We start from the raw sequence: 104,358 nt of genomic DNA, 5'->3' as shown, positions 1-104,358 counted from the left end.
GCAAATGAGTTGCAAGACCAGATCGAGCAGTTAGACGAAATGGATGAATTTGGAGACGAGTTAGAAGAACTAACAATCACAACCAAGGCAAGGATTATGTCCTTATGTAATGCCTTCAGTACAGCTGAGGACTCCCGCCCAGCTACTGCAATTTCTGCAGCCCCAACTCGAGCTAGACTTCCCAGTTTAGCATTACCAAATTCAGTGGAAATTATTCGGAGTTCAAAAATTTTATAAGTCTTTTCGAGACCTTGGTACACAAAGATGTGAACATTCCTGTTATTAAGAAATTTAATCATTTAATTTCTTGCCTCTCTGGTGAAGCCTTAGGAACTATCAAGGCATTCCAAGTCACCGAGAGTAATTACGACAAAGCTATCGCTAGTCTAAAAAGAGTCTATGATAACGAATGTCTCATCTTTGCGAACCAAATATGCCAATTGTTTAGCCTTCCGAAAATTTCCCAGCCGTCTGCGACGTCGTTGAGGGGTCTAATCGACACTGTGTCATCGATTTATGGATCATTATTATCCATAGGAGATGACACTAAAATTGCAAACTCTATGATTATATATTTAGTTTTGAGTAGAGTAGATCCAGTGACCAGGCAAAAATGGGAAGAGTCACTGGATTATGCGGAATTGCCGCTGTGGTCCCATTTCGAAAAGGTATTAAATCGTAGGTACCAGCATCTACCCGCTGAAGAGACTGGCAAAACAAAACGCTGGGTTTAGCAAGCAACTTAATAGATGTGGAATGTCTTTTGTCCGAGTTCTTTCCTAGGGAGGATCGACAGTACTCAGTGCTTGATGCAGTGGGTGATTGGAGAGAGTGCTGATGGAACGACTGCAGGAGTGTGTGGGGAGCCAGATGTCTGATAGGCAGTTTGGCTTCCGTGAAGGGGGGTGTGCGGAGGACGCTTGGAGGAGCGTTAAGGACTCGGTGAGATCCAGCAACTCCAAGTACGTCCTCGGTGTGTTTGTGGATTTTAAGGGGGCTTTTGATTACCTAAGTTGGGCTAGTGTGATTCAGAGGCTGAACGAGTGTGGGTGCCGGGACGTAGCTCTTTGGAAGAGCTATTTCTCGGGACGAAATGCATGTGTGGTGGGAGTGAATGAGGTTGTTTGGAAGGATGTGGCTCGTGGTTGCCCACAGGGTTCCATCTGTGGTCCATTTATATGGAACCTCATGATGGATCCCCTGCTGTGGCAGTTCGAGCATGTATGGCAGTGTTGTGCGTATGCGGACGACTTGCTCATCTTGGTTGAGGGCCAGTAGTGTTCTAGGATTGAGGCAAGCGCTTCAGAGTGCTTGCGCATTGTTGGCCAGTGGGGCGACAGTGTGGGTGTCAGGGTGGCAATGGATAAGACCGTGACAATGCTGCTGAAAGGCAGCTTGTCCAGGCCTCCTGTTGTCAGGCTCGACGGCTCCAGCATAAGGTATGCGAAACAGGTGAAGTACCTGGGCGTGACCGTTGGAGAACGGTTATGCTTTGCACCACACCTTGCCAATCTGAAGGACCGATTGGTCAGTACGATTGGACGATTGCGCCGAGTTTTGAGAAGTGAATGGGGCCTTAGTAGAAAAGCTGTTCGCACCATATATGCTGGTCTTTTTGTTGCTTTCGTAACAAGCGGATCACCTGCGTTGTACGATGCAGTCTTGGATGTTAGGGGCAGAATGAGAATTCATAATATGCAGAGGATGATTTTGTTGGGGTGTATGCCTGTGTGTCGCACTGTCTCTACGGAGGCACTGCAAGTGTTGTTTGGAGCAGTTTCCCTTGATTTGGAGATACGGCGTAGAGCCGTAAGCTACAAGCTCAAGAAGGGGCTGCCATTGCTGCAGAATGAATGGCTGTATCGTGAAATATCTGGGGGGAACGTGGAGAGATTAGGGCCAAGTGAATGGAAGTTTATGTAGTATGAATGTGTCCTGACGGACTGGCAAGACCGATGGGATGATAGTAAGAATGGGCGGGCTACTTAAGAGTTTATTCCAGATGTCTCGTTTGTTGTCGATCGACCGGACTTTGGTTTTAACCTTAGTGCCGGATTCCTGTTGTCTGGCCATGGGTCGCTGAATGCAATCTTGCATAGGCGGCACCTGTCAGACAGTCCGGAATGCCAGTGTGGCTCTCGGCAGGAGACCTGGAAACATTTTCTCTGTGAGTGTCCGTTGTATGATGATCTTCGAGATCTGGGCGGGTTGGGTGTGGTTCAGGCCGGGTGGGACTTTGACGTTAGTCAAGTGCTCTCCACGAGCGATAGAATCAATAGGTTGAATGTGTTTGCGAGAGCCGTATTCAGTCGTCGACGAATGCGTTGATTTTTAGATGCCGAGATGTGTTAGGGGTGAATGGTGCGTGAATCAGGATCGAGTGAATAGGTGTGTGAAAAGTTCACCGGGTTTTCGCCCGCCGCCGGGGTGACCAGTCCCCTTTATGGTAGCCGAACTGGGAGTGCTTCTTTTAGTTGCACGAACCTTCTTTTAGGGGTTGTTGGGAACATAGCTAGCCGTCTTCGAGCGGTCTGGTCACTGACCAGCAGCGATTGCCGCGGTTTGCGGAAGAGGAAGGAATAGTCCTCGCGTCCGAACAGTGAGAAAGTCATGTCCATGAACATGGTGGATAAAACTGTACCATCTTATGACTTGGCTTCGGCCACCTCATAATCTATTCCCAGCAGCTATGCACTATCCAGGGCCACCGACCCGTGACTGTTCTGGAGTCAAAATCGGTAGTGTCCTTGTTGGCACGGCGCCTGACCGGAGGCTGTGATAATTTCTGGTACCACGGGAGTCAGAGCCCACGGAATTTGTTCCGTCCTGGCTATGTTTGAGGCCCCTTAGGGAGCTACGTGGTGGTTGTGGTTTATCACCCAAATGCGGGTAGAGCCCTTAGGCTCGACGTGGAGTTGCGTTATATAACCGGGTGCCGTGGTCCCATAGATCGGAAAAGGTTTTAGATAGGCCTTCATCCTTAACCGAGGATTAAGTCATGACCGAACAGATTGACTTACATCCGGTATCCGGCGGAACATGGTTCCAAAGGGGCGCTGATTAATGCATAGTTTCATATCCCACGCCCAAAGGGGCCGTGAGATTAAGCCAACATGGCAGGTGTACACGTTAAACATACCAGACTTTCATGCCACCAGGTGTTTAGCAAGTTGCGCCGTTACTTGCTTGGGGCATCTCGAGCGGCTTAGGATCGCTTTGTCATCACCAAAAGTGGATGTGGTGAGTTGCATGCTCGTTGGGATGTCCGCAGTGTAGATAAGGTAGAGTGTTGGTCCTAACACGCTGCCTTGAGGAACTCCGGCACTGATGATGTAATCATCGGACATGGCAGAATTACATCTTACTGAGAATTTCCTGTTGTAAAGGTATGACTTCAGAAGTTTATGAGCGTTGGTTGGGAGCATTTCTGTTATTTTGTGCATTAAACCTTGTAGCAATACTCTGTCGAAAGCTTGTGATACGTCCAGAAATATCGCAGTGCAGTACTCCCTTTGTTCGAATGCATTTCTGATTTCTAAAGTTATGCGGTTGACTTGCTCGATGGTTCCATATTTTTCTTGAAAACCGAATTGGTGAGTCGGGATTTTGTTGTGTGTTCTGAGATGTGGGGTAATATGTGCCAAGAGGCATTTTTCGAAGAGTTTTGATAGACATGTTAGTAAATTAATTGGTTTATATGATGAAGCAAAGGTGCGGTCTTTGCCAGGTTTTGGTATCATTATGATGATCGACTTTTTCCATATCTCTGGGAAGTGTCCATGTCTCGTTATTGCATTGAAGAGTTGGCAAAAAGCTTGAACTGCGCAGAGAGGAAGTTCGATAATCATTTTTGGTGATATTAAGTCGCATCCTGGGGATTTTTTTGGGTTAAGTTGTTCATTTATGATTTTGAGTAACTCGAGTGGTCTAAATACAATTGGATCATACGTAGATGTGTCGATATTTGATGTTGCTGGCAGTGAGATCCCATATGATGCTGTGTTGGGCTGAAATACATTTTGAAGATGTTCTGCAAATCTCTCGGCTCTTTCTCCGTCGCTGCGCGCCCAGTTGCCTGTGGATGTCCTAATTGGTATTGCAGGTTCTATTGGTGCGCTGAGTGACGAGTGTGCTCTCCAAAGTGCGAACCTTGAGCTCGTTGGGGATAACTGCTCTATGAAATATTTTTGGGACCTTTCTTCTTCTTGACGGAGTGCAGCTGTGAGTCTTCGTGTAGCATCTTTTAACCTTTGTTTTGCAGATGGTGATCTGTTGGATTGCCAGTCTCGCCGCGAGCGTCGCTTTGCTTGAACAAGCTGTTCTATTTCATTGTACGAGGTTTTTTGCGTTTGTGGGGTTGACATGCGAGCTGCTGCGACCAAGATTCAAGGGCGTTTGTGGATAAGTTGATATAAGCTTCGTCATTCAAACGGGGATTCAACTCGATGTGCGAACTTACATATTTGTACTTGAGCCAGTTGGTTTTATTCGTTGTTAGTCTGAATGGTTTATTTACCGCAACTGGATGTAGATCAAGTCTGGATGTATCAAGTCTGGCAATTTTCTGGGATCTGTTGGTCAATATGTAGGTGTCCCAGGTGACACACAGTCTAGCTTGTTGCTTGATTTTATTATTGCGTTGTACAACTGCTTCCCTTTAGAGTCACCAGTCGAGATCCCCAGTGCGTATGCTTGGCATTAAAGTCTCCTGCTGCTATAAATTGTTCGCTCAGAGAGTTGAAGTAGTCCATGAATTGGGATTCGGATATTGTAAACCGAGGAGGACAGTATACGGCGGCAAGCTTTAGGGAGCGGTGGTCCATCTGTACCTCTACAGATGTAGCTTGCATGTAGTTAGTGGCGAAACTATTGCGGAAGCAGTGCTTAATGCGTTTTCTAATCAGAATCCCAGTGCCTCAGTGTGCTTTCCCGTCTGGGTGATTCGTGTTGTAGAAGAAGTAGTCTCGAATTTGGAAATTGTTTTTATTTGTAAGATGAGTTTCTGCGAGTAACATTACATCGATATGGTTGTTATTAAGGAATTGAGCTAGCTCAAGTTTGCGCTGTGAGACGCCGTTGGCGTTCCACAGTGATATACGAAGTGGAGCCATTGGTTACTTTGTCTGGTTTTGAGCAACAAGCAGCTTAATCAAAACATTCTGGTTTCGCACAAGATCTTGTATAGTTGTTTGCATGAATGACATGAAATCCATCATACTTTGTTGAAGATTACATATCATTGCTTCGAATTTGTTCGTAGACTCCTGGTAGTTCTCCTGGTTGGTGAGGGGAAACTGATGATCGTGGCTTGGTGGGGGCGGTGCTTTTCAGGTCCATTTTTAGAGCAGCTGTAAAGCTTTTGGGTTTGTCGGTGAACTTATTATAAGCTGAAGGTTTTACGACTGTAGGGGGGAAGACATCACGCGTAGATTTCATAGGTGTAATGTGTGAGCGAGCAGTGGTCACTCTTTGGTGTGTACGACTTTTCAGTTCCTTGAAGACTGGACAGCCCCTGTAGTTAGCCGTATGGTTGCCTCCACAGTTTCCACACTTTTTGCTGCTGGGATCCTCTTTATTTTTTGGTCATTTGTGGGAGTCATGAAGTTCTCCACAAACAATGCATACTGGACGGAGCGTGCAGTAAGACCTTGTGTGGCCGTATTCCTGACAATTATTACATTAGTTGTTGTAGAAGTAGCCGTTGCAGTTGCTAGTGACATCACTGTACTGGTGACCGTGGCTAAGCAGGTTGGCATGAGGGAGGGGTATGAGGTTTTGTGCAACAAGAGCGCTGGAGAGCAAGAGCGCGCCCTGCCTAGCGATGTTGGATTAAGTTCATTACTCGGGCTTGGAGTTATTGATCGCGGTTGGGTAGTTTTTGTTGGGTTAGCGGTCGCGTTGTCTTGAGTTGACACGATTGAGTGGTATGCGTTGTTTCGTTGCAGAGAGAGCCGACGGTCGTCTTGCTGAAGTTGGAGCACCGTATGAGTGTCGAATTCACTCACAGCTTAATGTTTTGGATTTTCTTCTTGTTTATTTACACAAAATATACGAAGTTCATCGCACTAAGCGTCTTTTCGCCCACTGTGTGTTGTTATTTATAGCTTGTACTGCTTTTATTTAAATTACTTGTTGACGATAAAAAGATAGGAAAAAAAAGAAAAATAAACACATCTGCACTCGCCGACGATCCGATTCTTTCTCCAGAAGAAAAATCAAACTATATTCAAGAAAACATCAGCCAAAAACAATATATTCTTACCTGAGATATTATCAAAAGATGAAATCTAGCGGTGGAGGAGTTGCACAATTATCATCACTAGCCCTTAACTAGCCATCACTAGCACTTAACCACTGGAATCACACTCCCCACTTAGATCCCAAAACCAGACTCTGCACACTGAAATCAAATCACACCTAGTACTTAGATCTTAAACCAAAAAAAAAAGACGATATTTATAGTTTTAAGTGAGTTTTTGTACCAACCTCAAAGTGGAATCATTCACCAATTTAAATTAAGCGGTTCAACGCGTGATGCTGCGGAGCGACCGAAAGATACCGCGAGAGAGCGAGGCAACGATATCGCATGACGGCAGATGCAGGTGGCCGATCGAATGCACGAGAGCAGGCGATGCGAATAGAGACATAAAGATAAAATAAAAGATAAACAAAATCAATAAATTTTTGCCGGCCAAACTTTCCAGCTGCTACTTGACCCGACAGTAATTATGAAAGATTCCGTCCAGGTAAGGGGAAAAATGAAAGTTACCAGCGATAAATAAAAACAAGAAAGGAAAGCTAACTTCGGGCAGAGCCGAAGTTGATATACCCTTGCAGTTGAGTCACAAATTACGAAATTTGGCAGATCGTATAAGTTTGCCCAAATTAAAATCCATAGAAAGTTCCATCCTTCTAACTTGAAAAACAACGAAGTTGTGGCATTTTCGATCAATCAGTTCTATGGCAGCTATACGATATAGTCGACCGATCCCAGCCGTTCCGACTTATGTACTGCCTGCAATAGAAAGAAGAAATATATCTACTTTATAGGGTCAGAGATGTCTCCTTCACTACTTTGCACACTTTTGACCAAAATTATAATACCCTATGCAAGGGTATAAAAAGATCGGCAGATCGGATTAATTTACCCAAAATGGAATCCATAGTAGAGCTGGAAAAACATCGATGTTGGCCACAATCGATGTTGTCGATGTTTTGGAATGAAAACATCGATTATAATCGATTATCGAAAAAAACGAATATTTTTTGTCGTTTAAATTTAACTTATTTAATTGAGATTGGCACCGTTTGTTCGACTGTCGTCGCATGCAGACGTGTTTTTTTTATTGTGCTCCGGGAAAAAATATTCAATAAAATCATAATAGTGCAGTGACTGGTCTAAGAAATCTACATTAACGCGAAAAGACGCTTTTTGCGATGAAATCGCTAATGTTTATATTGATTAATTAATTAACTAATTAATATAAAACACAACTCTTAAAACTCAAACTAAATCAACCTCGACTGCAATGAGCTTAAACGACGTTCGCACACAACGTCAACGTGAGCAAGACGAGAGACGGCTCTCAGTACAAAGAAACAATGCGTACTTCTCTTTTAAAGCAACCGAAAACCATGCAAGCTCTGATCAAGCGCGGTCAATTACCCCCAACTTGACCGAATTCTTAAACGTAGAGAGCGAGAGAGCGCGTTCCTGCTCCCCCTCGATACCATCGATGTCTCTGCAGAAAAGGGTGCAGTAACTAGCACCTCAATTTCTTTGACAACGTCAACAGTAGCAACAACAACAAACGCAACTGTATCGACAGCGCGTTTAACGACGTCATCAGCTAGCAGCGCAAATAGTAATACGTCCGCGTTGCCCGAAAACCAAAACAAAAACAATGACTATATTAAGCCGGCTGTGCAGTCTGGCATGGATCGCTACATCCAAATCAAAAGGAAGCTGAGCCCCCTGAATTCCAAACGCAAAATAACCCGTGGCAATGCTAGCCTAGCAGCAAAAGAAACGCCCACTAACTCAAACCGATTTAAAATCTTGGCAGACGCCGATGAGGTTGAGGCGGTCGAATCCACTGAAGTTGAGAAAAGGAAGCCAAAACCTCCGCCTATCTATATACGCGAAAAAAGTTCCAATGTTCTTGTCAACAAAAATATTGAGCTTATTGGTAAGGAAAACTTCCACATAATACCCCTTTTAAAGGGCAACAGTCAAGAAACAAAAGTTCAAATGAAGTCTGAAGATAACTACAGAGTATTATCAAAATATCTTACCGAGAATAAAAAGAACTTTTACACGTATCAGCTAAAAAGCAGCAAGGGCCTGCAAGTCGTACTTAAGGGCATAGAGCCCGAAGTAACGCCAGCAGAGATAAAAAAGGCGCTACAGGAGAAGGGTTTTAGCGCCAAGACAGTCTTTAATATCCTTAACAGGGATAGAAAGCCGCAGCCACTCTTTAAGGTTGAGCTCGAACCAGAAACCAAGCTCCTGAAGAAATACGAAGTGCACACAATATACAATCTTGAGGATTACAGTTGAGGAACCGCACAAACGCAATGGCCAGGTACAATGTGCGAACTGCCAGGAATATGGCCATACAAGGTCATACTGTAAACTACGCCCGGTGTGTGTAGTTTGAGGAGAGCTTCATGACTCCGCACACTGCCCAGCGAGCAAAGATGACAGCAACTCGAAAAAGTGCGGCAACTGCGGTGGCAATCACACTGCTTATTATAGAGGATGCCCAGTCTATAAGGAGCTGAAAAGTCGTATCCACCAGAAAGGAATAGCTGCCCGCACTCAAAATGGACAGTTCACGGCGTCCAGATCAAACCCTGAAGTCTTCTTCTCGACTGCAGCCAGATCCTCACTAGGACCCATTAACTCTGACAAAAATGTGACATACGCAAGCGCCTTAAAATCAGGACCGGCGACACCTGCCTCAAGAAGCTCATTTCTGCAATCAGCATACCAAGAACCGAATACGGCTCAGCAACATCAACCAACAGAGCAGCCAAAAAGCAACTTTGAAGCTATGATAAGCAGCCTACAACAAAGCCTGACGGAATTTATGTCGTTTATGCGCACAACTATGCAAGATTTAATGCGAAACCAAAATCTATTGATTCAAATGCTGGTTTCACAACAATCCAAATAATGGCTCTCCTACGGATCTACGTGGAACGCTAACGGCGTTTCGCAACATAAACTTGAGTTAGCTCAATTCCTACTCGACAATCATATCGATGTAATGCTGCTTTCGGAAACACACCTTACAAACAAATACAATTTTCAACTACGAGGATATTCATTCTACGGAACAAATCATCCAGATGGTAAAGCACATGGTGGGACTGGAATTCTAATCAGAAGCCGCATAAAGCACCATTATCAAAACAAATTTGCTAAAAACTACCTACAGGCCACATCTATAAATATACAACTAAATACTGGCAACCAACTTACACTAGCCGCCGTATACTGCCCCCCTCGCTTCAATATAGCTGAAGATGAGTTTATGCAGTTTTTCAACACACTTGGAGACCACTTCATAGCAGCAGGAGACTACAATGCCAAGCACACACACTGGGGATCCCGAATCGTGACTCCAAAAGGGCAGCACCATAATGCAATTATCAAAGCCAAGAACAAGCTCGACTATGTTTCTTCTGGCACACCAACATACTGGCCGGCAGACCCAAGGAAACTACCAGATTTAATAGACTTTGCGATTACCAAAAACATCCCTAAAAATCTGATAACCGCCAATTGCCTATCGGATCTTTCATCTGATCACTCGCCTGTCCTGTTTAATCTACTGCGAAATCCAGGAACATTGGAACAACCATCAAAATTGACCTCACAGAAAACCAATGGATTCCATAGAAAGTACCCGTATCCCATAATTCTAGCTTCAACAAGAAAGGAAAGCTAGCTTCGGGCGGAGCCGAAGTTTATATACCCTTGCAGTTGAGACGCAGTGGTGGCGCCACGCATCTTATATTATTCGATATATATTATTTCGATATTAGCCCACCTAATCAATATATTAAAATTAAAGTTTATATAGCATAGCTTTGTTGTTTTTATACCCTTGCAGAGGGTATTATAATTTTGGTCAAAAGTGTGCAACGCAGTGAACGAGACATCTCCGACCCTATAAAGTATATATATTCTTGATCAGGATCACCTCCTGAGTCGATATGAGTCTGTCCGTCTGTCTGTTTCTACGCAAACTAGTCTTTCAGTTTTAAAGCTATCGAGTTGAAACTTTGCACACACCCTTCTTTCCTTTGCAGACAGTACAAGTCGGAACGGCCGGGATCGGTCGACTATATCATATAGCTGCCATATAACTGATTGATCGGAAATGTCATAACTTCGTTGTTTTTCAAGTTAGAAGGATGGGACTCAATGCATTCTAATTTGGGCAAACTTATACGATCTGCCTAATTTCGTAAGGATCGGCCGTCTATATCCTATAGCTGCCATATAACTGATTGATCGGAAATGCCATAACATGGTTGTTTTTCAAGTTAGAAGGATGGGAGTTTCCATGGGTTCCTCTTTGGGCAAAATAGAACCCATAGAACCCATTGGGCAAAATTCGATATGCAAAATTCCATAAGGATCGGCCGACTATATGCGATCCGCTATATATCTAATAATATAAGATGTGTGGCGCCACCTAGCGGATTGCGACTCAACTGCATGAGTATATCAACTTGGGCTCCGCCCGAAGTTAGCTTTCCTTTCTTGTTTTAGAATTGTTTCCTTTTATATTATAATCGCACGCAAAGGCTTTAGCAAGAAAGTCACATTAGTCAACGGTTTCTACCGAGGGCCAACACGTGAGTCTTCTTGCGTGTCGTAACTGTGTTCGGCGCTGAAGAGCAAAGCGTATGTGGATCAAGAAAAATTTTTGTGAGATAAATAGATAATTTTCATAGTTGTTTATATTAATAAATCTATTTGATACATTTATTTTTGTTGAGATCATTCTACATAAACGTAAACAAAAACGTGAAAATCGTGTCATTTCCCCAAAACAAAATTATTTGCGCAAGGCAAAAACACTAGTACGCTTTGAATTACGCGAAATAAACTCATTTACGAGTTTTTCCAGATCGAACTCGTCGGTCATATTTGAATAAATATGTAGAAGAGCGACGTTGTTCAGCCGATTTTGACGATATACGGTATTCAATTATTTCGAGTGGGTCTAACTACCCACTCAACCCACTAATCCTGCCGGGCCTGGTTCTGGACTTTGGTTCAGAGGAGCTTAAAGGTTATGGAGCAGGTAAAATTATGTGTGGAGGAAAAAACATGTTGGAAATTGTCGGCTGGGTAATTAAAGAAAATATTTTTTTTTTATTACACTCATTGTATTGGCCTAATTTGCACAAGATTAAGAAGACTAAGACTGTTGCTTCTCTTGGGGCTCATTCCAAAGCTCAAGACCATTGACATGCGTTTCAAAGAAGACGCAATCTATCCCATCCTTAGGTTAGGCTGCACTGACCCGCACTGTTCGCATATTTTAATACCTCCGGTCCTGCTCCTCAAAAATATGGGTGGATTGGCTGGCCGACCAGAAGATGACCACATAAAAAATAAAACAAAATGGGTTTAGCGTCACGCATTTCATTCATTCATGGTCATACTCTCTTTATACCCTTGCAGAGGGTATTATAATTTTTTTTTTTACTTTAAATAACATTGATACTGGAAAAATATTTTCTCCCTTCACAAAAAAGCACTCGTTGCCCTATATTTGACGCTGCTACTGATATTTCTACTGATGTTAACTTTAAATTTCACGAGATTAGGTCCCGATTTTAAATTGGCTAAGACTCGAGTGTAACGTCGGCGATAGGTCGACCGGGTTGGAAGCCCGGGGTGGTGCGGTGTTTCAGCCTTTTTGGCAGCCCGATCGCGTAATAGGACCCTATTCAGCGTTTCGTGGAGGGTCTGATCGATCTGGTAACGCGCTCAAAGCTAAGGTTAGGAAACCGCGTGGGAGCGGCGTTCTTTTAGAATTTAACCACGAAACAAGCAAGTTCGTGCAAGCAAGGAGAAGCATCCGGAAATTTTCGGTCAACTGTAGCGTAGTTTTACCCGCTGAGGACCCATCGTGCTGGTGCAGGACCAGCAGGCATACAGAAAGAGGGCCACAAGCGGCAATTTGGCGGTGTACGTACTGCTCAGTCAAGGCAGGGCGCGATCGTAGAAGCTAGGTGAGTTTTAAGGCTAGGTCATGGTTGTGCGAGCCTGACGTAGGTGTTTTCGTTTAGCTAGGTCAGGGGTACCAGCGTGTGAGCTAGACCCCTAGTGGCAGCGAGGCGTAGTGCGAGCAACGCTTGACTAGAAGAAGAAGAGAAGAGCGGGTCACAGTTGCGGCGCGAATCTCTCAGTCAGGCCGCCCACGAGGCGGGGCTTAGGGGAGTCATCAAAACCAAGTAGGAGCTGGAAATACAGTGAGACTCGACCCGAGTTGAAGCGGTCGGAGCGTTCGCGACGCTTTAAGGGGCGCTCCGCCGGAGATTCGGATAGGGTTCGGCCCTAACCTCACAGGAGTCGCCGTGGAGTAGGAGCCATTCTGGAGCAGTGAAGAAGGCCGGAGTGCTGGCGGCGCTTTAAGCAGCACCCCGTCGACCACAGGAGCCGCCGTGCAGTAGGCGTCATCCTGGAGTAGCGAAGCCAAGGACGGAGTGCTGGCGGCGCTTTCAAGGAGCACGCCGTCGAACGGAGGAGTCGCCGCGGAATAGGCGAATACCTATAGGAGCAGTAGCGGGAGCGGAGCGCTGGCTGCGCGTTAAAGGAGCGTTCCGTTATTCGGAGGAGCAGGCGTGGACTAGCCTTCAGCCATAGGATAGGAAGCAGGGACAGGGCGCTTGCGGCGCTTTCAAGAGGCGCTCTGTGGGTCGAGGGAGTGGAGAGACTCGTCCGGCTGATGGCCTAACGGCGTCGAGAGCGGAGGAGAGGAAATAGTGTCCAGAGATTTCAAGCTAAAGCACCGCTGCTGGCTGAGTGTTTTGTGTTGGCATTTTTTTTAACGGGATAGGCGAGAGTCCTCCCGACATGTATATTTTCTTTTCCAGCCTCGAGTAGTGGAAGCGCTTCAACGACTCGTCGCGGATGTACTAAGTGAGTAATCCGAAATCTATGCCAAGCCAGCTAAAGTGATGCGGAATTCTCCGATCAGTACTTTTCCACGTGTTCCGATCTCCGGCCCAAGAGGCTTTACCAGGTAGACAGTCGACCACCCCGTGGCATTGAACAGAGATAAGAAAGGAGTGAAAACCGAACATGGCCCACATCCGTACGCGGACTTTGTAGTGGAGCTCCCTTAGCAATTGAAATCTTATGTCATGAATTTGAGCGCGCGTCCACGAATTCTACCAAATTGAATACCCTTATAAATTTGTAAATCTTTAGCGATAAGATATTGTTAAGCGTAGCAAGAAGGAATAATATTGAAGTATTAGGATAATTAGGAAGCTAGGATAAGGATGTTATTTAGACGTTTAAGGACTTTCTTTAAGGAATAAATATGAAGTTTATAATGGAGTAAGAAAACATATTTCGCCTCGTTTGAGTCGCCACCGCCCTGCCGCCAACCTACGCCATGTACCTTCTTAGGGATCTCCGAAGGATCCTAATATGCTCTGTTCTGAGGAGCTCAGGTTTGACCCACGCTGTTCGTGAGGTCACGCACGCATCATTATCGATTTAATTTATGATTCCCGAGGCAGCATCGAGGGGAGAGAAGGGGGTGTTTTAGAACCCTCCCACTAGCCGGCGAGATCTGGCCGGACACCGCGTGCAACCCCTTCCTCTCGTCCGATATATTCAGCGATGCCACCTCATTGTTCGTTACACGAGTGACATTTACGACTAAGTACAAGGTAAAGATACCGAAACGTACGCATCACAGCTTTTAATTACAGCTAAAAAAAAATGTTTAGAAATATTTAGAATCTTCCCTGATCAAAAATCTATTTAGGGTAGCCTAAATAGAGCAATTAACCATCAAAATTGTTCACACGCTCGCCACCGCATATTTACTACTTTTACTATTTTTTAGGGTAGGTCATTATACTTAAAATGCATGACAAATATATTAACAACCTGAAATGGCATAAAGTATATTTTTCTAAAAAATATATGTTAATTAATTATAATATAATTTTTTTTTTTTTTTATATAAAGAAATTTTGATTGTTTTAGAGGGAACCTATTAAATTTAACTAATTTAATAATATTTAACATTTACTTATAACACATTTCGAAATATTTTAATCTAAAGTTTCAAATGTGCGAAGTTTTAGTTTTTAGCATTTCAGCGGCACGATTTGTTTTAAATAATTTTTTTAGAGAGTTAAATTGCATTGATATTCACTAATTGTAATATCGGCTTATAACCAAAGATTAACACTTTTACTGTGAATTTCTTATCAGATTATCAGTTTATTTCATTGTCGCGTGCGACATTGAAAAAGAACATTTGTTATCAGAGCGTAGAGGAAATTTGTCGAATGAGCGTCAACACTTGGGCCCAAACAGAAAATTGGACATTTAAGTATTAAAACAAATTTAGTGAAATATAAAATATAAAACTAGTGAAATATAAGTAGTGCATTCGGTTATAAACGTTTTTTAATTAGTCGCGTGCGACATGTTAATAAATTTTTTTTTTTATTTTTTATTTGCTAAGGAAATAATAATAAAGTCAACTGCAAGCGGTGGAGAGAAAATTTAAAAAATAATGACACCCAATAAAAAAAAATTATATTAATTTATTACAGATAATTATACTATTTTCCTCTTTGTTTGTTCAGTTTGAAAACTACATTTATTTTTTTTTGTTCTAAATTAATTCTTAATAAACTTAGAATCTCAAAATTCAAGTTTTATTATTTTAAAAGTACAAAAACAACTTTAAAAATATGCGAGAAGAAACTGTCGCGTGCGACAGTGAATAAAATTGAATTAAAAAAAACTACCAAATAATTTTAAGTGAAACAAAAAGAATTACTAAGATCAAATAATAAATAACGTTTTGAAATTGATTGCAGACAAATTTTCCACTAGGTTTCGTTAGATTTTTGAAAAAGTAACTTCTGTCTGTGTCGCGTGCGACAGCCCTAGTTTGCCCTATTTGCACCAAATATACAACTTATCAAGACCTATTAGATTCACTTTTTTAAAAATAAAAAACAGTCTTGGCACATTGTTTTTTTTGAGTTGGAATGCGTACGAATGTCGCGTTCGACATTAGAGAATTACCCATATGTACGCCAAAAATCTTTAAATCTAACATTTGTAAAAACCTAAATAATAGAACATTATGCTAACCAATACCTAAGTATGGAACTAGCTATTTTGAATCTAGGATGAAGTAATCTAGCAAAAATAACCATTTATAATAAAGAGCTGTAAATAACGAATTTAAGTCTATGGAAAAATCGTTAAAATTGTGTCTGATATTAAAGAAAAATTGAGCACATAAAAGACAATAAAAACTATTTACAATTATGAATGAATTTGTAATTTTTTTCTTAATCCTAGTGCTTATGGCTAAATGTTATTATTAGAGGTAATAGGGCTCCACATATCATAATTAAAAGTTCGCTATACTTTAATGATTGCACACTATGAGTTCCATTTACGTCAATTGTGGCTACATCGCGAGATTCTTCAAGTAAACGGTAATCATGCTTTCCAGTGTGTTTGATTCCGCCTTGAGTAAGCTCCGGCAGCACATGCACAGTAGCGACATACAAAAACGTTCCAGCGGAAAACAACATAGCTATTCCTGTAGCGTTGACAGAATTTAGAGTTTCTTTCTGTTCCTGGCCTATTCCAAAAAAGGTCAAAAGCGTCAATAGAGGTGCCGATAACGAAAATAATGCCAGGTGACGTCTTATTTTTTGACGGTCCACTTTCTCATGCAATAAAAAGGTCACTAAGCCAAAGGCTGCTGGTGCCTTATGCAGCATTATGGCTAAAAAAACAATTAGTTCAACGTCTTGATGACTCGTTGTGGCTGCGGCACCCAAAGCAATTCCATCCGCTACACAAAAATTATAAAATTGTATCACCAACGTGCATCATAATTGATGTAAATTTAACATATGTATAACATATACTCATACAAACGTGAGTAATTGTACCTGCAGCATGCACTACCAATCCAAGAGTCAAAGTAGCAGAATTTTTGCTGTCGTTTCCGATATTGCTTCTCCGCTGTGACACGTCTACCATCATCATGAAAACAAAACCGAGTACAAGAGATAGGCCAATGGTCTGTGTGTGCTCAGTCTCATGTATTACCGGTAGCGTTCGCCCACTGCCCTCATACAACGACCTTATTCCTTCCGGAATAATGACAGCTAAAGCAGTACCAACCAACAATCCAGCACCAAGAACCGTGACATATTTTAACTTTTCCTAGAAAAAAAATGTTGGTAAAACTCACATGGCAACCATTTTTAATTAAAAACCGACCCTTTTTGTTGTTGTTATGTGTACAAACCTCGCTTAATTTCATCAACATGGGTATGCTCCCTGCAATATAAGACCCCACGAGCATAACACATACTAACAATGTTAGAATTAATGTCTCCTCAGCCATCTTCCTATTTAAATTTAGTAGGAAAAATGGTTTTCATTTTTTTGCCACATCTCTTAAAAATTAGAGATGAGAAAAAATCATATGATAAAATTCTCCCTCGTCGATTAATACCATACAATACAACATCAAAATACAAGAATTACACGAGTATATTATTCTTGTATACATATATGTATAAATAATTGCAATTATAATTAGCATATAAAATTTTACTATTTTATTATACCACACACACATAAAGAATTATTATTAAATTTAGAAAGAAAAAAAAATTTTGTATTGGAAAATAATAAAAATTTGGAACACAAAAATCGATTCCAAACTCAATCAGGTACATTATATAAGATCGATTCAACTAAATTATTTCAGTTAGGAAACGTTATTATTGCATTGCTGTTTTGTCTCTCTAATAAAAAGCCAAAAAATTATATATCCAAAAAAGTAAATTTTCTATGAGCGTTCATTCTAAAGCGTTAAACAATTTAAAAGTATTAATGGGAACAAATCGAAACGTTAATAAATGCAGAATCAATGGGTAAAAAATAACTCAATATTCCATCCCGTTACAAAGTTCTAGCGGTAAGAAGAGATACATTTAAGCAGCCGGGAAGATTTAAAAAAGAATTGACCCATTGCCTTGATACTTTTAGTACAGATTTAAAATATGATTGGAACTAAGAAAAAAATAAAAATTTAACATTGTGATTTTTTATAAAATAAAAAATTGTTCACATCTCTTACGCCATAGTCCAAAGATATTAATTAAAGATCTCTCCTATTTTTCGATTTTCAATTACACAGTTTGGCTATTAATTTTACTTGCTTAATTTAATTTAAATAATTTTGATTTGCAATTCTGATGAAGCGACTTGAAGAGGTGGTGTTGACGCGAATGCACTTTATTGGCGATTGAAATGATATCATAGCCAAAATTTGTTAAAATCAATTTATAGAAATTAATTCTTATAACTATAAAAAATTTTAACTTTAGTCATTTTTTCTATTACCAAAATATAATGTATATAAAATAGTATATAAATGTAATGTATGTATGTAAAGTATTTGGCCGTGAAACCATTGTAACCTGTCAAGGCATGGAAAAAAATAGTCTTTTAGTTCGAGAAAGTTTTTGTCTGTAGACATTTTGTATGCTTATTTTTTCCTAATAATTGAAAAAAAAGTGTAAAAGTCGAGTTGACGAGTTCGATGAGCTCAAAATCATCGATTTAACTAAATTAGTGAGAAATCCTCCAGCGATTTGGGATTTTTGGGGCAGAAGACATTTTGATGCCAATTTCATAAATCAATAATAAAGCAGGATATTAAAAAAACATTTGTATGTCCTATTTCTTTACTCAAAAATATTCACGAACAGACACCTGTGATATCTGATAATGTATATGACCCTAGTATGTTAACTTGAAAAAATTGCTCTCACTATTTTGCTCGTCAAACATGTTTTTCGATCTAAGTGCAAGGTTTTAAAAATATTAAATTACGTATTACATTTTTTTTATTATTTTTTTTTTAATTTGATGCCAAACTGTTTCACTGGCTAATTTTAATCTATAACACCAATATCAACCAAATCGAATATAGTTTTTTTGGAAAACTTATCCGATGAGCCGAATTTCATAGGGATCGGCCGACAATATCCTAAAGCTGTCATATATCTGAACAATCGGAAATAACACGACCTTGCTTTTTTTTAAGACGCTTGGGGCTGTTTCAAACATTTTTACTAGAAAATTTATTTTATAGTGACATTTTCGTAAAGATCAGCCAACTCTATACGTTCCAATATACATATATGTAATAATATAAGCTGCTATTAATTGCTATTGAGGCTGCTATTAATACCACATTAACAGAAAAAAGTGTTTATAGATTAGGTTAGCTGCAGAAGAGGACAGGCTCAAAAATGTAACAAATTATTCCGTTTGTAAATTGATAATAGATAGACCATGGTATTATGAAAATATAGTAGTCTGGTTACTCTAAAAAAGTAAATGTATGTTTTATCATTTATAAATTATTTGGATTTCTGTATACAGAAGTATGAATTTAAATTGTTGCGTCGAATTATAAGCAATACATTATTATTCGATCGAAAAATCCGACACAATTTATCTAAATTTCGAATACTTGTTAGTTAAATCCGTATATAATATGTGTATGAGTGCTTTTAGTGTATACACAAAAAAAATAAAAAACTTGCCTGACCTGAAATAATTTTAATGTATCAGCTATGTTCCGGAAATCACATATCTGTTCAATATAGCTTTGAATAAAAAATTAAAAATAACAATGGCACAGAGTCCAGTTCAAGCTCATCCAAACACTGATGCTTCCTCAAGTAGTGCAACTGCCCTTGGGATGGCCATAGGAAAAGTAATTGGAGGGTCCAACTCTCCAAAACATGTTAAGAACGAACCATTTTCCACAATGTCGCCGGGTACGTGAATTTAATGTGCATAAATAATTGTTTCTTTTGTATGTATATATTTTTTATTATTTATAGACCAATCTAAAAATTCTGAAGAAATTTCGGAGAAACCCGGAACAAGTAACGAAAAGAGTTTAGTTCTCCCAACTGCTGGAAAAGGCGTTACCGTAGGAACTAATTGTACAGATGGGCAATCATCAAAAGCGACATGTGTTGTAGGTGCCACCGGTTCACCTATTCTAAGGCAAAACTCTTCAAGCAGCATAAATTCCTGCCTTGGAACGTCTCCAAACACCAGCGAACAATCTAATAGTAGTAATTTATCTGCTTCTTCTGCATTAAATCCAAATGTGGACAGTGACGTTGTTCAAAAAGAGGATCCAGCTAAAAACAAAAATATTGGAAATGAAGAAAATATGGGTAAAGTCAAACTGTAGAATTGGATTTTTTTTGTGTTTAACGGATTTTAACCCTGTAGAAAAAACTTCCTGTAAGGCTAAAAGCTTAGGTTCTGGAATTGGATCGGCATCTGGATTGGCAGTAACTGGCGCTTTAAAGGAAGAACCAGCTGATATTCTTAATAGTTTGGTGAATATAAAAAAAGAAGAAAGAGAAAATCTGTCGCCAAGTATATCACCTGTTGGGTTTGGTTCTATTGGCATGGACAATTCAAACATCTCTGGTACGGCATCAATCTTGTTTAATAGAATTAGATGAGGAATTTTGAGAAATAACCACAAATGGGCTAATTGTTTTTAATTACCATAAAAGATTTTCCCTTTACATGCTGCAACTTTTTAAAATTTCAAAAAGTTATTTCTGAAATTCCAAATGACATATTTCTGTTACAAACTTTAATTGATAACACATGCCAACAGCAGAAAATTTCCACGCCTAATTTCACCTGCTCCATAACCTTTATGCTCCCCTGCGCCAAAGCCTAGAACAAACATAGGTTCCATCACCCACAGTTTTCGCGGTACACCTAAGAGAAAAAATTGATAAAATTAATTGAATTATGTAGGCAGTGTAATTGCGTTGACCTTCATTGTTTTAAGTATATATAAATTTTGAAATATATGTATGTATACCAACTAAAGTAAAAAAAAAAAGCATCTAGCAGTTACCATATCTTTGGAATACTCACCCGATTTCTTCATCTACATACAATCTTCGATTTTCAACATTTATTTTTGTGCTTCAATGATTTTTCCCCAAGACATTTCCCCGTTAAAGATTTTGTTTCTTCATTGAAATCAGTAGACCATATCATGTTTTAAAATTGAATTCAAGAGAAAACTCGAAATAATTTTATTGAATTTATTATAGTTAGTTAAAAAATATTTTCTTGAGTTTTTAATCTCATATTTTCAAAAAGTCATGGCTAGAAAAATCTGTAAAGCTTTACTGAACGTGTAAGAGCTTTAAAAATAGAAACAGTTCTAGATACACATTCACAATTTTTTTTTTTTTTGTATTTAATACCCCCTTTTTTCCCCTCATTTAAATTCTATTCCAATCTCTCACTATTCTTACCTATCATAAAATGTTTTTTACTTTAATTCAAATAAATAATAAGCTTTCCTAAAACCATTTTGAATTAGATAGATAGATAAAAACTCACTTTTACGCCCTCCACAATACGGTCCAACCGAAAACATATGTTATGTTAATTCATATTAAAATTGGCAAATTTTTATAGTTTATAACATGAAAGGAAAGCTATTTTCGGGCGGAGCTGAAGTTTATATACCCTTGCAGTTAGGTAGTAGCTTATATTATTATATATATCGAATCGTACATAGTTAGCCGAATCGTACATTTCACCATCGAATCAATTTTCTAATAAAAATGTTGGAAACAGCCCCAAGCATCTTTAAAAATAGCAAGGTTGTGCTATTTCCGATCGTTCAGCTATATAACATCTATAGGATATAGTCAGAGAATCCCTCTGAAATCTGTACCAAGTCCCATCTTTTTAGTTTAAAAAACACCAGTTATGCCAATACTGATCGTTCTATGAAAGCTATAGGCTGTAGTCGGCCGATCCTTATGAAATTTCATACATAACATATGTGGAAATTCCCAACCTTCTTAACCCAACATAAAAAAACCAAACTTATGGCATTTCCGATCGTTCAGTTCTATAAAAGATATAGGAAATAGTCGTCCGAACCCGGCCGTTCCTACTTATATACTACAAAAAAAGGATGTGGGCCAAGTTTTAACTCGATAGCTTTAAAACTGAAAGACTAGTTCGCGTAGAAACAGACAGGAGGACATGCTTATACCGACTCAGGAGATGATCCTGATCTTGAATATATGTTCTTTATAGGGTCGGAAACTTTGCACTTAGGGTTACACACTTTTGACCATCATTATAATAACCTTTGCAGGGGTAAAAAAAATTCATCTTGGAATATTTTTGGAATACTCATTCAAACTTTATACAGGGTCCGGCACTCGAAGTGTAACCAATTAAAAAGGCCATAAATTCAGTTTGGAAAATTAGTTTTACTCAATTCAAAGTAAAAAATGTGTAAAAATAATACACAATTCAGAAACAATTCACTTTTGCGCGATATGACCACCTTTTGCCTTGACTATGGCCTTGAGACGGTCCAAAAACGAATCGCAAGCTGCGCGAATGTGACTTGCAGGTATTTTGGGCCACTCGCGAACAACAGCTTTTTTCAGCGCATCGAGACTAGTGTATATTTTAGTTCGGACCTTGCTCTCCAAAATGGCCCAAAGAGAATAATCCATGGGATTCGCGTCTGGTGAATTCGAGAGCCATTGTGTGGACGTTATGAAGTTCGGAACGTTGTTTTTCAGCCATTCTTGGTTCACTCGAGCTTTATGAGACGGTGCCGAGTCCTGTTGAAACGTCCATGGTCTGCCACCAAAATGTCTATCTGCCCACGGCTTCAAAGCAACCTCCAGAATACTTTCCCGATAATATTGCGCATTTACCTTGACGCTAGGCTCGATGAAAACGATTGGAGAGCGCCCATCTGCGGTTACAGCGGCCCAAACCATTATCTGTGGCGGGTGCTGCCTCCTAGTGGCCAATCGATGACTCAAATTCTCGTATGAACGGTCGGTCAAGTAAACCCTATCGTTTTGGGAGTTTACGAATTGCTCAATTGTAAAAATTTTCTCGTCAGAAAACACAATGTTTGGAAATTGACCACTTTCGGCCAAGCGAAGCAACTCCTTCGCTCGTGTGAAGCGAAGCAACTTTTTTCTCGAGTGATCTCGGCAAAATGCTTACATGCGCTTGTAAACAATACTCTAAACTGTCATTTAACTAACTCACCGACAGCCGACGCCCGCGCGTCAGCTGCGGGAGCGGTCTGAAGTTGGTTACACTTCGAGTGCCGGACCCTGTACATTTATTTTTGCCGTTTTTTAAATTTTGTGTATATGAATTTCATTACGCGGCCTACAATTTCTTCCCTTAAATGTGCTGCGGATTTTGGGTGATGGTTGTGGAATTTGGTTTAGGTCAGCCTAATGGTTAATGAGCAAGTAAAATTATGCTTAGAGATTTTTGCTGTCGATCTGTTTATTTTTTTTGTCAAACAACTTTTTTTTGTATTAGTGTCTTAGACTGTTAAATTTTCGGTAATAAACCATTGAAGTTTGATGTTATCTTAAGGGGGGGTTAGGGTTTAAAAAAATTTTTTTTTCGATTTTTTTTTTTTGATTTTCTCATTAAAGAACCTTTCAAGAATACTGTGTCCATTTTAGATGGATAGGTGCATTATTAACAAAGATACAGCGATTTTAGCAACCCCACCTCCGAGCCAGGCCAACGGTCAGAAAAACTTCAAAGCGTTTTTCCCAAAACTCACTTTTTCAAAGTCGGTGCCCATCATAACTTCAAAACTACTGAATCGATTGTTTTGAAATTTTTACCACTTCTTGCCAATATAATTGACGAGGTAACGCTGGAGAGTTTTTTCTAAATTTGTTTAAATTTGTATTTTTTAAATAACAAATTAGCCGATTTTTTTTCCTCAAAAATCACGTTTTTCACTTCAATCACGTTTTTCACGTTTTCCAAAAATTTAAAAATCGCAACTTCTATAAACGCTCCCAGCGTTACCTGGGAAAAATGTCTATCTAACAAAAGAACTTTGATTTTTTGATTTCAATAATCTACAACCGATATATGAGGGGCACCGCAATGCAACTTTTTTTCGAGGAGCCTGCTAATAATGGTCGCCATTGCCGTAGTTCTTATTATTTTTTTCTGAAAATTTTACAAAACATTCTTCAAATTTTGTACTTCAATCTAAAAATTGTTTAAATAAATAGATGTTTACCAGATCCTCAAAAAAAACATGAAAATGTGTCTTTTTTTGCTCGCTCAGACCCTAACCCTAACCGCCCCGTTACTGACGTCATTAGATCCTTATATTAGAGAATTTAATAACAATTATCTTTGGTCAGGTTTTAAAAAATTTCCCAAATAAAGATGTTTTTCAAATTTTTCTCCGAAAAAAAAGTCCCGTCTGCGTTTGCCTTTTGGTTAAACCCTTGCAGAGGGTATTATAATTTGGGTCAAAAGTGTGCAACGCAATGAAGGAGACATAAACGACCCTTAAAAGTATATGACGAAGATCTATTATCAGTGTCCTCAACTGGACTTTCGGCGAAACGTTTCGTGGCGGGTGGCTGATCCCAAATTTCTTTACCAGTCTGCCTCCCAAATTCATGTCAGTTCCTTTTCATTTAATTTGCACCTCTAAATACACACGCACAATGTAGTGAGTTGTGACGAACACCATCTGTCTCACTCACGCCCACGCCAAGACTACGTTGGCGGAATTTCGCCTCGCACAAGGAAACGGAGACACAATAAGAAATAAAACAAGCGTGTACCAAAAAATAACCGTTTTAATTTAAATATTCAAAATAATCTGCGACACGACCGTCCTGAATGAATTATACTCCAATCGAAAAGTATTGTTTTATTTGGAAAATTTTTGTCCTAAAGTTTTCCAACAGTCGTTTGGTTAGGGAGAAATTACGGTGAAAGTAAAGAAATTTTGAATCGCTAAATTAGGGCTGGTGGACTTATTTTTTTCCCCAGATAGAATTTCCCTAGATAAATAGGTACCTCAACCGACCCGATCCGACATTTCTTTCAGAAGTTCTTTAAGAAAAAAAATTTGAGATGTTTGTTACTATCATATGAGCAACTATTTTAAAAAATTTAAAAAAATTTGTTAATTAAAAAATTCATAACTTTATAATCAAAGAAGATATTAAAATGTAACGTTTACACCGTTGGAAAGGGTTTTTCAATATCTAATAGTCTAAAACGTCTTAATAGTACACAAAATAAATACGCCAAAAATACTTTTTTTTAAGAAAAAAAATATTTTTTAAAATTGGCTCATTTGATCTTGTTTATATTGCACGTGGAGATAGCCCTTGATATGACGCAACTTTTGATACATCGCTTATATCTGGCAAAATTACTCAAGATATATTCCTATAAGTGCAGCTACCAATTTTGTGCAGCCACCTGTGAGCTTGCTGTTACGTACATCTATGTACATATTTTTTTGAGCTTGTGCATGTATGTGTGCAATAAACTTGAAAATGTGGAGTAAATTCTTTCAACTTTTACTTTATTTGTCTATCAGACGACTATATCCTATAGCTGCCATATAACTGATTGATCGGAAATGCCATAACTTTGGGGTTTTTAAAGTAAGAGGGTTGGGACTTTCCACATATGTTATATTTGACCAAAATATCTTATGTACAAAATTTCATAAGGATCGGCCGACTATATCCTATAGCTGTCATAGAACGATCGGAATTTGCATAACTTCGGTGTTTTTTAAGTTAGTAAAATTATGCTTAGAGATTTTTGCTGTCGATCTGTTTATTTTTTTTGTCAAACAACTTTTTTTTGTATTAGTGTCTTAGACTGTTAAATTTTCGGTAATAAACCATTGAAGTTTGATGTTATCTTAAGGGGGGGTTAGGGTTTAAAAAAATTTTTTTTTCGATTTTTTTTTTTTGATTTTCTCATTAAAGAACCTTTCAAGAATACTGTGTCCATCGATTGTTTTGAAATTTTTACCACTTCTTGCCAATATAATTGACGAGGTAACGCTGGAGAGTTTTTTCTAAATTTGTTTAAATTTGTATTTTTTAAATAACAAATTAGCCGATTTTTTTTCCTCAAAAATCACGTTTTTCACTTCAATCACGTTTTTCACGTTTTCCAAAAATTTAAAAATCGCAACTTCTATAAACGCTCCCAGCGTTACCTGGGAAAAATGTCTATCTAACAAAAGAACTTTGATTTTTTGATTTCAATAATCTACAACCGATATATGAGGGGCACCGCAATGCAACTTTTTTTCGAGGAGCCTGCTAATAATGGTCGCCATTGCCGTAGTTCTTATTATTTTTTTCTGAAAATTTTACAAAACATTCTTCAAATTTTGTACTTCAATCTAAAAATTGTTTAAATAAATAGATGTTTACCAGATCCTCAAAAAAAACATGAAAATGTGTCTTTTTTTGCTCGCTCAGACCCTAACCCTAACCGCCCCGTTACTGACGTCATTAGATCCTTATATTAGAGAATTTAATAACAATTATCTTTGGTCAGGTTTTAAAAAATTTCCAAAATAAAGATGTTTTTCAAATTTTTCTCCGAAAAAAAAGTCCCGTCTGCGTTTGCCTTTTGGTTAAACCCTTGCAGAGGGTATTATAATTTGGGTCAAAAGTGTGCAACGCAATGAAGGAGACATAAACGACCCTTAAAAGTATATGACGAAGATCTATTATCAGTGTCCTCAACTGGACTTTCGGCGAAACGTTTCGTGGCGGGTGGCTGATCCCAAATTTCTTTACCAGTCTGCCTCCCAAATTCATGTCAGTTCCTTTTCATTTAATTTGCACCTCTAAATACACACGCACAATGTAGTGAGTTGTGACGAACACCATCTGTCTCACTCACGCCCACGCCAAGACTACGTTGGCGGAATTTCGCCTCGCACAAGGAAACGGAGACACAATAAGAAATAAAACAAGCGTGTACCAAAAAATAACCGTTTTAATTTAAATATTCAAAATAATCTGCGACACGACCGTCCTGAATGAATTATACTCCAATCGAAAAGTATTGTTTTATTTGGAAAATTTTTGTCCTAAAGTTTTCCAACAGTCGTTTGGTTAGGGAGAAATTACGGTGAAAGTAAAGAAATTTTGAATCGCTAAATTAGGGCTGGTGGACTTATTTTTTTCCCCAGATAGAATTTCCCTAGATAAATAGGTACCTCAACCGACCCGATCCGACATTTCTTTCAGAAGTTCTTTAAGAAAAAAAATTTGAGATGTTTGTTACTATCATATGAGCAACTATTTTAAAAAATTTAAAAAAATTTGTTAATTAAAAAATTCATAACTTTATAATCAAAGAAGATATTAAAATGTAACGTTTACACCGTTGGAAAGGGTTTTTCAATATCTAATAGTCTAAAACGTCTTAATAGTACACAAAATAAATACGCCAAAAATACTTTTTTTTAAGAAAAAAAATATTTTTTAAAATTGGCTCATTTGATCTTGTTTATATTGCACGTGGAGATAGCCCTTGATATGACGCAACTTTTGATACATCGCTTATATCTGGCAAAATTACTCAAGATATATTCCTATAAGTGCAGCTACCAATTTTGTGCAGCCACCTGTGAGCTTGCTGTTACGTACATCTATGTACATATTTTTTTGAGCTTGTGCATGTATGTGTGCAATAAACTTGAAAATGTGGAGTAAATTCTTTCAACTTTTACTTTATTTGTCTATCAGACGACTATATCCTATAGCTGCCATATAACTGATTGATCGGAAATGCCATAACTTTGGGGTTTTTAAAGTAAGAGGGTTGGGACTTTCCACATATGTTATATTTGACCAAAATATCTTATGTACAAAATTTCATAAGGATCGGCCGACTATATCCTATAGCTGTCATAGAACGATCGGAATTTGCATAACTTCGGTGTTTTTTAAGTTAGAAAGATGGGATTTGGTACAGGTTCTATTTTGGAGAAAACAATCTGATCTGCCAATTTTCATAAGGATCGGCCGACTATAAACGATCCGCTATATATCTAATAAAATAAGATGGGTGGCGCCACCCAGCGGACTGCGACTGAACTGCAAGGGTATATCAACTTCGGCTCCGCCCGAAGTTAGCTTTCCTTTCTTGTTTTATATGATTTTTTTATTAAATCAGAATCGAACAAAACTTTCTCTTATTCTTTTTATGTCTTTTCTTTAGGGGTTAGGTGGCATTGCGCGGCAAAAAAATTTACTATTTTCAAAAAATTTGTTTTATATAAAGAATGAAAAATTTTAATGCAACTTTTAAGTTTCTTAAATATACATACATATTTAAAGAAGAATTTGGGAAATTTTGACCCCTTGGAAAAAAGGTGCTTTTGCGTTGACAGCACAATACCTGACAGAATCATCCGAAATGCAAAAACTAAATATTTTCCTTTAGTACAGACCTAAAACTAGAAACTAAACGAAGAAAAAAAAAACAAGTGAAAATTGGATTTTTGGGACACCTTTTTTGGAAAAAAATTAAAAATTTTTGAAAATTTTTTTTTTTTAATAGTTGTTATCATCTCCGAAACTTTTCAAGAATCGGATGGAAATTTGCCAAGATAAAGCCATCGCTGGGGGGCATATTGTCTCACCTTGTACCACCGTATTTCAGAATTATTTCCGGGTTAAAAGAAATTATATTATAAGTTAATAAAAATCCAAAAAAAAAATCGTTTAAATGTCTCCGAAACTTTTATTCGAATCTGTAGATTCTGTAGAATTTTATAAAAAAAAAATCAATTTTTTTGAAGCCGCCAAACCTACCTAACCCCTTAATACAACTTTTGCCATGAGATCCGGATTACCACCAACTTAAATTCAAACAATTTCAATTATGCAGCTTTTTTTTCATATGGCGGTCATATCCTTCATTAGTTTACAAAAACCATACCAACAACTAGCACGGTCATCATAAATAGCTCGCAGTTTGGTTCATAAGCCTGCCAAATACCAATTCACCGATAATTTTAAAAATGTCATTATATTTTAAAATCACAGCCCTCGCCGGCTTGATCTGTGGCATCTCCATCACTACCTTCATCATTCAGCTCTGCGGCTTCTTCATCATCACACTCATCACCCAACTCTGTGGTAACTCCCATCTCAGCATACGTCTCAAAAATTCTTGAGAATACTTATATGTCCCATTATTATTTAACGCCTTAAATCTATACCGATCTCCTTCTAATATTTCGGTCACAAAGAACGGTCCTCTAATCTTAGGGTCTAGTTTTGTCTGATTATGTCTGATACGTAGTCACCGACCATGTGTCTTACAATAGTAGCCTTAGCTTTATCAAATCTAGCCTTATCAAAATGGGCATTCTTTTCCATGTTTTGCTTCGCCATTTCTCTAACTTGGTCAATATCAAGGTACGACACCAAATGGCCTTGCTTCTTTGCCAATAAGCATTTCTAAAGGGCTAACCTTAGTCATTCTATTGGGCGTACAATTAAGAGCCAGTTGAATTTCACAAAGAGCATCCTGTCATGACCCGTTGCCTGTCTCAATCGTCGTTTGCATAGATTATGAAGGGCACATGACTCGCTCTACTTGGCCATTGGCCCGACTAGCGCCCATGGCGATCAAATGTAAATCTATGGTATTGGTATGGTATCTAAATGTATGGGACAAAGAAACAAACTTCGCGAACGCGTCTATTGACATGATTTTATATTCCTTCTGATAATTTTTACCACTAAGCTTTCCTGTGATGTCCATATGGACTGTATGCCACGGGATGTCAATCTTCGGTATAGATTGCGATTCAGCTTGTACCTTGCCAGATGGGGACTTTGACAGTGTGCATGTAATTCAGTTGTCGACAAAGTTGCGGACTTAGTTGGACGTCTTGTCGAACCAATAATACTGGTGCATTTTCTCAAGGATTTTCTCCCAACCAAGGTGCATATTAGACTAGTGCACATTGTTTATGGCCGACCACCTTAACGGCTTTGGGATTATAGGGAGGCAAAGAGTTTTCCCATTTCTTAGAATTTTCCTATACAGTGTTTCTACCCCTAATTCATACGTTTTGGCCAAATCCTCAGAAAGATCATCGTTACGCAATTTAGAAACAATAGACGACGTTAACAGACAATTGTCAGTGATCTCTGTCAAATTTAGATATGGGATTTCGGGACAGAAAATCTACGTGAGCCTTTCGTTCACCTGGCCTATACTGAATATCAAACTCAAAAGATTGCATGTACGACCACCACTTATGGACTCTCCGAGATGGTTATGCTTTTGTGCGAGGCTTTAAGCGAATAACAATCAGTAAACACGACGAAATGTCGACCATATAGATAATGGCGAAAATGCTTAATAGAATTGTAAACTGCAAGAGTTTCCAGTTCGTACGAATGTTAGCGCGAATCCGCTGGCGAGGTTCGTTTACTAAAGTATGCGATAACTCGTGGCTTCTGTTCGATTTTATGCAATGAAATTGCGCCATAGCACTCGCATCTGTATCGAGCTCTATAGGGAATTGTGGTTCGAAGATAGTCAAAACTACTAGGTTCACTAGTCAGGATAGAAATAACTTTCTGTCGTATTTACACGTGCTCTAATTTCCATAAAAATTACTTACTTTTTGAAGTTACTCACAACTGAGAACTTGGGTACAAACTGACGAAAATACGATACCAGTCCAATAAATTGTCTCAGTTGAGTCACGGATTGTGGGAGCGGTAAGCCTACTAGAGCTTGTTGATAGAAGTTTATCTTTATCTGGTCCATGCAAATCGGTATAAACTTCAGCCAGGTCACCGAATACATTCGGAGTCTACGACTGGTAATATAGACTTTTTATTAAGGGGGCAGGATGGTTTCAGAGGCTGAAAAAAAAACAGATTTTTGCGATTTTTTATTTCATTTCTGAGTGAATATAATTATTCAATTTTTTTACACGATACATGGCTATATTTGGAGAGTATCTAGGAATTTTTTTGTTAAGAAATAATTGTTATTTATCCCGTGACGGGCAGTCGGCCGGAGTCGCTTAAAAAAATTATTATCTTGCGGTGCGTAAAGTCTGGCCTTACAGTGTTATCGGAAATAAAAGAATTGAATTGATTTACTTAAAATATTAGTTTCTTGTGCGGATGAACGAAGCGATCTTGAAAAATATGCGATTTTGTATTTTTGGCGCGGTTGTAAAGTCGGAAATACCATGTTTACATAAAAATCAGCTCATTATTGTCCGTAAAAATGGTAAAATCTTTTTTTAAATAAATGCGTTCGTTCATCCGCAAGTATTTATTGTATTAAAGATGTGTGAAAAATTTTATTAAGATCCGAGCATTACTTTTTGAGTTGCGTTACGCACCGACTTGAAAAAGTTGTTTTGAGAAAAACGCGTCTAAAGTTTCAAAAGCAATTGAAAGTATATGGATAGAAATCAACTAGAAAATCGGTATCTCAGCAAGTTTTAGTCCGATCGACATGAAACGTTCACAGGATATTCCTGAGATAATGTTCTATTATATAAAAAATTTGTGAAAAAATTTTTTTTTTGAAGTCTCAAACTATCCTGCCCCCTTAAACAAAGTAAATGCGCTTGATGTAATTGTCACGCCGATGCCCTGGCTAAAAATTTCGCGACCAATCAAAACGGCAAATACGTCATTACCTGTAAAGTGCTACAAACAGAGTTACCATTTAATGTCACCACGTTGTTTATTCTAGTTCCTGATAATCTCAGCAATACAGTCTCTTTGATGAGTGAGAATTGGGCTACGGAGTTGAAGTAAAATTGGAACGACTCACCAAACTGCAGCAACGTTCCTAATCTTCTTTGATGGTGTTCCTTTTGATTGTCGGACCTTCTGACGATCCGGGCAGAGCTTTCATTCTGACGAATGATCGATCTCTTCCTCCAGTATATCCAGATTTATTACGGGGCTGCTGACGCTAAGTTGTTTCTTTGTTTAAGTGACATTCAGCCTTCTTGTGGCCGGGTTTGACAAAGTTGTGACACGTGATGTGAGGCTTATCCCTAAATCTTTGTGGTGCTGGTACATTTTCACCGAATTCTGTCTCTGTTTGGTGTCAAACGAAAAGGCTTTGAAAGTCTCCGTTCCAGAAAAATGTTGCAAAAATAATTCTCGGAACTGCGTCCATGTAATGCCAGGAAAACATGTCTGCGAGAGCCAGTGAGATGCGGTGCCTTCCAGTGATTTGCTGAGGGCCATTACAAGAGCGCTGCCCTCGAGGTTTTCCGACAAAATGTAGTTGACCGTTGAACACCAGGACAGCGCGTCTGATCCTTCACGATCAGGGTTGAACTTTGGCAGTAAAATGGTTTTGACATCTTTTGGTCCGTTTTGAGAGCACTGCACTTGTTTTATTAGTTCAGCGAAAATACGATTTTGCAACTACAAGATTGCTAGAAGATTTGCATCATTGGCTGGAGGCGGATGACGAAGATCCATTACACTAGTTTACACCAAAAATGAACCTCCATAAAAAAGTGTTTTTTATAGTAATTTGGGGTCGGAGAACACGAAAATGACATCCGTTTATTTTTCTTAAGAACCGTTTTTGAGATATTTTTGAAAATCGTGTTTTTGAGGTCCTTTTTCAGTTTTTTGGTAATATCTCATGAAAAAAACTGTTTACAAACAAAAAAAGGATATTGATTGACAGGTATTGAAGTAACGTTTACGTGGATATATAATATGTGCAGATTGAATCAAATCTCTGTAATGCACAACCGAACAAAGTACAAAAATAGTGTCATTTTCGACCAATTTTGAAAATTTCATTTTTTCAGATCGATTTTTGCCAAAAAAAACTATTTTTTTTCTAAGGTTTCAATATTTGAGGGAAAAGATTTATTATTTACCAACAATTTAAGCCTAAGATTATCCAAATTGAGTAAGAAGTTTAAAAGTTATAGTAATATTAACATTTTGACATTAACATTTTGGATGCAAGTGCGTGAAGAGAAAATTGATCACAAACGAAAAAATTTGAGTGATAAATGTTTTTTTCGACCTAATTTATGAAGTGTCAAAATGTTAATATTACTATTACTTTTAAACTTCTTACTCAATTTGGATAATCTTAGGCTTAAATTGTTGGTAAATAATAAATCTTTTCCCTCAAATATTGAAACCTTAGAAAAAAAATTGTTTTTTTTGGCAAAAATCGATCTGAAAAATTGAAATTTTCAAAATTGGTCGAAAATGACACTATTTTTGTACTTTGTTCGCTTGTGCATTACAGAGATTTGATTCAATCTGCACATATTATATATCCACGTAAACGTTACTTCAATACCTGTCAATCAATATCCTTTTTTTGTTTGTAAACAGTTTTTTTCATGAGATATTACCAAAAAACTGAAAAAGGACCTCAAAAACACGATTTTCAAAAATATCTCAAAAACGGTTCTTAAGAAAAATAAACGGATGTCATTTTCGTGTTCTCCGATCCCAAATTACTATAAAACAATCATCAATTTTAAGGTTCACTCGATTACATTTAAATTTGTAAACTAGTGTTATCAGAGTCTTCAACTGGACTTTCGCCGAAGCGTTTTCTGGCGCGTGGCATGATCTCAAACTTCTCTACCAGTCTGACTCCCAAACTCATGTCAGATCCTTTTCAATTAATTTTCACCTCCATATACACACGCACAGTGTGGTGAGTTGTGACGAACACTATCTGTCTCACTCAGAAAAAATACACTAAAAATAAATTTTTTTTTAAGAAAAAGAAATTTTTTTAAATTAGCTCATTTGATCTTTCAACTTCAACTTTTGATATATCGCTTATATCTGGCAAAATTACTCAAGATATAGTCCTATCTGTGCAGCTACCAATTTTGTGCAGCCACCTGTGGGCTTGCTGTTATGTACCCATATGTACATACATACATGGATGTGTGTATTTGATGCAGAATATTTTTTTGAGCCTGTGCATGTACATATGTAAATTCTTTCAACTTTTACTTTATTTGTCTATCGGACGACTATATTCTATAGATACCATATAACTGATTGATAAGAAATGCCATTGATGAGAAATATATTTTTATATATTTGGTCAAAATATCTTATGTACAAAATTCATAAGGATCGGCCGACTATATACTATAGCTGTCGTAGAACGATCGCAATTGGCATAACTTTGCTATTTTTAAAGATGCTTGAGGCTGTTTCCAACATTTTTATTAAAAAATGGATTTGATGGTGAAATTCTCATAAGGATCGGCCAACTATATATGATCTGATATAGATATATAGCTGATCTGAATATAAGCTGCTACTTAACTGCAAGGGTATATTAACTTCTGCTCCGCCCGAAGTAAGCTTTCCTTACTTGTTTATTTTTAATATCTATTCGACTTTCCTTAAGATCAAACATCTAAATATTTAGGATTTACGCTCATATATGGAATAATCCGCTTACTCAAGTTATAGTCTGAAGTGGAGCCTCCTCTGCGGATCAAAAGCGCCGATTGTTTTTGATGGCGCAGAATGGAGAGAATATGGTGACAAGTAGAAGATTGTGAAGTTGAATTATTTTAATAATAAAATTTATTAAGGAGCAGGATGGTTTCGGAGGCTGAAAAAAACAGATTTTTGCGATTTATATACCCTTGCAGAGGGTATTATAATTTTGGTCAAAAGTGTGCAACGCAGAGAAGGAGACATCTCCGACCCTATAAGTATATATATTCTTGATCAGGATCACCTCCTGAGTCGATATAAGCATGTCCGTCTGACCGTCTGTCTGTTTCTACGCAAACTAGTCTCTCAGTTTTAGAACTATCGAGTTGAAACTTTGCACACATCCTTCTTTCCTTTGCAGGCAGTATATAAGTCGGAACGGCCGGGATCGGTCGACTATATCCTTAGCTGCCATATAACTGGTTGATCGGAAATGCCATAACGTTGGTGTTTTTTAAGTTAGAGGGTTGGGACATTCCACACATGTTATATTTGACCAATATATCTTATGTACAAAATTTCATAAGGATCGGCCGACTATATCCTTTAGCTGTCATAGAACGATCGAAATTGGCATAACTTTGGTGTTTTTTAAGTTAGAAAGATGGGATTTGATACAGATTCTATTTTGGAAAAAACCATCTGATTCGAATTTCATAAGGATCGGCCAACTATATCCTATAGCTGCCATATAACTGATTGATCGGAAATGCTATAACTTCGATGTTTTTCAAGTTAGAAGGATGGGAGTTTGAATGGGGGTTCCTCTTTGGGCAAAATAATTCGATATGCAAAATTTCATAAGGATCGGTGAACTATATACGATCCGCTACATATCTAATAATTTAAGATGCGTGGCGCCACCTAGCGGACTGCGACTGAACTGCAAGGGTATATAAACTTCGGCTCCGCCCGAAGTTAGCTTTCCTTTCTTGTTTTTTTTTCATTTCTGAGTGAATATAATTATTCAATTTTTTTTTTTATTCAATTATGGCTATATTTGGAGAGTTTCTAAAAATTTTTATTTTTAAGAAATAATTATTATATATCCCATGACAGGCAGTCGGCCGGAGTCGCTTAAAAAAATTATTATCTTGCTGTGCGTTAAGTCTGACCTTACAGTGTTATCGGAAATAAAAAAATTAAATTGATTTACTTAAAATATTAGTTTCTTGTGCGGATGAACGAAGCAATCTTGAAAAATATGCGATTTTGGATTTTTGGCGCGGTTGTAAAGTCGGAGGTACCATTGTTACATAAAAATCAGCTCATTATTGCCCGTAAAAATGGTAAAATCTTTTTTTAAATAAATGCGTTCGTTCATCCGCAAGTATTTATTGTATAAAAGATGTGTGAAAAATTTTATTTAGATTCGAGCATTACTTTTTGAGTTACGTTACGCACCGACTTGAAAAAATTGTTTTGAGAAAAACGCGTCTAAAGTTTTAAAAGAAATTGAAAGTATATGGATAGAAAGTAACTAGAAAATCGGTATCTCAGCAAGCTTTAGTCCGATAGACATGAAACTTTCACAGGATATTCCTCAGATAATGTTCTATTATATAAAAAATTGTTGATCCAATTTTTTTTTTGTAAGTCTCAAACCATCTTCTCAAACCGCTTCATCCTCGGGACAGACGCATTTTATACAGTAAGGGCCTGATCAGATATAGCCGTTTTAATTCCCAGCACAACTTGAAACCCACTGAAGTAGGCTTGAGTCCAATCGAACTTTCCAGAGAAAGATTCAAAGGTCTGGTAAAGAGATTCCAGATCCAGAACTTTGTGATTAAGCTCATTAATTTTCGAGAGCGAGTCGTTTCCAGTGACGCTATAAGATTGTCACATTAAGTTTGGTATGTATATGACTGGCATAGTAGCCTTAGAGTGTTAATCTTCACAGGCGGTATGGTACCAAACAGCATCACACCCACGAAGCTGCTTAGCAGCCACTTCACGGCTGCACTTAGTAAAAACGACAGGCGACGTGAGCAAAATAATACAAAGTCCGAACGCATAGAAATCTAGATGCAGACTGAGTTTTAGCAACATTCTAAGCAAAAACAAGAAGCCGCAACCACTTTTAAAGGTCTAGGAGCTTTAAAGAGCTGAAGGCAGAGAGCAGTTCGTTAAAGAAAAATGGCTCTACCAACAAGGAGGACCCCAATATTAAAAATGTGGAAACTGTATGATATGCAAAGAGCTGAAGAGTCGTATGCGTCAAGCGACAGCAACGCGCTACCAAAACACACTCAAGAGACGCGGAAACAAAAATAACTTTAGACGTTTCTTTCTAAAAGAATGATGGAATTATTGTCGTTATGAAAACGACCATGCAAACATTTGTTCAAAACCAAATCATGGTGATACAGGTGCAACTCCCTTGGGGATCGAATATGCAATTATCTGAGAATCAAAATGGAAAAGAGAACGACTAATTTCGGCTTGTAGCAGCCATTGCAAGGGAAGGAACTACAAGAAAGCAAAGACCATAAATTGAATCAGAAAATTGAAAAGTTGGTACGGAAAGTCGATCACTCGACTAGGCTATTCAGCAACAGGCAGAAAATGCAGAAAAGTCCACGTTTGCTGACGATACCGCCTATTCGCTCCAAATGCCTAACCCACACAACAAATTTTGAAAAGGTGGCTGTATGACTGGCGTATAAAAATAAACGAATACAACTGTAAGCATGTGACATTTTCTGTCAATAGGAAAACATGCCCTTATCTTTCACTCCCCCAAGCCAACCCAGTGACGTACCTCGGCGACTTACCTGGCACAGGCACATTGAATGCAAGAAGGTGCACAGAAAACTAAAAGCTTTAGGTCTCCACAGGATTATTAACTCCTAATCGCCTTTATGCCTGGACTACATGATCCCGTTCTCAAATTCTGTTCTAAAGGCATTTTGAAAAATGCACCGTATTCCGTCCGTCCGTCTGTTTCTATTAATTTTACTCGGAGTTATTAAAAGCTGAAAGCGTAAAAAGCTGCTGAGGTTAGCGGTTGAGTATACAGATTATTTGGAAACTAGCCCAGGACTTCTTATTGTGACTTATTATAGTTTCTCTCTGCTATGTGGGGTCTTGCTTCTGTGTGTGCATTTTCCAGACACGTTCGAGCAGTTCGGGAACCTCTCTCTATTTGGTCATAGCACATGGTGACCTAAACACAAAGTTGCCCTGACATATGGATCTAATATTAAACTATCTAACTATCTTAGCGCGGCTGACATTCTCCACATAAAACTGTTATGGTTTCATTTTCAATTTTCAATGCTCAGGAGAAATCAGCCGGGTGGTCATAAAGTGGGACATTCCTTAGAGCCTGAAATGTTTTTTCGGTTAGTGGTAGTAGGAATGCTTTAATTTGTACCTGTATTTCTATTGTAAAGAGTGATAAATTTAGCAGAGATCATAATAATGCCGTTTTATATATTTCTCAAATGCCAGCGATATTTTTGGGTGATGGTTCCTTTTGGATTCCAGTTTATCAGTCAATCCTTGGGAGAATGAAAGCATATTTATTTAATGCGATAATATGAAAGAAAAGCTAACTTCGGGCGGAGCTGAAGTTGATCTACCCTTGCTGTGGGGGAAAAATTTATTTTATAAAAGATATATTATATATATTAGAAATAAATCGGATATAAATAGCCAATATCGTATATAGTTCACCAATCCTTATAAAAATTTCATTATAAAACCAATGAAAATTGTCTCTATTTTCAAAAATTATTTTCAAAGGTATATCATATATTCGAACGAATCCGCTCGTTTCAACTTATATGTGTATTACGTGCGAAGGAAAGAAGGAATAGGTGAAATTCCTAAGTGGAAATAAGCATATCCGACTGTTTCCGAACCGATTTCCTACTGCCGTCTTATAACTGGATGCATAACTTTCTTGCTTTTAATTATAAAAGGATAGAACTATGTGTTATTTCTTATTTTAATCACTGATTCAATCTTAACATTTTTCAATTTCACAAAGATCGGTCGACTATATCCCTTCGCTGCCATATAACTGATTGATCGGAAACGCCATAACTTTATTAATTTAGAGGGTTGGGACTTTCCACACATGTTATATTTGACCAAAATATCTTATGTACAAAATTTCATAAGGATCGGTATTGGAAGGGTATATCAACTTCGGCTGAGCCCGAAGTAAATTTTTTTAATTTATAATTTTACTTTAATGAGTCTTATAATATATATAATTTAATCCCATATTATTAAATTATGGGGAGGTTTAGCACTATGAAATGTATTTATATTAATGCAAAAATTAATGCTTTACTTTATTTAGTAAAAATCGAGATGAGCAATAATGTTAACGAAAAGATGGAGCCACTGACCCTAAATAATGAAGAACTGGGAATGGAATCCATTACGTGCAATCAGTTAAACGCCGATATACTTAATGAATCTGTGCCCGGATTGGCTATTGGCTTGAATTCTTCTCATGGTACTGGCTTACCGCAATGTTCTGCAGTTGGATCTGGAGCTGGTTCCGGTGTGAGCAATATGTTGCCAGTTAATCCGAATTCATCCGGATTAGCAAACTGCTTAGACTATATGCAACAGCAAAATCATATATATGTATTTTCTACCCAGCTGGCAAACAAAGGAGCTGAATCAGTTTTAAATGGTCATTTCCAAACAATTATTGCTTATCATTGCACGCAACCAGCTACTAAAAGCTTTCTTGAAGATTTTTTTATGAAGAATCCGCTAAAAATGAATAAGCTACAACGACAGGGTTCGTTGGGGATGCCGTGGATAGGAGTTACATCGGGATCTATGGCAACGAATTCTTCGGTTTCCAAAACATCAGTTCAGCCGCATCTACAACAGAAGCCTCTTTTAAACATAAAACCTTCTATCAGTCAAACGGATAATCTTAAACGTAACTCTTTGATTGGAAATAATAGTGGATTTACAGAGCAGTCAAATCCATTATCTAATGATAACGATCTTATGTGCTGGGAAAGTGGAACAGACAGTAGCGGCGCCAATGGTAATGTAAGTGGCTCCGTTTCAATTTCTCGAAGTAATTTAGACGGGAGCAGCGCTTCCGGTGAGGCACATGCTATTAAACTTCTGGAAGCAGCTGGCGTAGATTTGGGAACAGTACAAAAAGTTAGCGATTCGTGTCTGACCCACGAGAACAATATTGTTTCATTACAGGGCGTAAAGGTTCCCGATGAAAATCTAACACCACAACAGCGACAACACAGAGAAGAGCAGTTAGCAAAAATTAAAAAAATGAACCAATTTTTATTTCCCGAGCACGAAAATACTGTTGGTGTCAGTGTATCAAATCATATGCCAAAGTTACAAGGTGACATAATGATTGGTGTTTCAGGGAGCGGAGTAAGTTCCATGATTAATCCTCAAATGCGTCAAATGCCCTTGTTAGGAACAGTTAAGCCAGAACTCATTAGCGGACAGGCAAAAGGAATTGCGGAGGATGTTATTCTGCCCATTGATGTAATGGCAGATATCGGGTCTGTGATGGGCTGTAACAATAATCAGAAGAACAGCTTGCAGGGTGGATCAGGATCCGGAGTTTCATCTGCAACGGGTGGTTCTGCAAATACAATGAACGTGAATATTCAAAGCTCTTTAAATTCCACTGACTTGTTACCACCTTTTGGCAATACCACCTGCAGCGCAAGCAGTGTTGGATCTGGGACGGATATACCTAAAAACGTCACAAATCAAGAAGGTCTGAACCAAGGACATCAAACAGGAGTAACGCAAATGGAGTGGTCCAAGTTGCAGCAACAGTTTTTTGATGAGCGACTAAAAGGCACCAAAGCAAAAACAGGATCGACATCTATTCATCAGCAATCATCTGTTAATGGTGGCTCTACATCTAACAATCAGGTGCGATCTTTGCAGGGCCCGCCACCACCCTATCACTCCACGCAACGGTCGGCATCGGTGCCAATTGACTCTCAGTCCCCGAATCCCTCGAGTCCAAACAACTTATCCCTACCTTCACCTCGTACAACTGGCACAAGCATGGGATTACCGTCCAATTCGCCAAATATAGAAACCTCCTTGCCAGGATCGGCTGCGACTGCTATTGTTTCAAACATAGGAGCTCCGACATCAACGGCTCAACCTAGCACAGCAACTCTTAGTGGCTCTAAGAACTGTTTTCAAGGGGAAGTTTTATCACCTTTGAATCATAATTCAAGTCGAAATCGTAATAACGGATCAACAAGCTCTTTGACCCTTAATTTAAACAGCAATCCTGGAACTCCTCTTTCCCATGTTTCCCCAAAGGAACTGGAACACTTTAACCAGAATTCTACTGGTAAGTATCCTTAAAACTGATTCAAAGGTGCACCAATTCTTTTCCATGAATTTGGTCCAAACGTTTGTGATGCAGCCAGGAAGTTGCGTGGAAAAAAATAATTTTTTCTATCCGTCCATCTGTACGTTTGTTTTTATGCGCTTTACTTTCGAAGTTGAAAAACAAGGGTTTTAAGAATTTTGTTTTTCTTTTGTTATTTCCATACTTTTATAATTTTGGTCATGCGATTTAAGCGATTTTTATCATAAGAAATAACCAGCTAAATAGATTTTTCTTTATCTTTTAATCTTTTTATTAAAGAAAAATGTATAAATAAAGAATTAGAAAATAGCTAATTAGTGTGTGCGACAGAAATCGTTCGCGGAATTGAATGGCTTCGAACACCTGTTTTCAGTGTCGATACCTTGTAAGATTAAATTTCCAAAGTGATTTGTAAGAATTCATCTTCCAATTTTTGTAAGATCTATTCTTTTAAAACGGTATTAATTTGACCGATTGGCCGATCCCTATGAAATTAGGCAAATCAGATTATTTTGCCCAAAATGGAATCTGTACCAAGTCCCATCATTCTAACTTTAAAAACAAAGTTATGCCAATTCCGATTTTTATATGGTAGCTATAGGATATAGTCGGCCGATCCTTATGAAATTTGGCAAATCAGATTATTTTGTCCAAAATAGAATCTGTACCAAGTCCCATCTTTATACCCTTGCAGAGGGTATTATAATTTTGGTCAAAAGTGTGCAACGCAGTGAAGGAGACCTCTCCGACCCTATAAAGTATATATATTCTTGATCAGGATCACCTCCTGAGTCGATATGAGCATGTCCGTCTGTCCGTCGGTCCGTCTGTCTGTTTCTACGCAAACTAGTCTCTCAGTTTTAAAGCTATCGAGTTGAAACTTTGCACACACCCTTCTTTCCTTTGCAGGCAGTATATAAGTCGGAACGGCCGGGATCGGTCGACTATATCCTATAGCTGCCATATAACTGATTGATCGGAAATGCCATAACTTGTGGTGTTTTTTAAGTTGGAGGGTTGAGACTTTCCACACATGTTATATTTGACCAAAATATCTTGTGTACAAAATTTCATAAGGATCGACCGACTATATCCTATAGCTGTCATAGAACGATCGAAATTGGCATAACTTTGGTGTTTTTTAAGTTAGAAAGATGGGATTTGGTAGAGATTCTATTTTGGGAAAAACAATCTGATTTGTCGAATTTCATAAGGATCGGCCAACTATATCCTATAGCTGCCATATAACTGATTGATCGGAAATGCTATAACTTCGTTGTTTTTCAAGTTAGAAGGATGGGACTTTCTGTGCATTCTAATTTGGGCCAACTTATATGATCTGCTAAATGTCATCAGGATCGGCCGTCTATATCCTATAGCTGTCATATAACTGATTGATCGGAAATGCTATAACTTCGTTGTTTTTCAAGTTAGAAAGATGGGAGTTTCAATGGATTCCTCTTTTGGCAAAATAATTCGATTTGCCAAGTTTCATAAGGATCGGCCAACTATATACGATCCGCTATATATCTAATAATATAAGATGCGTGGCGCCACCTAGCGGACTGCGTCTCAACTGCAAGGGTATATAAACTTCGGCTCCGCCCGAAGTTAGCTTTCCTTTCTTGTTTAACTTAAAAAACACCAAAGCGATGGCATTTCCGATCAATCAGTTATATGGCAGCTATAGGTTATAGTCGACTGATCCCGGCCGTTTCGACTTATATACTACCTGGAAGAAAAAGTTGGATGTGTGCAAAGTTTCAACTCGATAGCTCTAAAACTGAGAGACTAGTTTGCGTAGAAACCGGCAGACAGACGGACATGCTTATATCGACTCAGGAGGTGATCCTGATCAAGAATATATATACTTTATAGGGTCGGAGATGTCTCCTTCACTGCGTTGCACACTTTTGACCAAAATTTTAATACCCTCTGTCTTTCCTATCTGTCTGTCCTGTCTGTCTGTCCTGTCTGTCTGTCCTGTCTGTCTGTCCTGTCTGTCTGTCCTGTCTGTCTGTCCTGTCTGTCTGTCCTGTCTGTCTGTCCTGTCTGTCTGTCCTGTCTGTCTGTCCTGTCTGTCTGTCCTGTCTGTCTGTCCTGTCTGTCTGTCCTGTCTGTCTGTCCTGTCTGTCTGTCCTGTCTGTCTGTCCTGTCTGTCTGTCCTGTCTGTCTGTCCTGTCTGTCTGTCCTGTCTGTCTGTCCTGTCTGTCTGTCCTGTCTGTCTGTCCTGTCTGTCTGTCCTGTCTGTCTGTCGTGTCTGTCTGTCCTGTCTGTCTGTCCTGTCTGTCTGTCCTGTCTGTCTGTCCTGTCTGTCTGTCCTGTCTGTCTGTCCTGTCTGTCTGTCCTGTCTGTCTGTCCTGTCTGTCTGTCCTGTCTGTCCTGTCTGTCCTGTCTGTCTGTCCTGTCTGTCTGTGTCCTGTCTGTCCTGTCTGTCTGTCCTGTCTGTCTGTCCTGTCTGTCTGTCCTGTCTGTCTGTCCTGTCTGTCTGTCCTGTCTGTCTGTCCTGTCTGTCTGTCCTGTCTGTCAGTCCAGTCTGTCTGTCCTGTCTGTCAGTCCAGTCTGTCTGTCCTGTCTGTCTGTCCTGTCTGTCTGTCCTGTCTGTCTGTCCTGTCTGTCTGTCCTGTCTGTCTGTCCTGTCTGTCTGTCCTGTCTGTCTGTCCTTTCTGTCCTGTCTGTCTGTCCTGTCTGTCTGTCCTGTCTGTCTGTCCTGTCTGTCTGTCCTGTCTGTCTGTCCTGTCTGTCCTGTCTGTCCTGTCCTGTCTGTCTGTCCTGTCTGTCTGTCCTGTCTGTCCTGTCTGTCCTGTCTGTCTGTCCTGTCTGTCTGTCCGGTCTGTCTGTCCTGTCTGTCTGTCCTGTCTGTCTGTCCTATCTGTCTGTCCTGTCTGTCTGTCCTGTCTGTCAGTCCTGTCTGTCTGTCCTGTCCGTCTGTCCTGTCCGTCTGTCCTGTCTGTCTGTCCTGTCTGTCTGTCTGTCCTGTCTGTCTGTCTGTCTGTCCTGTCTGTCTGTCTGTCTGTCTGTCTGTCCTGTCTGTCTGTCCTGTCTGTCTGTCCTGTCTGTCTGTCCTGTCTGTCTGTCCTGTCTGTCTGTCCTGTCTGTCTGTCCTTTCTGTCCTGTCTGTCTGTCCTTTCTGTCCTGTCTGTCTGTCCTGTCTGTCTGTCCTGTCTGTCTGTCCTGTCTGTCTGTCCTGTCTGTCTGTCCTGTCTGTCCTGTCTGTCCTGTCTGTCCTGTCCTGTCTGTCTGTCCTGTCTGTCTGTCCTGTCTGTCCTGTCTGTCCTGTCTGTCCTGTCTGTCTGTCCTGTCTGTCTGTCCGGTCTGTCTGTCCTGTCTGTCTGTCCTGTCTGTCTGTCCTATCTGTCTGTCCTGTCTGTCTGTCCTGTCTGTCAGTCCTGTCTGTCTGTCCTGTCCGTCTGTCCTGTCCGTCTGTCTGTCCTGTCTGTCTGTCCTGTCTGTCTGTCCTGTCTGTCTGTCCTGTCTGTCTGTCCTGTCTGTCTGTCCTGTCTGTCTGTCCTGTCTGTCCTGTCTGTCTGTCCTGTCTGTCTGTGTCCTGTCTGTCCTGTCTGTCTGTCCTGTCTGTCTGTCCTGTCTGTCTGTCCTGTCTGTCTGTCCTGTCTGTCTGTCCTGTCTGTCTGTCCTTTCTGTCCTGTCTGTCTGTCCTGTCTGTCTGTCCTGTCTGTCTGTCCTGTCTGTTCTGACTGTCTGTCCTGTCTGTCTGTCCTGTCTGTCCTGTCTGTCCTGTCTGTCCTATCTGTCCTATCTGTCATATCTGTCCTGTCTGTCTGTCTGTCCTGTCTGTCCTGTCTGTCCTGTCTGTCCTGTCTGTCCTGTCTGTCCTGTCTGTCCTGTCTGTCCTGTCTGTCTGTCTGTTCTGTCTGTCTGTCTGTCCTGTCTGTCTGTCCTGTCTGCCTGTCCTGTCCTGGATTCAGCGACCCCAAAAACATATGGTAAACAAGGTCTGACCCACGGACTCGAATATAATTTTGTATGAGTTCTTTTGAGGTTATGTCAGAACCCTGACGTGCTGGGTTTTTTTGGACCTCGGATTCGGATTCAGCGACCCCGACAACATATAGTAAACATGTTCTGACCTCCAGACCCAAAAAAATATTTTTTTTTGTGTGGCTGTGTAATCAAAACTCAGCTCAACTAATCTCTGGCTTAATCTAATTCATTGGGTTAAAAAATTTCCCTTCCCATACACCTTCTTTAGCAGAAGATATTATTTATATTCGTTATGTTTTTAAACCCTTGCAGAGGGTATAAAGCCTTTAAAGTATATATATTCATGATCCGGATCACTTCCTAAGTCGATATAAGCTTGTCCGTCTGTCTGTCGTTTTCTACGCAAACTAGTCTCTCATTTTTAAAGCTATCATGTTGAAACTTTGCACACACCCTTCTTTCTGTTGCGGGCAGTATATAAGTCGGATCGGCTGGGATCGGTCGACTATATCCTATAGCTGCCATATAACTGAGCGATATGAGCATGTCCGTCTGTCCGTCTGTCTGTTTCTACGCCAACTAGTCTCTCAGTTTTAAAGCTATCGAGTTGAAACTTTGCACACATCCTTCTTTCCTTTGCAGGCAGTATATAAGTCGGAACGGCCGGGATCGGTCGATTATATCCTATAGCTGCCATATAAATGATTGATCTGAAATGCCATAACTTTGGTGTTTTTTAAGGGGGCAGGATGGTTTCAGAGGCTGAAAAATATCAGATTTTTGCGATTTTTTGTTTTGTGTCTGAGTAAATATATCAATTTAATTTTTTTACACGATTAATGGCTATATTTGGAGAGTATCTAGGAATTTTTATTTTTAAGAAATAATTATAATTTATCCCGTGACGGGCAGTCGGCCGGAGTCGCTTCCAAAAATTGGTCTCTTGCGGTGCGTAAAGTCTGGCCTTACAGTGTTATCGGAAATAAAAGAATTGAATTGATTTACTTAAAATATTAGTTTCTTGTGCGGATGAACGAAACCATTTTGAAAAATATGCGATTTTGAATATTTGTCGCGGTTGTAAAGTCGGAGGTACCATTTTTACATAAAAATCCGCCCATTATTGCCCGTAAAAATGGTTAAAAAAAATTTAAAAAAAAAAAAAAGTTCGTTCATCCGCAAGTATTTATTGTATTAAAGATGTATGCAAAATTGTATTTAGATCCGAGCATTACTTTTTGAGTTACGTTACGCACCGACTTGAAAAAGTTTTTTTGAGAAAAACGCGTCTAAAGTTTTAAAAGCAATTGAAAGTACATGGATAGAAAGAAACTAGAAAATCGGTATCTCAGCAAGTTTTAGTCCGATCGACATGAAACTTTCACAGGATATTCCTCAGATAATGTTCTATTATATAAAAAATTTCTGAAAAAAAAAAATTTTTTAAGTCTCAAACCATCCTGCCCCCTTAAGGGGGCATGCGCACTTGGAGGGCCAAAAAATAGGCATTTTTTCCGAATTTTTTTCTCGTAAACTATTGAATTTTTTTGAAATATCGTTTTATTATGTGAAAGTACATTATTTTATTTTAAATTTGAAAAAAAAAAGTAGAAAATATTTAAGGGTTTCAAAGTTATGCCCCGTCGAAGTGAGGTCCATCCGAAAAAGGCGAGTTGCGGTGACCAACACTGTGAAAAACTGGATAGTCTGAAATCAAAAAATGAAACGGATTTACATTTATTAAAAGTAAATCTAGTACTTAATCGAAGGATATTAAAAAAAAAAAATATTTGACAAAATGGCGACCTTTCAAAGTTGAAAAATCGTTTTTCGTCAAAAAAATCGGTAGTTTTTCAGCAGTAAAAAAAAAAAAGTTTTGCATAAAAAAAAAATCCTTCGATTAAGTACTAGATTATTATGTAATAAAAGAGCATGCTAAATTTCAAGACAATCGGGTCACTAGTTTTCGAGTAAGAGTGGTCACCGACTTTGAAAACGTAGTTTTGAGAAAAACGTGTTTAAAGTTTCAACTCACCATTACGCTTACCGGACGCCCCTCCCTTTCAACATGTGTATCTCACTGAATTTTCACCGGATCATTTCAAAATTTTGTGGACACATTTCTAAATGTATATACTTTAACAAAATGCAAAAAAAAAACAAGAAAGGAAAGCTAACTTCGGGCGGAGTCGAAGTTGATATGCCCTTGCAGTTCAGTCGCAGTCCGCTAGGTGGCGCCACGCATCTTATATTATTAGATATATAGAAGATCGTATATAGTCGGCCGATCCTTATGAAATTTGGCAAATCAGATTATTTTGTCCAAAATAGAATCTGTACCAAGTCCCATCTTTCTAACTAAACACCAAAGTTATGCCAATTCCGATCGTTGTATGACAGCTATAGGATATAGTCGGCCGATCCTTATGAAATTTTGTACACAAGATATTTTGGTCAAATATAACATGTGTGGAAAGTCCCAACCCTCTAACTTAAAAAACACCAAAGTTATGGCATTTCCGATCAATCAGTTATATGGCAGCTATAGGATATAGTCGACCGATCCCGGCCGTTCCGACTTATATACTGCCTGCAAAGGAAAGAAGGGTGTGTGCAAAGTTTCAACTCGATAGCTTTAAAACTGAGAGACTAGTTTGCGTAGAAACGGACAGACGGACAGACGGACATGCTCATATCGACTCAGGAGGTGATCCTGATCAAGAATATATATACTTTATAGGGTCGGAGATGTCTCCTTCACTGCGTTGCACACTTTTGACCAAAATTATAATACCCTCTGCAAGGGTATAAAAATTCGATTTTTTGAAATTTACAAGTGCGCATGCCCCCTTAAGTTAGAAAGTTGGGATTTGGTACAGATTCCTCTGTGGGCAAAATAATTCAATATGCCCGGTGAACTATATACGATCCACTATATATCTAATAATATAAGATGCGTGGCGCCACCTAGCGGACTGCGACTGAACTGCAAGGGTATATCAACTTCGGCTCCGCCGAAAGCATCTTGTTAAAGATGCTTTCTTTAATTTTTTGTTCTTAAAAATTTATTAGGCACTGCCCTGCTTTTGGTAGCGTCTGCTATCTGAGGCATTGTTAGAAATCACCGTGCGACAAAAAAAGTTTATGTTGATTTTTTCTTATTTTTCACTTTTACTAATCAAAATAAGAATATAAGTTTATGGATTTTTTTAATACCAATAACCAAACAGCTTTTACCACGTTTTTGCATATTTCACAGCATTATCACATATTGGGAAAATATTTTTTTACCGTTATAAGCGTTTATGCAAGTTCAATATCTTTTAATTAAAATTTATTAAGCAAATATACCGATAGGCTTATATCACAATGCTTTAAAACTTTTTTTCTCCCAGTTTTTTTCTAAAAAAAAGCGACTATGGAACTTGCTAGGCGAGGATACCTCTAAAAAAAACCAACAAAATCAGGAAAAAAAATTCACTGTAAAAAAATAATAGTTTATTGAAAGTAAAAAACAAATAATAATATTTTGTGTACATTCATTTATTTTTATTACATTTTATAATATTATAATTTATTATACATATATAATATATATATATATAATAATAAAATAAAATATTATAATATATATGTACACATATATATACATATATATTAGGTTGTCAAAAAAGTCTTGCGGTATTTTTATTGAATTTTCAATTGTTCATATAATTGGTTACAATAATGCGATTCAAGTCAAATATGCGCCGTTTTGTTCGATGACGCGTTCCCAACGAGATGTCAACTTCATAATGCCCCTCTCATAGAAGCTCGCTTCCCTATTGGCAAAAAACTCGGAGAGGCCAATTTTCGCAGGACTTTTTTGTGGCCAACTTCAGACTACCAAGCTCGTTCTCCATGAACAGAAATAGGTGGCAATCACTTGGTGCGAGATCCGGACTATACGGGGGACGCAAAAGAACCTCCCATCCGAGCTCCCGGAGCTTCTGGCGCGTCACTAAAGATGTGTGTGGCCTGGCGTTGTCCTGGTGGAAGACAATTCGGCCTCCGTTGATCAAAGATGACCTCTTCTGCATGAGTGCTGTCTTCAAGCGGTCCAGTTGTTGGCAGTACAGGTCCGAATTAAGCGTTTAGATTATAGTAGATTATCATAGTAGATTATTCCCTGCCAATCCCACCAAACACACAAAAGAACCTTCCTGGCCGTCAATCCAGGCTTGGCCACCGTTACGTTATCGTAAGTGACCCACTTTTCATCGCCAGTTACCATACTCTTCAAAAAACGGGTCAATTTTGTTGCGATTTAGAAGCGGTTCGCATGCGTCGATACGGTCAAAGATGTTTTTTGCGTCAATTCGTGTGGCACCCATACATCGAGCTTTTTAGTGACTCCAAGCTTCTTCAAATGGTTTATAACGGTTTGATGACTCATGCCCAGATCTTGACCGATGCTACGGCTGCTACTATGCCGGTCTCTTTCGACAAATTCAGCGATTTTATCGCAATTTTCGACGATAGGCCTTTCGGAGCGTGGCGCATCTGCGACCACCTCTACACCAGAACGAAAACGTTGAAACCATCGTTGTGCGGTGGAAATGGAAACTGTAGCGACTTGAGATGCATTTTTGCCTCTATCGTAGTAGTACTGTAAAATATGCCGTAATTTTTCTTTATTTTGTTCCATGATTGCGATGCTATAACTCATGAATGACTTAAAAGAAAGACAATCAATCAAACACGTGTTAGCGCGTGAAATGAGCTTTCCAAAAAGGTATAGTATGACCCGATGCGACGAATAAAACAAGAACTAAACGCTTTCAGCGCCAACTAGCGAAAATACCGCAAGACTTTTTTGACAACCTAATATATATTATAATAAACTATTATTTTTTCAAAGTGCATTTTTTTTGGTTTTTTTTAACCAAAAAAGTTCCATAGGCCCTTTTTTTGTATAGAGCTGGGAGAAAAAAATTTTAAAGTATTGTGATAAAAGCCTAACGGTATATTTGCTTAATTCACTTAAATTATTCACTTAAAAGGTACATAAAATATCTCTTTTTATGATGCATTTTTATGATAAAAAACGCTCGTCTTTGCATATTTCACAGCCTTTTAATCACATATTGGGGAAATATTTTTTTACCGTTATAAGCGTTTATGCAAGTTCAATATCTTTTATTTAAAATGTATTAAGCAAATAAAACAAGGCTGCTGCAGCTCTCTTCACCTGCAAAAAAGCCATAGGAATTAAATGGAGCATTTTCCCTTTGTAAGTTGTTACCTCCACAAGAGGTAACCTAACACTCCTCGTTGCCACTGCCTCCCTTGGCTAACAGTCTGGCACAACCCAATGGCACGAAGTTTAGCAGAATAACTAACTATAACTCAAAACTAGAACCCAAAGTTTCGAAAGGCAGGAAGTCATCCACTTTAAACCAGAATAGAAAGTGTTTTTCTGCAGTTTGGGAATTGTAGAAAGCTTAGCCATTCCACTGTAGTTTTTGATTACAGGCTTGGAACCACCGCTTTAAGGGAGTCCATAAATAAATTAAAGAGGAGAGCATAGAATACACTGTGCGACAAAATTTAACAAAATCTTTGTTTAAGTTACTTTTTTGATTGTTTTCGGTTAAGGTGCATAAATTATGCACAAAAATATGTACCTTTTAAGTGATGTCTGACCTTGACCTTGCTACAATGTTGGAGTTCCAGTTTAGCTCTCTATCCAGAATTAGACCCAGGTATTTGCCGCTATTGCTGAAGGAGAGCCTTTGGCTGTTTAGTCTGTTAGGGTGACGAGGGGCAGTAATTTGTATTTCCTTCTGAAAAGAACTAACTCTGTTTTCTGCTTATTTACTCCCACGCCATTTCTGCTTGTCTATTCGATGAGATCGATGAGATCGAAAAGCGTCTATGGATATTTTCCTGTGAACAGGATTGCGACGTCGTACACGTATGCCACTATCCTGCAGCGTCCCTCTTCCATCTTGCACAAAATTTAGTTGACAGCTATGTTTCATAGGAGAGGGGAGAGGACTCCGCCTTGCGGTGTGCCTCTACTGACGGCCCTTGTTAATGAAGATCTGCCTAGTCAGGACGTCACTGTTCTGCAGATTAGCAACTGATCAACGAGTCCCACCAAGTGGTCATCTACTCCCAGAAGAACGTTATTCGGAATAATTTATTAAAAGTTCCTTATATGTCCAGGAAGGCTAACAGGGAGTATTCCTTCTGAGAAAAGGCTTTCTCTATTTTAGAATTGAGCGCGTGGAGGGCCGTCCCGGTGGATTTGTAAGCATGCTGTGTGTTCAAGCATTGAACACGATAAGGGGGGAAAGGGGGGAAAACGTCAGGGTGTCCCGAAGGACCACATGATAAGAGGAGCCCCTTATATAAAGGTGTTACTCCAATGAGTTTTCAAATGAAACCTTATTAGTATAGGGGCTCCTCTTATCAAGTGATCCGGCTCGAAGGACCAAATGTTAAGAGGAGCCCCTTAAATAATGGTGTTACTCCAATGAGTTCCGTTTAAAAACTGTTTTTATTTCTTACAATTCTCTTACAAGAAACATACATGAAAATCTTAAATCTATTTAAAACTACTTATCAACGGACTGCTCGCTGACATGCTATGTGACCCTTTCTTAAGTGCTTCAAGTGCACCACATAAATATTTGGTTAGGCTGCCGGAGATCGTCTTTCAAACCATGCTGTTAATCACTTATTCACATGGGTCCGATCTCCTACATTCTATGTTTGGAATTCTTATCGTGTTCAATGCTTGAACATTCTGCAAAGGGCCACAAAAAAGGTGTACATTTTGGATATTTTTAAATTTGTTTTCTTCAATATTAGAAAATTATTATTATTATAATTGTTTGATAACAACATGTCGTTAATTATATAATTCTATTTTAGAATGTTAAATATTTAAACATTGTTTAAGTTATTTTATTAGCTCCCATGTTCAATTTAATGTTTGAACACTGTGAGTTGGAGTTTTGGGTGGGGTTTAGTGTAGACATTAGGTATAGGTCTATGACTCTGTCTCGCGTTTTGAGCAGGAAGGATGATAGACTGATTGGTCTGAAATCTTTTGGGGTCATATGCGATGGCTTGTCCGCTTTGGGTATGAATACGATTCGCGATTTAAGCCACTGTTGTAGAATTTTTCTTAGTGCAAGGGATCTGTTAAGAAAATTTATGAGCCAATTTGTGGCAATGTATGCTGCTTGTTAGTTTGAGCAGGTATTATCTCGTCCGGACCGGCCGATTTGTAGGATACTGATACTTGATACTGTATTGCCCAGTGTAGCGTTTTCTGGTCAGTATTCAGTTTGAAGTTTGTGGGTGGGGTGGGTTGCACTGATTAAGCTTTATTTAAAAAAGTTTAATGATCCTTTCATCACTAATATATTATACGTCTCTCTTGTTCGTCCAATCCTAGGATACTGTTTATGCGTTGAATTGCGTACGCAATGTTCTAGTCATCAGACTATTATTGAATCTATTCAAAAACAGTTTCTTTTGTTTGGACTAAAAAACTTGATCTGAGACTAAGATAAGCGCAGTCTTCATTGCAAATATTTCACTATCTCCTCAAAAGGCCATGCATGCATTTTTGTCATGCAGCATAATTTTTTTGTGATTTTTATATTTTTGCTCAAATTTTTTCGCTCAATTCCGTTCCAATTTTTTTGCTCGAATTTCGTTCAAGATTGCGGTCCATTTATTAACTTTTCTGGGTACTTAATTGTATATATCATTGGACAATTTTTTTGCGAGCACTCTTAAAAATTAGAATGACTATTTGAATGATTATTTTGTAAGTGAAAAATTTAAAATAAACTCAAAAATACTTCGGAGATTGAAGCCGTGAGGCTTACATCAAAACCAAAACAATAGCCGACGTAAAGGTAGGAGATATACCTACATTTACTTACACGTAAGGTATGCGAAAAAAGTAAATGGGCTGTACTTGATGTGCTGTACAGTTTGTTTTAATTTTTTCTTTATACTTTACTTCGTTCATGATACCTTAGCTGAAAAACACAAAAATCTTGGAAATGCACCATTCGATTTTTTTGAAATCCTTTTTATGCTAAGTTAAGTCGAGGCTTGCGAACGAAAAAGGTAAATGGGACAAACAAAAATATTTCTACATATTGGTGGAGTTTGTAAACCACATGTAAAGAAAAAATGTTGATTTAAATCAATGGAAACATCACATAGAGTAAGTTTTATTTGATTTTTATTTGTTATTCTGAGTTTAAGTGACTTTTAAATGACGCATCTTTGCCACTTAATTGATTAAGAGCGGGGTAAAATACTGGACCTCGGCAATGCGGTGTAAACATCAATAGAAACAAAAAAACTATGGTAATTGAAGAATTTCTTAAAGACTCCCAAAATTATGGAAAAAGGCCATTCCTGGCCGTCACTTATTGACTCACGGATGTGCACTTAGACATTTAGCAGTCAATGAAAACATCACTTCGAAGTTGATATACCCTTGCAGGTTAGGTTTCCGATCGTCCAGTATGGCGGCTATAGGATATAGTCGGCCGTTCCTGATGAAATTCGGCACATCAGATTACTTTGTCCAAAATATAGGCAGCTACCTGCAAACAAAAGAAGGATGTGTGAAAAGTTTCAACTCGATAGCTCTAAAACTGAGAGACTAGTTTGCGTAGAAACAGACAGACAGACGGACATGCTTATATCGACTCAGGAGGTGATGCTGATCAAGTATATATATACTTTATACAAAATTATAATATACCCCTGCAGAGAGTATAATTTTGGTCAAAAGTGTGCAACGCAGTGAAGGAGATAGGTTTTTCAAAATAGGTTGAAAAAAATATATTTTTATTTGAGTTCCGTTTTTGATCAAGTGTGATTCTTTAAAACTGCTTAGAATTTTAGAATTTCAGAAGTAACTTAACTTTGGGGCTCTAAGTCTTTTTAAAGCGACCCCTGCTGAAGCTTTTTGCCGATCAAAGCTTGAGAGAAGCTTTTCTCTCTGAGAAGCTTTGTTTTCTGAAGGGAATCGATTGAGTCGGAACCTATTACTTGAGGTGTCAGTTGACGTGGAAGGCTTTGGGTTTCGATTAATCGAGGTGACAAGAAAATATGAAATTTCCTGTGAAGTTGGTGCCCATTTAAGAATGGTTTGAGTTGTTTAGTTTTATTTCACTTAAAAGGAGTGAGAAAGATTTAGGTCGGGATTCTGTTTACCAAAATATTGTTTTGGTTTTCAATCTTAGAAATTGGAAATCTGATATGAGGCTGTTTTGAGCCGAATTGGAATAATTAAATGTTTGTTTTTACAAAAATTGGAATGAGGCTATTTGCAGATGGATTACAAATTTCAATACAAATGGCTTCGGTTTCAAAATTTACTGATATACACTTCAAGAAATTTTGTTGATATGTTACTTCCCCATCCTTAAGGATTTTACCTGTCCTCCGGCGGTTAGTTTGGGGTATAACTTTAGTTCATGTTCTTTATTTTCTGAACTTTTAGTTTCTTATTCGGGCCTTATACCCTTTTTTGTTTATAATTAATTATTATCCTTCTTGGGATGTTCTTAAATCAAATATATGATTATAATAATAATTATTATTGATAGTAGTATTCATAAAATTGTTTGGGTTATAAAATATTGTTTTGAGTGGTTTTTGAATATTTCTTTGGCTACGATATAAGATAAAGGTTCGAGTTTAGTTATGTTGTTGTTTACATAAATAGATTGGGTGTAATCAAGTATAGTATTTGTTATTATTACATCTTCTATTTGTATAGAACAGTTGAATGCTTTTATTATATTGTTTCCTTCTGCATTAGACCTTTATTTATACCATTCTGATTTAACAAAGTTTTTGGCAAATTACATGTTATTATAATGTTGGGTTTAATATAATTGTTGCGGCACAAATGTGTTGGCTCGACCGACCAATAAGTATTGACAAATTCTTTAGTAATTCGACTTTATTATTTATTATTTAACTACAAGTTGGAAAAGAAAAACTTTAAAAAACTTTGTCTTTTTTCTCCGGTCGATAGTATCGCAATGTAACGGTAGATCAGTTGTGTGGCCGTTCACCCATATAAGCCAAAATCCCTTCTTTTTTTCTAATAGGACCATATTGAAGGGATCGAAGCAGAGTTTAAATATCGGCGGCAACATTCTCCCCCCCGTGAACGTCCTTCGGATCTTCACTTTCTTTTAAGCCGACGTCCAGGACTGCTATTTTGGCTACTGAGCGGATCATAATTCCATTCCGCATACTGTTGCCCTGCGTACTTGTCCATCCTTGGCAATCACTACGTCAGTTATGCGTCCTTTGGGCCATGAGTTTCTGGGAAGTTGATCGTCGACGACAACTACGATGTCTCCAATGGCTAACGGTGGGCGTTTGGTAAACCACTTGCATCGTCTGGTTAGTGTAGGCGTGTATTCCCTTATCTAACGCTTCCAAAATTTATCGGCGAAAAGCTGCGTTTGGTGCCATCGTAGCCTCAGGTCAGTGTTGTCTTCTAACATTGGGTTGTAACCGCTCGGTGATCCCAGGAGTAGATGGTTTGGGGTTAAAGCCTCTTCGTCTTCGGAATCTAGAGAAACAAAGGTTAATGGTCTGGAATTTAAGATAGTTTCAGCTTCCATTAAGGCAGTTCGTAAAGTTACGTCGTTAAAGTTATTTGTTGGGTAGATCGATTTTAGGACTGATTTAACAGATCGAACAAGCCTTTCCCACGCTCCTCCCATATGAGGCGCTGCCGGAGGGTTGAATTTCCATATAATTGCGTCATAGAGTATGGTTATATTGTCGAAGTTAATCCTTTTTAGTTCCTACCTTTTCTGTGGCTTTAAAATTAGTGCCGTTATCTGAGTAGATTTCTTTCGGTACTCTTCGAAGTGCCATGAAGTTTTTTAAACACATTATGCAGGAACTAACGTCGAGTTTGTGGGCTACTTCTAAGTGCACGGCTCTCAAAGTTAAGCACGTGAACAAAACTCCCCAACGCTTTTCCTTGTGCCTTCCAACGTTGACAAGGATCGGGCCGAAGTAGTCCATTCCGGTATACGTAAAGGGTCTCTCAAAGGAAGCGAGTCTGGCAGCTGGTAGAGGGGCCATTTGTGGGTGTTTAGGTAAGGCGGTTATGATTTTGCATTTTTGGCAACTCATTCGGACTTCCTTAAAAAGAACTCGCAGACGTGGAATGTAGAAGTCGGTACGTATCAAATTTATTGTTGTCTCATGGAGCATGTGATGAGATCTTTCGTGATAATCCTTGGCGATTAAGAAGGTAATCCGTGATTTTTTGGGCAGTACGATGGCGTCACCTGCTGGGTTCAATTTGTTCATTCTGCCTTGCACACGTATGACACCTGATGCATCCAAATAGACGTTTAGGGCGATAAGCGGGCTGGCTTTATTGATGCATGATCTGGATTTTAAAGAGGTGATCTCGGCAGCATACCATTCAAACTGCGCCTGTTTATATAGCCATGTCTTGGCTGAGCGAACGATGTCAGGGTTTAGACGTTTAGGCAAAGGTTTGCCACAGCATTTGGCACTTAGCTTCTCGATACATAGGAGGAAATTAGCCACAGCCCTGTATAAGCGTTTCCAGTCCGAAAAATAGTAAACTGCAAATTCGAAATTCTTTAGATTGGTTGTTATGAGTACATGCTTACGTAATTCAATCTTGCTTGTTTCTTCATTGAAGGACACGTCCGGTTCTGGCCATTCACCCTCCGGCTGGATAAGAAAGTGGGGCCCTTTAATCCATCGAGAAGCCTCTGGAGCCTTCACGATTTTTGTGGCTAAATCTGCTATGTTTTCTTTTGTTGGAACCCAGCGCCACTGATTAATGGTAGTATTATCAATGATCTCGCCAACTCGGTGCATGACGAAGGGTTGGAAATTGCGTGGGTCGATTTTTAGCCACTGAAGAACAGTCTTAGAATCTGACCAGTAAGTGCAGTAATCGATTCGTAAACCTCGCGTGTTTTTGATTTTTTTTTTGCTAGTCCGACTCCCATAACGGCTGCCAGGAGTTCCATACGTGGAATGGAGACGGGTTTCAGCGGTGCAACCTTGCATTTTGCGGCTACTATGACTGTATCGACATTGTTTTCCTTTTTTATACGAAGATATGAAACTGCGGCATAAGCGTATTCGCTGGCGTCTACGAAGGTATGTAGATCGATTTGCTCTGCTTCTGGTAGCAATCTGGAGTAGTGACGGGGAAATTCCAACTTAGTAGCTTGTAGAAGGACGATTTTCCATTGCATCCAAAACTGAAGTAGCTCTTCGGGAAGTTCCTCATCCCAGTCTATGCCTGACCGCCACACTTTTTGAAGTAGCATCTTTAGGCCGATTGTGTAGCAAGAGATTAAGCCTAGTGGATCAAAGACGGACATGAGTACCTGCAGAATTTCTCGCTTGGTTGGTGTAGCGTCTCCGTTCAGGACATCTCTTTGAAGTCTTGCGAACCTAAATATATACTTAAAAACGTCGTGTTTTGGATCCCAATACATACCGAGAACCTTTTCAGGTCCACCAAGTTCCTTTGGATTGTGGGTGTTTAATTAGCGCTCTCCAAAATGATGCATAACCGCGGCGGAGTTTGAGATCCAGTTTCTTATTGTGAATCCTGCATTCGCATGAATATCCTTGACTGCTGATGCCACTGATACCGCCTCGGAATCATTATTGTAGGTGTCGATGAGATCGTCCATATAGTGTGCCTTGGTTATGGACTCGTATGCTCGAGGATTTATGTCTTTGAATGCCTCTGCGTTTTTGTCGCAAGGTGCGCAGCAAATTCCGAATGTCATCGAACGCATGACGAAGGTCCTTGGAGTTTTTTTGTCGTTATGGAACCATAAGAACCTTTGAACTTGCATATCGCTTTCTTGTATGGTAATTTGATGGAACATCTCTGCAATGTCGGCGCACACGGCGATACGACCAACTCTAAATGCCATAAGAACCTCTGCGAGTGGATTTAGATAATCGGGTCCATTTAAAATAAAATCGTTAAGAGATTTCCCGTGACTTTTCGCAGCTGCGTCCCAAACCAATCGTACTTTATTAGGTTTATTAGGATTTAAGGCGATGAAAATTGGGAGATACCATACCCGATGTTCTTCCTTATTTATGTCTGCAGGTTCTAGTTCGATTGCATTTCCTTTAGACACAAGATTGTTGATTTGGTCTTGAACTCGCTCGAAAAATTCTGGATCTCTCTTGATTTTTGACCGCAGGCATTCCAGGCGTCTTAAAGCAGTTGAAAGGCTTTCTGGGAGCGTAGCACGGTCATCTCGCCAAAGAAGACCAACCTAGTAGCGGCCATTTACCTTTTTGCATGTGTCTTCAAGAATGCGTATGGCCTTTTTGTCATCTTCCGATTGAAGCTTTCGTGGAGCTATAGGGTCTACATTAAAACTATCCTTGATGGCTTTGTCGAGTTCGCCCCAGTTGCATTCGCAGTGATGTAGAGAAACATGTTTGCTTGAGTTTCCTGTTCCTTGGATGCTCCATTCTAGAGCACATTTTGAGGCGATGGGTTCGTTGCGTCTTCCTTCACGGATTTTTCTGGGAACTGCTAATGCCCAGTTGTTAGTACCGATAAGAATCATAGGCTCTGCGTTATAATATGATTTCAGAGGCAATCCATGTAAATATTTATACCTTTTGCATAGTTTGTCTGCATCAACGGTCTGCTTTGGTAATGACAGCTTTTTAACAGAGTGCACTTTGTTAAGCCACATCTTTTTCGAATTTCCAGTCTCTGATATTTGAAGTTGCGCTCTCTCTGAAGTATCCTCCATTCTGGTGGTGCCGCCGGTCCACTGTAGGCATAGCGGTTCATTTGTTGTGGCAATTTTTAGATCCTTCAGGAGTACGCTTTCGATGAGAGTTACTGATGAGCCTTCGTCCAGAAAGGCAAATGTATTAATGGAAGTTCCTTTTCCATACAGAGTGACTGGCAGAATTCGGAAGTATTGTTCTTCCATAATGCCTTCTTCATGATGAGCACTAACTAGCTCTGATTGAGGTGGATCTCTATGAAGTAACGGGTGATGCTTGGATTGGCAGTTGTCGACTCCGCAGTCGCGCCTGGAAAAACATTTACGGCGATGGGCCTTCAAACATCTGTAGCAAGCCCGAGAGTCGTTTATGATTCTTTGTCTTTCTGGAACAGTTACCAGCTTAAATTTTTCTCATTGGGCGGCGGTGTGTTCAGTAGAATTACACGTAATGCACGTTTGGCTCGCTCTGGTTTCTTCCTGGAGATCGACCTCCGTATCGAAAGTTGCTTCGTTCGACGATCCTCGTCGATTTTGTGAATGGGTGTTTACACTGTTGGTCTTTGCGCTTGATCCGGGTAGTACGGTAGAGGCTGCTTCCGCTAGTTTATATAGCCAGTCGCTGAAAGATTGTATTATGGGAATCGAATCGCAGCGTTGGTGCATAGCCCAGCTTAATTTGTGATGAGTAGGTAACTTGTCAACGAGTTCCCGTAGCAGCATTGGATTGTCCATGTGTCTATGTAACCGGCAAGCTTCCATTGTGGCGCAGGCGTTGCGGACTGCCATGGCGAAGTCTATTAGTGTCTCCAGCTTATCTTTGTGCACGTTGATTTTACGGATCCTGTCTATCAGTCGATCGAAATGTTCGAAAAATGTTTTCAGCGTACTGATGACTTCTGGAACCAGTGTTGGTATCAGCAGCTTATCACGGACCAACTCGTACGCTTTTCCCTTCAAGCATTTTTGAAGCCGCAGCATGTTTTCTTTTTATGAACATGGGCCATTCCTCTGGATTACCGCTAAATGGGGGAAGATCCGCTGGCAAGACTTGTCTTGCGGCTAGTTGTGCAGTAGTTGGTCCAATCTCTGGGAAGGGGATTGTGTTTACTCCCTGTTGCTGGGCAAGATATACTTTTGATGAATGTACTTTCTTTCAGCTTCACGCGTCTCTTCAAGCATTGCCAGCATTAGATTACTGTTGCTCGGGGCGCTTGTCGGCTCAGCTAACTTGAAGGCTTGTTGCTTGTTGGGTTGAATTTGTGGTTGATAGGCATCCAGCTGTTCCTGGGCAGACTTAGCGCTATTAATGGATTGAACTTCCTGTGGATGCGGTGGTACTGGATAATCGCTGCAAGTTGAAATTACGTCGTCTTCCTCTTCCTTACAGAATGTGCATTTCCACGGACGCTCTCTTATGTTGGCATCGACTCCAGCGCAGGCAAAGTGAAACCATAGCTTGCATATGTCGCATTGGACCCAGTTTTGGACACCGCTATTTAGCCGACTTTTTTTGCATATGTTACACACCGTTGTATCTTGCTCCGTAGGCATTTTGGAATGTCAAGATATTTATGTATAATTGTGTATTTGATGTTGACGATTCTATTATGGTGCTGTTTTTGCGTTTGCCTGTTAGGACCTGTTCACTTTTTGTGATGTACTACACGAGGTTGCATTCAGATTGCCTTTTTTACATGTATGTATATGCATGTGTGGGCGTCTGTGCAGATGTCTTCGGGTATTTCACAATTTCTGATGAAATTCAGGCGTCTGTTGGCTTTTGCTTATTTGGCGTTTGTTGAAGTAAAGTTTTTTAAAGAAATGTTGCGGCACAAATGTGTTGTCTCGACCGACCAATAAGTATTGACAAATTCTTTAGTAATTCGACTTTATTATTTATTATTTAACTACAAGTTGGAAAAGAAAAACTTTAAAAAACTTTGTCTTTTTTCTCCGGTCGATAGTATCGCAATGTAACGGTGGATCAGTTGTGTGGCCGTTCACCCATATAAGCCAAAATCCCTTCTTTTTTTCTAATAGGACCATATTGAAGGGATCGAAGCAGAATTTAAATATCGGCGGCAACAATAATTTAATTCGAAGTTCTTGTACATTTTTGTATATCTACATTCTGTATTTGTTTGTCTTAAAAGACCTATTATACATTTATTATTTACTATTTGTTTTGTTTTTACTTTAAAGACTTGCAGATTTTTTGTGTATTATTTATCATGCAATATTTCGGTTAACATATTTTGATCCTGATCCGGATAAGGTAAAATTTTATAAATGGGTGTTTTAATCATAGTACGAGGAATCACTTTGAACGGCAGTCCACGAGGTGACGACCTGCATGCCTTGGCGTGCGCGAGAAGACTCTATATACAGCCGAAGAATTAAAAATTTTCTGTAGGCAACCGATCTAAATGAAATATAAACCCATCGAAAGGTATTGTTTTAATTAAATAATTTTTGTCCAAACATTTTTCAAAAGTTATTTGGTTTGGGAAAAATTAGGGTGAAAGTAAAAAAAATTTTGAATCACTAAATTGGGACTGGTGGAGACATTTTAGTCTCCAGAATATTTATATATATTCGCATTCTATTGATTTACAAAATTGAGTTACAAAAATCAAAAATTTTAGCTGGCATCAAAACGAAGTCGAACGCACACATGAAACCGTGTCTGTGAATGTGTGAGCACGCATACATATAAAGAACAGTTTAACCGCGGAGCAACCATCTTGATGATGCGCCTCTTAGCGACTGAACAACCAAAAACGTTCAGAGAGCATTTGAGCGTAAGAATTCTCTTTGGGGCCTCCGGGGGCCTGCCGCAAGGAATTTTTGCGTCCATTTTCGTTGTATGAAATGAGAAGTCTTTATGTTGTATGGTTAGTGATAGTACATAAAAAAAATGCACTGAAAATAAATTTTTTTTAAGAAAAATTATTTTTCAAAATTTGCTCATTTGATCTTATATATATTGCACGTGGAGATCGCTTTTGAGATGACGCAACTTTTGATATATCGCTTATACCTCAAGATATAGCCCTATAAGTGCAGCTACCAATTTTGTGCAGCCACCTGTGAAGCTTGCTGTTACATACACATGTGTGTGTATTTGATTTGCAACTTTGCTTTTTGGATCTGCATATATTTGGGCAATACCCTAAAAATTATGGTGTATATCTTTTCAGCTTTTAGTTTATTTATTAAACAAGAAAGGAAAGCTAACTTCGGGCGGAGCCGAAGTTGATATACCCTTGCAGTTGAGTCGCAGTCCGCTAGCTGGCGCCACGCATCTTATATAATTAGATATATAGGGGAACGTATATAGTTGCCCGATCCTTATGAAATTTGGCATATCGAATTATTTTGACCAAAGAGGAATCCACTGAAACTCCCATCCTTCTTGACTTGAAAAACAACCAAGTTATGGCATTTCCGATCAATCAGTTATATGGTAGCTTAGGATATAGACGGCCGATCCCGGCCGTTCCGACTTATATACTGCCTGCAAAGAAAAGAAGGGTGTGTGCAAAGTTTCAACTCGATAGCTTTAAAACTGAGAGACTAGTTTGCGTAGAAACAGACATACAGACAGACAGACAGACGGACAGACAGACAGTCAGACATGCTCATATCGACAGTCAGACATGCTCATATCGACAGTCAGACATGCTCATATCGACAGTCAGACATGCTCATATCGACAGTCAGACATGCTCATATCGACAGTCAGACATGCTCATATCGACAGTCAGACATGCTCATATCGACAGTCAGACATGCTCATATCGACAGTCAGACATGCTCATATCGACAGTCAGACATGCTCATATCGACAGTCAGACATGCTCATATCGACAGTCAGGCAGACAGACAGACAGACAGACAGACAGACAGACAGACAGACAGACAGACAGACAGACAGACAGACAGACAGACAGACAGACAGACAGACAGACAGACAGACAGACAGACAGACAGACAGGCAGAACTTTGCACACACCCTTCTTTCCTTTGCAGGCAGTATATAAGTTGGAACGGTCGGGATCGGTCGACTATATCCTAGCTGCCATATAACTGATTGATCGGAAATGCCATAACTTTGGTGTTTTTTAAGTAAGAGGGTTGGGAGTTTCAGTGGATTCCTCTTTTGGCAAAATAATTCAATATGCCAAATTTCATAAGGATCGGCAGTCTATATACGATCCGATGCGATATAAGATGCGTGGCGCCACCTAGCGGACGGCGACTCAACTGCAAGGGTAGCTTTTCTTTCTTGTTTATTCTTCAAGTCTTTGATTTCTGTTACGACTTCTTCATATTTGATGCTTTTTATTGGTAAGCTCATTTGGCAGGGTGACTCAAGAAACTTTTCTATTTCGGTCTCTGTTATAGAATTATTAATATCGTTGGGCTGGAAGACAGATCGCAGATGTTGTGCAAATGCTTCTGCTTGTTCGGTATTAGACCTAAACCAATTTCCATTGCTAATACGAATATTTGTGTTTCTTTTAGCAGGTCTCTTTAGGTATTTAGTCGCCCTCCATAGGTTGTGTTCGTTGTTGAAGGAATTAGGATCTAAGTTTCTCAGATACGTAGCTAGAGATTCATTGCGTAAGTTCGACAGAAGTTGACTAAGCTTAGATGCAGCCTTGTTGTTTAATCTTTTGCAGAAGGGAAAGTGAATTTCTTGCCACCGTTTACGCAGTTTTCTTTTATTTTCTACTTTCTGTCGAATCTCTATAGACAGGTACAATTGGTTTGATTGTTGATGATTAACATCATGATCCGTGTTTCTGTAGCTCCCTTTATGAATTGTGTTTGTGAAAAGCTCCACAGCATAGTCTATCTCCTCTCCTGTTTTTAACGAAATATCCAGGCTTATAGCTGAGTCTAAATAGCTCTTGTATGCGTTAATGTCTGTAGAGGCTGAAATGACTGTGTAGGGCTGTTCGTCCGTAGAGCGTTATGCGGCAGCTACGTCAAACTTGAACTCACGGGAGTAACGGTAGGTCCCGGAGTCGTAGTCAAAACCGTAAATAGTCCTGACTAAATTTACCTGGATTCTGCAAGGGACTGCTCGGGTTGGCCAGACGCTTGCTGTGATCAGGCATGAGTTGATGTGCTTGAAGTCCTGGGGCGGTTTTCCTCAAGTACCGGTGGTATGGTGGTTCGGCTGATTCCTTATCGGCCGGTCCTACTGGCGGTCCGTTTCACGGGAGCAACACTCTAAGTAGGTTAGATAGCGCGGGGTCTGCTGGTGGTCCGTTTCACGGGAGCAACACTCGAGCTAGACTGGTATGCCGCGGGGTCTCCTCGTGGTCCGTTTCACGGGAGCAACACGAGAAGTAAGGAGGTGACGCGGGGTCTACTTGTGGTCCGTTTCACGGGAGCAACACTAGAAGTAGACTGGTATGCCGCGGATTCTACTTGTGAACCGTTTTATACAGGATCACTAGAAGTTGGTTGATTTTAAGTGCCGTGGTTCAGACACTGAGTAACGAGACGATTGACTCTGATTTCGGAACTGTCTTTATTTCAGAAGAATAACTCTTATATAAGATGCTAAATTATACATCATTAAATCTAAGAAAGGTCTAAGTTCTGGACGTGCTAAACTAAGGTTAATGCCAGGGTCACCCACCTCTGAGTCTGCTGACTCAGATTGTTTGTTCATGTACTGCTTGCGCATTTCGGCTTAGCTGGCTGGTTTTTACTTGCATCGGTCAGTCGGTCATTCTTCCCGCTGATATGCTGCTTCTGCTTTTGGCGCCGTCTACTAGTGCTGGGTTAATAGGTTGGATATAGTTTTATACTTATTACTAATTGTTTATAGGTGAGAAAATCGGTTAGTGGGTTTGTATATTGCGACATGCTGATGCATATTGATTGGATCAAATTACTAAGTGTGCATATAGGGTAGTAGGTCTTGGCACTAGGTGCCAACAAGGGCTTTTCCAACATATGGGCAATTGTGCTGTAAGTAGCTATTATTGGAGAATGATCTGAGTTAAGGTCAAAGCTTTCCATTACTCGCATATGAGATTGTGGAATTCCAGAGAATAATACGAAATCAATCAAGTCTGGGATTTTCCGACTATCAGATGGCCAGTATGTAGGCTGACCAGTTGACAAAGTGTGTATATTATTGCTTCGTATGCATTTGTATAACTTCGATCCCTTCGGGTTAGTCAGTCTGGAACCCCACCATGGATGTTTGGCATTAAAGTCGCCTCCTACAATAAACTTTGTGCCCAGTCCTTGGAAAAAGTTTTGAAAATCAAGCTCTTTTATTGTGAATCTGGGAGGGAGGTAAATCGCTGCTGTTGATACATCCGTGTGCATACATTTTATCTTAATTGTGGCAGCCTGCATAGCGTTTTCCCTAGTACTGTCCATGATTTGAAACTTAAGGCCCTGCTTGACAATAATTGCAGCACCCCCATGAGCTCTATCTGACGGATGATCAGCTCTTACTGTATCGTATCCAATAATTCTAAAATAAGATTCGCAAGTGAAGTGAGTTTCTGAGATAAGCATGACGTCAATTTCGTTCGTTTTTAAAAATAAGGATATTTCATTTACATGGTTGGAAAGCCCATTGGCATTCCATATTCCTAAGTTTAGTTTATTTGCATAGCTTGTTTACAAGTTTCAATATCATATTAAGTAAATTATTCGTAAGTTCAAATTGTTTCTTGCAGAAGCTGTTCTATTCTTTCTAGGGACGTGTTTGTGATACTTTTTCCTGCAGCAGCTTGAGCGTATGATTGATAATCCTTGGGTTGTTGAGTCGAATTATTAGACGGAGCAAATGATTGAGTTGTAGCATAGTCATTTCCTTTATTGTCATCTTTGGTGTTTTTTAGGTGGTTGCGTCCGCTTACTATTTTTTTTTATATAAGTTCCTGATAAACTTTACACCCTTTGTAACTAGCAGCATAATCTTCATTGCAGTTGTCACATTTTGGTGGTTGTTCTTTCTCTTTTGGACAAATGTTACTGGGATGACTAAGAGAGCATTTTACACATCTGTGTCAACAGTTTACACATCAAATTCCTGGCAACGATAGCACTTTACGATTTCTTTACGAACTACTCTAAATGCCCTCTCATAAATATTACTTGACCATCGCGTTGAACTTTATAAAAGAAAAGCTCTTTTCTAATTTTTGTCTCGAGATAAGCTAGCATTCCTTTTATATTACTGACTTCAGATAAGAATATAGGTGGCGGCTTGGCAGATTCATCTAAGGTGTCTTCAGTTATCAAGTCCAGTGCTTCGCTTTCGTCTTCAATTCCATTATTTGGCGTGTTGTTGCTTAGGAGGGCGTATTGATTGGAGCTCGTGCTGGGTGCATGGGCCAGGGCAATTTTTTTCTTTAGTAGGATCGGAGACACCTGGTTTTGCCTCTTGATTGCCTTCGGCTTCGGTTTTACTGTCTGCCAGCTCCAAGCCGATGTGTCGTCTTCGTCGTTGTTCATGTTAACAACAACGATTTTTTAGTGCTTATCAGCAACCACAGTTTTGTTTCGTTTTTTGTTGTAAATCGAATAGTAATAGCTTTAGCTTCCGCTTAAATTTTAGGCACGTCTTAACTCGGGGAGTGTTTGATCGTGACTCATCTGTGATTCTCTGATGAAAAAGATATTGCTGCTTTTTAATTGGGTGGACTTCGTACTTCTTCAGCGACCTGCTTTCTGGCTCGAGCTCGACCTTAAAGAGGGTTTGTGGCTTTTTATCTTTATTTAGCATGTTTATAACGTTCTTGGCGGCGAAGCTCTTTTCTTTAAGGGAAATTTAGAAATTTTTTATATAATTGAACATTATCATAGGAATATCTTGTGAAAGTTTCATGTCGATCGGACTAAAACTTGCTGAGATACCGATTTTTTAGTTTCTTTCTCCTCATATACTTTCCATTGGTTTTAAAACTTTAGACGCGTTTTTCTCAAAACAACTTTTTCAAGTCGGTGCGTAACGTAACTCAAAAAGTAATGCTCGGATCTAAATAAAATTTTTCACACATCTTTAATAGAATAAATACTTGCGGATGAACGAACGCTTTTTTTTTTTTTTTAAATTTGTTTTTACCATTTTTACGGGCAATAATGGGCGGATTTTTATGTAAAAATGGTACCTCCGACTTTACAACCGCGCCAAAAATTTAAAATCGCATATTTTTCAAAATGGTTTCGTTCATCCGCACAAGAAACTAATATTTTAAGTAAATCAATTCAATTTTTTTATTTCCGATAACACTGTAGGCCAGACTTTACGCACCGCAAGAGACCAATTTTTGGAAGCGACTCCGGCCGACCGCCCTTCACGGGATAAATTATAATTATTTCTTAAAAATAAAAATTCCTAGATACTCTCCAAATATAGCCATTAATCGTGTAAAAAAATTGAATTGATATATTTACTCAGACATAAAAAAGAAAATCGCAAAAATCTGCTATTTTTCAGCTTCTGAAACCATCCTGCCCCCTTAATTACACCATTAATTATGTGCACTTCTGACGTGTTTAATGTTTGTGGGAAATTAAAATAATTTTCTTTTATTAGGTTGATTAAACTTCCTGAATCTATTACTCATTTAAATTATTGTTCATAGTTATTCTGATGTAAAGATTTCTATTTCTTCTATTGGATCCGAGTCTATTTGATGAAAATTTTCGATTTCCATTTTAGATTGATCGCTTCAATATTCACGCTGTCTTTTTACTGGTTTGTTAGAATTAGTACCTTGTAAATAAGATTGTGGCTGTTGATAATTCATAGGATTCTGAGCTCCACCTTGATTTAAGTTTTGCTGCAATTCCTGTCGAAATTGTTGTTGATTGAAATTATTTGGTTGTCTATAGTTACTTTGCTAATTTTAACTTTGTTGATTATTATTATTAAAAAAGGAATTATTTCTTTGGAAATTATTATTTCTTTGATAATTTCTCCTATCTTGTCTGTTTTGATTTGAATTATGTTGTGATTTAACTTTATCAGAACCAGATTCATAACAACCTTCTTGTTGTGCTATTTGTTTAAGTTTACTGACTTTAGTTATATTGTGCCTTGCTAATGTCATAAACAATCTGTCAGTCTGTATTATTATAAATATTTGTATCTAAATTATTGTTTTCTAACGACAATTTGTTTGTTATGACAATTATTTTTTATTCTAGTTCCTTGACGAACTTACGAATGCTTCCATTGAGAGGGGTGTTGTAGAGTCGTCTTAGTACTTCCTCGCATGGGGTTTGGGTTTTGTACTCATCGCTGAGAGCCATCCTTATATTGGGCCAATTGGTTGCTGCTGATAGCTGGGACACTCGCTGGGCATCTCCTGATAATTGCATCTGAATAACACTGAAGAATACAGCTGTTTGACGCGGATCAGTTAGTGGATACAAATTTAAAATGTATTCGATCCGTCTGATGAACGCACTTAATTCCCTTGTGCTTCCATTAAAATTTGGAACTTGCCTAGGAGAGTAACAGGATTTGTGCCACTGGTTCAGACTTTTAAATGTTTGTATTTCTTATTTATTTCGGTAGCGGTCACATTATGAAAGCGGGCTACCATTTTATTTTAAGTTTTTGTGTTTTGTATATTTTTGGTAGCAGTCTAATGCGAAAAGTGGGCTATAATTTGAAACAAACACGTAAGTTCTTTTGCGGATGTGAGTATCTATAACACTCGCGGTTAGTATTATAGCTGCAGTTGCATTAGCATAAAATACTTCAACGATGTTCTATCTCGATTGGTTACTAGTCACTTTTACAAATTCATTCAAAATAGTTTTAAAAAAATATATTTTTAGTTGAGTTCCGTTTTTGATTCAGTGTGATTCATTAAAACTGCTTAGAATGTTAGAATTTCTGAAGTAACTTAACTTTGGGGCTCTAATTCTGTTTTATATCTACCCTTGCTGAAGCTTTTTGCAGATCAACGCTTGAAAGAAGCTTTTCTCTCTGAGAAGCTTTGTTTTCTGAAGGGAATCGATTGAGTCGGAACCTATTACTTGAGGTGTCAGTTGACGTGAAAGGCTTTGGGTCTCAAGTAATCGAGGTGACAAGAAAATGTGAAATTTCCTGTGAAGTGGGTGCCCATTTAAGAATGGTTTAAGCTGTTTAGTCGGGAAAGATTTGAGTCGGGATTCTGTTTACCAAAATATTGTTTTGGTTTTCAATCTGAAGTGATTCTTAGAAATTGGAAATCTGAAATGAGATTGTTTTCAGCCGAACTGGAATAATTAAATGTTTATGTTTTTACAAAAATTGGAGTGAGGCTATTTGCAGCTGGATTACGAATTTCAATACAAAAGGCTTCAGCTTCGGTTTACAAAATTTACTGATGTACACTTCAAGAAATTTTGTTGATATGTTACTGTATATTTTTGATCAGGATCACCTCCTGAGTCGATATGAGCATGTACGTCTGTCTGTCTGCCTGTTTCTACGCACTCTAGTCTCTCAGTTTTAAATTATCGAGTTGAAAATTTGCACACATCCTTATTTGTTTGGCACAGAAGTCGGCCGATCCTTATGAAATTTGGCATTTGGAATTTTGACTGATTTCAATAAGAAAAAAATATTGGAAATATAGGTAAATGTTTTGCAAAAAATCAAAGAAGCACAAAAATAAATGTAGAAAATCAACTTTGAATGGGGTGTCCGCCAAGAAGCCATCATGGACTCTTACTTTTTACATTATTTATTAGGGATTTGCCCCTTGCCTTAACTGATTCACTTGTACATATGTACGCTGATGACGTTAAGCTATGTTTTCAGTATATCCTATCTTCAATCCTCAAATTCAAAATTGGTGTTTAGTAAATAACCTAAAGCTCTATGGATCGAGATGTAAACTCATGTCATTTTATCGATCTAGTCCTCACCAGGCTACGTACTTTCTCTATGGGTACTCCATAGAACGATTAACTCAAGTCAAGGGTGTCCTATTAGGTTTGAAACTTAAATTTCAATTTATAAAAGTAATAATTTCATTTATAAAAGTTTGCTTTGGAAGGAGGGAATCACCTCCTGAGTCGATATAAGCATGTCCGTCTGTCCATCTGTCCGTCTGTCTGTCTGTCCGTCTGTCTGTCGGTTTCTACGCAAACTAGTCTCTCAGTTTTAGAGCTATCGAGTTGAAACTTTGCGCACATCCTTCTTTTTCTTGCAGGTAGTACATAAGTTGGAACTGATTGATCGGAAATGCCATAACTTTGGTGTTTTTTAAGTTAGAAAGATGGGACTTGGTACAGATTCTATTTTGGGAATCTTATGGGAGGGCCTCATAGCCTATTGGTTAGTGTACTAGCTCGCTAAGCGTGAGGTCGTGGGTTCGAGCCCCACTCATGTCAAGTGCATGGCCCTGCAAGTTTTTCGGCGCTCGCGCATATGATGTAAATAGTGAAAGTTCTCGTTGGATTTTTTCTATTTATAATTATGTGCATAAAACCCGAAAAACCGGCATTCCCAGATGTCGTTAGGTGGCAGCCCCACTTATGAAATAGGTTGCACTCGGCTAATCACCGGATCGACCGAAAAAATAACGATTACAGAATCAAACACAAGATCAGACAACAATCACCCCCCCAACCAGACGACGACCCTCCGCTTTTCGCAACGGACACGAAGTTGGACAATGGAATGTGAGGACCCTAATGGAGCATTCAAGACCTGCGCAGAATGAAAAGGAGATGGAAAAAATGCAGATCGCAATTGCTGGCATAAGCGAGAAAGGAAAGAACGAGACAGCATAGCTAGAATGGCCTTGGAGTGGAACCCGCAAGGAAGCGGAAGAGTGGGACGCCCCAAGCTAACCTGGCGCCGATCAACATTACTCGAACTCTCTGACAATAACATCACCTGGGACTTGGCAAAAAAGAACAGGGCAGAATAGTGTCCGGTGAAATGCACTTGTGGATACCCTAAGCTACCAAGCGGAGCAATAGGAAAAAAAAAATCTTATTTGCCAAATTTCATAGGGATCGCCCAATTATCCAATAGCCGCCATATATCTGAACGATCGGAAATGGCACAACTGCAAGGGTATATCAACTTCGGCTCCGCCAAAGTTAGCTTTCCTTTTTTGTTTACATATACAATTTTTATTGATTTGCCTAACAATTCTATCAATTAAAATAAGGGACTGAAATAATTATAAATCTTATAGTGAAAGTCCTAAAATACAATTATTTTTTAAGAATCAATCTCAATAAATCAATTAATAAATCTTATTAGGAGCTGAAGTTAATATACCCTTTCAGTTAGGCAGCAGCTTACATTATTAAGTGTATATCAAATCGTATATAGTTCCGATCCTTGTGAGAATTTCACCATGGAATCAAGTTTCTAATGAAAATTTTGGAAACAGCCTCAAGCATCTTTAAAAATAGCAAGGATGTGCCATTTCGGATCGTTCAGTTATATGGCAGCTATAGGATATAGTCGGTCGATCCTTATGAAATTTGCCAAATCAGATTATTTTGCCCAAAATGGTATCTGCACCAAGATTCTTTCTATTTTAAAAAAAACACCAAAGTTATGCCCATTCCGATCTTTCTATGACAGCTTTAGGATATAGTCGGCCGATCCTTATGAGATTTTGCACATTTTGTCAAGAATATCAAGAATATATATCAAGAATATATACTTTACAGGGTCGGAGATGTCTCCTTCACTGCGTTGAACACTTCTGACCAAAATTATAATACCCTCTGCAAGGGTATAAAAATAAAATCCAAATAAAACAAGAAAGGAAAGCTAACTTCGGGCGGAGCCGAAGTTAATATACCCTTGCAGTTCAGTCGCAGTCCGCTAGGTGGCGCCACGCATCTTATATTATTAGATATATAGCGGATCGTATATAGTCGGCCTATCCTTTTGAAATTTAGCATATCGAATTATTTTGACCTAAGAGGAATCCACTGAAACTCCCAACCCTCTAACTTAAAAAACACCAAAGTTATGGCATTTCCGATCAATCAGTTATATGGCAGCTATAGGATATAGTCAACCGATCCTGGCCGTTCCGACTTATATACTACCTGCAAGGAAAAAAAGGATGTGTGGAAAGTTTCAACTCGATAGCTCCAAAACTGAGAGACTAGTTTGCGTAGAAACCGACAGACAGACAGACAGACGGACATGCTCATATCGACTCAGGAGGTGATCCTGATCAAGAATATATATACTTTCCAGGGTCGGAGATGTCTCCTTCACTGCGTTGCACACTTCTGACCAAAATTGTAATACCCTCTGCAAGGGTATAAAATAGTCGATGTAGTCACTTTGCACGTTAGTGCTTTTTCGTGGTTTTCCCAAATTTTATTACTTTGCCCAAAAACTCATATCTTAAATGGCGCTTTTAATGCGTCTAGGCATACTTTCAACCAAATTCTGAAAGATTTCCTTTGGAATATTTTTCCACCCAGTTTTTCCCACAGTCCTCCTTCGGTGCAATATCGTACTTTGCCAATCGTTTTTTTTTAGCAGATCCCATAGATTTTTATTCGGATTCAAATCCGTTCCTTCATAAACTGAAATCTGTTTGATTTCTTAGATATTTCGAGAGTATCTATGAATTTTTTTGTTAAGAAATAATTATTATTTATCCCGTGACGGGCAGTCGGCCGGAGTCGCTTCAAAAAATTATTATCTTGCGGTGCGTAAAGTCTGGCCTTACAGTGTTATCGGAAATAAAAGAATTGAATTGATTTACTTTGAATATTAGTTTCTTGTGCGGATGAACGAAGCGATCTTGAAAAATATGCGATTTTGAATTTTTGGCGCGGTTGTAAAGTCGGAGGTACCATTTTTACATAAAAATTAGCGTATTATTGCCCGTCAAAATGGTAAAAAAAAAATTTAAAAAAAAAAGCGTTCGTTCATCCGCAAGTATTTATTGTATTAAAGATGTATGCAAAATTGTATTTAGATCCGAGCATTACTTTTTGAGTTACGTTACGCACCGACTTGAAAAAGTTTTTTTGAGAAAAACGCGTCTAAAGTTTTAAAAGCAATTGAAAGTACATGGATAGAAAGAAACTAGAAAATCGGTATCTCAGCAAGTTTTAGTCCGATCGACATGAAACTTTCACAGGATATTCCTCAGATAATGTTCTATTATATAAAAAATTTCTGAAAAAAAAAAATTTTTTAAGTCTCAAACCATCCTGCCCCCTTAAGGGGGCATGCGCACTTGGAGGGCCAAAAAATAGGCATTTTTTCCGAATTTTTTTCTCGTAAACTATTGAATTTTTTTGAAATATCGTTTTATTATGTGAAAGTACATTATTTTATTTTAAATTTGAAAAAAAAAAGTAGAAAATATTTAAGGGTTTCAAAGTTATGCCCCGTCGAAGTGAGGTCCATCCGAAAAAGGCGAGTTGCGGTGACCAACACTGTGAAAAACTGGATAGTCTGAAATCAAAAAATGAAACGGATTTACATTTATTAAAAGTAAATCTAGTACTTAATCGAAGGATATTAAAAAAAAAAAATATTTGACAAAATGGCGACCTTTCAAAGTTGAAAAATCGTTTTTCGTCAAAAAAATCGGTAGTTTTTCAGCAGTAAAAAAAAAAAAGTTTTGCATAAAAAAAAAATCCTTCGATTAAGTACTAGATTATTATGTAATAAAAGAGCATGCTAAATTTCAAGACAATCGGGTCACTAGTTTTCGAGTAAGAGTGGTCACCGACTTTGAAAACGTAGTTTTGAGAAAAACGTGTTTAAAGTTTCAACTCACCATTACGCTTACCGGACGCCCCTCCCTTTCAACATGTGTATCTCACTGAATTTTCACCGGATCATTTCAAAATTTTGTGGACACATTTCTAAATGTATATACTTTAACAAAATGCAAAAAAAAAACAAGAAAGGAAAGCTAACCACGGTTGCCATTTTTGGTACAAATGTACCACAACTGGTACATTTTTTATGCGTTGGTACATTGGATCACTTTTTTTCATTTTGGTACATTTTCAATATGCCTGGTCTTTTTTCAAAAAATTTTATGTTCACACATATTATTTTAACAAATGGCTCTGTTCCACCAAGCACAAATTTTGTATCAGTTAGAAATGGAACCATTACTAACACTGAAAAATATCGCATGCAGTCGATCTGCGATGTTCCGTCTCAAATTAAGAAAATATGTATGCGCCAACGTAAGGTCCATCACTACGTAAACAGTTATAAATTGTGAAATACATAAAATAATAAGTACGTGAAATAATAAAAGATCATTTTAAAAAAACGTTAAGAAATTTTAGTTTTAAAAAATACCGAGAAAAATTTGTGGTACATTTTTGCCCAAATTGGTACATTTTTTCAAAATTTTGGTACAAAAAATTTTTTTGGAATGGCAACCGTGAAGCTAACTTCGGGCGGAGTCGAAGTTGATATGCCCTTGCAGTTCAGTCGCAGTCCGCTAGGTGGCGCCACGCATCTTATATTATTAGATATATAGAAGATCGTATATAGTCGGCCGATCCTTATGAAATTTGGCAAATCAGATTATTTTGTCCAAAATAGAATCTGTACCAAGTCCCATCTTTCTAACTAAACACCAAAGTTATGCCAATTCCGATCGTTGTATGACAGCTATAGGATATAGTCGGCCGATCCTTATGAAATTTTGTACACAAGATATTTTGGTCAAATATAACATGTGTGGAAAGTCCCAACCCTCTAACTTAAAAAACACCAAAGTTATGGCATTTCCGATCAATCAGTTATATGGCAGCTATAGGATATAGTCGACCGATCCCGGCCGTTCCGACTTATATACTGCCTGCAAAGGAAAGAAGGGTGTGTGCAAAGTTTCAACTCGATAGCTTTAAAACTGAGAGACTAGTTTGCGTAGAAACGGACAGACGGACAGACGGACATGCTCATATCGACTCAGGAGGTGATCCTGATCAAGAATATATATACTTTATAGGGTCGGAGATGTCTCCTTCACTGCGTTGAACACTTCTGACCAAAATTATAATACCCTCTGCAAGGGTATAAAAATAAAATCCAAATAAAACAAGAAAGGAAAGCTAACTTCGGGCGGAGCCGAAGTTAATATACCCTTGCAGTTCAGTCGCAGTCCGCTAGGTGGCGCCACGCATCTTATATTATTAGATATATAGCGGATCGTATATAGTCGGCCTATCCTTTTGAAATTTAGCATATCGAATTATTTTGACCAAAGAGGAATCCACTGAAACTCCCAACCCTCTAACTTAAAAAACACCAAAGTTATGGCATTTCCGATCAATCAGTTATATGGCAGCTATAGGATATAGTCAACCGATCCTGGCCGTTCCGACTTATATACTACCTGCAAGGAAAAAAAGGATGTGTGGAAAGTTTCAACTCGATAGCTCCAAAACTGAGAGACTAGTTTGCGTAGAAACCGACAGACAGACAGACAGACGGACATGCTCATATCGACTCAGGAGGTGATCCTGATCAAGAATATATATACTTTCCAGGGTCGGAGATGTCTCCTTCACTGCGTTGCACACTTCTGACCAAAATTGTAATACCCTCTGCAAGGGTATAAAATAGTCGATGTAGCCACTTTGCACGTTAGTGCTTTTTCGTGGTTTTCCCAAATTTTATTACTTTGCCCAAAAACTCATATCTTAAATGGCGCTTTTAATGCGTCTAGGCATACTTTCAACCAAATTCTGAAAGATTTCCTTTGGAATATTTTTCCACCCAGTTTTTCCCACAGTCCTCCTTCGGTGCAATATCGTACTTTGCCAATCGTTTTTTTTTAGCAGATCCCATAGATTTTTATTCGGATTCAAATCCGTTCCTTCATAAACTGAAATCTGTTTGATTTCTTAGATATTTCGAGAGTATCTATGAATTTTTTTGTTAAGAAATAATTATTATTTATCCCGTGACGGGCAGTCGGCCGGAGTCGCTTCAAAAAATTATTATCTTGCGGTGCGTAAAGTCTGGCCTTACAGTGTTATCGGAAATAAAAGAATTGAATTGATTTACTTTGAATATTAGTTTCTTGTGCGGATGAACGAAGCGATCTTGAAAAATATGCGATTTTGAATTTTTGGCGCGGTTGTAAAGTCGGAGGTACCATTTTTACATAAAAATTAGCGTATTATTGCCCGTCAAAATGGTAAAAAAAAAATTTAAAAAAAAAAGCGTTCGTTCATCCGCAAGTATTTATTGTATTAAAGATGTGTGACAAATTTTATTTAGATCCGAGCATTACTTTTTGAGTTACGTTACGCACCGACTTGAAAAAATTTGTTTTGAGAAAAACGCGTCTAAAGTTTTAAAAGCAATTGAAAGTATATGGAGAGAAAGAAACTTGAAAATCGGTATCTCAGCAAGCTTTAGTCCGATCGACATGAAACTTTCACAGGATATTCCTGAGATAATGTTCTATTATATAAAAAATTTCTGAAAAAAAATTTTTTTTGAAGTCTCAAACCATCCTGCCCCCTCAAGGGGAGGAAGCTAAAGAATATTTCTTTACTTTACTTTAATTTAAATACCTATAAAATAATTAAGTCGAATTAATAAAGAATTTGTCAATACTGCTAAGTCGAGCCAACACATTTGTGGCGCAACATTTCTTTAAAAAACTTTACAACAGTGAAATAAATTATGATTTGTGAAATATCCGAAGAAATTTGCATAGATTCCCACACATACACAGACACACATGTATTAAAGGCAATCCGAATGCAACTTGAAAAAAAACATGTTTAAAATGTTTATTAAATATAATATGTGTCTCCTAATTAATCAAAAGTTTCGTTAAACTTTTTAATTTTTTATTTTTTTATTTTAAAAAAATTATGTAACCCAATGTAACCCACCCATGCAACGACTTCTACATTCCACGTCTTCGAGTTCTTTTTAAGGAACTCCGAAAGTGTGTAGATTAATGCGATTTTCTTCGGATTCAATTTTGGGCAATCTTATCGGATCCAAAAATTTCTTAAGTATCGACCGACACATCCGTGAAATTTGTATAGATGCTGTTGTATAGATGGGCTGTTTTCAACATTTTTATTGGAAAATTGATTTAATAGTAAAATTCTCCTAAGAATTGATTTTTGTGCGCTTGTGTTTGGTTTTTAGTTTTTTTGTACCAAATTCGAGTTCGCAACTCAAATTTAACTTGACTTTTTTAAACAAATTATATGTAAACACGTATTGCTACGCGTTGTACATTGTCAGATACTGATAGGCATTAAAAGGATCTGTTTAATTATGCAATTCAAATGTAGTTTTGCTCTTTTTCTTAATTTCGTCTTTCTTCTTAGGGGCCGATTAAGTATTACGTGATACTTATTTCTGGTTTATTCACCTCCCTCCCCCCTACAATGATAACGCATGATATGAACAACGGCCCCTTAGCATTTGTCAAAAAATCAGCATTTACCTTTTTATACCCTTGCAGAGGGTATTATAATTTTGGTCAAAAGTGTGCAACGCAGTGAAGGAGACATCTCCGACCCTATAAAGTATATATATTCTTGATCAGGATCACCTCCTGAGTCGATATGAGCATGTCCGTCTGTCCGTCTGTCTGTTTCTACGCAAACTAGTCTCTCAGTTTTAGAGCTATCGAGTTGAAACTTTGCACACATCCTTCTTTCCTTTGCAGGCAGTATATAAGTCGGAACGGCCGGGATCGGTCGACTATATCCTATAGCTGCCATATAACTGATTGATCGGAAATGCCATAACTTTGATGTTTTTTAAGTTAGAGAGTTGGGACTTTTCACACATGTTATATTTGACCAAAATATCTTGTGTACAAAATTTCATAAGGATCGGCCGACTATATCCTATAGCTGTCATAGAACGATCGGAATTGGCATAACTTTGGTGTTTTTTAAGTTAGAAAGATGGGACTTGGTACAGATTCTATTTTGGACAAAATGATCTGATTTGCCAAATTTCATAAGGATCGGCCGACTATATACGATTTTCTCTATCTCTAATAATATAAGATGCGTGGCGCCACCTAGCGGACAGCGACTGAACTGCAAGGGTATATCAACTTCGGCTCCGCCCGAAGTTAGCTTTCCTTTCTTGTTTTGTAAAGATATTGGTAGCGTAACTCAATTTAATGAAACACCATGAAGAATATTTTTGTAAATTTTTAATGATAACAAGAAAGGAAAGCTAACTTCGGGCGGAGTCGAAGTTGATATACCCTTGCAGTTGAGTCGCAGTCCGCTAGGTGACGCCACGCATCTTATATTATTAGATATATAGCGGATCGTATATAGTCGGCCGATCCTTATGAAATTTGGCATATCGAATTATTTTGCCAAAAGAGGAATCCATGCTTCTAACTTGAAAAGCAACGAAGTTATAGCATTTCCGATCAATCAGTTATATGACAGCTATAGGATATAGTTGGCCGATCCTTATGAAATTCGACAAATCAGATTTTTTTTCCCAAAATTGAATCTGTACCAAATCCCATCTTTCTAACTTAAAAAACAACAAAGTTATGCCAATTTCGATCGTTCTATGACAGCTATAGGATATAGTCGGCCGATCCTTATGAAATTTTGTACACAAGATATTTTGGTCAAATATAACATGTGTGGAAAGTCTCAACCCTCCAACTTAAAAAACACCAAAGTTATGGCATTTCCGATCAATCAGTTATATGGCAGCTATAGGATATAGTCGACCGATCCCGGCCGTTCCGACTTATATACTGCCTGCAAAGGAAAGAAGGATGTGTGCAAAGTTTCAACTCGATAGCTTTAAAACTGAGAGACTAGTTTGCGTAGAAACAGACAGACGGACAGACGGACCGACGGACAGATGGACAGACGGACATGCTCATATCGACTCAGGAGGTGATCCTGATCAAGAATATATACTTTATAGGGTCGGAGATGTCTCCTTCACTGCGTTGCACACTATTGACCAAAATTGTAATACCCTCTGCAAGGGTATAAAAATGCGAGTTATAGGGAATCTCTGACGGCGCATCCAAAAAATTAATTTTTGTTATACACCTGAGTTTCCCACAGACTCATCCAAAAGCAAAAAATCGAAATCCATTTTTTTAACAGCAAGATTCTCCAAGTAGTGTGAAAGTATTTGTTATTTTTTTTTTCTAAATTTTTTAAATTTATTTGGTACACCAAACTACTTATTGACTTTTAATCGATAGTGAATCTAAAAACTGATTTTCGCCTCAAAAAACGGATTATTCTATCCCGTAAAATTAAAAAATTTTTTTTTTCACTTGTCCCAATATGGGTTTATGGGTTAGTTTAAAAGGAGTGTGTAAAATATGGGTTTATGGGTTGGCGATTGGTGCAGACGATTGGCGCAATCGTATACCCCGACGTTCGTCATAACGTAATTTTTCCTTGGATCTTGAGATATCGACATCTTGACACAATATTTATGATATGTTCGGAATTTAAAAAAAACGTTCATTGGTGCAAGAAGAGATCAAAACTACGTAATACGGGTTTTGCTTTTTTTTTTAATTAGTGGAGAATAATGCTTGTAATGGAATTGTCATTTTACTCGAAGAATATTGAAAAGACAGCTAAAGATCCCAAATAAAAAGCAACATGCCCAAGTATATTACCTGTTCCGCATCGGTACCAATCAGTAGCCTAATGCCTCCCCGTATCAAGATACCTATCAATAGTTTTGACACATTTTTGCACCTTCCCTGGTCGCCAGAAAACCCCTTTGGCGACCCACTTTCCATTAACGCCAACATCACCAAAGTTTGTGTCTAGCACTCACCATCGCTTTAACCGACGTAATATTGTGGGTTGAATTAATTCCTTGTCTAAGGACATTATTTACCGTGCCCAAATAAATAATTAAATTTAATAAATAAATTTATTTCCAATAACGTTATAATTCGAGGAAGTTTCCTAATAAAAACAATTACATATTGAAATCAAATTATTCATTGGGATGTGGTTTGCAGGGATCATATTAAATTAGAGGAAATATTCTTGTTAATATTTCAGTAATACTAATTATATGGAGGTAATATAAAGTATAAAATATCAAGTTCCAATTTATAAGTATTTATAATTTACAAGTTATAATAATATTTTAACTGATACTCGCCATTTTTGTTGTAGTAAAATTATCTGTCAATTTTTTAATTATGACCAACAATATTTTGTTATAATATGTATTAAAGTTTAGAGTTATTATTCGTGTTATTAGATTTTTATAAAATTATTCAAAACGAACAAAAAATAAATTTGTATTGTGAAATGCTTTACCCTTATCGATTATATTCAAAGATCGATAAAAACAAAACAGCTAAAAATTTTAAATGTACATATTTTTCCCACTGAACTTAAAGATCATTGAAATTAAGCAATCTGTGAATTCCAGTAGATAACATAAAAAACAGACGACCAAGCTCGCATGGACCACGATCGCCTGGGTCAATGGAAGCCAATGTTGACTCGAGATTTGCTGCATCTAGCCCTGGCCTTATATTTAATCATCATTCGAATTTAAACAACAATCCATCGTTAAATCCATATAAAATATCAAATTCCAATTTACAAGTGGAGGTAACTAATTTTTTTTTAATTTAAACATTTATTTTTAATTAATATTTCCTATTCAGCGTCAATCTTCGGGACTTGTCGGATCCGTACAGTTTAATCGACGTTCAGATAATATTCCTCTAAATCCCAATGGTAATCGCTCTTCAACGAACAAGATGGTTCAAAATTTTGATCCAATCTCATCACTGGCGCAGATGTCCCAACAATTAACTAATTGTGTTTCTGGTGTGGGAAGCCCAGTTGGAACTGGTGGAATAAGCATGATAAGCGGATCCGGATCAGGAGACATTAATATGGAGCATGGAATGATTTCAGGTTTAGATGCCACTGCTATAGATGTAATTAATCAAAACAGCTGCCATTCTATAAACCCCATGATGAATTCATTAGGTCAACGAATGCTTAACCCGAAAATGTGCGCTCCGGGCGTTCCAGGTGCCTCACCGTCTTTTAACGCTAATTCTCCAAACGGTGTAATAAGAGACTTCGGTTCTGGCCCTATCTCAGGTTCTGGAAGTGCCCCCAATTTTCAGAATGTTTTGCCTCCTGGTGCACGTCTAATGGGTAGAATCCCTGTCAATTTTGGATCGAACTTTAATCCTAATATACAAGTAAAGGCAAGTACTCCAAATACTATACAGTACATGCCCGTTCGCCCGCAGAATAATTCGAATAATAATAACAATGGAGTGAGCAATGTGCGAATGCCGCCAAGTCTTGAATTTTTGCATAGATACGCAAATCCGCAAATGACTTCAGTCGGTAATGGGCCACCGACGGTGGATGGTGGTATGTTAGTAGGATCTGGAACAGGTGCCATGATCGTAAGCTCTCCCGGCGACCAGCAAAACAAGATTTCTAATCCAGGTACTGGAACCATAAACTTTTACCAAAATTGTAACCAACTTGCTATGATGGAAGAAGATGGAAGCCTAACTGGCCATGATGTTGGTATGGGTATTGGTCAACCTTCATTAATAAGAGGAATGCGGCCGCATGGCTTGCGACCGCATACAACGGGTCCTCGTATTCAATCTTCAGTCAATAGGCAAAATCAGTTTTCACATAATGCGGATACTCTAGATTGCGTCGGAGATGGTTCTGCGATTTTTAATGGCACTGCTTGTAACAATACCGGATCAAATATGTTTTCTGCGTCACAACAATCTAATCAAGCCAAGCCTCACCACCTAAAGACTATGACAAGTGGAATATGTCAAAATCCGACGAGTGTTGGGGGACCAATCCCTCTGCAAGGGCAAGGACAGTTACAGAATCTAATTGGACCCAGCAATAATAATTTAATGGCGCCCACAGGAAATAGTGCCCCGCAAAATGGATCTAATATAAACTTTGTTGGACCATCGTCAAATGATTTAAAATATGCACAGCAATACCACAGTTTTCAACAACAACTTTACGCGACAAATACTAGAAGTCAACAACAGCAGATGCAGCAGCAAGGAAATATTATGGCAATGTCACCACACTTGTCACCAAATCCAGCATTCTTTGTAAACAAATAATTTCCCTTTCTGTCATTTTTTAATACTAGTCTTTAAGTTACTGCAACCATTTTTTAATATGATCTAACAAAATTATCTAAGATTTTTTTGATAAGGTTAAAAATTTTTTGTAAATGCAATTAAAACTTTTGGAAACAAAATATTTGTTTGCCAATTATAAGCATAAAATAAATAAAAAATATTAAATTGAAAGTTATATTCAGAAAGGTACACTTAGAAAAATAAAATTATACCCGAGGTTACGCAAACTAGTCTCTCAGTTTTAAAAACTGCATATAAGACTGCCACTTATAACGTTTAGAATCAGTCGGATATATCCTTCAGCTGCCATATAACTGATTGATCAGAAATTCTATAACTTAATTTAGAGAGTCATGTCGCGTGGACGCTGTTTTTCTTAGATAGTTTTGGGAATTTGTTTCTTCTTTTGCACTCAGGTTGACGGTGACCTATAGCTGTCATATACAGGTTTTTTTTCAGACATCAGAAGTTGTACCATGGCGTAGCCTTATAAAGTTGCAACACAAAAATCTAGTCGAACTGGTGCGGGCCTTAAAATCAACGGCACCTTATTAAGGGCATACCAAGTCTGTGCAGTTTCCTAAAATTAACCCAGTCAAGGCCGGCGCAATCGCATCATCCTGGTGCGCAAAAGTGGAAATTATTCTGGAGGACACCCCATAAAAGGCAGTGCGTTGGTAGTGGCGATTTGCAGTCCAAACTAAAAGAGTTCACTTTCGTTCAAGAGGCCAAGAGGCGTTCAAGAGACCCCGAAACTGCAAAAACAATCATCTGTGAAGTTTTTGCACTTTTGCGGAAAGTTGGGCCACAAAATATTTTTTTATGCCGACTCAACAACAAAAAAATTAACCGGCGAATAACAGCGAACGACATAGGAGACATTTTAAACATCAGGGTGGAACAACAAGTATTATGTATTACATGTGCAGAAACCAGGGTCATATATCTACACAATCCACCCAAAAGGGAAGATGGCAAGAAGACATTCATCCCAGAAAAGCGAGTGGAAATGTGCAGGGTTGAAGTACCATCCCTTTGGTAGGGATCATAGAGGCCAAATTTTTTAAATCACCTTTGATTCTGATTTAGAATATTTATTGATGGAAAAAGCTATATTTTACGTAATACGTTACATAATTAGCGATGACCACATGCAAAATCATTCTGAAAAATTTGTTTTTCAGAAACCACCATCAATCAATGTACTATTTCAAAAGCGACGAATATGCATACGTTATTCTGCAAGTGGACGCGTTTATTAACTATGTATTTTTATATCATACTCTTAAATTAGTGTCGTTCACTGGTGTTTAGTCAATTCGGTTCAGATCATTAAATTAATTTACTCCTTATGGCCTCGTCGCTGGTCAAGCTACCGGTCAGTTGGAACGGACCATGAGCACTTTCAAAAATTTGTTAACGCCAGCAGAAACTGGATGGCAAGCTGAGATGTCCAGTTGGAAATGATTTCTAAACCCAACCGTGTCACAAATGCAAGTCTCTTGGAAATGATATTGGGAAAGGTATCACGCTCCTTGGGATTAATTCCACATAGTCACATATAAAATGAGGTTGATCTGTCAAACGTAAAAATTTAAGCATAAAAGAATTTCGTAGTGAAAGCACTTTATGATAAAGATAAGTCTTAAAAATAAGGCTTGGAGACTTTATATTACTTAAAAACAAAGAAATGCATCAAACTAAGTGGAGCCCAAAATCCAGGGGTTTTTTTTTTTCAATAAAACCGGTTTAAGATGGTGAATGAACCTTAAAAATATGCACATTTATATGCATAAATATGCATGCATTGAAGAAAATTGGCATAACGAAAAAAGCCGGAAGAGTTGAACCTTTATAGTCCCAATTATAGCGTTGAAATGAAAATGACAAAATTGAGAATGTTGAAGTCAGAGGAGACAGCGAAAATAAAAATTTGGCTAAAGTTGAAGATAGAGAAGAGATTGAAGAAAGATGTTGAAATGCTGGCCAATGGAAATGGCAGATAATATAGTATAATATAATGCAAACACAAAAGCAAGATAAGCTGAGGTTTGTCTTGATCACGTGTGGGGCATTAATTGAGAAACTTTTACTTTTTAAAGATTAAATTCAATAATTAGAATAAACTATTATGGTTGTTTTGTTAGGATTTAATTAAAATGATAAGTCTAATTAAGGAAATTAAATTAAATTAAATTAATGAATTGAAATTGGTTTTTGTTGTGAAAACTTTGGCTTAGTTTGTTTATAAAATAAATAAAATTATTGAAGGCAAACGCAACTTGAATTATAGCATTTTATACACAAGATCGTGTTAGAAATAATGTAGAAATAATGAAGATTTCATTTAAATTGGGATGCTCCTCATTGTGACGATTTGATTGATGCAAAGAACACAGTTGAATATCAATGTTTATTAGTGAGTTCAATTTAACCCCAAATCAGCGGCCGAACATAATCAATATAAAAACAAGAAAGGAAAGCTAACTTTGGGCGGAGCCGAAGTTGATATACCCTTGCAGTTGTGTCGCAGTCCGCTAGGTGGCGCCACGCATCTTATATTATTAGATATATAGCGGATCGTATATAGTCTGCCGATCCTTATGAAATTTGGCATATCGAATTATTTTGCCCAAAGAGGAATCTGTACCAAGTCTGTACCTTTCTAACTTAAAAAACACCAAAGTTATGCCAATTCCGATCCTTCAGTTATATGGCAGCTATAGGTTATGGTCGGCTGATCCTTATGAATTCAGGCTATTTTGCCAAAAATAGAATCTGTACCAAGTCCCATCTTTCTAACTTAAAAAACACCAAAGTTATGCCAATTCCGATCCTTCAGCTATAGGTTATAGTCGGCTGATCCTTATGAAATCAGACTATTTTGCCAAAAATGGAATCTGTACCAAGTCCCATCTTTCTAACTTAAAAAACATCAAAGTTATGCCCATTCCGATCGTTCTATGACAGCTATAGAATATAGTAAAACCCATTCTATAAACCCCATGATGAATTCATTAGGTCAACGAATGCTTAACCCGAATGTGTGCTCCGGGCGTTCCAGGTGCCTCACCGTCTTTTAACGCTAATTCTCCAAACGGTGTAATAAGAGACTTCGGTTCTGGCCCTATCTCAGGTTCTGGAAGTGCCCCAATTTTCAGAATATTTTGCCTCCTGGTGCACGTCTAATGGGTAGAATCCCTGTCAATTTTGGATCGAACTTTAATCCTAATATACAAGTAAAGGCAAGTACTCCAAATACTATGCAGTATAATTCGTACCGTTCGCCCGCAGAATAATTCGAATAATAATAACAATGGAGTGAGCAATGTGCGAATGCCGCCAAGTCTTGAATTTTTGCATAGATACGCAAATCCGCAAATGACTTCAGTCGGTAATGGGCCACCGACGGTGGATGGTGGTATGTTAGTAGGATCTGGAACAGGTGCCATGATCGTAAGCTCTCCCGGCGACCAGCAAAACAAGATTTCTAATCCAGGTACTGGAACCATAAACTTTTACCAAAATTGTAACCAACTTGCTATGATGGAAGAAGATGGAAGCCTAACTGGCCATGATGTTGGTATGGGTATTGGTCAACCTTCATTAATAAGAGGAATGCGGCCGCATGGCTTGCGACCGCATACAACGGGTCCTCGTATTCAATCTTCAGTCAATAGGCAAAATCAGTTTTCACATAATACGGATACTCTAGATTGCGTCGGAGATGGTTCTGCGATTTTTAATGGCACTGCTTGTAACAACACCGGATCAAATATGTTTTCTGCGTCACAACAATCTAATCAAGCCAAGCCTCACCACCTAAAGACTATGACAAGTGGAATATGTCAAAATCCGACGAGTGTTGGGGGACCAATCCCTCTGCAAGGGCAAGGACAGTTACAGAATCTAATTGGACCCAGCAATAATAATTTAATGGCGCCCACAGGAAATAGTGCCCCGCAAAATGGATCTAATATAAACTTTGTTGGACCATCGTCAAATGATTTAAAATATGCACAGCAATACCACAGTTTTCAGCAACAACTTTACGCGACAAATACTAGAAGTCAATAACAGCAGATGCAGCAGCAAGGAAATATTATGGCAATGTCACCACACTTGTCACCAAATCCAGCATTCTTTGTAAACAAATAATTTCCCTTTCTGTCATTTTTTAATACTAGTCTTTAAGTTACTGCAACCATTTTTTAATATGATCTAACAAAATTATCTAAGATTTTTTTGATAAGGTTAAAAATTTTTTGTAAATGCAATTAAAACTTTTGGAAACAAAATATTTGTTTGCCAATTATAAGCATAAAAGGTACAGACCCAATTTCTTGGTCTCAAGTTACTAAGTGAATCTCCAAGGAGGAAAATTCCGAATAATAACCCGATGGCGGTCAATCTATTGGGCAATCCTGCTTCTCATGTGATTCATTCGGATAAATTCTTAACTCCTAATACTTCATCGCCTCCTGTTGTTCCTGTGGAAGTGATCCATTCACCAAGTCTGCCAATGGAATCGTCAATGAGTCTTGTTCCACCTATTGTCCTGGATCCTCCATCGTTGGAAAACCTCCAGGTTCCTGTGGCTCCGTCACCTAGGCCTCTCACCGGTGTGGCGCCTGAGTTAAAATCCTCTGGGCTTTCGCTGAGAGCTGTTGCACCTCGTAAAGCCATATTTGTATCCCGCCTCATGCCGGATGCCACTGTGGATGATGTCAGGAGTCACCTCTTAAAACATCTTAAGGTAGCTCCTAATGATTTAGCGGTCTTTAAGTTTAATTTTAAACATAAGCGTAGCATATCCTCTTTCAAAATTGTAATTCCTGAATCCTACTTTGAAAAAGCACTTGATCCGTCAGCCTGGCCCGAGCACAGTATTATTCACGAATTTTTAGCTAAAGACCCTCTGAATCACAACTTTGCCGATTCAGCTCCAAAAAACTGAGTAATAATGTTTTTTCTTGCTGCTACCAAAACGTTCGAAGTATTCTGGGTAAACTGAGCCAATTTTTTACTAAGAGTGCTTCTTTTGAATTTGATGCTATTGCACTTACTGAAACCTGGCTTAATTCCTCTGTCTCTGATTATGAAATTTTTGTTCCAAACTACACTGTGTTTTGATTGGATAGGCCTTCTTTCGGTGGTGGTGTCCTCATTGCTATTAGTATTAAATACTCGGCTGAACTAATCACTTTCCCGAATCAGTTTGGAATCGAGTTTATCGCAGTAAAAATAACTGTTGGTCCGTCTCATATTTTCATGACCTGTTCTTATATACCTCCATCGGTTGATGATACGGTATATTTTCATCACCTTAATGCTATCAAGTACGTTTTATCATCAGTCAATGACTCTGATTTTGTCCTAATCATGGGTGATTTCAACCTTCCCCAAATCTCCTGGATCCCGTGTGAAGATGACAATTCCATGCATTCTAGTTGCCATAACCACTTCATTGATGAATTAATTGAAATTGCTCTTTCCCAAATTAACCCCATCCTTAACACACTTAGCAGGTCCCTAGACCTTATTTTCTGTAATAGAATATCCTCTGTCACTGTAAATCGTTCTTCACCACTATCGCTTCCTGAAGATGTACACCATCCCACACTATTGTCTTCGGTGTTAATTGATGTCCCTAATATGCATAACTATGAGGCTCAGTATCGTTCTAAATGTTTCCGAAAAACGGATTACAACGCTCTTCGCAATCATTTAGCTGGAATTGACTGGGAATATCTTTCATCTTTTAACTCTATTGATGCTGCTACTGATTCTTTTTATGATGTAATCCACAACGCGTTGGACAAATTTGTTCCAGTACTATCATCGTCTTCATCAACGAAACCGCCATGGTTTAACAAACACCTTTTTCGTCTTAAGAACAGGAAATCTAGAGCTTACAAAATGTTTCTTAAGTCTGGATCTTTGTTTCATCAGAAAAACTTTCTTTACATTCGTAACCAGTTTATTCTTCTTAATAATCAACTTTATAAGCGTTACATCGTAAATTGTAAGGTTAACTTCCGAAATGATCCGAGCTCCTTTTATTCGTTTGTCAATATGAAACGTATATCCAGTCTTTTTCCTCCTTCCCTATCTTATAAAAATATTTCTGATTCCTCAGATCATGGTATTGCAAATCTCTTTGCATCATTCTTTCAATCAACTTATTCGTCTGATTCTTATAATTTAAATTCTACATACCCTTATAATATTCCGTATATAAACAATATCTACTTGTCTAAATTTAATCATCTTGATGTTTCTAATGCTCTTTCAACCTTGGATATCTCTTTTTCTGCTGGTCCTGATAACGTCCCGAGCTGTATTCTTAGGTACTTCTCCGATATCCTATGCTATCCTCTTAATACCCTATTCAATTTATCTTTGGACCTTTCATGCCTTCCCAAGAGATGGAATGAATCTTTTATTATTCCACTTCATAAGAAAGGTTCTAAAATACTTATTGATAACTACCGTGGTATTGCTAAACTTTCTGCTATTCCCAAGCTGCTGGAGAAAATGGTTACATTGCAACTGCAACATCATTGCAAAAGCATAATTTCCTCCACCCAGCATGGTTTTGTCAAAAATCGTTCTACATCAACCAGTTTGCTAGAATTCACTTCAATCGTCCATAATGGTTTTCTCAAACGAATGCAAACCGATGTTATTTACACCGATTTTAGCAAAGCTTTCGATTCTGTTAATCACCGTCTCCTTCTCCAGAAACTTTATCTTATGGGTTTCCCTCCTAATATCATAAAGTGGATGACTTCATATCTATCTAATCGTACGCAGCGGGTTTTGTTCAAGAACATCACATCTCAAGTTATAAAAGTAACATCTGGTGTTCCGCAAGGCAGTCACTTAGGACCTCTTCTGTTTATCCTCTTTGTTAACGACTTGCCTAGTGTCGTGAGCTATGCTACTACACTTATGTATGCAGATGATGTGAAGCTCTGTTTTTCTTACTCTGACCACTTTCTTCATAGACATCTACAGTTTGACCTTGACGAAGTATTCTTGTGGTGCTCTAATAATCTCCTCTCACTAAACTGCTCAAAATGCAAGGTTATGACGTTTAACCTTAGCACGCCTCATGTCATCTCGTACTCACTTGGGAATCACTTTTTAGATCGTGTTTCCTTAATGAATGATCTTGGAGTTCTTTTCGATCACAAGCTGTCGTTTAATGAACATATTTCTCTAACAGTTAATAAAGCCAGAGGAGTACTTCCATTTATCAAGCGCTGGTCAAAAGAGTTTGATGATCCCTTTACCACTAAAACGTTGTATATCTCTTTGGTTCGTCCGATCCTTGAATACTGTTTATGCGTTTGGAGTCCGCAGTATATGGTTCATCAAAGAAGTATTGAATCAGTGCAAAAGCAGTTTCTTTTATTTGCCTTAAAATATTTAAACTGGGACTCAGATGGTCTTCTTCCACCTTATCGTTGTCGGCTAAAGTTATTAGACCTGCCACCATTGCAGGTACGTCGTACTTGTGCTGGGGCCATGCTCCTTCATAAACTCATTCTTGGTCAAGTTGACTCTAATCTTTTACTTGAAAAAATCAAATTTTCTGTTCCAAATAGGTCAACCAGGTCCTTCCGACCCCTTTGGTTACCAATTTGTAGATCAAATTTTGCGGACCATGATCCTTTTCGTGTTATTTGTAAAAATTATAATCTATTGTCCCATTTATTTTCCCCTGAATTAACCCTTGATGTAATAAAATCTAAATTGTTTGTTTTTCTTTTGAATAATTTTCCTAATTCTTAATTATAATTAATTAATTTTAATTTTAATTTTAAAATTGTATATATTAATAACAGATAATTGTTACTTCAATAAATATAAAAGCGAGTGGAAATGTGCAGGGTTGAAGTACCATCCCTTTGGTAGGGATCATAGAGGCCAAATTTTTTAAATCACCTTTGATTCTGATTTAGAATATTTATTGATGGAAAAAGCTATATTTTACGTAATACGTTACATAATTAGCGATGACCACATGCAAAATCATTCTGAAAAATTTGTTTTTCAGAAACCACCAGGTTTTTTTATATTGCAATTTAAATGAATCAATGTACAATTTCAAAAGCGACGAAAATGCATACGTTATTCTGCAAGTAGACGCGTTTATTAACTATGTATTTTTATACAGAAAATTTTTAATTCTTCGGCTATATATAGAGTTTCCTCGCGCACGCCTAGGCATGCAGGTCGTCACCTCGTGGACTTCCGTCCACAGTGATATCATACTCTTAAATTAGTGTCCTTCACTGGTGTGTAGTCAATTCAGTTCAGATCATTAAATTAATTTACTCCTTATGGCCTCGTCGCTGGTCAAGCTACCGGTCAGTTGGAACGGACCATGAGCACTTTCAAAAATTTGTTAACGCCAGCAGAAACTGGATGGCAAGCTGATATGTCCAGTTGGAAATGATTTCTAAACCCAACCGTGGAAATGTGCAGGGTTGAAGTACCATTCCTTTGGTAGGGATCATAGAGGCCAAATTTTTTAAATCACCTTTGATTCTGATTTAGAATATTTATTGATGGAAAAAGCTATATTTTACGTAATACGTTACATAATTAGCGATGACCACATGCAAAATCATTCTGAAAAATTTGTTTTTCAGAAACCACCAGGTTTTTTTATATTGCAATTTAAATGAATCAATGTACAATTTCAAAAGCGATGAAAATGCATACGTTATTCTGCAAGTAGACGCGTTTATTAACTATGTATTTTTATACAGAAAATTTTTAATTCTTCGGCTATATATAGAGTTTCCTCGCGCACGCCTAGGCATGCAGGTCGTCACCTCGTGGACTTCCGTCCACAGTGATATCATACTCTTAAATTAGTGTCCTTCACTGGTGTGTAGTCAATTCAGTTCAGATCAGATTAAATTAATTTACTCCTTATGGCCTCGTCGCTGGTCAAGCTACCGGTCAGTTGGAACGGACCATGAGCACTTTCAAAAATTTGTTAACGCCAGCAGAAACTGGATGGCAAGCTGATATGTCCAGTTGGAAATGATTTCTAAACCCAACCGTGTCACAAATGCAAGTCTCTTGGAAATGTTATTGGGAAAGGTATCACGCCCTTGGGATTAATTCCACATAGTATATGTGACTATGAGGTTGATCTATGAGGTAAATGAGGTTGATTTGTCAAACGTAAAAATTTAAGCATAAAAGAATTTCGTAGTAAAAGCACTTTATGATAAAGAAATATGTCTTAAAAATAAGGCTTGGAGACTTTATATTACTTAAAAACAAAGAAATGCATCAAACTAAGTGGAGCCCAAAATCCAGGGGTTTTTTTTGAAGTGAGACTTCTTTAGGCGCGTAATGGATTTTCGGGGACGGAGTAAAACCGAGTCAGGATCGACACGAAAATGCGAGTACCCCCACCACCGCTCACCGTTCACTGTCCCTCTCTCACCATATGCGCTTGTTGAGGTGGGGGAGCCGCTCACGAACGTTGTCTCTCTTCTCTTCTTTCCTCTCTCTCAGACACCAGCGAACTGCGCCACGCCTCAGAATGCTCTCTGGCTAATGGGAAAACAATTATTATGGTGTCGATTTATATCTCACCAGGTAAATCGATTACTGATATCAAAGATTTTATACACCATGTGCTTCTGCCATATACAGAGGGTGGTTCGAGGCTATTGAATAAGAATTATCACGAAATTCCTATGATCATTTCGGGAGATTTTAATGTTAATTTCGCGAGGGAAGAATCTGTAGAGTTATTGAACTTTTTCAAAAACACACTCAATTTGGATATTGTTAATGATAGGAACACTAGCACGACTAGACACGGGACAACAATCGATGCAGTTTTTGCACGATTCATTAAGAATTTAAGTGCTCACGTATATATCTCACACTTTAGTTACCATAACCCAATTATCACGACATTAGGAAATGATATTCATGAAATTGACAATGAAAATGGCACATGATTGCTAAATTGTCATTGTAATTTCTTTGTAATTTTTAATTGTAATATTGTTATTTATGTAATATTGTATACTTGTGAATAAATTGAAAATTTTTGGAACTATACATTAATCGAACGTCATTCATCTATAAGAAAATATTAGAAAAAGCAAATTCATGCTTCGTCGTTGAATTATTTAACCTCTAATTTTCAAACTAACCTAAGAGAGAAAATAGAGATGATGAAATGAAAATAGAGAGAGAGGAATACTAGAAGTTTCACTTCTGTCTTGCGTAGGCTTGACACACCCTTTTTTTTTAAATAAAACCGGTTTAAGATGGTGAATGAACCTTAAAAAAAATATGCACATTTATTTGCATAAATATGCATGCATTTAAGAAAATTGGCATAACAAAAAAGCCGGACGAGTTGAACCTTTATAGTCCCAATTATAGCGTTGAAATGAAAATGACAAAATTGAGAATGTTGAAGTCAGAGGAGACAGCGAAAATAAAAATTTGGCTAAAGTTGAAGATAGAGAAGAGATTGAAGAAAGATGTTGAAATGCTGGCCAATGGAAATGGCAGATAATATAGTATAATATAATGCAAACCCAAAAGCAAGATAAGCTGAGGTTTGTCTTGATCACGTGTGGGGCATTAATTGAGAAACTTTTACTTTTTAAAGATTAAATTCAATAATTAGAATAAACTATTATGGTTGTTTTGTTAGGATTTAATTAAAATGATAAGTCTAATTAAGGAAATTAAATTAAATTAAATTAATGAATTGAAATTGGTTTTTGTTGTGAAAACTTTGGCTTAGTTTGTTTATAAAATAAATAAAATTATTGAAGGCAAACGCAACTTGAATTATAGCATTTTATACACAAGATCGTGTTAGAAATAATGTAGAAGTAATAAAGATTTCATTTAAATTGGGATGCTCCTCATTGTGACGATGTTGTTGGAGCGAGTTTTGATAGCGGGCGAATTGATGCAAAGAACACAGTTGAATATCAATGTTTATTAGTGAGTTCAATTTAACCCCAAATCAGCGGCCGAACATAATCAATATAAAAACAAGAAAGGAAAGCTAACTTCGGGCGGAGCCGAAGTTGATATACCCTTGCAGTTGAGTCGCAGTCCGCTAGGTGGCGCCACGCATCTTATATTATTAGATATATAGCGGATCGTATATAGTCTGCCGATCCTTATGAAATTTGGCATATTGAATTATTTTGCCCAAAGAGGAATCTGTACCAAGTCCCATCTTTCTAACTTAAAAAACACCAAAGTTATGTCAATTCCGATCCTTCAGTTAAATGGCAGCTATAGGTTATAGTCGGCTGATCCTTATGAAATCAGACTATTTTGCCCAAAATAGAATCTGTACCAAGTCCCATCTTTCTAACTTAAAAAACATCATGCCAATAAAAAACATTATGCCAATTCCGATCGCTCTATGACAGCTATAGGATATAGTAAAACCCATTCTATAAACCCCATGATGAATTCATTAGGTCAACGAATGCTTAACCCGAAAATGTGTGCTCCGGGCGTTCCAGGTGCCTCACCGTCTTTTAGCGCTAATTCTCCAAACGGTGTAATAAGAGACTTCGGTTCTGGCCCTATCTCAGGTTCACAGGAAGTGCCCCCAATTTTCAGAATGTTTTGCCTCCTGGTGCACGTCTAATGGGTAGAATCCCTGTCAATTTTGGAACGAACTTTAATCCTAATATACAAGTAAAGGCAAGTACTCCAAATACTATACAGTACATGCCCGTTCGCCCGCAGAATAATTCGAATAATAATAACAATGGAGTGAGCAATGTGCGAATGCCGCCAAGTCTTGAATTTTTGCATAGATACGCAAATCCGCAAATGACTTCAGTCGGTAATGGGCCACCGACGGTGGATGGTTGTATGTTAGTAGGATCTGGAACAGGTGCCATGATCGTAAGCTCTCCCGGCGACCAGCAAAACAAGATTTCTAATCCAGGTACTGGAACCATAAACTTTTACCAAAATTGTAACCAACTTGCTATGATGGAAGAAGATGGAAGCCTAACTGGCCATGATGTTGGTATGAGTATTGGTCATTCTCGCTTCCTTTGCGGTGAACAATTGTGAACCCATATCCCTGCAGTTTAATAGCCCACCTTGCCAATCGTCCATTCAGGTCGGATTGGTTCATGAGCCAACCAAGGCTTGCATGATCTGTGACTACTTCAAATACATGTCCTTCAATATACATTCGGAATTTCTGGATAGCTAAAACTACGGCTAGGCATTCCAGTTCTGTCACAGTGTAGTTACGCTGTGCCTTATTTAGTTTTTTAGACATGTATGCTATGGGACGCTCCGATCCTGAATCATCTTTTTGGGCTAGGACCGCTCCTACACCATATAAAGAGGCATCACATTGCACAATGAATGGCTTTTCATAGTCTGGATGACTCAAAAATGGAGCAGAGTACAGTTGCTTCTTGATCTCCTCAAAAGCTTCTTGTGCCATAGGATTCCATTGTAGGGATTTTCCTTTTAGGAGTTCGGTCAAGGAAAATATAATCGTTAAATAGTTAGGAATGAAACGTTGGTACCAACCAGTCATTCCAAGGAATCGTCTGAGTTGTCGTTGGTTCTGAGGGATGGGAAATTCTTTGACAGCAGCAATTTTGTCTGGGTTGACTCGTAAGGTTCCTTCCCCAACTATATAACCGAAGTAGTCTACCTGTTTAAGACAAAACTGGCTTTTGTTAACGTTTATAGTTAGTCCTGCCTTCCGTAGTTGAGTGGCTACTTCAGATAGGTGTGACAGATGGGATTCGAAACTATTCGATAGAATCAACAGGTCGTCTAAATAAACTAAAACGTTCTGCTTGAGATTGTACGGAATTTCCAGGTCCATTAACCTGCACATTGTTTGGGGTGCATTCGTCAGTCCGAATGGCATCCGCTTGAATTGGTACAATGGTCTGTTCGGTATGGTGAAGGCAGTTTTTGCTCGAGAACCTTTGTCGAGGCATATTTGCCAAAAGGCGTCTTTAAGGTCAATCTTGGATATGCAGTGAACCGGTGGGAGACGGCTGAGGAGTCCTTCCATTATAGGAACAGGATAGGCATCCCTCACGGTTACTGAGTTAAGTTTCCGAGCATCCAAACACAAACGAACCTTGCCTGGCTTGACATGAAGCATAACCGGTGAAGACCATGGTGAACTAGGTGCTTCCTCAATTACGTCCATTTCAAGCATGTGATCTATTTCGTCACAAAGCAAGTTCTCTCTTGCGAGCGAAATGGGGTAAAAGCGTTGTTTGATTGGCTTCGCGTCGGCTACTTCAATATGGTGTTCGATTAACGACGTGTATCCTAGTCCCTCTTTTTCGAACGACGGAAAAGAGAGGATAACTGTCTTTAGTTGTGCCTGTTGTTTGAGGCTCAGAGGCGGTTGTAAGGAGATTCCGAAACGTTTCCAGAAATCTATTCCACAAATTAAGTCTTGCGTTATTGACGGTACTACTCAAAATGAGAACTCGGCTGATATTGAGTTGTAGGTTAGCGGAATTTTTATAAGACCGAATACGGACTGTGTCTGTCCGCAGTTCGGACTACTTAATTTTAAATTCTTAGGGAAAGGGTTTTGCGATATAACTTGTTGTGCTAAGCTTCCTCCTATAACACTCTTGTTAGCACCGCTATCTAGCAGTGCCAAATCTTCCTCACCGAAGACTGTAAGTGAAGTGAATGGTCGTATATCTTCGCCGTTTCGTACAATTGACGAGATGGTAAAACTTCGCAAGTTCTTCTTTCTGCACCAAAATTCGCGCATACGTTGAGACGATCTTGCACTTACTGTGAAAGAATAGGGGTTACTAACTAATTCTTCTCTGCGATTCTGGTACTCTTTGAGACGAATATGGTAGGGCTTAAGTGGTCTAGAGACTGTAGAACTGATTAGTGTACTGGTAATACTGGAATTTGTTGCTACTGGGTCCGAGGCTACTGGCGGACATCCCCTCTCGGATTGCGGCGGATATCCCTGGCGGAGTTTTCCGGGTTCGCGTTGCATTTAGAGCAGCTTGGCTCGTACGTATCGAGAAAACCGCAACCATAGCAGAAAATTCGCCGTGGCTTAAGGCAATCATGATATCGATGACCTATCTCCTCGCAATTCCAGCATTTTACTTTCTTTGGTGATATAATGGCCAAGACTTCGCCCGGACATTCCTCTTCGATTTCGCCGGGAGTATCCTCAAATTCTTTTTGAGTACATAGTTCGTCTACGAAATTCCTACGCATAGTTGATCGTGTTGTTGACCGAGTACGAAAACTACGGTAAAACTCTTCGTGCCTATGACATTCTTTTCCTAAACTTGCTAAATCTGGGGTATCTACATGTAGTAGTTCTAGTTTAAGGTCTGATCTTATGTTGTTCCTAACCTCAATAGCTATGTCGTCATCTGACATTGGTTCGCGCAATGAATTGGATATAGACAAGATTAAGTCAAGAAATTCATCAAAACTCTCATTTGTTCCTTGCTTTCTGCGTCTAATAGCGTTTTTAATATCACGATCTGATCTCTGGTCCTGGTATCTTTCCTGCAAGTGACTGCACAGCTCGTACCAATTCATGTGTTCGGACGTTCTATGGATACGCCAATAGAATGAAAGTGCTGGTCCAGCGAATAGAAGATGGGCAAACTGACTAAGCAACGGGAAATTACCATTAAGGCACTGGGAAGTAAGACAATTGACTCTGTAAATGAAATCTTCGACAGGAAGGTCATTGGTCGTACCACTGAACTTGATGCGCCAATTGACATTAGAAATCCTATCTGGTTGTTCTAGTTGAATATCGTTTGATCTAGCATTTGGTGGTCTATATCTCTGACTGTTGTTGCGTGCATTGCTGGCATTGCAGGCACGTGGTAACGAAGGTGCTATATCGTTATCCCATTCAAGTTGGGCTTCTTCTTGTTGGTCTCGAGAGAATATTTTTAAATTCCTAATGGCTGTAGTTATTTGGTCACTAATTGAGGCTGTCATACTTGCTCTATAATTCTGCAATGAACTAGAGATAATTCTCTGAATACGTTCCTCTTGCATTGAGTTTTGTTCCCTAGAGATCCTATCCTGAACGAGTTCTCGTCTAGGGTTCGAACTACCCGCTCTTGTTCTCTGATTATTAGTATTTGAATTGTTGGAAGCCTGTGACCTGGTATTCATACGAGATCGTGGAATGGCTCCAGAATGATTTGGGTTAGATTCCTGGTCGGTCTGTATATTACTCGGCATTCTACGTTCGGAAGGAGTACTGTCTATCTGTCATCAAAGCTCGAGGACAGCTTTGCCTGCAGTTCGGACAGGTATCATTGTTTTCCAGCCATTCTAACAGACATGCTTTGTGAAACTTATGCTTACAAGGAGTTTCCAAGATACTATCATTAGGGCTCGTATCGTTACAAATGGCACATAGTACCACACTCTCCAACCGACATTGTCGCACCAAGTGTACTAACGGAAGTTCGCGATAAATGATTTACTTAAGATTCAAGACGTAAATAATATATTCGATAATAATTTGAGAGGCTTACCCTCGGATCTTCCCATTGCTTTGATTATTATATTCTAGGGCAGTAGAGATTTATTTTCAACTAAACGGAATACAACTATATGAGATGTAGAGGAGGACTATTTCGACATGAACCAGATAGAGACAATCTCACTCTTACTTTTCAAATGGGACAGGAAAACTAAGCTGATAAAAATCCTTAGTTTTCCTAAAAAAGTCATAGTCGCCTTTGATTCGGATTCGATTAGAATCCATGTTTCTTTGCATACTTTATAACCACGGTCTGTGTCCGAAAGATCTCAGAGTCACAGCAATTCACTGGTGTACATACGCAAACTCTGACTCTACTTTATATATCAATTTTGGAAATTGGCCAAAGGAAAGGATTCAATAAGGGATGGTAAATAGAGTAGGGCTTTTTGGGCTGATTCATATAACCCCGTTCGGTAAAAAATGCACGAATCTCGGCCCCACGTTGGGCGCCAAAAGTCTATAACGGACGTACGGTTTTGTCAAACTATTAAGTACAGTAAACTGTCCCTAACACTGCACGAATGGTCTCTGCCGCACATCCTCTGTCTACTTGGGGACGGCTGGGCTCAGTCGAAAGGGGCGTGGGTGAGGGCACGGCAATCTAGACCAAGCACGTTACGGATATTCTCGTAGACAGAGTTGGGGAAGTCGGAACGGAACGAAGGGAGTAGGCAGACCCTGGCTGATTGATTCTACTGACCCTGATACCTGAAAGACTGGATGTTGTGGTCCTTCTTCTATACCCTCCCTACCATGTAGACGTTTCACCAAAAAGTGGGGGTCTACCCATGTTCAACTGCAATGTTCGGATCCGAAGTGCTCCATGTGAAAGATATTAGTTCATGTTCATTTCGTATAATTGAATATTCTCAAAAGTAGCGGTACTAAACTAAAATTACAACTAATCTTCATAGTTTGGGATAGAAAGGCAGAACATAACAGGGATTTCCCATTGTACTTATCCATATGTATGCAACTTTTACTCTTCGTTTTCTTTACTCACTCAGCTTTACCGATTCTGTATCCATCGTTGGGCCCAAGATGACGTAGGTGATCTTTGTTGTTGACTTAATGCTATTAGAAAATTGTACAATGTGGGAAAGACCTGGCTGATCTCTCTTTCGAGGCTGGGTGGGTTGGCTTAGAGACTAAATTTAAAGATAAGGTCCTACACTAATTAATTCATACATGTGAAAGACTGCATCTATGCAAGAAATTTATGAAACGTAATTTATGGTACTAAAACAAAGGACATTGTTATTATGGTTGGGAGTCGATACTTTTTTTGGCGCAGCTATCGAGGTTCGCCGTGGAATTAATTGTTATGGTTGGGAGTCGATACTTGGTGGCGCAGCTATCGAGGTTCGCCGTGAAAATTATTCGCGTCAATCTGCGTTAATGACAATATTGACACACATACATGCTCGCAGGCATGGTCATCGTGCTTATAACTAAATACTTGGCTATGTGGGCCCTATGCCGGCTCACAAAATCATGACGGCAGCTCACTTAAGCAAAAAAAAAATCCTAATCGGGCGCGGCGGCATCCGTTGGTTGCTACTGCAGCTGCTGAACGACACCTTATCGCCAACCGGGGAGAAGATCGGAGTTGGGGTACGGTGCATTGATGGTACGATGCGGCTACAAGCACCATGTGTGTCCACTGATTCGGCGGGGGTGGCTTTGGTGGTACTACTGTCTCCTGACTGATCCGACGTCCGATCCGAGGCCTTTTGCCACACGGAGATCCTATCAGGCTGATCCTGGTCAAATGGGCTACCTGACAAGGGATTGGTCAGGTTTTAAGCTTGCACTATTTCAATTATTTGGGAGTCTCACCTTATGAATTTTTATCTCACACACAAACACAAGCAGCTTTTTGTTATTAAACTGTCTTAAATTTTCTGGCTGAATGACCTGCACTGCCTTCACTGTATAGTTTTTTTTCTCACACTACACGTGTCCGCGGGATTTTCTTATTATTATATCACAATATGTGCTCGAGGGTCTTCACTCGGCAAAAGATCAGAATAAAATGATTTCTGCGAGCGTGGGTATGTACAGCCATTCCCTGCTGCACTAAAGCTTCCCAACCTAACGGTAAGATCGAATGATTTTCTACCTACTTTTAGTCAGTGGATGCGTGGGTAACAGGGCTTTGCGTATGTCTCTTACAATTTGTTTCTCCCTTCTCTCTCCATACAGTAACCCGGGATGACATTTCGAACAATTGGGCTTATATGTGTTAATCGACCCACACCCATAACAAAATATGCGGCGTGTTTTTTAACAATCTTGATAACGGTGTCCTATTTCGTCACAGTTCCAAACTTCATTTGATTCCTGGTCGCCATCAAAATCCTCCTCCGTCTGGTTAATGAATTGAATTTCGTTAAGCGAAGGTCGAGTATTTGTTCGCGGGACTGCGAAATCCTTTGAAAAATTCTTCATGCCTGTGGCATTCAGTGCGTAACGCAGCCAAGGTAGGTGTTGGAACATGCGACAACTCGTGTTTCAATTCCGCCCTAAGATTATGTGGGACCTCTTCCGTTATTTCGGAGTCAGACAACGGATCCCTTAACGCGTCCGCGATCCCTAACATCGAATCTAGAAAGTCATCAAAGGTTTCTGTGTTTCCCTGCTTCCGACGTCGTAGAGTTTCTTTGATATCGCGATCTGATCGTTGATCTTGATATCTTTCCTTTAGTCGGTCACACAAACAAAACCAATTTGTGAGATCGGGAGACCGATGTACTCGCCAATAAAACTTCAATGCCGGACCCGTAAATAATAAGTTTGCAAATTGAAACAGTAAATCATAATTTTCATCTAGACACTGAGTGGTTAAAATATTCACTCGATATATAAAATCCACGATAGGGATTTCCCCATTGGAACACTAGATACTCTATCTGGTCTGTCTTAAACGAGTGATTGCTTAAACGATTTCTTGACCGAATGTTTTCTCGGAAATTATCGCGAGGTGGGTTACCCCTAGATACGAAAGTGGGTACCTCATTATCCCATTTGAGTGAAATTTCGCCCCGTGATCCTCTACGACTTGGACCCAAATTTAAATTTGCCATTGTGGCACTAATTTGATTAGAGATTGACGCTGCCAAGCTCGACATCTGATTTTCTAAGGCCCCTGCTATTATTTGGTGTATCCGCTCTTCTGAGACGCCGTTGCCAGCCGAAGAACTTCGCGTATGGTTCGCCCTTTCGGGATTCTGCATGGTATTCCGAGTTACCCTGGGAATGGTGGTGGCAACTCGATTATTACGAGAGCCCTGCCTGAGGCCGTGTACGCGGAATGGTGCCTGTACGCGGACTATTGCCAGTCGATGGCACTACCTCGATCAACTGTTGGGCATCACCTGCTTCAGGATTCCCTAATTCGCTTCTACTACATGCCCTTCTGCAGAGTGGACAAGTGGCGTTGGTTTTAAGCCAAGTTGTGAGACAACTCAAATGGAATTGATGCCTACACGTGGTTATAGTCCATTCTGCTTTCTCATTAGCTTCATAGCAAATGGTGCAAGTATGAGATTCCCTGGGCTGTGACAATGCAGGGATATTTTCAAGACTTCGTCTAACCGCCATGATATTAAACAATTATTATAATTGTTACTTTAAATTTGCCTAATAATTTTAGTGGGGTTATGGCTGTTTTGTTACGTAATGAAAATATATATGTATGGGTACTGTTGATCGATAAAGGTAAATTATCAATTTTCGTTATCAAATTATTATTTTTAAATTTGAATTGGAACTTATCCTTCAGAACTCTCGCCATTAGTTAAAAGCCTATTTATTATATTTTATTCTTCCTAGACAAGGAACTAAAATTATTTATTTAATTTCAATGTCTTATTTGGAGAGGGAAAAACTCCGTTCGCCCAAAGCTTGTACCATCTCAATCAAAAAATGACCAAAAGATTCTAATAAAATTTAAATGAATTTCTTCCTTGAAGAGTAATTCGCTTCCAGCTTGCGAAAACAAAAAAAATCTCAATTAAAGTAGAAATATAAAAATAAAACCGGAATGAACAATTACTACTGGAGTTTTGTTTGTTTTTGAAGGGGAACAGACTCCATACTTGCGAAGTCTGAGCAATCTCAATAAAAAAAAAACACAATACCCAAAAAAAGAATACTGTAGAAGTTTGTTTGATTACCTTCCTTGAAGAGGGACACACTCCCAACTTAGGAGCATGAACAATCTCAATTAAAAAAAAAAGCATAATCAAAAAAAATAAATTAAAGAATTGACTTTGAATGAAAAAAATACTATTCGGGGTAAGAAAAGGTTAAAGGAAATCGGGCATTGCAACTTTGTATTTTTCGAATATTCTTAAAGGATAATTAAAGCCGCGTCGTGCCCCACGTTGGGTGCCATAAAAAAAATATATCTTCGATGATAATTAATATTAATATGGCCGTAATTATAACAATTCAATAGTAAAGATAATAATAATTAATGATAATAATTTAGGTTTGGTGCTTAAAAAAAAGTAATTTTTTGTCAGTTGCTCAGCTGAGCCTATCGATATCAGCTGGGCTTATCGATATTATTTAGACCATACGTTTTTGTTTACTTTTTTTTTTCCTCTTTTTTTATTAATTTTCAAATTATTTTTTTATTTTTTTTTGTTTTTTTGGGTTTGATTCAACTAGCGACCCCCATATTCTGCGTTCCCTTTGTGCTTCTCCTCTCCAACGCGTGAAGCAAAATTTTTAGTGTATGACGCACGCTGTTGTCGGTTGAGGTTACCTTCACTTGAGTGAACCTCAGTCACGTTTTCTGATTTTATTGTTGCGGCTCAGCGTACTTTCAATGATTCCCCTAAGAGATGCTCTTCGGGCAGCTTTGATCCTTAAACTTTTCCTACGAAAGCTCCTGTTTCCTTGATGCAGGTGTTGCTGGGGGTGCAGGTCCAATCACGTTTACAGGTATGTGACCAACTCCTGGTTTCGGAAATGTCTTCTCCTGACTCGTTGTCGTTGCACAGCAGTGATATTCGGGTGCTCCGCCAGACACGTTTGTTCAGCGAACCATGACTTCTGACGTCGGCCAGGTCTTAAAAAGAAAGGCTGACTCAAGATTTTCGAATTTTATAGCTTTTCCTAAATGATGCCAGTTTGTTTATGTCTGTCTGCACTATTTGTTTCTTAACAATCATGAAAAAATGGATGTATGTTACTAAATATAAAAAACTTTTGTTCTTAAATTTTTTCAAATTCGCTAATTTAATGTTAAAAAAATATAATATAATATAAATGGCCATCACAACCCTATCGGGTCACAGCCTGTTGCACAATCTGCCTCCACGCTTTCCTGTCCTGGGCCCGCGCTCGCCAGTTGGTAACACCAGATGTAGACAGGGCTTCCATCACCTGGTCCTGCCAACGTATCCGGGGTCGTCCTCTCCTCCGTTTTCCGACGATTACCGCATCATATACCTTACGAGCCGGAGCGTCTTCTTCCATACGGGCGATGTGACCCAGCCAGCGGAGTCTTTGAATTTTGACTCGGCTTACTATATCAACATCCCCGTACAGCTCATACAGCTCGTGGTTCCATCTGGTGCGATAAGCATCGCCAACGCAGATTGGACCAAAGATTTTGCGGAGAATCTTTCTCTCGAACACTCCAAGAGCATCTGCATCGGATTGCACCACTGTCCAGCACTCCGCACCATATAAGAGTACTGGAAGAATGAGCGTCCTGTAGAGTGTTATTTTTGTCGGTCGAGAGAGAGCTCTACTGTTAAAGTGCCTACTGAGCCCAAAGTAGCACCTGTTGGCAAGTGTGATTCTCCGCTTAATCTCCAGGCTGACATCATTTGTGCTAGATATTGCAGATCCAAGGTAAATGAATTCCTTCACGGACTCAAAGCTATGGCTTCCTGCAGATAGCTGGGAATCAAGACGCCGCGATTCCCTGCTAGAGCACACCATAAACTTTGTCTTATCCATGTTAACTGCCAGTCCTACTTTAGCTGACTCTTTTTCAATAGCCCCGAAGGCTGCTGTAACATCACGCTTGGTTCGGCCAATGATATCAATATCATCAGCGTAGCCAAGGAGTTGGACACATCTGTTTGTTAGAATAGTGCCCGTCCGATGCACACCAGCCTTCCTTATAATACTCTCCATTAGAATGTTGAAGAGCATACAAGACAGCGAGTCGCCTTGTCTGAGACCACACTTGGTATAAAAGGTTTCAGATTGGTCATTTCCTACCCTGACAGAGCTGATGGTGTTGCTCAATGTCATCATGCAAAGCCGTATTAGCTTTGCTGGTATACCAAGCTCAGACATGGCGGCATATAGGCGATCTCGCCGGGGACTATCGAATGCTGCCTTGTAATCGACGAAGAGGTGATATGTGTCGATCTGATTTTCGTAGGACTTCTCCAGGATTTGGCGCAAGGTGAAAATCTGGTCAATAGTGGATTTGCCAGGCCTGAACCCGCACTGATAAGGTCCAATCAGTGCTTCGGCATGGGGTTTCAGGTTTTCACACAGTACGCTCGTAAGGACCTTGTATGCGACTGGAAGAAGACTAATGCCACGGTAATTGGTGCGCAACGTGGCATCACCCTTCTTCAGGATAGGACAAATCATGCTGTGGTTCCAATCGTCGGGCATGCTCTCCGTAAGCCATATCTTGCTGATTAGTTTGTGCATGCTCCCTACCAACATATCACCAGCAGCCTTAAACAATTCAGCCGGCAGGCCGTCAGCACCTGCGGATTTATTGTTTTTAAGTCGTTGGATTGCATCCTTGACTTCGGCATGGCTTGGGGTCGGTACGTCCACATCAGTACCATAGATTGGGGTTTGTGGATCATACTCTCCATAGTCATCATGGCCAGAGCCAGCTAATAGACTTGAGAAGTGATCCCTCCATAACCTCAGCACAATCTCTGCATCTGTGATTAGGTTTCCGTCATCGTCCTTGCACGCAACTCCTCCAGTCTTAAAACCTTGGGTCAGACGCTTAACCCTCTGGTAGAAGTTACGAGCTTCATTCCGGTCTCTGCTGCTCTCAATGCTCTCACACTCACGCCTCTCCTGTTCTCTCTTCTTGCGTCTGAAGAGGCGTTTCTCATCTCTCCTCCTTGACCTGTAGACCTCGACAACAGCCCTTGTGGCCCCAGCTTGCAGTGTTCTTCCGTAGGCGGCGTCTTTTGCAGCTGTTGCGTCGCGACACTCCTGGTCGTACCATGGATTCCTCTTTGGGGTACGTTGGAATCCGATGACCTCTTCTGCAGAAGTTCGCAGGGAGTGGGATATGAGTGCCCACATATTGCTGATGTCTTCAGGTGTTGGAGTTGCTCGGCTCAGTAGGCCTGTGACTTGAGTGGAGAATGCATCCCTTGTCCGTTGTGATTGCAGCTTCCCGATGTCCAGCTTTCTCAACAGTCCTCGACGTGCAACCTTCGCAACACATAGCCGTGTGCGAATCTTAGCTGCAACAAGATAATGGTCGGAGTCGATGTTGGGACCCCGACAGGATCGCACGTCGAGAACGTTAGATGCATGCCTTGCATCGATCACAACATGATCGATCTGATTTCTGGTCAGTCGATCAGGAGAGAGCCATGATGCCTTGTGTATGTCCAAATGACGAAACCCAGTACTACGAACTACCATATTATGCGCTGCAGCAAAGCCTATTAATCTGAGACCATTGCTCGAGGTGGTCTCGTGTAGACTAAATTGCCCGACGGTGGCACCAAAGATGTCTTCTCGCCCTACCTTGGCATTAAAATCCCCAAGGAG

The 104,358-nt window shown here is 38.8% G+C and overlaps 2 protein-coding genes across 8 annotated transcripts; one reads left to right on the top strand and one right to left on the bottom strand.

The window, feature by feature from the left end:
- Nucleotides 1-15,490: 15,490 nt before the first annotated feature.
- LOC6506026 (zinc transporter ZIP9-B) lies at nucleotides 15,491-16,764 on the bottom strand. 2 transcript variants are annotated; one of them, XM_001966614.4, is made up of 3 exons: nucleotides 16,563-16,764; nucleotides 16,201-16,477; nucleotides 15,491-16,100 (listed from the first exon to the last, which is right to left on the bottom strand). In XM_001966614.4, the coding sequence occupies exons 1-3, from the start codon at nucleotides 16,659-16,661 to the stop codon at nucleotides 15,592-15,594; spliced, it is 885 nt and encodes a 294-aa protein (XP_001966650.1). In that variant the 5' UTR covers nucleotides 16,662-16,764; the 3' UTR covers nucleotides 15,491-15,591. The 2 variants fall into 2 exon arrangements, with proteins under 2 accessions (XP_001966650.1, XP_044573694.1); XM_044717759.1 differs by having other exon boundaries at nucleotides 16,535-16,674.
- Nucleotides 16,765-18,600: 1,836 nt separating this feature from the next.
- On the top strand, nucleotides 18,601-81,040 carry LOC6506063 (protein BCL9 homolog). 6 transcript variants are annotated; one of them, XM_014904248.3, is made up of 7 exons: nucleotides 18,611-19,116; nucleotides 19,183-19,527; nucleotides 19,586-19,789; nucleotides 38,036-38,751; nucleotides 38,917-40,054; nucleotides 79,253-79,437; nucleotides 79,494-81,040. In XM_014904248.3, the coding sequence occupies exons 1-7, from the start codon at nucleotides 18,969-18,971 to the stop codon at nucleotides 80,958-80,960; spliced, it is 4,203 nt and encodes a 1,400-aa protein (XP_014759734.1). In that variant the 5' UTR covers nucleotides 18,611-18,968; the 3' UTR covers nucleotides 80,961-81,040. The 6 variants fall into 6 exon arrangements, with proteins under 6 accessions (XP_032311703.1, XP_014759734.1, XP_044573693.1 ...); XM_044717758.1 differs by having other exon boundaries at nucleotides 38,036-40,054; nucleotides 79,256-79,437; XM_001966615.4 differs by having other exon boundaries at nucleotides 38,036-40,054.
- The last annotated feature ends 23,318 nt before the right edge of the window (nucleotides 81,041-104,358 follow it).

Source organism: Drosophila ananassae, assembly GCF_017639315.1.
Source record: "Drosophila ananassae strain 14024-0371.13 chromosome 4 unlocalized genomic scaffold, ASM1763931v2 tig00000061, whole genome shotgun sequence".
NCBI lineage: Eukaryota > Metazoa > Arthropoda > Insecta > Diptera > Drosophilidae > Drosophila > Drosophila ananassae.
The sequence above is the reverse complement of the archived record's forward strand: the minus strand, read 5'-3'. Positions and strand labels throughout refer to the sequence as shown.

What these genes read in the sequence shown, in the direction of transcription:
- LOC6506026 (XM_001966614.4), bottom strand. Translation starts at nt 16,661, where the DNA reads ATGGCTGAGGAGACATTAATTCTAACATTGTTAGTATGTGTTATGCTC. An exon ending in TGTTGATGAAATTAAGCGAG is followed by an intron (nt 16,478 to 16,562) that starts GTTTGTACACAT and finishes TTTTTTTTCTAG; the next exon opens with GAAAAGTTAAAATATGTCAC. An exon ending in ATTGGTAGTGCATGCTGCAG is followed by an intron (nt 16,101 to 16,200) that starts GTACAATTACTC and finishes ATTTTTGTGTAG; the next exon opens with CGGATGGAATTGCTTTGGGT.
- LOC6506063 (XM_001966615.4), top strand. Translation starts at nt 18,969, where the DNA reads ATGGCACAGAGTCCAGTTCAAGCTCATCCAAACACTGATGCTTCCTCA. An exon ending in ATTTTCCACAATGTCGCCGG is followed by an intron (nt 19,117 to 19,182) that starts GTACGTGAATTT and finishes TATTATTTATAG; the next exon opens with ACCAATCTAAAAATTCTGAA. An exon ending in ATTCCAATTTACAAGTGGAG is followed by an intron (nt 79,438 to 79,493) that starts GTAACTAATTTT and finishes TTTCCTATTCAG; the next exon opens with CGTCAATCTTCGGGACTTGT.